Source organism: Rhinolophus sinicus, linkage group LG06 (genome assembly GCF_036562045.2).
Source record: "Rhinolophus sinicus isolate RSC01 linkage group LG06, ASM3656204v1, whole genome shotgun sequence".
Taxonomy (NCBI): Eukaryota; Metazoa; Chordata; class Mammalia; order Chiroptera; family Rhinolophidae; genus Rhinolophus; species Rhinolophus sinicus.
In genome coordinates this window covers 36,678,918-36,800,119 of record NC_133756.1, presented here as the reverse complement: position 1 = coordinate 36,800,119, position 121,202 = coordinate 36,678,918, and the positions used below count along the sequence as shown (strand labels likewise).

The 121,202-nt window shown below is 38.0% G+C and overlaps 1 protein-coding gene across 1 annotated transcript; it reads left to right on the top strand.

Annotated features, from left to right (window-relative positions):
* Positions 1 to 10,524: 10,524 nt before the first annotated feature.
* PTGER3 (prostaglandin E receptor 3) lies at positions 10,525 to 97,265 on the top strand. The gene is made up of 4 exons (XM_019727751.2): positions 10,525 to 11,991; positions 41,411 to 41,590; positions 91,156 to 91,247; positions 93,137 to 97,265. Exons 1-4 carry the CDS (start codon positions 11,098 to 11,100, stop codon positions 93,138 to 93,140), a joined length of 1,170 nt encoding a protein of 389 aa, XP_019583310.2. The 5' UTR covers positions 10,525 to 11,097; the 3' UTR covers positions 93,141 to 97,265.
* The last annotated feature ends 23,937 nt before the right edge of the window (positions 97,266 to 121,202 follow it).

The window sequence follows — 121,202 nt, the reverse complement described above, 5'->3', positions numbered from 1 at the left end:
CATCTTTTGGAGCAAAAATTAGTATAAGACCCAGTCTTACTTGACTATAATGTAAGACTGGGTCTTACATAATATACTATAAGACCGGGTCTTATATAACGTAAGACCCGGTCTTATATAATGTAAGACCGGGTTTTATATTAATTTTTGCTCCAAAAGACACATTAGAGCTGATTGTCCGGCTGGGTCTTATTTTCGGGGAAACGGTACTTAGCAAGAGAATAGCACGAGAAGGCTTGCTTAAGCAGATTAAAGTTACATTTGTATAATCAAAACTATAGTATTTAATAAGTCAAGGAAGCATTTTAATTTCTACAGCCACCACTAAAAGAATAATCGAAGATACAACAAACAATAGATGAGAAAAATGGGATAATGAAAATTTCATTATTACAAATGAGGTTTTTTTAAAGATAAATTTTAAAAAGGTGAAATACATCAGGCCAGTTAAACTATCAGTAATTAAATAAAAATGGATTACGCACTCCAATCAAAGATTAGTAGACAATTAAAATTTCTAAACTCCATTATGTCTTATAAGATACATATCCAGAATAAGACCACAGGTTGGAAAAAGGTATTATGCCAATATTACATAATGTGGCAATATTAATATAAAATGCAATAGACTAATCCAGTTAAGTACTAAAGAGATGTAGGAACAGTTTATAATGATAAAAGGGCCAATTTAACATTAAGGTAATCATAAATTTGTGAATACCTAGTAACTTCCAAAATGTAAATAGAACTGGAAGGACAAATAGACCCCTGTAGTTTAGAAATCATAGGGCTAAATACTCGAAAATACAAAATAGAGTTAAGCATATAGGATACCTGACCAACACAACTAATTTTACTTAACTGATGATTAAAACACTGCCCAACAACTGCACATGGAACACACACAGACTGGATTCGTACAATTCTCAAAGGATTCACATCACAATATATTCTATGACGCGATGCAATTAAACTAGGAATCAATGACAAAACTAGAAAGTAAAGGTTTGGAATTAAACATCTCCATAGGTCAGAAAGATGACAATGCAAATTTAAAATATTCTAAATATCTGGGGGATTCAACTAAAGCAATTCTAAGGGGAATGTGTACCTTCGAAATATATTAGGAAAAAAAACCCAATTATCTAAATTTCCATTTCAAGAATAGAAAACATTAAACATCAAGTAGAGAAATAAGGAGAATTTTTGCTTCAGGCCACCTGTACAGCATTTTTCAGTACATTGCACACGTGGCCATGGAGGATGCCTCAAAGGGAAAGCAAGCAAGGCGAACCCTGTTGGTTGCTGCCACCTTACTCCCTTGAGAGTTTCTGCAATGCACCTCAGGAGATGCCTGAGTGGAGACTTGCATTCTCCCTGAGGGGGAGGGGACACGGTAGTGTCGAAAGAAAAGTCCAAGCCTAAACAAAGTTTGAGTTTATTTGAGCCAAGGCCGAAGGCGGGATCCAGAAGCAAAATTTCAAAGGACTGAGAAAATGCTTTGAGGAATAGCAGTTTTGCAGATTATTTTATACTTAAAAATCAAAGGGATAGATACAAGGAAGGTTACATGAAATCTTTTGCTGGTAGATTAGGGAGGTGGGAGAAAAGCAAAGCAGGGAATTCTCTAGAATTGGATAAAAAGAAAAGTGGAGAGCTGCTTATACATTGGTGGGCACAGGGTAGTTAACAATTGCAACAAATAGAGATGGTATGTAAGCAACAAGAAAATGAGTTTTCTTAGAGCGTTGTCCTCTGTTGCCAGTGGGTCTGTTGTTGAGGGGTCTAGAAAAGAAAGTCACTGACTTTAAAAGTATGTTACCCTAGAGCAGGGGTGTCCAAACTTTTTTCAACGTTATTTTAACAAGGGCCATATGCGGTAAAATACACAAACAGCCGGGCCACTCACTCGAGGTGAAGTACGTATTGCCTCACCTGGTTTATTTAAGTAAACTATATTTTTGGAATTTGCTGCGGGCCAATTAAAAATGGATTGCGGGCTGCAGTTTGGACACCCCTGCCCTAGATACACAAGAAGAGGTCTGGCTTAAGGTGAAGGTTAGCCTTTTACTAAAGCTATAGGCCTGGGATGTGATTACCCACCATTACCTACCCATTTAAGAGTTAATGTGCAGACCATCCTGTGTGGTTACTTTTGGTCATTACACTTGTCAATGTATCCTAGCCCTCTGAGCTTGTCATGTCTATTAACATAGCCTGGGGATCTCCAATGGGTCCTCCCAAGTCTTCAGGTGAGTCCTGAGTAGTACACACCTTGAAGTAAACAACCACAAATCCAAGAGCTCTTAAGAATCCCAAGCATAGAAACAAAATTACAGCAAAACTGTTCATAATCAAACTGCTTATTGCCTGTGATGGGGAAAAGCAGCCAGAGAAAAAGATGTTCATACAGGGACAGTGGTAAGAATGACAGTCAACCTATTGTCAGAAGCAGTGCAAATGAGAAGATGGTGCAGTATCTTTAAAAGGACTGCAAGAAACAGCCTATTAGTTTACATTCTATATACTCTTTAAAGAATATTGGTGAAATACAAACTTTCAGCTCAAAATCTGAACCAACAGGTCTCTACCTAGTGTTTTCCCGAAAATAAGACCTAGCCAGACCTAATGCATATTTTAATATAAGATGGTAAAATTAATATAATACCGAGACATTAATTTTTGCTCCAAAAGATGCATTAAAGCTGATGGTGTGGCTAGGTCTTATTTTTGGGGAAACACTAATACAAAAAATATTAAAAGATGTTCTTTTGGCAGAAAAAAATCAATACCACATAAAAATCTGGATGTACTAACCATGTGGGTAAATGTAGTTTTTACCTACTATTTAAACATCTTTAAAGGTGATTGTTTAAAGCAAATACAGATTGTGAGACTTCATATATACAAGTAAAATATACAGTAACAGCACACAGGTTAAGGGGAGAAATAGAAGTGTACTATTGTAAGGTTATACACAAGATGTACATAACCTATCTTGAAGGCAGTCTGATAATCCCAAAGCAACCACTGAACTTAAACTAAGATCATAAAGAAGGAAGAAAATGGAATCATAAATAATCCAAGAAGGCAGGGAAAGGGAAAAAATGAAACAAATGGGCAAATAGAAAACAGAGTTGTAGGTTTAAACTATAAACCATAGCAATGATTACATTAAATGTAAATGATCAAAAGCTCCCAATTATAAAGTGTCACATTGGATAAATGAACCAAGACCTATATGCTGCTATAAGAAAGCCACTGTAAATATAAAGACAAAAGTATGGGAAAGGACATACCATGATAATGCTAATCAAAAAAATAGAATGGTTATATTAATTTCAGAAAAGTAGATTTGAGAGCAAAGAACACAGGGTAAAAGTCATTTCATACTGATAAGAGTCAATTATGAAAGCATAACAATCTTAAATGTTCACACGTGTTAAGCTTCAAAACATGAAGCAAAAATAGAACTGCATGGCAAAACCAGAAATCCACAATTACAGATTTCTATACATCTCAATATAATGTGAAAAATCAGTAAAGATATAAGAGGATACTACCAACAAACTTGACTTAATTGATGTAGAACACTACCGAGTAACAGAATACACATTCTTTTCAAGTACACATGGAAGTTTTATGGAAGACTAATCAGGGCACAAATACATACTGTGTGATTGCATTTATACGAAGTTCAAGAACAGATATTTAGCTATAATGATAGAAGTCAAAATAGTGATTATCTCATGGGGCAAGGTGCTGGTTATTGATTGGATTAAGTCACAAGAAACAGGTTACTAGGATTGTATACAAGTGTATCAATCTGGATGATTACAGTTGTGCTTATATATGTTTAAAAAAAATCACTCATCTATACAATTAAGATTGTTGCACTTCACTATGAATGTTAAACCTCAAAACAAAATAGTAGTATACCTAGAAATACAAATAATCCAGTGAAATAGAATAAGAAAATAGAGAAATAGAAAATACATTACTGTAAGTGAATTTTTAAAAACTTTATTGGGGGAATATTTTTAGATACACAGAAAAGTTGCAAAGATAATACAGAGTTCCCATACATCCCCATCCGGTTTTTCACATTGTTATTATCTTACATTACTAAAATATGTTTGTAAAAACTAGGAAACCATTATTTTAACATAGCTGAACTCCAGCTTTTATTTGATTTTCACCATTTTTTCCACTAATGTCTTCTTTCTGTTCCAGGATCCATGAACTATATTGCTTACAGTTATGCCTTCCCTTCTCTTATGGTCTGTGACTGTTTCTCGTTGTTTTTCATGGGTCTTGAGGAGTATTGGCAGGTATCCTGTAGAATGTCCCTCATTTTGGGTTTATTATTTTCTAAGACTGGGGTGATGGGGTTTGGAAAGATCACTACGGGAGCGAAGTGCCCTTCTCATCACACTGTATCAGGACGTGCATAGATAACATCCACTTGAATTACTGGTGATGTTAACCATCACCTGGTTAAGATAGTGTTGCCAGGTTTCTCCACTGTAAAGTTACCATTTTTCCCCTTTTATATTATATCCTTTGGAAGTCAGTCAGGAAGTCTAGCATACCCTCAAGGAAGGAGGAGGAGGGACTGCCCCACTTCCTGGAGGGGAGATTTATACTGTATCTATATCTATATCTATCTATATCTATGTATCTATATATGGTTTGTCTCTTCTTTCACATTTATTTACCCAGTCACGTATATCAGTATGAACTTGTGTATATTTAGTGTTTGGGTTATAACTCAATACTACATATTTTATTGCTCAAATTATTCCCATTTTGGCCATTGGGTATTCTTTTCATTTGGGCTCCTGTATCCCTTTGACATGTATGTCTTCTTTGTCTTTTGAGCACTTCTCTAATTCTGATGGTACAATATGCTCTGTGCTCATTTTGTATTTTCCCTGCCACAGCCATAAATCAGCCATTTCTGCAGGGAGCCCTGCTTTTGGAGAATGGTATTTAGAAACCAGGATCTGGGTGCTGGGCTATCTAGAAATTTAAATATGACAAAATGGGATTTCAGTTAAGAGACGAACTGTGGTTTAGTGAATAGGGCTAGCTATCCATTTGATGATCCATCAAAAAAGAAGTTAAACTTCCATCTCATTACCATTTGCTAAAAAGTAAAAATTTTAATCTATTTGGTTCTATTTACCCTATTCACTAATATTAAAGCAAAAATAATACAAAATGTAACAAGTATAAGAATTAAGGAGAGATCATCTTTATTAAGCAGGAATCCTCAAAACCACAAAGAAAAAGATGAGCATTTTTCGGAATACATTTTTTATATGTGGTAATAGACATGACACAAAAAGTTAAGCCAAATGATGGATGAGGTAGGAAAATAAGAAATAGGAAATATCTCTAACTACACAAAGAACTAGAAATTAATAACATAATGATATTCCAACAGAAAATGAACAAAGATCAATTAATGAAGAGGAAGTTAATAAACATGAAAATGGATTTTCAATAGTAGGGAAATCCACATTAAGAATAAAACATTTCACCCATCAGATTGTAAACATTTTAAACAGCAATAATATTCAGAGCTGGCAAACAGAAAAGCAAAAACTTGTGTATGTTGAGTGGAAATATTCTTGTATGAGCATAAAAAAAAAAATCTGAAAGAATACACCCCAACCTGTTAATACTGGTGAATTGGGGAATGATGATAAGGACACGTGAAGAGGATTTTACTGACATTTTAGAATATCTAAATGTTTTTTAAACTTTATTGTTTAGCTCAATATGTTACAATAAACATAATTTAAAATTATAAAATCAAGGTAATTAAAACCTATTGCAGTAGATTAATTAAAAGGTGGTAGTTATTTGAACCAGTGTGGTAGATGTGGAGATGGAGACAAGTGAATGTACATGAGACATATTTTGAAATTACAGTTAATACTACTAAATGATGGATTGGAAGACAGATGATGGAAAAGGAAGACTCAAGGATGGCCATTGAATTTCTGCCTTAGGTAAGTGGGTGGTAAGATTGGGAAGATGTAGGTAGAACCAGAAATGGGGAAGAAAATTTGAAGTTCGATTTGAACATATTCAGGTGTCTATGGACTATCCAAATGGGACAATAAATAGTCAATTTAATATATGAAGCTGGAGTTTAAAGGAGAAGTGTAGGCTGCAGATATAAATCTGGGGCTCATCAGTGTACAGCAGTCCACTGCTAAGGATTTATCATGTAAAAATAAACACCACAAATATACACACCAGTATATACAAGAATGTTATCGCACCATTTCTTCTTATAGCAAAACTTCTAAATAATACAAACAATTATAAAGAATTTGTTGGATTATTCTTGGTATTTAAGAAGAGTGAAGAATTTCTATACATACTAGCCAAAAGAGATAATCACATGTTATTAAATTTTAGAAACAAAAGACAAGTTGCAGGAATACTTCCAGTACTAACAGGAGGGTAAAGGAGGCACATTGATTTTTTCCTGTTTTATTCTAGAAGATCTATAGCTTTAAGATTAAATATAATTACATTTACTCTATGGTCTGTTTTGTGTGTGGTATGAGATTAAAGGTTTATGTTCACTTTTATTTATATACAGGTATCCAGTTTTTCCAGCACCGTTTGTTCAAAAGACCTCTCTATTGAATTACCTTAACCCCTTTGCTGAAAATTAATTGAATTTGCACATATAGATGAATGTGTGTATACATGTTTTTGTATCTAGATCCGTGTCTGTATATCTATATAGATACCTATTTACCTGTATCTATATATCTGTAGTATTCTGTTCTATTGAACTGTATGTCTTTATGTCATCACACTGCCCTTCAGGAAACAAATTATAAAATCTGGTTAAAATTTAAAAACAACAACTAAAATTCACTGAAAAGTATTCAAAAGTATACCAAAAACCAAAGAAGAGATTAATCTCAAAACACTGCAACTGAAAGGGATAAGAATTAAGAATGACTGGCATTTTGGAATGAGGGTGATGTCCAACCTTCTGACTATGTTCATGGGAATTCATGGTGGAAAAATCACAGCTTTATTGGGGGAAAAAAGTGCCAATGTTTAGCGTTCAAGGCTGGAAAGGCCACTGCAAATTTAAATAGGAAATCCAGGCAATGAGAACCACAAAAGGAATAAAATAGAATTTCTGCCCAAATCTATTTGACAGCTAAGCTATGCATGAGTGAGAATCCCCCCGGGGCCTGGTGAAACAGCAAGCAGAGAACAGTGAGTAATCTAGTCTTGAAACGTAAAACTACTCAGGACTATATCTATGACTTTGATGCTTTTCTTCTATGAGTGCATTCCCCACTGTGTGCACCCTGGGTGGCAGAAAGCTGAAGCTTTTTCAAGCTTAAAATGTCAGGGCACCACCCAAAGCTGTCAGAGAAGCTGGAAATTAGAGGAGAATCCCTATAATCAATGAAACCACGGAGACAGTGGCCCCCATCACTCACTGACCAACAAATTATGTAGCTATAGTGTAGATCAATCCACAGGGAACCAGGCTAAAAGAGCAGCCATGAAAAACCATGAGAACAGAATAGAGATAGCAGCAGCTGCATACCTCTGGGGAGGAAATGTTGGCAGTTTGAATCCAGGCAAATTACCTAGCAGAACCCTTCCAAATCGTGAATCCTCAGAATGTAAAGAAATAGGCAGAAAAGTTTGGAGAAAAGGCAGTCAATAAAAAGGGACTCGATGTACCCCGGTGTTTGATTTAGCAAAGACCTTAAAACATCTTTATTTTTCTAAAATGGTAATTATATTGATTGATGTTTGAGTGTTAAATTTACCTTGGGTTCCTGAGATAAGTCTCATTTGATCAGGAAAACTGTACATATTTTTCCCAGTTTTTCATGAAAACTACATAGTTTTTTAAAATTGTGTTTCATATAAGATCCTACCTCCATGGCAAATTACAGCCACTGAGATTAATATTCTTGCTTCAGTTATTTAGGATTTAAAAAATCCAGAGTTTTGCACTAAAATATAAAATACACACTAAAATATTAGGTATAGACTTGTGTGGTTGTTTTGTGTCCCTAACAACTAGTACAGCACCTTATGTAGAGTAGGTGCTCAATAAATATTTATTGAATAAATGACTTCAAAAAATGAAATTACCAGTTGACTCCATGAAGTAAGAATTGCAGATATTTCCCATTCATAATGAGGTAATCAAAGACCTGATTGTATGAAACTAGTTATTAATCTTGTTTTTGAATCCATCTCTATGTTAAGATTTCTTAATAGAAGTTCAGTAGAAGTAAATAGAATAAATTCATCAACACCAGCTCAACATCAATATGTTGTGAATTTTTAAATATAAGATACAGGAGGGGTACAATTAAATTAGTGGATTAAAATCATTTCTAGGGCAGAATTTTAGTTAAAATATATAATGGGAGAATATAGACTTCAATTTAAAAAAAACATTTGAATATGTGTTCTTTCAATTATCTTGACTCTAACTTTAATCCTCCATTGGTCTATTGGTTAGGCAGACATGCCAGTTTCTGTGCTCAAAGGGAAACAAAATGACCATAGTTATGTACTGATGAGAAGACAGAACCCTACGAAAGATAACAAAGGTTCCTTAAGCAAAGCATGTATTTGTTTTTTAGAAATTCTCTTGAGTATAGTGTATAGCATGTTATTAGACTTGTGGTCACTAGAGGGTGCTGGTGACCAAATTTCAGAAATGCATACTGTTTCTGCTAACAGTAAAAAGTGCCCACCAGAATCCAACTGCCAGAGTCCTATTGTGTGACTCCTAAGATTCCCAAATCACTCATTTGCAATGTGACTAGCTACAAAGCAGACAACTTAGAATCAGATAAAGCAAAACAATGAAGGGAAAAATTACACCCAAGATCTGATAAGCAGCACATTTAGTGCATTTGTGTAGCAGCAAGTAAAAGAGGCTAATGTTAATTTTTAGATACTTCATGTCCTGATGCTTGTTACTATTATAAAGTTCAATTGGTTATGGCATGCACTGCAATGGAGAAAGTAAAATTTTTAAGAATTCAAATATAAAAGAATAATTTTTGATGTAACGAGAGAGCTCAGCTTTGCTTTCTTAGCTATAGGAATCATGAAAAGGTCTTAAAATTGTAAATAAAATTTATAATTACACTATAATTTTATTGCTGAAAAATTAAATTCAATATGTACTTTCATCCAAATGCTTTGGAAAAGTGTATATCTCAGAATACCATCAAATGTTATTTTACTTTTCAAATGACATTCTAGAAAAACATTTGCCCAATTTTGGGATTGAGATTAATTCAAACCATTAGACAAAAGTTTGGGGAACATTTAAAACCACTTCACTATTCCTTCCTAGCTATTGTTTTTATTAGAAACATGACATTTAAAAATAAAAATTCAAAAGTGCAAACGATTTTTAAATGACAGCGAAACACAAAATGAAATCAGTAATGTGATCAATGCATGTTAAAATGAAGTTTAACATTTTTGCTTTTTCGCCTTTAAAATTTACATAACCCTATAATGATATTTTTTCAAACTCTCATACAAAACGAAAATATCACAGAAAGAAAGAATGCAGGAGAACACATTCTATTCTCATCTCCTACCACTCATTTACACCCAAAAAGGATACCAACTAAGCTACACAAGGCAAAGAAAATGACGTGTTATGGTGCAAAAGTAGATCTGAAGTCTGAGTAATGGTCTTCATAGTGCTGTATGATTCGGTATAATTTCTTAAATATAAGGGAAAAAAGTTTTAAAATAATTTTAAACATCTTTTCATTTCCTGGACAACGTGAAGAGACCAAAAAAACCATGTCCTCCCTAGATTTGGCGATAACTGGTCTTGCAGTTGATTTTCACCTGCTGAGAGTGGTGATGCTGTGTATCCATGTGAGGAGCATGGTGCTTCTAGTAATTAAACAGACCGGAGAATTGCTGAAAGGTCTTGAGCACGTCCTTTCATTTGACGGAGCCTCAGTGACCCCTCCATAAAAGGGGTGTAACAGTAATGGCAACGTTGGGGGACTTTGGGGGATCTCTGATAAAATGGGCAAATGCTTGTGAAACACAAAATATTGCTGTAATAAAAGATGTTACTAGGCAATCATGCCTATTTTCACTAATTGTGGAGGCCTTCATAACATCTACCAACAGTTTTTAGATGGGAGGTGGTAGTTGGGATATCTTCCTTCATCTTTGAATTCGACATCAGGTATTGTTTTGTTTCCCTGTACCTATTTCCTGAAGTCTGGAGGCGCTATTAGTTTTGTAGTTTCGGTGCGCCCCCAGAGAACAGAGCCCCTTGGCCCGCTGAAATCGTTCTAGAGTCCCGCAGTAGAAAGGGGAGAAAGTTCCCACTCAGCTATGCAAAGGGGTGGGATCTGCCCAGATTATTTAGGGACAGGTGAGTTACATTTGCAAGGGTTAGAAAGCTCTTCAGTGGGAGGACCCAGTCCCTGTATAAAAGTCGGTGGGTGGAGCAGGAGGGCGAGTGCTCGGTCCGCCTTGGCAACTTGGGGTCGGGGTAGCCCAGAGAGACACCTCAGCCCCCGCGGCCCACGGGCGCTCCCCTGGCTGAGAGAGGAGGAAGCGCGGAGCCGGGAAGGACGGCCTGTCTGAGCATCCCGTCCCGCCAGGAGCTGGGGCATTTCGGGAGGATCCCTCTGAAGTTTTTCCCAGCCCAGGCGGCCAGGACCGCGGTCACGCCGCAGCCAAGAGACGCGCCCAGTTGCGTCGCCCTCCTCCTCCCACCGCACTTACGCCCACACCCACGGGCGCCCCGCCCCCCTCGGCCTTATAGAAGGAGCCAGGCACCACCGCGCGCCTGGGAGCTGGAGGCTTCCCGGAGCCGACGGAGCGACTGCCTGTGGGGTCCGAAAGCCCAGGCTCCTCCGGGACCCATGTAGCAAAGTGAGGCGGCGGTTGCGCCCGCATCATGGAACGCAGCCCCACTCGAGCCCCCGCTCAGGTCACTACGGACCTCCACCGCCTCCTGACCCCCGTCTACCAGCTCCCGCTGCTGTTCGCCCGGCGCCGTCCTCTCCTCACCTCCAAGCCAACATGAAGGAGACCCGGGGCTACGGGAGCGCTCCTTTCTGCACCCGCCTCAACCACTCCTACGCGGGCATGTGGGCGCCGGAGCGCTCCTCCGAGGCGCGGGGCAACCTCACGCGTCCCCCGGAGGCCGGAGAGGATTGCCGCTCCGTGTCCGTAGTCTTCCCGATCACCATGCTGATCACCGGCTTCGTGGGGAACGCGCTGGCCATACTGCTGGTGTCGCGGAGCTACCGGCGCCGGGAGAGCAAGCGCAAGAAGTCGTTTCTGCTGTGCATCGGCTGGCTGGCACTCACGGACCTGGTGGGGCAGCTGCTCACCAGCCCTGTGGTCATCGTCGTGTACCTGTCCAAGCAGCGCTGGGAGCACCTCGACCCGTCGGGAAGGCTGTGCACTTTCTTTGGTCTGACCATGACTGTCTTTGGGCTCTCCTCGCTCTTCATCGCCAGCGCCATGGCCGTCGAGCGGGCGCTGGCCATCCGAGCGCCTCACTGGTACGCGAGCCACATGAAGACGCGCGCCACCCGCTCGGTGCTGTTCGGTGTATGGCTGGCCGTGCTCGCTTTCGCCCTGTTGCCGGTGCTGGGTGTGGGCCAGTACAGCATCCAGTGGCCCGGGACGTGGTGCTTCATTAGCACCGGGGAGGGAGGCAATGGGACGAGCTCTTCGCGCAACTGGGGCAACCTTTTCTTCGCCTCCACCTTTGCCTTCCTGGGACTCTCAGCGCTGACCATCACCTTCGCCTGCAACCTGGCCACCATTAAGGCCCTGGTATCCCGCTGCCGGGCTAAAGTCACGGCATCGCAGTCCAGCGCCCAGTGGGGCCGGATCACGACTGAGACCGCCATCCAACTTTTGGGGATCATGTGTGTGCTGTCGGTCTGCTGGTCCCCATTGCTGGTAGGTAGTTGCAGGGGATGCATAGGTTTGGGTGGGGTGCCTGCAGGCATTGCTCACTTCTCAAAGGGACAGCACCAGCAGGGGTATGTTTGCAACCACAGAACGTTGGGGAGGACTTTTGCCCGCGCTGTCTTGGTTGCAGCTTCAGAGTTGAGTTCCTTCCTTGCGGAGCGCCTTCCAAGCGCCAGGCATCGCGTTAGGTTCTGCTTATGCATGCATGGAGACCATAGGGCAGCTCACGTTCTAATCAGAGAGAGTAAGAGGATGCCCATGTATGAAGTGCATGTGCAGGGATACGGGTTTCTGCTCGGTGCAATTGGAAATAGAGTGCTGATGACAACTGTAGCCTGGTGCTGTGGGTTTTCTCCTTATTTCAAATACCTCTCGCACGTTGAGGCGATTTTCAGTCTGCAGAAGTACTCTCCCTGCTGCTGCAGACAGGCACAGCCCTCTTGCAGCTTCTGAGCCTCTTTGCGTTCTCTTTGGGTGCAGCCGGTGATAACCTTCCTGGCAGGCTCACTCTTGACTAGAGGCAGGAGAGTGAAGCTGCATCTTGTAGTTGCAGCCAGCCTCAACCTTTTGGAATGGTGCCTGGAGCTTCTAGGAAGTGCTTGAACCCATCCTCAGTGGGACCCCGAGGCCTGGTAACTCCCTCTGACCCTTGTGGCAACTATGTAGGACTGGGGCAAGGCCAATCCTGGGATGGAAGGTAGAGGTTTCTGCGTTTCCCAACTCCTCATAAGGGCTCAGTCTGGGAGCAAGTGATGTTTGCACAGGGTCCTTGTCTAATAGCCTTTCATCATTCTTTCAAAGTTTTTCCTATGGAACTTTTAGCTAGAGATTTCTGTGGATAAATGTTGTGTTCTAATTCCTAATGAATGGATGCTTACTGGCCCCCAAGCAGACTGGCTTAATAGGAGTTTTGTTGCAGAGAGTGCAATCTGGTCACTGCGGCACTTATAACCAACTATCTATTGGACCTGGGAATTTCTTAGACAGTTGTGAAAAACTTCTGAAACGCATACTATAATAAACTTTCGAAACCCATAGACACTGTTTTCAGAACTCACACTCATCCAGGTTTCCTTTTAAATTGTGGTAAAATATACATAGCGTAAAATTGACCATTTTAATCATTTTACACGTACAGTTCAGTGATGTTAAGTACATTGACATTGTTGTACACCATTTATAGTTTTAAATTCCTTGCATTTAAAAATAGAACCAAAGTTTCTTTTCCCCTCCCACCTTCCCTTTCATGTGACAAAACAGATATTCCACAATACCTCTGTTTGACTGGTGTAGTATATTTAGAGCACAAGTCTTGGCCCCAAATCAGTGATGACAATGTGTGGTGACGAGGAGTGTTAGGTTGGGACCTAACTGCCCGCAAGTCGCTGTGTGGTCACAGTTCTGTGTTCCAGGAACTAGGCTGATCTCATCATCATGGCTTATCAAAACTAGCACCAATTTTAGACATGTTTACCTTTATGGTTGAGGAATGGAGTGTGTAGGTGGCCAGAAAGGAGGGGAAAATAGTTCTAAATAATACACACTTTACTAAAGTGCAGTAATTAATATAACTTTAAAGGCAACAAAGTAGCTGATTTTTTTCATAACTGTCATTTGAGTTCCACATCTTTGAGTTTGCTCTATCACTCTTTATATCCTGGGGGAAAATGCAGTTAAATCAAATGCATAAAATGCTTATCCATTATCCATACAGTTAGCAGACTTATAGTTGTTGCTCTTTTTTAAGTAGAAGAGAAACTATGTACATAGTGTGTCTTTTATTTCAAAAGTTGGATTCTAATACCATGAGCATAGTGGCCTTAGAAGGAATTTAGATCAATTCTGAACATTGTAGCCTGGGATGGCCAAACTCACTCTCTTAAGAAAAACTGTATTTGGAAGTAGTCTTATTTAATTTCATTTGATATCTGCATTCAAATAATATCCATTTTGCAGCATTTTATCAGACATTTGATTAATTCAGTTCTCTTTATATGAAATTCATTTTCTTTATATGAAAATATTAAACTTAAACTAAATTTAACATGTGATTGATTGTATTGAAGAGGATACATTCAAGATTTCCAAAATAAGTATATTTTAAACTGAAGCAAATGGTTCTATCTTCTGTTTTGTGCACCATTAAAATGAAATCTCCACATATCTTCAGAAAGATATCCAGTAGAAAGTTGGCTCTATTTCGAAGGAAAGAAATTGGCAAAATGGCTTTCTTAGTAGATTAGGGAATTGTAAGCATGAAAACACTAGAACTTAGTGAATTAAATTTTCAGTATAGTAATGTTAAAGTGAGAGATTGTTTTATACACTTTTTTTTTCTAACTATGGGTAAAATATAGATTCCCTGTTAGCTTTTGCTGAGTTGGGCATAGGATACTCATCTAATTATCCAAACTCCCTACTTAAAAGGACCCTAATTATATCTTACCTTGGAGGACTATCATGACTAATAATATTCAGTTGTTACCGCTGGAAAAGTTAGCAGAGGAGAGGGACTATAATAAGAACACATCCCCACTGCTGCAAGGTCCCACTGCATAAATACTTAAATAGCGGTTTATCTATGGTGCAAACAAAAGATGTTTTACTTTGTCTTTTTCCCAGAAACTTTGCAAAGTACAATACAAGATGTGAAATTAAGTAAGACTACAGTGGAAAATTATGTCTCTGTGACCGATCTACGGTTCTTAGCCACCGTTTACGTGGGGCATCAAATTGCCATTCTGTTGGAATCAGCCAGTTGACTCAGCAATGCAATCTGTTTGACTTTTTTTTAAATTCTTATTCTTATTTTATTTTTTATGAACTACAGTCACCAAAATAGTTCAGTTATTTGACATGATAGCCAAGTTTTCAGAAGCAGGAATAACCTTAGGGTGTTGTTCAGAGAAGGATGAGTAAGTACATTTTGTGCTTTTGTAAACCGGGCACTCCCCAAACAGGTAGAATGTGGCTAATACTGTAACTATCTTAAAAACAGTAAATATAAAATGAACCATCAACATTGTGAAAAATGAGGTATAAGGTATGGAGGTTCTCATCTACAACTTTGGAACTGGAAAAAAACAGCCTTAGAAACTTTCACCTTGAACTTTGAACCAGCATATTCCCTGCTCGGTAGCCACAAATGCAGACATAGTTGCTTTGAATCGAAAAGATATTTCACAATGTAGATGTAATTTTTTTTTTTAAATTTAAGGCATTGCTGATATATTTTGACAATGGAAATTTGCCTTAAATATACTACATGGGATAAATATGTGATAGATTATTTTATAGAAATAATGATGTTTTATAGTATAAAAAAGCGTTGTTTAATTGCTAATTTTCTCTGCTTATAAATTTCTGCTGTATTCAGGATGTCCTTTCAAGGAAAATATTTAGGCATGGGAATTGGCATTGTAGGAAAAATCTTCTATAATTTATTTTGATAAGAATTGAGATTATTCGGAATTTGTACATTTTTTTCAAGTTTACTACATTCAGGCACTCTGTAGAAGGGATATTTAGTAAATATTAAAAATCGATCAAAGAATGATAATCTGTTCAGAGAAGTAGAATGACCACATTGATGAGTGAAACAATTAGAGAATAATACGAGATGCGATGTAATTACTGCCATTGGCTCTGGGAAGAAAGTCCATCTGAATTTGCTAGGCTTCTGGGAAGATGTGGGATGGCATCGCTTGACCTCACAGCTGACAGCGAGTGTGCCCAGGAGCCACAGAGTGTGCACATGACAACCACGGGAAGAATGCCTTGAAAAGGCTCAGGGGGCCAGATTGAGGTAGTAGGGTGAACATAAGATGAGGATTGTGTTCTTTTGCCAGCAGGCAGTAGAAACTCTATTTTGGTTTTTTCAACAGGGGAGAGAGTTTTAAAAAGATTGGCAGGGCTGTAGAGTGTGTGGATAGATTGCGGCTGGAAATGGGAAAGTGAGATCAGTTACGACTTGCTTTTGCAGGTTGTAGGGCCTTAGGGGAGAGACAGTGGGAAGAGGTGAGTCAGAGAAGGAACGGTAAGAGAGAACTAATGCTATTCAAAATGGTCTATTTAAGGAGTGATCTATTCAACAAACATTTCTTACACATCTACTATGTCCTATTCACTGTGGTAAATAACCTCATTAACTGCATTCTGAAAGGTTGCCACTATTTTCTCCATCCTTCAGATGAAGAACTCTGAACTCTTCAGATAAAGAATATTAGAATGAGAATAATTCAGGATATCTGCCTCTGAGTTTATTTTCAATGTTTGTTGTAGTTGTTGGGTATTTGTCTGCTTTGCTTAAATAGAGGCCATGAATTCTATTCCTAATAGTGGCACTGGGCAAGTTATGTATCTTCCTATCTATAATGTGCAGAGGTAGGACTAATAGATATCTAAAGTTTTTTTTCCATTGATGTTATTCTCAGGTTTTCTTATTTAGGGAAATCATGGTTCAATGAAAGAGACTGGTCAATTTTTTTTCTCTAAGAATGAGTGACTAGAGCTTTTGGACACGGTTTAAAAGATGGAGGGTTATCTAAATGATATATCCAGAAGCCAATATAACTTGAAGATTGAGATAAATCAGAGTTTAAAAATGCAGATTATTTTATTTTAAGTTTATCAGAGAAGGCGCCAAGAGTTAAACAGTTCTTAAGCCATCAGATTTGAAGAAATTCAGATGTTCTAGAGTGGTATCATAATTGTGACTCATTGGCCTTTCTCTTTTAAAAAAGCTGTAAAGGTCAGTAACTCAATTATGAAAGTTTCCACAGGTTCATTTTTCTGGGAACGACACTCAGGAATATGCACTACAAGCATTTGTAACAGATAATGATTCCTTTGGGGGTTCTGAGGGGTGGTAGTCATGTTTCACTTTTCAATTTTGGCCTTGCATTACAGGGAAGCAGTAGGGGGAAATGCTCCCCACGTCCCCCCCCCCCCACACACACACAAAACTCCTCACAGTTCTGTAGCATTTTTTAAAGGATATATATTTTTTAACATTTTATGTATTTATTTAAGTGTGCTTTTCCAGGGCCCATCAGCTCCAAGTTAAATGGTTGTTTCAATCTAGTTGTGGAGGGAGCAGCTCACAGTGGCCCATGTGGGGATCGAACCGGTAACCTTATTGTTAAGAGCACTGCACTCTAACCAACTGAGCTAATCGGCCACCCCTCTGTAGCATTTTTATAATCCACCAGAGTTCCACATTTATCTTATTTATGCCTTACAACTCTAAGGTCTTCAACTGTAATCTGTCAGATTCTGACACCACCATTTTCCTCAATTCCTTACATACAGGTAAGAAGTTTGTATTTCAACTCCTGCCATGCTTCTTGAGGATTATTAGATGGCCTCTCAAGTCCCCCTTTTCTCTAGAAAAAATTTCAGTTTTCATAGATTAAAGAGGGTAACCAAAGAAGGAGACTCATTTTTCTTGGGTTTCCTCGTATATCTGGTCTCCTAAGTGTATGTCAACATTTTATACTAAACCTAGTGATTCATTCTTATACAGAAATGCTCACTGGACAGCATGTGACTTTTTTAACAAGAGGGATACATATACACACACACAGGGAAGTAGCACTATGGAGTGGAAATTCTCCGTGACTCTGCTGTCTTTACTCAGAACACTTGTCTCTTCATTTTTCTACTTGCCACTTGACCCGTTAGTCCTTCAACAATAGCTTCCAACCAGTCATCCCTCTTGAGTTGGCTAAGGTCTCAAGTTACCAGTCACTTGGTTAGAGAAGCCCTCCTTCATCCTCTCTAGGCTTGGTTGGGTGCTTTGGCCCTTTAGTCCCACGGCACCTATCTGTCATAATCTGAGTCACACTTCATTGGATGTATTGGGTAATTGACCTCCTGAGGGTAGGTAAAGTATCTGTCTTGTGCATTGATTGTTTTTTTTTCCTTAGGAAGTATCATAACTGCCTGCTGTAATAAAGGTATGCCCGATACATGCTTGTTGACTGAATATCTAAACACCCAAATTAGAAGGCAGGGTATGGTCCCAGTTACATAAACAATTAATTGTGTGCCCTTAGATAATTCACTTTGATATCTTTGTGAACTATTTTCTTCTATAAAATAGTAAGAAAAACACCTACCCAGTTCATTTCACAGGATTGTAATGAAAACCAAGATAAATGTATGTGAGAATAATTGGGAATACCCCTTCCGTATTAGGAATACTACTATGATATTTTACTGGATGATAATGACTTGTATTCAGATAGACCTCCCCAGGAACCTGGAGAAACGAGACAAGTGATGTTTCACAGCTTGATTAGTTATAGTTCACTAGGGGGAATATGTTGCAGAGAATATAACTTTTTGGAAAAAAATAAAATAAGAAAAATGGTAAACCACATGTGCATAAACTTTGACAAGATATTGTAGTTCATCCCTCTTGCCCATTCCCGCCGCCATCGATCTCCTGCATTCTCTCAGCTCTGGAATCCTTTCCCCCTCACAGCTGCCAGTTAACTATCTAAATCCAAAACATGCTGGATGCCATCTCCCCTTTTTCTTAAACCTGGGAGTAACCTTGTGCTCTGAAGACCTCTCCTGCAGGTCTTAGAATGTGTCTGCTGTCTTTGTAGGGAGGCACTTTTTCCTGTCTTTCTTTGTGTGCTCAGACCTGTCCTTGTGCAAATGTGTGAGTTGAATTAGTTCTGCATCTAGTTATGTCCTAGGTCAGATGTTCCTGTAAACCTCTTTAAGGGTAGATCCTGTGCCACCTCTTCACAGGTGATCACAAATGTCGGGGCTGAACAGAACTCTCACCCCTGATTCACTGCCCAGAATTGAGTTTACACAAGCCTTAAATCAGACCAAACTGTGAGCATCATAGAGTTGTAAAATGCCTCAGAGTTTAACCAGGTCCTGACAAAGCATTCATATTATTTGCAGCCTACAAATAACACAGAGTATAATTTTCCCATCAAGTGGCCCACCCAGACATTCTCTCGGGCAGCATTCATAAGGAGGACATTTCAATGGCTGACAGTGGTGCTTATTCAAAATCTACATATTATTTTATGACAGGCATTTAAGGATCATAAATGTAAAAATGAAAAATGGTGGCAGAGATGGAAGAGGAGGCTTGATTTTTCATACCTTAATTCTGCTAAAAAGAAGGCAATTAGCTATTAATTTAGATGAGAGTCCTGTGATGTAAGGACAGGATAAATCTCATATCAAACAGCATTACTATTTTTATATTTATTTATTTATTTTAGGATTTTATTGGGGAAGGGGACCAGGACTTTATTGGGGAATAGTGTGTATTTCCAGGACTTTATTGGGGAACAGTGTGTTTTTTTTGTTCCCCCCCCAGGACCCATCAGCTCCAAGTCAAGTTGTTGTCCTTTCAGTCTTAGTTGTGGAGGGCGCAGCTCAGCTCCCAGTCCAGTCACCATTGTTAGTTGCAGGGGGCACAGCCCACCATCCCATGCGGGAATCGAACCAGCAACCTTGTGGTTGAGAGTATTCACTCCAACCATCTGAGCCACCCGGCTGTCCCAGAACTCAGAGGCAGCTCAGCTGCAGCTTGTTGCCTTCATTCTAATTAAGGAGGGAGCAGCTCACTGGCCCATGTGTGAATCGAATCAGCAGCCCTGTTGCCCAGAGCTCACATTCTAACCAACTGAGCCACCCGTTCGCCCCAAAACAGCATTACTATTTTTAAAAATCTTGGTAAGATAAAAACAAAAGGTCAAGTTAGAGCTAGAAGCCTATTTATTTTAATTAATTATTGATCCCAAAAGTGTAATTTTAAAAATATTCTTTTCACCAATCCTTTGATATTTCCTGGAAGTAGAGTTGATCTTTTTGTTCCTCTTTCTGAATATTGTCATTTTCTGTGGTTGAGAATATGCTGCTATTGGCGTGATTCATCAACAAATTTGCAAAACAATGTATGTTAATGTTGAAAACAAAGAGAGAGATTGTGAAAGATAAGATGAATTTGGGGGAATTCACCAGACAGTAAAGTGGAACTTTTTATTACAGTCTTGAGGTGTGAAATTTCCCTGAGAACGTCCTTGTTTGGGTCAGGTAGAAACACCACATCCTCATTACCCCAAATAGAGGAGGATCTGAACAGTCCTGAGGCACGAGTGACAGTGAGTGAGTAAGTGACCACTGACTTGTGAGCAATCTTCTCTGTTTTGTGAGAGGAACCAAATAAAGGGACTGAAGAAGCAGGTGAGGGCCACAGAGAGAATAAGGCGTGGGAAGGCAAAAGACCTGGGTTCTGGTCTTGGCTTTTCCACCACATGACAGAAGTTAACTTTCTGGTTTTCCCTTTCCTCTTCAGTAAGATAAAACAATTATCGGCTCTAACCTTCTCTTCAGTTCTGACTTCCTGGGGCTCTCAATAGATAAAATCGTCCTTGTCAAGCATACTATTTTAGATGCATGGGGGAAACATCCAGAAACTTCTTAGGAAGAAGCGTAGAAATATATCCAAATGGACAAAGTAGACCATGCGTTCTTTTATACAGTCATTCTATAAATATTTATAGAGTGCTTGCTGTATGCTTACCACTCTGTTGACCCTGGTGATGCAATGGTGACCAGGGCTGAATCATATGGTTGTGTGTGTTGAGCAGTTACATAGCTCTAGGAGGCCCTATTCGCACTCTATTCTGTGTGAATGTCACTCCTTTTTGAGCAGTGTGCAACTGTGCTATTCTTGGTAGGCCTGATGGTAAGCCAAGCAGACATGCTATCTTCTTTCATGAAACTCTCAATATGCAAAGGTAGACAGTACATAAACAATCATTCCAATAAGCAAATGTAACCCAGCTGCTGGGTCATTACTGTGGCTGCTCTCACTGCCACACGTTGCTGCTACTGCACAGTGGCCTTGTCTGGGCAGAGGGACAGTCAGTGCTGGTCCACTGCTGCTGGAGCATGTCCTTATACAGCCTGTGCTTCGATGCCATCGTTAGACAGAACATGAATTCACACCCATGACTCCAGCTATAAATCTCAGCAATAATTTCCCAGAGCACAGCCACTGAGCTAGAGAACGTGGCCCCAGAGGGCAGCTGGCCTTAGGCTGCGTGCTGTCGGGAGCCAGCCCTCTCTCTTGGGTCCTTAGGCTCTGGGTTGTACTCAGAACACCCCCTGACACATTTGCTTTTCCCTTCCAATGAATTTTCTTTTAAGACTTCTCATGGCTTTTTCCTCTAGTGAATATAGCCAAAGCCTCTCTGCTTTAAGTTTCCAGGCTTCAAATCTTGGAAGAAAAGATTAGGTTTCTTGGCCTCATTGTTTCAGAAGATGCTAGGTCCTCGAAGCATGATGGCTTACCTCTTCTCAAATAAACAGCAGTGTATACCATGAGTATTGTAAGGATTTTACTTTGTTGTATCACACACATTTCTACTATGTAAATCTACTTGCTGTACATTTGCCAAAGTAAAATAATTGTCACTTCTGTAACATCTGCTCCAGTGTGACTTGCTCTGCCCACATGAACAGTGAAGCAGGGAGCAGCTTCCAGGAGCTTCTACATCACTAAAACAATGGACGTGTTAGGAAGGCAAGAAAAAGTTGCTCTGGGAGACTGTCAAAGAAGACCCCCTCTTGACGTGTTAGTAAGGAGTGAGGTGGTTATGGAGGGCCTCACTGAGAAAATGCCATTTATGACGAGTCCTGAAAGATGATACTTTGAGGAAGAAATAGCAGCATGTGAATGGAAAGAGCTGGAAGCACTGGAGGAACTAAATGAAGGCAAGATGGATGGATTAGTGCGAATAAACGAGAGTGCCTGCAAGGTGAGGCTAGGGAGGAGGGCAGGGCCAAACCACGCAGAACTTCATCATTTTTGTGTGGGAGTTTAGATTTGCATCTGAAGTATGATGAAAAGCAAGTAAAAACTTTGAGTGAGGGAATGATTTGATCTGCTTCACGTATTAAAAAGATCACTCACATTGCCTTAGGAATTAAAAGAAGTGGGGCATTAGAGTCCTTGAGTACTGAGGTCGGATGGAGATGTAGAGACGTTAATAAGGAAAAACATTTTTTTCCACACGTGTTGCTTTAAAAAAAAAAAGCAGGGACATAACGTAGCTTAGAATTGGTGGAAGGAGGGAGTCTGTGCAGAAGCACAGAGGAAAAAATTGAGCCAGGTGCACTGGGAATAGTAAGCACATCGGTTTTTGTTGAAGCATGATGAGAATATCAGGAATATTAGAAGTCAAAGAGGGATTGAAGGAGGAGGGAGGGAGGAGTGCGTTGGTAGATTGCCTTGAAGATTGATCGGAATTTGTATTTCATCATGGGCAAGTTGTATAGTTTTTCTATACAGTGGTACCTCGGTTTTCAAATGGAATCCATTCCGGAAGACCATTCGAGTTCTGAAACGTTCAAAAATAGCCAACAGCTAGGCCTCAGATAGGATCTTGCACTCAGCGGAAGCTGCATGACATGTTCGACTTCCGAGGCGTGTTCGAAAACCAAAGCATTTACTTCCGGGTTTATGGTGATTTGTAAACCGAAATGTTCGTCAACAGAGACGTTCGAAAACTGAGGTACTACTGTACTCCTTTCCATATTTGTACAACAAGACAGTTCACATTATAAAATCTCTTGGTTCATGAAAGTTATTTAGTGGAACATCCCATGTAATGTTTGATCTCTTTCTAGAATATTCTTGGTGAAATTGTCTAAGCTTTGAACTTCTTTACTTATAGGAAATTTGTTGCTTTTTAAGGGGTACAAAGAATTTTATTAGAGACACACATTGAGCCAGGCTCTTTCTCACAAATAATTTTCTTCATTTCTTACAACAACCCTGCTGTGGTAGACATTATTAGCTCCAATTTACAGATAATAAAGAACTACAGCTGAAAGAGGTTGAAAATTTGTTCAAGGTAACAGAGCTAGTAAGTGGGATTCAAAGGCCAAGTTCTTTCCTCCAAGCAATGATGCCTCAGAGTAGCCCAATACATCTTGAGTTGTTCTTTCTATTAGAAAAATTTTGTTTCCCTTATACTGATTGAATTGGCATGGTACTAATTCTAGTCCTTGGTTTATACTAAATTTAGTTGGAGACATCTTTTGTTTTTAAAGTTGTATGGTACTATATTTCTATATCAGCTATCAAGGAAAATAACATGAAATAATCTTGACAATGTCAGGGGCAGGACATGGTGTATTAATGCATTTAACTGGCACTTTATTGAACAACGGCCTGGCCTTTGTCCTCAAGGAATGTCTTCTCTACCAAATGATTCCCTGGAGAAAATTGAGGTTGTGACTCAAAAAAGCAATGTTATTTTCCATTGTCAATTCTGACAAAGCTGAGGACCATTTACAATTCATTTATCCACTCCTGTATTCGGTGATTGTTTATTGAGTACCCACTCTGTGTTCAACACAGTTCTAGATACTGGAACTATAGGGGTGAAATAGACTAGTTTCCTGCTCTTGAGGAACATGAGCTCTAGTTGAAGGAGAAAATCAATCAACAAACAAATAAACTAGAATTGAGATTGTGATAAATATTCTTAAGAAAATAAAGTAGCATAATATGATAGAGGGAGCCTGGAAAACTTTATATACATTGGGTTGTCAGGGGACAATGCCTCTCAGAGGAAACATTCAAGCTGAAACTTGAATGAAAGGAAAGAACCAGGTATGAACAATCTGTAGGAAAAGCATTCCAAGCAAAGGGAACCGCAAGGCCCTCACCTGGTGTGTTCAAGGGACAGAAAGAAAGCCAGTATGGCTCAAGTGAAATGAGAAGGGAGGGAGTGGAGTGCTGTAAATTGAAGTGAAAAACTGTGTTAGGGCATGTAAGTCCATACTAAGGCATTTCCATATTATTTTAAGAGAACACTGGAAGATTTGAAGCAGGGGAATGACATTAATATGACATTAATGGATTTATGTTTTGAAAAGATCCTTCTGGAAGCTGTGTGAAGACTAGATTGCAGAAAGGCAAGAGTGGGAGTGGGGAGACCATGTAGAAGGTTATTGATGTCCAGGGTCTTGAGATGATGACAGCTGGGATGGCGGTGGAGACGTGAATATATTTACAGAAGTGTTTTGGAGACAGAGTTTACAAGACATTCTAGAAGTTCTCTAATGCCTGTCCTGTGACTCTGACAAGAAATAGGGAGCTCTTTTCTTTTCTGGGCTTCCAGTAGTGAGGTGGCTATCTGTCCACAAATGCTTTTCCACTTGGCTCCTTAAGAAAGATGTTACTGCTCCAAAGCTTGCACCGCTAGTAATGGCAGAGTCGGGATTAAGTTCTGTCTAATGGAAGCTATTTTGTTTTTTGTTGTTTTCTGAGACATGAATCAGAATAGTCGCACAGAGAAAGAAAAGCAAGCAAAGTGTGCTCACAAAATAGTAGGATGTCATAAGAATCATGACCCCCAGGACAAGATCTGGACCAAGCTAAAAAAAAAAGAGAGGGATATGGGATTGCTTGATTCACATAGATTGCTGAGGTTGCTAAGAGTGGAGGTGGCCCTATGGAAGACTGAAGCCAGGACTCTCTGTATCTCTCCCTTTGATTTCTTGCCATGTGTCAGAATCCCCAATTCAGGATTTGTTTCTAAGGAACCAACCTAAAACATAGCTTTGTAGCTTGTTGGCAAGGTCCTATGTTCTTTTTTCAAAGCCTTTGGTTAATAGGTTTATATTTACAGTCTGCATGTGGGGTTTTAATTTTGCTTTTACAGCAATACAATATTTCAGTGAATATGTCATCTGGAAGCTCTTTTTCAGCATAAGTCTGTCTTCCTTTTCTCCTTCATTCTTACCTTCATTCTTTCCTTCTTTCCTTCCTTGCTTCCTTCCTTCCTTCCTTCCTTCCTTCCTTCCTTCCATTATTGTTATTATTATTGTTATTTTTTATTTGTTTTCTTTTGTGAATACAAGAAACAAACATAACATAAAGTCTCAGAACCTTGCTTCATCTTCAAAGACTAATGTGAGTTTTGTTAAGCTACCACTAAAGATTTAGGCTCAGAGAATTGTCCAGATGTGAGTTAAGAGCATAATGTAAGGTTTACAATGGAACAGAGGTGTTTGCATAAGGCTCTGAAAGGTCACACTATGTTAGAACCATAGGAGGAGACCAGGAAAGAAAAAAGTTCTTTCTTGATTTTTTTTTTTTCTATCAAGGTGAGTTATAGTCTGGGTTGACATTAATCTGGCATCTTTCTCAGTAAATGTGCTAACAGCCAACTTGCTGGGTGGCAGATTTTTACGTTTATTTAGTGGTAGCAATTTCCTCCAAGAATAGACTAAGGATTTGCCTAGATTCAGCAGTAAATTTTTTCATATTAACTTTTGTTCTATGAAAGATGTTCGGGAACATTTTGAATTTTTTTTTTCTCTAGCATCTATTTCTCATTAAATTGTGCTGTAAATCAATTTTAGGAAACGTGGGAATGTCTTCTGACTTCCTCTCCAGCTCTAGTCTCCTCCCTAAACTTGGCTCTTGGTTGCAATCACCAGAATTGGACTCCAAGCACAAAGGGCATATGTGAAAAGGATACTGGGGGCTCACGGGCCATAGAAAGCTGGTAGGCCAAGTTTGGAAGTCAGGCAGGACTTCTCTCTTTCAAGATTCAAAATCCTGAGTGTAAGAGCCTTAGTTTGGGCCTTTTCACCCCCTGGCTGTAGCAAAGGGGTCACTAGTGGAAGGATCAAGCACCTGTAGAATCTTGTTTTTGAAATGAGAGGTGATAGGGGGAAGTGCTGGGATTTCTCTCCTCCTTGGTATGTGTAGAGAATGGTTTTCAAAATTGGGGTATTAATAATAAAAGGTAGGGGTTGATTGTTACTATATAATTAATTTTTAGAAATATTACGACAGTAATGTGTCTTACAAGCTGTGTGTGTGTGTGTGTGTGATCATGTCAGTTATGTGGGAGTTGGAGTGGCAGTGAGACTGGTGGAGAGGAAGCTGAAGAGACCCACAAAAGGACATATTTACCAAAGCCCTACTATGTGCAGTACTTGAGAATTACCATGTTAAGCCCTTTATATTATCTTATTTAATCTTCACAACAGTTGATCAGCGTGGTATTTTTTTGTCTCCATCTTTCAGTTGCACCTACTAAGATTCAAATGATTATACATTTTTCCCGAATTATAGCCCAAGAAATTGGTAGACACTAGACTTTTTTTTATGCTGCAATGCTCTGTTTCCTATTGGTTGTCTCTTTAATATTAGTTTATTAAAACATTTTCAAATTACTTCTTTGAAAATGTTGTACACAAAACAGCAGACTGATTGAGAATAGTCAATCATCACAGAAGCTGACCGGGTCAGACGATCACAGTGATTCAAGATTTCCTGCAAAATCTTCGTTGATTCATGAATTGATTGGCCTTCTTAGGAGCTTGAGTTTCTCCAGAACATATTATGAAAATCCCTGTAGAAGGTAACAAGAATTTTTGCTTGTCCTACAATAATGTGTCAAAGGATTCTGTTCCCTGTGCTACCTACAATGTAGTGTTTTCTGTAAAGGGGTGGCATCCGTTTCATCCAGTTCTGTCTGTCTGTTCAGGCCTGGAACACTCACATACAGTGGTAAAGTTTTACTAGGCAAACATTTTTGAGCTAATACAATTCACAAATAGTATTCTCTTTACGAAACTATTTATAAAACAAAACTGTTTATTGAGTTCCCTTTGCTTAGTGGAAAAGTGTTTGACTACAGTCAAAATTAGAAAATTTGTTTTGACAGTTTTAAAACTTTTAGCATGTTGCAATGCATTCTTGCAAACATGCTTTCATCTTTTTTCCTTATAATTATAGAGAAGAGAAAAAGCCGTAGGAAGCCTCAGTGTGTTACAATGACTCTCTCACATGGAATGTAGGCTACTGTCTAGCACCCTCTCATTCAGATTAAAAGGCTTCAGATTCCTAAATTTAATCCTTAAAATCTTGGATTTGTCAACACTTACCACTCATTTTCCATTCCTCGCCCAGCATCCTTACTTTCAGTCTTAAAGATCTATTTGCAGTTCCTAAAATGATTCACACAGTTTCACACTTAGAAGTATGAACTCTGTCTTTCCAAACTCTCCAGAAGCATCTGCTGTTTTAGGGAGCGGTGCTTCCCTGAACCTGGAGACTGATTTGAATGCCCCTCCTCTGCCTCATAACGCCTGTGCATACCTTTTGCACATAGTTATGTACAGTTATATTTGCAGTTGTCATATTAATTATGACAATGAGGATTATTGCCCACAGTAGACAAATGCTTACTTTACAACAGGCACTGAGCTAAGCATTTCATAATCTCATTTTGTTCTGTCAACAACACTCTGAGGGGATATACTGTTATCTCCTTTTTCAGATGAGGAAATTGGTTTTGAGATTTTAAGTAACTTTCCCAAGGTCACAAAGTTAACAAAAAGCAGAATTGACTTTTAAATCTGTATTTTTCTGATTTTATAGCCTATGAAACGAATCACGAAAATAAACAGGCCCCCTCTTGTTAATATCCATTCATTCGTCTGATTCACTGTAAACTGTACACTACTTAAGGGCAGAGACTTTGCTATTTTTATCTATAAAGCTTCCTGGGTCATAGTAGCCACTCAGTAAATGGTTGTGGGATGAATGAAGAAAAGTAGTTGTAATAAAGTGAAAAGGACCCTAGATTTGGAATCAGAAAAATCGAGGTATAAATTCTGTGGCTGAGTTTTACATATGTTAATGGTTTTGAATCTTCACATAAATCCTTCAAGGTAGATGATATTTATTTCTTTTTTAAAGCTTTATTTTATTGTATTGTATTTTGCTGTATAAGCCACTTTTGCTTTAAGGCCTGCTGTTGGTAAATGATTTTGAGAATATCAACCCCAAGTGTTTTTTATTCCAAAACCACCAATCCACCTTGTAACTAATGACTAGTTCGTACTATTTATACAGTCAAACTTGTGAGCATTTTTAAAAACATTGTATCTTTTGATTTGTTTGTTACTTTTATTGTTTCTACATTGCTGATAGTAATAAAAATTCTTAGAAAGATTAAAAAATGCCTTTCAGATAAACAAGAATGGGAGACACGGCATTATTTTTGTAGTGGAAAAGAGAAGTTAATTAGAAACAGTGGATGAAAGCACTAGAAAACAGATACTCTAATGCTTGGTCTCCAAAGAAGAAAATAACAAAAAGGGTATTTGGTAAAGTGCCCTGGGGATAGCAATTAAACAATGAGGAATTTTAGCAACAATGGGAAACAGTAAAAATAATAGAGAAAGGGGAAAATAATGCTTCAGAGACGCTCAGAAGTTTCCATCTATTTATATTCCCCACCGTGGTTATTAGAGGTGGTTTTGGAATAAAAACCATAACAGCAAATCCAGAGTTAGAACAACCTTCACAGTTGGTTAATCCAGCTCAGCATTGTCATCAAGGCTCAAGGCCTGTCCCATCTTTGGCTGTCTATGGCGTTGAGGTCATCCTACCTCTGGCTGGTTCCCCTCAGGTAGTAGAATGGTTGCTAGGTAGTACATGCTTCCTAGTTCACCTCTAGCAGGAGAGAGAAGCTGTGTTTTTCATTGGCTCTCTCCTAAAAATGAAGAAAGTTTTGCTAAGATATCCTTAGGGAACAACTTCTTGGATCTCATTGCCTAGTTTGGGGTCACATCATCATCCCTAATCTAGGCACATTCCGGTAGCTGGGGATAGGTCAGTCCTGAAGCACTTAGGCTCCAGTGAAAATAATTGTGTTGATGAGAAGGTGACATGGAAGAATGGTTGCTGGATAGGCCATCAATAGTGGGCACTACAGTGATTATACCGATGCAATTTAATTGAAAGGATATATGTGGAAGGGCGTATAGAAAGTATAAAGCACTAGACCTACACTGTCCAATATGGTAACTACTTAGCCACGTGCGGCTATTGGACACTCGGAAATGTGATTACTCCAAATTGAGATATAGTATAAGCATCAAATACACATCAGATGAACATTAAGTACAAAAATAATGTAAAATATCTCATTAATAATTTTATATTACTTGTTGAAATACCATTTCAGATATATTTGATAAATTAAAATATATTATTAAAATCAACTTGACATTTTCATGTTTCCTTTTGTTTAATAATGTGTTTACCATAAAGCTTAAAAGTATGTGTGTGGCTTACACTGGTGGTTTGAATTACATTTCTTTTGGATAGAGCTGCCTTAGACCAATGATTTTCCAATTGTTTTATCTGGGGAAACAATTTCAATAAATCTTTTTAGAGAAACAGATGAAAACAGAGTTGTTCTGATTCAATGGGGTAGGGAGCTGGATATTGTCACATCTCAATACATCTATCCACCACTTCCTGCAAAACCATTCTTGAAAATACTTACATCAAATATAGGTTTTAAAATGAAATCACCAAAATCATTGTCCCATAAATAGTAATAGAGACTTGATACTACTTTTTGTAATTACTTGATTGAAACCTTCCCTAAAATGCTAAGCAGTGCAGTAAAAACTGCCTTCATTGAACTCCCGTGTTAAGGACAGTGGGAGCTAAAGGATTCAGGTGTTGGGATCTGTTGACCTTCTCATAGGAGCCTATAATCCTTATAGGAGTAAGGCATTTGAATCATGGGACAGTGAGGTTTCTTCTTCATGTTTGCTTCTTTCTGGTTCCTATTAAACACTTTGCTGTTGGATCCAATGGTAAGACTTGAAGTCGACAGATGAGGCCAAAGAAGTTAAGTGGGGAAAACAAAGAAGACGACAGGTTATCCCGTTCCATTTTCCTGCATCACATATAATGTGAATTTAATCTTTTTCAGATTTCCCTCAAACCTGGTATAAATTGGTAGTGCTAATCACAGTTTAAGTGTTTTTGTAAAGTCTAATTTCCTGAAAAAGAAAAGCAGGTTCTTTTCAAATGAGCATTTTGAAAACCAAAGTTTATCATTTGTCACATAAGTGTCACCTGGCACTTGATTTTTGCCCGTTGTTTATGTAGTGCAGAAAGGAAAGAGTGACTGTGAAGATGTATCCGAGGCTGCTACATAAACCTCAATGGATGACGGGTTTAAAAAGGAACCTGTGCCCCTACTAATATAGCAAATTACCATTGTGTGGTATGTCACAGCCACATTTGAGTTAGAATTCGTACACCTAGGAGGCCACAGCTAGGAGACCTTATGGTTCCTTCCATTATACTTAACATCTGAAGAAGAATAACAAAAACAATAACAACTAATAGTTACATAGTACTTACTAGAAGTCAGGAACTGGTGATTATTTTACAGGTTACTTACAGGTTACGATACCTGTTACCACAGCAAACGAGTGGGTTGCAGGCATCAGTCCTCAGTACTGCTACACGCAAGAAGAGAGAGGGCCACCAGAAATGTTTGGTTGCAGGTTTCTCCTTCCACACAAGCAGTAAAAATGCAGGTGAAAGCCAAGGTAACACAGTCCTTTTTAGAAAGGTTGAGGCATTGGAAGTTGAACTTCCTGTCATAATCCAGAAATCAGAGAATGTTCTTATTGTCAAAGAAAAGATACCGTAAGCCCCTCATGTTGTGGACCTGGCGTTGTGCATTACTTAGCGCCTATTTACAGTCAACAGAACAAGAGTTCACTATAAATAAAGCTGATAACTTTTATGAGGGTGTGTTTTGTGTTGGGAAAAAGAAAATGAATTACTCTAACGTTAAGAAGTTCCTATGCTAATCCTGAGTAGAAGCCTAACATTGGCAGGGAATTTTGCAAGTAAATTAAATGGTTATTGATCTGTTATCTGTTAGACTCTGAGGAGTAGTTTAAATATTTATTATAATATAGGTATAAGATATAGTCTCATATTTGGGCAAGAATTCTATTATATAAGTAAGGAGCGCTAGAATCAAATATAATGTTTTTATAGCAATAAAAGGACTTTTGACTCAATATGTATTGTAAATTTAATAGTAATATCCTTATTAAAGACTGTGCTGATATGCATGGGTTCTTTTGCTGTTGTCTTGAGCTATACTTTTTCAAAAAGGTATTAAATAGATATGCAACAAGAGTTCTTCCTTTCTTATGGATTCAATATACTGTTCAAGATTCAATTTGCTTCTCCCATAACAATGGTAGTACTGTAAAAACTCCCACTGTTATGCTATATTCAATGTGATTCTACAGTCCAACTTACCAGCTTCAGGGTTACTACTATAGCTATGAACATTCTATTTAAAATTCTGAGTGATAAGATGTGTTTACAGTTCATTAGTAACTAACTTGAAGCTGTCATCCCGGCTAATTATAATAACGGGGAAAAAAATTAAAGACAGAAGTCTTAAATAGTGATAAATATAGAGTCTGTTACCCCCCAGTAGGTAAGACACATTGTATCCTTCCTATCATTCATTCGTTAATTCAAAAATACTTACTAATCTACAATGTAGCATATCCTGGGGGAGGGCCTTCCTGTGGTATATCTAGAAGGGTAGAAATGATCACTACTCTTGTAACAATTTTCATCTACTGGGAGAAACTGCAATTGAAAAAGAGCAACCATATAAAATATTTAGGGGTGATGAAGTAGAGAATTTTGGAAGTCCATATTAAGACTTATCTTCTAGGCTTTTGGCAAGGGAAGCACCAGATAATTGGATATTTCAGGTCTACACACAAAAAAAATCAGTTAAATCAATCACTAAAGAAGACGGGAATGCGAGTTATAAGACCTAGGGATCCACATTTGTAAAAGTCCAGAAGCAAAAAGAGCTGGCACTTTTAAAGAACTCAAAGTTCAAGGTGATTAGAATATAGATGTGAGGGTAAGGAATAGTGAGAATTTAGGCTAGAGAGCGCAACAAGTGCCAAGTGATGATAAGCCTTGAATGTTCACTGAAAGGAGTTAGACTTTGTATTCAGGACAATGAGAAGTTATTGAAGAACTTTCCAAGTCGAATAACAATTTTCTTTTCAGGAGCATCCTTTGTAAGCAGCAAAGAGGGGTCCAGAATAAAGGCTAACAAATCATGTAATAGACTATTGTGGTAGTTCAGACAAGGCATGATGGTGGTCTGGATTTAGGGTCAAATGAGAGTGAAGAAGAGAAAAGTGATAGAGTAACAAAATAGTAGGAAGTTAATTGGAAACTTCATGATTAAATGTGAGAGATATGCCTAATGAGGTGAAAAGGGGACAAAAACAGAGAGACAGAAACACAGAGAAACGAATCAAGGTGAATTAAGGATAAATCTTAGGACTGTTTTAGGGAAGATTAGTGGAGAAGCATCTTTGAGGAAGATGATAATGATTTATTTCAGTTTTGGACCTGATGAGTTTGATGTGAGACATCTAGGCAGAACTGTGCTATCGACAGCTAAATTGGTTAGTCTGGAGCTCAAAGAGGAGGCTATTAATTCCCAACAGTCTGCAAGAGCATTAATGATCTGGTTCTTTAGGTGCAAATGGATACCTTAATGAAGAAATTGTAGTGAAAAAGTGTGTTGCTAAAGGGGGAGAGGAATCAACAAGCAAAAAAAAAAATGTATAGTACTATGAAGGAAAGACTTTTAAGACAATGTACTTTACATTTTTCTCAATAGTCTTTTGAATTTTATTAGTTTTTCATGTTTCATTATGTCCTTTTTCATGTCCTTCTTTTATGTTTTGTCATTTTATCTTTTATAGTGACGTGGTCTTTCAGCAGTAAAAATGCGTGCAACAAAGATATTTATGGTAAAAATGCTTATGGAAAAAACACCTAGCACTATATGAAATAGCTGCTGTGATGAATGAGCAGGAGAGAGAGAGATCTTACTAGGGAAGGAGACAAGTTGGGGAACATGAATTCAAAGAGATCCCAATCCGCCCATATTCAGCCAGTGTCCATGCCAAGTACAAGATGTATCTCTTTGGATCCTGGTATGAGATGACGTCCTCCTACAGCATAGATCCACACGAGAGTGTCATTTTGACATGAGATGAAGTTAGATAATAGGTTAGAAGCACAATTGATACATTGTTAATTGGCTGTGATGCAGGAAGGGGTTCTTCTGCATGTCGTGGCTGCACTGTCCTCAAGGCACTGAGTCCAGTCCTTTACAGCTGACTGTCACATTCCCTGGAATAAGCCATCATTAATTTGCTAGTAAGGTAAATGTTTTGGTCAATTACAGAGTGTCAGACTATGAGCTGTTACATTATGCACACATCAACTACCTAAGAATTCAAGCTAATATGAGCACATGATGGTTCTAGGATGGATTGTGACTTAACATTTTTACCAATGAGTTATTTCATAGGTTACTGTTTCTATCTAAACTTCCTACTACTCGAAATTGTATGCTTCTTTTCTAAGTGTGAAAATAACATGTTTATTGTGGAAAACTTGGGAACCAAGGAAAACTAGAGAGAATGAAATAGAAATCACCCTAATTCCCACCCAGAGATAACCGCTTCCAGTATTTTACTATATATACACACAGTTGTTTTTAGTTAAGAGTATACTATGTAATAAATATTTGTTTTCCACTTTTCACATCCTGAACATTTCTTCGTGTTATTAAATATTTTTCAGAAACATGATTTTAAATGGCAGCATTGGAATGAATATATATATATATATATATATATATATATATATATTCATTATATGTTACACAAATCAACAATGTTCCATAATTTTAATAGTGCCTTATTGTTGACCATTTAAGTTTCCTATTTTCTTTTATACTGACATGAACATTCTTTCACACCTTAGTTCACACCTCAGATTCCTTAAACATTTAGCTGATCCTAATTGTTGCTAATAGTGCGGTTCTCTGAGTTGGACGATAGTATGATTGAGCATTTGGGGTTTAAATGAAACTATATTTTGACAGAAAAAAAATTCTATCTTAACTATAAACATTTTCAAAGATTACTGTTGTTTAAACCTTGACAAAGACACATTCTCTAGACTTTCTCTTGACATCTGCGGTATAAAAATTTGAAATACAGTAAAGACACCTCTTTGACGTGTGTATCTCAAAGCTAACCCATTTCTATAATCCAAGAAATGAATATTTTTATAGAATAGATTTTGTTTTACCCCTTTTAGCCAGGATTTGAAATACTTAGCTACTGACATTTTTTTTTTACCATTCTAACAGAAAGATAAATATTTATCTAGACATAACATATGCACCGAGCTGTACTGAGCCAAATCACACACAATTTATACTTCATACTCATTGAAAGGAGAGAGTAATTCTTACATACTAAACAATGTGATGGCAGGCTGCAGGCTTATGTTCAATTTTGAGTTTCCCGATGTAGTTACTGGATAATGGTTCTGCATTACCAAATATTTTTAAAGTGCGAATTTGAGGGTTTCTTTTTCTTTTTTTTTGAAACCACTTTATTGCGTAGAAATTTAAGGAAAGCAGACATATGGAGAAGACATTCATTTCCTTACAGTATTCCCCTAAGCAGCCACTATTCTGTCTCTGAACATCATAGCTTTCTGTCCTGGGAGCATATGCAATAGTGAGAGCTATAAATGTCTAACTATTTTACATTGTTTTGTATACCTGAAACTAATTTTAAAAAACAGTGCAATAACCTGGGGTTTGGGAAGAGGTATGCTGTGTAAACTGAAGGAGTTAATTATTCTTATCTCATTTTAATTTTTGCAACTGTACCACTAGATAGAGAAAATACGCATTCGGTAAACATTATTGACCATTTTTAGAGAAAGGAGAAATTAAGATCCAAAGTTAGGTAACTGGTCCCCAAACTAGAAGCAGAGCTGTGTGAGTTTATGGCAGGCCTTTAACTCTTGATCCATGTTGTTGCCTAAGTCTGCTACTTCAAAAAAAAAATAAAAAAAAAAAATCTCCCCTTAAAGCTTCATGAATCCAGTATCTTCAGTATCTTGTCCTCTTCACTGTCCACTTTCTAACTTTGTAATTTTCCTCTGTTCTCTGTTTACCAAAAGACACACGTGGCGTTTTCCTGAAGAGGAATTCTGTCTTTTGTTCCACACCTTTTCCCTTTCGGTTTCTTTCCTTTTTCAAATTGAATCCTTATATGTTAGAGGCCATCCAGTCCAACAGCTGTTTACTTAATAAAACACAGAGTAAATGATTTGCCTAAAGTCGTAAATGGTGACAGAGCCTGCAGTAGAATTTACTTCTTCCGATTCTGAATAGTGCAAATGTTGTTTTGAAAAAAAAGTTCTATAAAATTACATAATAGTAAAGATGAGATTACACAACTTCTAGTAATTTTTGAATATTTATGAGTTGTTTATTTCCAAAGTTTTCAGATTAGATCATGCAGGAGAAGCATCTGAAACAGTAGTCTAGAATGCTGAGATGATTTGGCAACTCTGAAAACAGAGTTGTAACCAGACTGGAAAGACTACAGTTATTTCTTAAATCTACTGTGAAACTTCTTCCCATGACAATCCTTCACATTATGTAATTAAATAGTTTAAAGGGCCCAGACTGGTTTCAGTGTGTTATAATATAGTATGTTTGTCAAACGATAGAGGGAACTTCTAGTAAAGCAGGTTATTCTCCTAGGCCTACCAACAGAGGATTATAGAAAACAAAACAGATAAAAATTGTCTGTGGTAGAAAGTTTTCTTACATACTTACATTAGATATAAACTGGAAATACATAAGATGAATCCTAGAAATAAAGTTCATTTCCAGTTTGTTTCTAAATAAACTGGATCCTAGAAATCCAGTTTATCTAGAAATAAACTGGAAATGCTAAAGTGGATTACATAATGGATCCTAGGGACAAGTAACCAATTTTTTTCCCTCTCCTACAAATTAATTTTTCTGGGTTCACTCATTTATCATCTTCAATAGATATTTATGGCCTGTAACCCAAGGCACATCTGAACCAAGAAGTGAAGTACTAAAGATTTTTAAATATGTAGTTATAAATCCTGCTGCAATAAAGTAAAATCCAAATGCAGAATACTGAAAATACTCCCCCTGGTCTATGCCTTGCCCATTTAGAAGATCATTGTCACTGGGGAAGGGACAAATCTTTTTTTTTTTCCCTTTAGGATGGAACAAGGTAATTGCACTTGACAATAGCCAGGGATAGAGAATTTAGAAGTCACTGATAATAGTTGTGTTCCTGGTTATGATGGGTACAAAAAGAGCTCTCCATTCCTGCTAATAACCAGGGAAGAGGTGAGAGGCCTGGGAGAGTCACGTGGACCCTGGGGAAGATGCTGGCAGAATACTATTGCTCTGTTAAGCCAGACTGGTCTCAATGCTGCTGTAACCAGCTAGCTCATTATCTGAGGCTGATTGGAAGGAGCAATCATGCAGAGTATACACGCGTGTGCTAAAAAAATAGCCTCTGTGCCGTCTAAGCTTCCTGTTTTGTTTGTCCCTTCTTCCTTGTACAAGGAATAGAATTGGACTTATAGGGATAATTAATTCTACCAAAAATCTACATATTCGTGCCAAAGTTTTTAAATACCGAAGTCTGTCTAAAAAATATTTGCAAAAATCATGATCACTATTTAGCTCCTTAAATACAGGGAAGTCGACAGATGGATGCTAACTTGCATTTATATTCAAAATTAGACAAGGAATTTGGAGTCTTACCTCCGTCCCTGCTGCCATTTGGAAATGGCAATATCACGCTCACTGCCTCCAATTCAAATTATCTTCATATTGCACATCTCATGATTTCTGGGAAAAGCTCGAGTGTCTCTCCCCCATGCCAGCTATTGCTTACAGGGCTTGATTTCGTAATATCATAATCACCGCACTGTCAGTAGTAAATTACAGGAAATCATAGTCCACTAACCAACGTAAGGCATCTGAAACCTATATTAGCCTAGTAAAAATAATTGAGTATTATTAGACTCATAAAAATGAATTTTAAAATAATCAAAGAGAACTGTGTAAAATGACTTAAATCCCATTTTAATAAGTAATTTTGTAAATTTTCCTGATTATAAAAAGTTGGAGAAATTCAGTATTTTATTTTATAAGAGAAAACGAAAGTGTAATTTAAGTGAGTTTTTAGATCATTTCAGAAAAGGCCCAGAACACTTTCTGGAAGATGGTAACTGGTCAAATATATTTAATTATTGAATGAGGTGGGGGGCTGAAAGAGCTAGATAAAACCTTTCCAATTGTTTATAAAAAGAAGAAAAAAAGAATTAGCCACATGTTTTTCTTAAAGACAACTGAATTGAAAATACAATTTTATACCTTTCAGTCAAACACACTGAAATCTAACTGATGTCACTAGAATAACAAGAATTCATTTTTACATGTTGCAAATTTAGAAATTGAAGTAATTTAGACAGGAGTTAGGATAAAGTTTACTAAGAAAACGAACAAAGTAAACAAGCTTGCCAGGATGTTTTATCTATGAGATAAAACATGAGCTTTATCTATGTGCTTAAATCATTTTCCAGCTCATTCTTCCTCATCCCTTCTCAGCATTTGTTGAGAGCTCACTCTGTGGGTGTATTAGTTTTCTACGGTAGCTCTCTATCAAATTACTACAAACTTGGTGGCTTAAAACAACACAGATTTCTCTTACAGTTTTGTTGGTAAGAAGCCTGACATGGGTCTCATTGGGCTAATATCACAATGTCCACAGGGCTGAATTGTTTTCTGGAAGCTCTGAAGGAGAATTGGAGACTGGCTTCCTTGCCTTTTCAGTTTCTAGAGGCCATCCACCTACATTCCCTAACTCATGCCTCCCTTCCTCCATCTTCAAAACCAGCAACACTATACCGTGTTTCCTGAAAAATAAGACCTACCCGAAAATAAGCCCCTGTTAAGATCTCAGCCAGACGGACGCATTTAGTATGTTAACACAAAGTTCCAGAAGAAGATGACATGACTGTATTTGAATAAAAGTAGATTGTTGTACATGAAAATAATAAGACATCCCCTGAAAATAAGCCCTAGTGGAGCACAAATTAATATAAGGCCCGGTCTTATTTTCGGGGAAACATGGTATCTCTCTGACCATTCTTCTGCAGTCACATCTCCCTCTGACTACAGCTAGAAAAGATTCTAAGACAGTATCAAGGACGCATGTGATGCAATGCATTGAACCCACCCAGATAATCCAGGACAATCTCTTGTCTCAAGGTCTTTAACTTTCCTCACATCTGCAAAGTCCCTTCTGCCTTGGGTGATAACATGTTCACAGGTTCTAGGGACTGGACCTGCATATAGTTTTTTTTTTTTTTTTAAGGGGGGAGCACCTGCATACCACAATTGGAAGCAGTGTTCAATTCACAGGACTGTGCGCCATCATCAAAAGATATTAATGTCGATATATTTATTTTAAATAATTTTGGTGTATAATAAGTGAGTATAATAAATTCATATTTGTTAATGGAGGGAATGATCAACTTCATTTAAAAGCTTTCCTAAATCATTTGAAATGTTTTTTATATACATAAAATTTTTTAAATAATTTAATGATTTTTTAATAGTAAATTATTGTTAATTTACTATTAATACTATTGTAAATTTACTATTAATTTACTAGTAATAATTCCATTGCCTTCCATAAGTCTATGTATGTATTGTACATAATTTAGTTATAACAGTATAACTTTATATATAGTACTATCTTATATTCTGTTCTTTTCACTTAATTCTTATATCTACCATATTTCCCCGAAAATAAGACCTAGCTGGACAATCAGCTCTAATGCAACTTTTGGAGCAAAAATTTATATGAGACCCAGTATTATATTATATTGTATTATATTATACTACATTACGTTACATTATATATTATATAAGACCCGGTCTTATATTATAGTCAAATAAGACCGGATATGATATTAATTTTTGCTCCAAAAGACGCATTAGAGCTGATTATCTGGCTAAGTCTTATTTTCGGGGAAACACAGTACTATTATGTGAGCAGGATATATTATTCTATTTTTATACACTTAATTCTTATATATATTATCATGTAAACTAAATATACTAACTATCCTAGTCCTTATACAAGGGAGAAGAACAAACAGAAAACACAGGGAAGCTTGGACAGTGCGGAGGCTCTGTTTTAGCAAGTGCACGTATCCTCTGCAAGATTGCTCTTTCTGATCAGCCTCATAATGAGCTGGTCAAGGGAGCGTTGAGACAAACAAAGAATAAAATATTTGTGTTTTATTAAGCTTTATTCCTGATGTTAGAGATTTTTGTGTGTACAGTTTCTTACTAGTGTAGATAATGCTTCACTGAACATTCAATTGTTTGTACAGCTCTTTTTTGCTGTTATTGAATAAATCCCTTAGAAAAAAAAATCCTTAGAAAGAAACTATGGACTCAGAATAAATGGCTACCTGCTCGTCTACCTATTCCCCTCTTCTTATTTATTTATAGAACCATAATTTTGTTTTGGTATTAGGTGGTAATTTGGTCAAGGACCTTGTGTTTAGACCCAGGGGATGAATTTGTCCTATAAGCCAGACCTGCACATTTCCGTCTCCTTGGCAAGTGATTGGTTTAAGAATTACCTGTGACTCAACTCTGTCCAATAAGACCAAGTCGACGTTTTTAATAGATGGTGAGGGTTTGATCAGAGCTGGGATTTAAGCTGCTGAATCTGTGATGTGTTGACATTTATAGGCACCATCTGGATGTCTGCTATTACTGTAATTCAGGTGAACTAGGATGAGATTGGAATATAGCAAAAGGCATTGCAGAGGACCAAGCAAAAGGAGGATTCAAAGATGACTGACATGATGGGCCAGGGTGACTGTGTGAGAATGAGTGTCATTGTTGGGATTGCAGGTTTGTGGCCAGGTGTTTGGATGCTCAGGGATGTTGACTTTAATTTGGGATATGTGACCAGAGGACAGAACATTCAAATGCTTATGGGCCTCAAAAGAGACAGTGGTTGCAGTAGAAATGTACTGTGAGCAACAAATACAAGCCCCATATATAATTTAAAATTTTCTAGTAGCGACATTTTTAGAAAAACTAAACCAAAACAAGTGATATTCATTTTAGTAACATGTTTTATTTAACACAACACATCAAAAATATATTTTCATGATAAAATCACAACCTATCCCAATATCTCAATTTGATCTGGCCACATTTCAAGTGCTTAGTAGCAGTGCACCCAGAAAGATGAATTTCAGAACCAGTTATAAAAGTCAGCACCATTCTTTGCTTGAGAAGGTGAACCCATGTTTGGATTGTTCCTGCCTTTATTTTATTTTTATTTTTTTGTTACTATGAACGACACCGTGATGAGCAGTCATGTACACAACTTCTGGTGCAGGAATTTGGGACAGTATGTTCTGAGGAGTAGGATAGCTGGGAGGGAGCAGATGAACTAGTGCCCAGTCATAAGGTGGCTGTGCCAGTTCACACTCTCGCTCGTGGTGTGTAGAAGAGGCCTCATCATTCCACATCCTTACTAACATTTGGAAAAGTCACATTTCATTTTTCATCAAACTAGTGGGTGTAAAATGGTTTCTTCATTTTTCGCAATTTGCATTCTTCTGATGATAAATGCACTTGAATATTTTTTCAGATGCATATCAACCTTCATTTACTCTCTTCTGTGGAAATCACAAATATTTATTCATTCAAACATAAATGTATATGTCTCAGACTCTTATATTCTTATATATATCATACAATGTATTTATTCACAAACATTAATTGAGCACTGTCTGCCAAATACTGGTCTAGGTACATACTGTGAATATACTTGTGGGTGAGAGAAATAGTCACAAATCCTGCCCTCATGGAGTTTACAGTCTAGTGTGTGTATGTGGCGAGGAGGGAGAGACAAAGAAGTAAAATACCACATGTCATATCGTGTTAGTGAATCTGGGTTTAAGTCTGGCTCAGATATTTTGCATCATTAAACCTTGGTTCCTGCAACTGTGAAAAGGAGACGATAATGATATCTATCTTATATCGTTTATTAAATGCATATCAAGAACTTGACACAGTGCCTGAAAAATTGTAAGGATTCAGAAAGTATTATTTTCTTGCTTGTACTTTTTCTCAGTAATTTTTTTTTCAGTTAAAACTATTGAAGATTGAGATTAAATATGTTTTGATTTTGCTGAAATGTTGACTTTCATTTTATCAACCTAATAGTGTTTTCTGCAAAAAGCCAGAAGACTTTGGCTAATTTTGAGATGTATTACTTTCAAACCTCTTAAATCCCAAGCAACAAGAGCCTGAGAACATGCACTTTCTAAAAAGCTGCATCATGTCAAATAGCCAAAAATGTGGGAACATCCGTAGGAATGTCTTATATAATTCAGAGCTGTGTTCATGAGCACAAACGTTGCTTGATTTCATCATTTCAGTATCACCACCAAGTTATTGTGAACTATGTGCAAAGTGCTGTGTAGAGGAGATGCATATGACCTTATTAATATTTGGAACAATTGTTTGTCCTTCTTTCTTAGATAATGATGTTGAAAATGATCTTCAATCAGACATCAGTTGAGCACTGTAAGACGCACCCAGAAAAGCAGAAAGAATGCAACTTGTTCTTAATAGCTGTCCGCCTGGCTTCACTGAACCAGATCTTGGATCCCTGGGTTTATCTGCTGCTAAGAAAGATCCTTCTTCGAAAGTTTTGCCAGGTAGCAAATGCTGTCTCCAGCTGCTCCAGTGATGGACAGAAAGGGCAGCCTATCTCATTATCCAATGAAATAATGCAGACAGGAGCATGAAAGAGAACACTTAATCAACTTGCATGTTCACAGCTTTTAGCAACAAATAGCCCTAAACCTTACTGTGAATTTAGGCATCTCTGGCATGCCACTGTTGATGCATTGAAGCAGAATTTTTGCTAGAAGGCTAAATGGTCTCAGCATAGGTAATCCCCAATGTGCCAAAAGTATTGAAACACAAACAAAGGAAAATATATTAATACCAGTCTAGTGTTTTAGGGTCTCTGCCATTTGTAGCTCAGTATGTGATTACTTATGAGATGAAAACATACTTTATAAATGGTCTTGGTCTGTGGTAGGGGTGGGATAGGGATAAATATTCTAGTATACTGAGTACATGGGGCATTTAATGCATAGATCATCAAAGACAAGGCAACGGTTTGTTTTTGTTCAGTCCTTAGTCTTCTGTGTTCTCTTTTACTCTTTCTCTCTGTGTCACTCTTTTTCACCTTACTTTTTTCAAATAGTTGAATTAGGATAAAAAAATATAATGTATACACAATATTCATTGGTACTGATGTTTAAATATTGTTCTATATGTAAATTAGCTGCTAACTTACAAAGTTTAAGTTTTGATTGGGTTGGTAATTAGGTTTATTTATTATCTGAATGAGAGCCAATTCCATTTATTTTAAATGTGACAGGACTTGTGACTATTTAAATTGCTAAGTATTCTTCCTTTTGAGTATATTTTTAATTCCTACAAGCATGGAAAAGATTCATGAAACTGATCTTGAGAGTCAGTGAAGTGATTTTTCAGAATGATATTTAAGGACTGATTTAAGCACTAAATATAGGTACTCTGGTTAATTATGTTCCCTGATTTTTCCACCTAAACGATTCTCCAGTCGTTTGGATATTTACATACTAACTTTGATTCTCAGACCAATAAAATTTTAAAGGTTCGATAAAGACTTTCCATAGTTTGGCCTATTTATTTGATAAGAAAATTAATAATATTGAACCCCTCACTGCACTTTCTTTGCCCTCTTCTCAAAGTAGCTCTATCTAAATATTTATTATTAAATGTTTTTCTTATATAGTTTGCACGTACACAAACCTTGGTAGCTAAACTTTATGTCTTTTAGACACTAATAGAGCGCTACATTAAGTTTGAGAATTGCACTTTAAAAAAATCTCCCCAAAGAACACAACCATCTCTTAAGTTAGACCTAAGTTAGACCTACACAAAATATTCTTTGATTTCTAGGGAGCATTCATTTTGCAAACTCCTTCACATTTTTCTCATGAAGATTTTAATTTTCAGTTTCCTGCTTTCCCAGTTTTAAACAAAAATGAGATTTATTTATATTTCTTTATAGTAACTACATTTTTCTTTGAGTTTAGTAGCCATTTGGGGAAGAATTAATTTTAACAGGTACAATAAATCTATTAGGTTAATTTGTACACCAGCCTAGGTCAATCAGGAGTAATGAGTTTAAATGACCGTGTCAAACTGAGTGAGAGGACAAGATCTGCTGGGAGTGCTTATGTAATTCATAATGGTTCTACTAGTCTAGGTTTTGGGGAAAAAAATGATAAATAACCTATACTAAAACACCATGATAAAATCTCTCTATGCCATAAAGTTAGATTATCCCACAGGTCACCTCACAGGGGATGAGGCAAAGCTATCTACTTCAGGAAAGAAAGGGCACTTAAATGACCTTGTAATAGAAAGGCTTTGCCACTTGAGTGGTCCTATGACCCTAGGTTATAATCAGATAAACACTCATACAGTGTGGATTCAAGTAGTGTGTGATTGGGTTATTTCTTGCAGCACCTAGTACAGCACTTGGAATATAGAAAGTGTTCAATATTGGTTTAGTGAATGAATGAATGAATGAATGAATAAACCAAATGCACATCGGTAAGGCACCCACCATATTGTTGAAGTGCTTTATGTCACTACAGTGCGTCAAGCTGATAAAGTGAACGATCTCTGCTTATTTAATTACAGAAATGTGAATTTATCTTCAAATGTGTAATGTCATATTGCTGTACAACAGAGTGCTTTATTTGTATTAATAATTTAAGAGACTGATAAATCCAAATGGTAATGGAGATTACTGTCAAAGAAATATCCAACCACAGAAATACATACAGACAGAAAGAGTCTGAAACTTATTCTTAACCACAAAATAAATTCCTGTCCCGGGATACCTGGTAGAAATGGATGGATGGCAAGTTTTGGACAAGTTTGAAGAGGAGGTAGAAAAGGAAGAAATTATGTAAATGGCATTTGATTTTTGTTATCTAGACAGCCATTTGTTAGTCCAGGTAAAACCAGGTAAGAAATACAAGTCCTGAATGATTTTAGCCTTTGGGTGATAGTTGAGATTTCAGAGACTTGTGCAGATGCCCTAGATGTGGTTAGGAAGTGGGCATCTAAAGTCACTGTAGAAGAGTATGTGTATTTCCAAGTTTAAGTTCATTGGCCTTCAAATTCTGTCTCATATTTTATATATATATATATATATATATATGTATATATATATATATATATATATACACACACACACGTATATACATATATATGTATATATACATATATACATATATGTATATATACATACATGTATATATATGTATATACAAATGTGTATGTATATGTATATATATACAAGAGTAAATGCATGCATAAATTATGACAATTCCTAAACTTCACAATATTGGTTTAAAAAAATAGAGACCCTAGGAAACCACATGGAAAGAACTGAATGAGTGCAATGTAGAAATATATGTAAAATAAGCTATCGCAGATTTGACAAACTTGTCCTGATTTTCTAAATAATGAAATTGTACAGCCGTGCTGTGTCATAGAAGAGAATGATGCTATCTGATAAGAATGGTTAACTTTTCAATTAAATTAGGTATGGTGCATATCTTTAAAATATTTTAAATTGAAGAAAAATATGTGTTATATCAAGATTTACCAAATTTGCCTATTGCTGTATACCAAGATATTTTAAGTAAATGTGTTTAATTACGCCAGATTTAAATGACTATAAATTAAAAAGTACGCATATATTTCTACTTAATTCTTTCTTATTTTATAAAAGATTTTTTGACCATGTTATAGAAAAAATTGCAAACTGAAAATTCTAAAATATTGTTTTTAAAAGGTCATCAATCTGCCACAGTATGCTAATATTAAATTTTCAAGTGAATTAGGCTTTTTATTTATTTAATATTTTTTATATTTTTGTTGGTTTGGACCCCAAATTAGTAACTGATTTTCAGTATTCCCCACAATAATAATTATTTAATAGTTCTTTTGTATTAGGATTAAGTTGGAGACAGAAAATAGAAAATTTCATGCTTTGCAATTTTAGGCACATACATTGCCTATTTATTTTCATACTTTAACCCCAAAAACATCTCTTGAAATATACAAGGTACTGGAAGATGAGTGACACAGAGAGACAGCAGAGTATTTATTACTACAAACATAATAAAAGCTTAATATGGAATAATGAAAATTTCTATGATTTACCTATATAAAAAGTTTAGACCATCAACCATGTCAAATCTTCACAGCTGCTTGTTTATTGCTGGTATTGTGCTCATATATGTCTCAAAATCTCTAAAACTGAGGTCTAAATAAATGTACAGAAATGTTCAATGAATGAGATTACATCATTTAAAAAATAAAGAATATTTAATATTGTGGCTCAGTCTATAGGACTGTTTTCTGAGTTACAATGAAATGCTAAGAGGTGACATATATCTGTGATACTTCACATAGCTTGTGATAGAGCCAATGTAAAAGTTTAAAAATCAGTCTAAAACTCACATGTACATTTGTTAAGGAGCTAATATCAGTTCAATATTCTAAGCCCACTAACAGGTGGTGATTACATGTGAAGCATGAAGCAGAGAAGTAGGGAACATTTTAAAATAAAATTTCATTATATTGGTATCATTTATATAGATACTAATTTCATACAAAAGTTCATATTCATCTGAATTACTCCAACTGAAATGGTTTTAATTTTATGATGAATTCATATCTATGGTTAGCAACTAAAATTTTGCACAGGTCTTCTCTGAATGTCGTTTTTGATTGAATTCACATGGACTAAAACTGAACAAATTTTAAAAAGGGTAGTGTAGGGTGACTGTTCTCAAAGTGACAAAGAGAAAACTGAGACTGCACATCTCTATGAAAGACTTTAATAAGTCTAGAATTATATTTTTTGTTTTAAAAAAGAGATCAACAATTAGTTTCAAGTCATATGGAAAGATATCTTCAAAACATGCTACTTAACATATCTGTTCTCACTCACCCCTATTCTCTTTTAAGGAATGAAAGAGCACACAATTTTTATTTTATAGATCCTCTATTTCATAATTCCTAAAATGAGGATTATATTTAAAGGCTTATAATTTATACAAGTTGAGTTGTAAATCATTACATTACCATACCATAAGCCAAGTACATTTTGATTCTTTAGAAATACAATTCAATCAGACATATACCATATTCATTTATATATCACACATTTTTTTTTATTGAGACTGAAAATTATTTTATTTTTAGGAGTATTACATCAGTTTCATATCATAAGCAGCCCAAATACCTCCTGGATTACACATTTCTTCTTTAGGAACATGACTTTACCCCCCAGGCCCCTTGCCTCCAACCTATTTATTCATTTTCTCATGGAGAAAAAGTAACAGAAATATTTACTATTGATGAAGCTGGGATTGTTTTTTAAGAGGAAAGAGAATGGCCTCATATTTCTAATATGCTAATACCCTAATACCCTAAACAGATCTGAGTCTGTTTTTTGATAAATCTCTTTGATGAAAGAAACAATTTTATTATGGGAATGAAGATAAGAAAAGATATCACCATCAGGAATAAATCAGCATTTTCAGGCTTTTTGAGCATTTTGAAGATGATTCCACCTGTGAAATTATTTTCAAATGTGCAACTCTTAATTTCTTTTGTCAGTTGCTTTAGAATTAGAATATTTTGGCCTTGTAATTAAAGTGAATCAGATAGCTAGCCAAAAGCTAGCTAATCACCAAACTTGAACAGTTACTCGAAAAGAATTTCTTTATATAGCTTTTAGTTCCTGCAATGTTAAGCAGAGAAAATGCATATGACTTACTGATACAATTTAATGTTTTTCCACCTTTTGAAAGGATGCTTATGTGGAGTAAGCATGGAGGTGGAATAGAGAACATAGGAAAATATGGGGGAAAACCTGTACATTTCCAACCCTGTTAGAAATCTTCATCCTTTTAGGCCATTCCACAGAAGCAAAGAGGGAGGGACCACATTTATCTTTATACACTTAAGCGTCCTAGGACAAAGTGAGGAGTAGCCAGTATTCTTTTTTGTAAGAGCAGGTGTTAAGCTCACTCAAGTCATCACTGACTGCTAAACACTCTTCTCCCTCTTCTTTCACCAAATGGTTTTGTACAAGTAGCATAAAGTTGAGCATCTCTTTAAACAAACAAATTAAAACTAAGCAATAATTATCTTGATCTGTTTACAACAAATGAAAATAAGGACTATTTATGTAGTGCGTCTAAGTAAGAACTGAAATCATTGGCACTTCAGTCAGTGATGTCAACTCAGTATAGAAAGCATATTTCTGCCCACCTCGCCTACTCAGCATCCCATCTCTACACACTTGGTTAAGTGGAAAAGTATACTTTTGTCACTTCTATGTAAAGTTTTTTGGGAAGTTACCTTAAGTATATTTAACTACATCATCCAGTATGTTTTAAAGGCTGGTCTTCAATATTGTGGAGACAAAGAATCAAAGAGACTCTGAAAAGCACATCAGAATTTTGATGGCACTCAGGTCATAGCTAGTCTGTGTATTTAATAAATGTATATTATTTATGTTGTGTGTGTCAATGGAAAATAAAGTTGAATGTTCTGAAATGTCCCTGTCTTTTCTTCCTGATGCCAACTAACATCAGGAACTTTATACTTGTAGTTATATTAAATATTTTGCTGAAATCCTGTTTGAAGAGCTTTGTCAAAATAAGAGCACGATGCAGTGCTATCTGGAACAATTAAATCATTTTGTTTTGTATCCCATAATCACATACAGTTCAAATTATTATTGATGTGCTATACATCTGAGAGGTGCTTTTTTTCCTGTTTTCAGCATGGTACTTAGCCATGTTATAATGCCAGAATTTTTGTTTTTAATACAAAAGCACATTTATAAATTATTCTAAACTTAGTTCTCCCTCTTTCTTGTGGATCCTAGTGTAATCTACAGGCAGTCCACATAAGAATTGCCCTTGCATATAGTCAGAGCCTTTAACAGTCTTGTACCGGGGTGTTGGTATGAACTGATTACTAGTAGAGACAAATGTTGTGTTTCCCCACTACCCCATTTCATATGCTCATTCAGGTCTCCCTACCTCTTCCTTCTTCAGTTAAAGGAGTTTGTAGAATGTAGATTGAGAAACCAAGCTCATTAAAAGTAGCATGTTGAGTTTGCCTTCCTTTCCCCTAATAATGGGCATTTAGGGAGAGCTCTGTCCTAAGCCTTCAACCAGATATTATCATCTCTACATTTTTTGCTCCATAGCAATTCAGGTAAACACAAATATGACTACCTTTCAGTTGGCCAGAAATGTCCACCACACTGCTTGTGAACCTCATGCCATGAAATGAGACATTGCCTAGTTTTATGTCCTTGGGGGGTATGGGGTCAGATATCTTTGGGGGCCATTGTGCTCCCCTAAAACAGTCTTGGGTAAATCCAGTTTGGAGGGTGGGTACTCAGAATCCAAGCCTGAATACTAGGCTTATTCTTTCCTTCAACATGTATTTGTTGTGTACCCATATGTGCCAAGCATTCTGGTACGTGTCAAGACATAAAGATTACAAGACAAGACAAAACAAAACAAAACACACCCAACTTTCAACAGATTTATAATCTAGTAGGGGAATAAGATATAATTTGATCAGAGCTGTGATTCGAGTAAGCATATGGTACTATGAGAGCATGTGGGGAGGTGATGCTAAAATAGGAAACGGTATCCTGTAGGAAGTGACATTTAATCTGCATTTTGAAGAAAGGGGTAGGTGTTAACCAGAAAGGGGAGGGCATTTCAGGATACTTTTTCACTTCACGTGCTGCCCAAAGCACTACAGTTTCCACTTCTAGTGGCCCTGTGGGAAGTATGGTTTTCAATAGAGCCTATCTCTGTAACCTTACAGCGTGGGCAAAAGTGGCATGGCCTTAGAGCAGGATTTCTTAACCTCAGCATTATTGACACATCGGGCCGGATAATTCTTTGTTGTTGGGGGCTGTCCTGCACATGGTAGGCTGTTAGCAGCACCTATGACTTCTATCCACTGCCAATAATACCTCTAGATGTGACCATCAAAAATGTCACCAGACATTGCCAAATGTACATTGGGGACATAATTACTCCCCCTGGAGAACCTCTGTCTTAGAGCAAGGGCTCTGGCCACCAAGAGGGTGCTCTATGTCAGGACAAGGCCATCTGTGGGATGTGGGTCCTGACAGGCACCCTCCTGGCGTTTCCCGAGGCAGCAGCCTGCACAAAAATGTGGCAGTGCCACTCCAACAATGCCTGGATCACCACAGGCCCTGATCCACTTCCATAATCACATAAACCTATTCATAGAGGAAGGGGTACAATTTCTTAGAAAGTATCATCTTTCTATTGTTTCATCCAATCCCTATTTTGTTCATGATAAGAGACCCTAGGGTTATATATCTCTCAAAGGTATATCGAAAGAGAGTAAATGCATTTCTCCCAGGACTTTTAAAAATCTGTTATAATTCCTCTTAATTAAGTTTGCATTTCTGGACAGGTGCCTTAGTAAGAGAAAAGTAGTTTACCAAACTCTGTCTTTGACGGGATTTTTGCACATTTGATACGTGTAACAGAGCTGTAGCAGCTTTGTTTAATCTGAAGGATTTTTATCAAAGTGTGGTCAAATTTGGCGTAAAGGTCTCTATTGGTTTGTGCCTTTCTCAGTTCATGCCAGTCTGTAGTATCTCCAGTATAGGGCTATTACATACCGTACACGCTGATGACAGAATTCAACTCATGCGCTCTATAACTGACACTTAAACTCTGCTTTGTATGGAATGGGAAGCAGAAAACTTAAACCCTAAATATGACCTAAAAATAAAATTAGAGCAAGCGTATTCATTAGTCTGTAAATTTCTGAGGCCAAGTAAGAAAGGACTATGGATAATCAGTGTTTATGCCTAAATCCTTATGCAATTAAACAAAAAGGCTTTGAATATAATATACAAGGTTATCTGGATATGATTCTGAAAAGGACATGGGAAGAAAATAATTCTGAAACCACTACCACCAGTTGAGGTCTTTTATACCAGGTAGAACACTGGTTCTCAATCATTTTGGGATCAGAGAGCCGTCTGATGAGCTGATGAAAGGTATGAATTGCCTCTTCCCAAAAAGCACAGAGAATTTTTACACAGTGTTAGAGATGGTATAGCCCTCCTGAAGTCTGACTTTGGAAGTCTTGGAAATTTATGGACACAGGGTAAGAAGTCTCACTTGTGAGAGAGTCATTGTGATTCCAGGAATTTCGCAAGTTTCCATGTTTGGTTAGAAAGCTAAAATCTAAAACTGGAGCTAAGTCAACATAATTGTTTCCTTGTGAATGCCAAAATTCCTTGACATTTCACTATATTCCCATAATAGTAAATCAACATAATCGGGTATAATTATTAAATAGACCTACAATCATTTTTAAAAATTGCTATCATGTGTGGAAAAGAAATAACACAATCCCAACCAGAAGAGGAGCAATATTCACCGAAAACAGGTCTAAAGTGAAAGGACTGTTTTATAAGAAAAATTTACAATTTGTCCAATGACACATCTGTCTTACAACAAAGACCATGTTTCAGTTTTTGACTTGTGCTAACCCAGCAAGAAAGATTTAAAATGAAGCTATTCAAAAGTCAATTTAAAAAATCACTCCACTTGGAAAAAATACAATTCACTATACACAAACCGACTAAACAGTTAGAATGTAACTTTCTGTTACATGGATATATGGAAACATATATTTACACTGTTGCATGCACTACACCTTTACATTGCTGTTTAGAATGAATGCAGCAAGGATGAGCTTATTGATTTTTCCTTCAGTGAGAATGCAAGGCATACACTTACAGACCTTACAAATGTAAAATTAATGATGCTTTAAGCCAACACTTAACAGCTCTTAGTAGAATGCTGTATTGATGTTTATAGTTTTTATTTCTCTAGAGGGAAAAGTCTGGAGCAATTAATGACATTTGTCTTTGCATTTCTCTTGCCTTATTGAGGAAGATGGAAATGAGATCTTTGAGTACTAAAGGTTTTGTCTATTGGAAACAACTCTTTGATACCAAAGCATCCAACATTCTGAATGTGTGTACATAAACTGGACAGCTATACAAGGTGTGCATGAAATTGCAGTTTGATTTTCATGAGTCAATGGTTTGGACTCTTCTTAGAAGATCTATGAAAAGCCATTTTTATGGATCAAAGACTTAAACATAAGACCTGAAACAATAAACTGCATAGAAGAAAACATAGGTACTAAACTTATGGACCTTGGGTTCAAGGAGCATTTTATGAATTTGACTGCAAAAGGAAGTAAAAGCTAAAATAAATGAATGGGACTATATCAAACTTAAAAGCTTCTGCACAACAAAAGAAACCATCGACAAAATAAAGAGGCAACCAACTGAATGGGAGATTTTTGCAAACAGTTTCTCCAATAAAGGGCTAATATCCAAAATATACAAGGAACTCATACAACTCAACAACAAAAAAACAAACAACCCAATTGAAAAATGGGCAGAGGACCTGAAGAGACATTTCTCCAAAGAGGACATACAAATGGCAAATAGACACATGATAAAATGCTCAACATCCCTAATCATCAGAGAAATGCAAATGAAAACCACAATGAGATTTCACCTCACCCCAGTTAGAATGGCTATCATCAACAAGACAAATACTAACAAGTGTTGGAGAGGCTGTGGAGAAAAAGGAACCCTCATACACTGTTGGTGGGAATGCAGACTGGTGCAGCCGCCATGGAAGGCAGTGTGGAGGTTCCTCAAAAAATTATGAATAGAATTTACGATATGACCCAGCAATCCCTCTCCTGGGTATCTACCCCAAAAATCTGAAAACAGGGGCCGGCCCGGTGGCTCAGGTGGTTAGAGCTCCATGCTCCTAACTCCGAGGGCTGTTGGTTCAATTCCCACATGGGCCAGTGGGCTCTCAACCACAAGGTTGCCGGTTCAAGTCCCGCAAGGGATGGTGGGCTGTGCCCCCTGCAACTAGAAAACAGCAACTGGACCTGGAGCTGAGCTGCGCCCTCCATAACTAAGACTGTAAAGGACAACAACTTGAAGCTGAATGGCACCCTCCACAACTAAGATTGAAAGGACAACAACTTGACTTGGAAAAAAGGCCTGGAAGTACACACTGTTCCCCAATAAAGTCCTGTTCCCCTTCCCCAATAAAATCTAAAAAAAAAAAAAAAAAAAAATCTGAAAACATTTATCCATAAAGACAAGTGTGCTCCAATGTTCATTGCAGCTTTATTTATGGTGGCTAAGACATGGAAACTATCAAAATGTCCTTCGATAGATCAATGGATAAAGAAGTTGTGGTATATATACACAATGGAATACTATTTGGCGGTAAGAAAAGATGAGATAGGACCATTTGTGAGAACTTAGCGAAATAAGTCAGACAGAAAAAGCAGAGAACCATATGATTTCACTGATATGTGGTATATAAACCAAAAACAACAAAAGAACAAGACAAACAAATGAGAAACAAAAACTCATAGACACAGACAATAGTTTAGTGGTTACCAGAGGGGAAGGGGGAACGGGGGTGGTAGATGAAGGTAAAGGGGATCAAATATATGGTGATGAAAGCAGAACTGACTGGGTGGTGAACACACAATGGGATTTATAGATGATGTAGTACAGAATTGTACACCTGAAATCTATGTAACTTTACCAACAATTGTCACCCAAATAAACTTTAATTAAAAAAAAAAAAGAAAAAGAAAAGCCATTTTTAGAGGAAAAGCAATTATGCTTTGTTATTTTTCAACATTTCTTAGCCATTAATTTTTCATTTCTTTTTCTTTTTCTTTTTTTGCCTAACACCTTTATTTTTAACAATTGCAGTGACAAAATTTTTACTTGAAAACATTTTTTTACTTGGACAAAATTTTTACTTGAAAAATTTTGGAGAAATAATATTGACTTATTGCCAAGCTCTGAAGGGGAACCACTGCTTTAAATGTTATACAGCCTTAATTAGACATGCATGGCTCTTATCCTTATCCCAGAGTTTCTCCCACCATGGTCACTTTGAATATTCCTGCTACTTTCCCTCAACAGAATTATCATTGACAGCTGAAATAATTAATTTTGTTAATATTTAACCATTATTAAGAGATTGTATGTTTAATTTAAAATATTTTAAAGTATTTTTAAAACCCAGTCATTTCACCCAAATGCTCTCTAAAGCATTGAGTCATAATGAAAGAGAAAAACTTCCAGAATTGGACAAGGAGTCACATCACGTATGTCCAATTATCTGATTTTCTATTCTTTGGTTATTTGCCCTTGACAAGTCAGTAAAACCTCACTGGACTTGAATTTTCTCATCAGCGCAGGATTATTGGGATTAAATTAAACAATGAAGACAAGGACACTTTTGAAAGCATTATACAAGTTACAAGTTAATGGTTAACCGAATTTTATTATCCTCATTTCATTAATGGAATAGCACTAAAAATTAATTTTGATTTTCTCTAACGACTATGGTACAGTCTTGCTAATAATTGAGTACTAGGCATTCATCAGAACATGCAAGTGATATTAGAAGATTGGTTCTGGTTCCACATAGGGAAAGATACATAGCTTCTTTTAGGTTTAGTTGCCTCATCTGTACAATCAAGGGTTGGTCTGTATGGTATCTTTCTAACCGGAAAAAAAGAAACAGAAAAACACGACTCCTTTTTCTCTGGAATGTCATGCAGCTCATCTTGTCAGCTAAACACAGACAAGTTTTTTCTTCTGAATCTTGACAAATAGCTCAGAGCAAGGCCCGTAAAATGTTTCTGTTCTTTTTTTCTTTAAAAACAATTTTTAGGTCCCCATTCCCCCTCTACTATGCGATTGTTCTCTTTTCTCAACCAAATTGCAAGATCCTTGAATCCAGGGGCTATGCCTTCCATTTGTTAAGTTTTTCTACCTCATTTGTCTTTGCTTCTCATCCAAACTACAAAATCCTATACTTTTTGTTGTTAGCTGATGGATCTTATTTACTTCTTTATTTTTGGCTCAGGAAATATCATAAAAAAGATTAGATTATGTAGATTTTCATATACTTCAGCTTATCAATGTGTGTGTGTGTCCGTTATATCTCAAATGTGTATTTCTTTTCTTAGTAAGTTTTATTTTTTAATCATAACATTATGTACATACCTTCAAAAAGTCAAATAGTGCTAAAAGCTTATCATGGAACCCACACTCTTCATTCTAACTCTACCCCCACTACTTTCAGCTTTGTAGTGGAGAGTATTAGCTATCTTGCAAGCAAATGGTTGCACAGAAAGGCTGCACTCCCACTTCCTGCCAGGCCTCTGGGTTTTCCTGAAAGCTAAGAGTTTAATCACAATTTGAGTTACTAAGTGTGCATCTTTTTTAGCCCTTTGGTTTTTGTTTCTTTATTGTATTTTCATTTACACTTCCTCTCCTGCTTGTAAGGTAACTCAAGAGCAGGTTTACTGAAAAGCTGAAAAGCAAAAGTACTCTTGCTTCCTAATTACGGAGAAACTCCTAGAAGAATCTGTAAGCTACTGGACAGAAGAGAGGAAGAGCAGGCCCTTTGTTAGCAGTGAAACCATTCTGTTTATCGATTCTTCCTGATTAATTTTGAAATTTGTTCTTCTTCCTGCAAAATACAATGCAATTTCGGAGTGGAGCATATTTTGTTTGTAAGAAAGAGAAAAATTCCTGTGTCCTGTTTTGGAGTCTGTCTTTTCTTGTTGCTAGCAAGAAACATCTGTTTGAGGGGTGGCCGGATGGCTCAGTTGGTTAGAGCACGAGCTCTTAACAACAAGGTTGCCGGTTTGATTCCCACATGGGCCAGTGAACTGCACCCTCCATCAGTAGATTGAAAACAATGGCTTGAGCTTGGAGCTGAGCCGCAAGTCGACGGCTGGTTGCCTCATTGGTTGGAGCACTAGTGCTCATAACACCAAGGTCGCCAGTTCAAGTCCCACATGGGCCCTCCACAACTAGATTGAAAACAACAACTTGACATCCTGGGAAAAACACACTGTTCCCCAATATTCCCCAATAATTTAAAAAAAAAAAATTCCTAATGTTTTCTATCATCATTATTATTTTTTAAAAAGTCTGTTTGCTGTATTGGACATTTTTTTTAATTCATTCACTAGTTTTCTCTTCACCTGGCTGCTCTGATTTGCTCAGAATTAGTCAGTCTGATTAGAACAGCACAGAACATTCTGCCCAAGGGAATAAAATCTCAGCATCTCCAATGCTTTAATTCTATTGTTATCACTAAATAACTTTAAAAGGCAACCTACTCAGTCATACCTGTATAACTTTTAAAAAAAATGATACACCTTGGAGTTTATCTTTGGTCTCATTTTGCACATTATCTTTTGGCATTTCAATATATTTGCAATAATAGCCAACAGTTCTCAGGTATCTCAGGGATCAGTTTACTCAGAATGGGTGCAACCTAATTATATATAAATATCTATCTATTTATTTATTTATTTATTTATTTATTTATTTATTTATTTATTTTTACTAATCTGGAGTTATTTAAACCAAATCATTGCTTAGGGAAAATGAGTCATTGCTTAGGGAAAATGTTTGAAAGATGAAGTCCCTCCTGCCTACCAACTTTGGTATAATTCGCATTAGACATGGAACCCGGAGATCTTTATAATGGTTTATTAATAATAACATAATTTTTAAAATAATGTAATTTATGGACATCATTGCATTAGAGTAAGTTTTAATAAAAGAATGGGTTCAGAAAAAAATTTTAAATAACAATGATTACATTGCTTGAAATTTCTTGATGGGAGACACCATTCTCCATTTCATCAGATGGAGGATAGCCCACTCAAACGTAGTAACTATCTTTCTCTATTGCTCAACACAACCATTTGAAAAGGAAAGAGGGACATCTTTGGAGAAAGGCAAGAGGAAACTAGGATGCCAACTAGATTAGTAGGCTCTTCTTTCGGATGAGAAGTGTCATGGTCATTTTACCTTCAGCAGGATGGAAATATGTGTTTTGGAGTCAGATACGGGATCAAACTTTAAGACAATAGCTGTGGAACTTGAAAGTAATTCCTTAAATTCTCTAAGATTTTTATATCCTTATATGAAGACTTGGAATTTTTGCACTTACTTTATAAGGTACTCTGAGGATTAATGATATAAATATACCAGAAGAGTGGTGGGTACAGTAAATACGCAAGAGGCATTGTTACTGATGTTGTGTTAGTAGTGGTATAGTAGCCACAACAGCACTATTAATTGCTTGAGGAATCCATAAACCGTATTGGCAACGTGGAAAAGACATCCCAACCTCTGTACTAATTCCTTAATATTATGTTGGGAGACCCAAACATATATCATTGTGTTTGAGAGGATGGGAACTAAAATTAGACTAAATTTGGTGGGACAGCTTAGTTCTGTTTATTTATTAGTAGGCTGATCTTAATCAAGCTGACAATCTTTCTAAACCTCATTTTCTTTAGCTATAAATGAAGATAATTATATCTAAAGTTAAATTTATTACAAACATTCAATGAAATAATGCATACAAATGCTCATCTAGTGCCTGGCACATAACAAATACTCAATAAATGGCTGTTATTATGTCATTATAAATTATCATTAATATTAAAGTCAAGCTTGGAAGACATAAGTTGGCTCAGTTTCCAACTGAGGTTGAATGTCTTCACAAGCATACAAATTTTATCCAAACTTCTCAAGACTTAGGGTAAAAAGTAAGGATGTAGAACAACTCATAAGAAGAACAACTAATAACAAACAGCAAAATAAAGACATTTAATTAAGTTATGTTTCTGGCTTAAGTGTATGTCTTTATGAGATTAAGAAATGATTCCAGTAGCACAAAAGAGGCATTTTGTTTTATTCATTGATTCATTCATTCATTTTCCAGTTTTATTGAGATTAATTGAAATAGAGCACTGTATTAAAGTTGTACAACTGAACGATTTGATATATGTATATATTGCAAAATGATCACCACAATAAGTCTAGTTAGCATCCATTACTTCACATAGTTATAATTTTTTTTTTCATGTGATGAGAACTTTTAAGATTTGCTTTCTTAGCAACTCTCAAATATAGTCGCGTGCCATACAACTATGTTTCGGGAAAAGATGGACCACATAAAAAACAGTGGTCCCATAAGATTGTAATGGAGCTGAAAAATTCCTGTTGCTTAGTGATGTGGTAGCCGTTTAACATTGTAGCATAATGTATTGCTGACATATTTATGGTGTGCTGGTATAAACAAGCCTACTGCATTGCCCTTTCTATAAAAATATAGCACATACAATTATGTATATAGTACGTAATACTTGGTAATGATAATAAATGGCTATGTTATTGGTTTATGTATTTACTATACTATACTTTTAATCAGTATTTTATAATTGAGTGTTCTCTTTCTACTTATTGCTATAAAACAGTATTGCTGTAAAGCAGCAGCCTCATATTTTGTGTCCCTTGATTGCATCATTTTCTCTTGTGCTTGATTTAATCTCATGCTGTTTTATAAATTTAGTGTAGCCTAGGTGTGCAGTGTTTATAAAGTCTGCAGCAGTGTACATCATGTCCTAGCTTTCACATTCACTCCCCACGCACTGCCTCACCCAGAGCAACTTATATTCCTGCAAGATCCTTTCAGATAGGTGTCCTATACATGTGTACCATGTTTTAGTCTTTATACTGTGTTTTACTGTACCTCTCATGTTTAGATACCCAAGGACTTACTGTTGTGTTACAACTGCCTACAATACAGTAAGAAACATGCTACGTACAGGTTTGTAGCCTAAGAGAAATAGGCTGTACCATATGGTCAGGGGGTGTCGTAGGCTGTACCACCTACCTTTGTGTAAGTGCACTCTGTGATGTTCACACAATGACTAAATTGCTTAACGATACGTTTTTCAAAATGTATCCCTGTCATTAAGTGGCTCATGACTGTATAAAGACAGTATTGCCAACTATAGTTACTGTGCTGTATGTTACATTTCCCAGAACTTACCTTATATCTGCAAGTTTGTACCTTTTGACCACCACCATCACCTATGTCCCTCACCCCCCACCTCTGGCAACCACCAGTTTGTTTTCTGTTTTATGAGTTTGCTTTCTTTAGATTCACATAAATGTGAGATCATACAGTATTTTCTCTGTCTTATTTCACTTAGCACAATGCTCTCAAGATCCATTCATGTTGTTGCAAATGGCAGGATTTTTTTTTATGGCTAAATAATATTTTATTATACATATCTCACGTTTTCTTTTTTTCTTTCTTTCTTTTTTTTTTTTTTTTTTTTTTTAAGTAGGGCTCAGCTCACAGTAGCCGATGTGGGACTCAAACCGCAACCTTGGTTATTAACACCAGGCTCTAACCAACTGAGCTAACCGGCCGCCCCTATCTCACATTTTCTTATCAACTCATCTGTCGGTGAACACTTAGGTTGTTTCTATTATAAAGAATGCTGTCATGAACATGGGGTGCTTTTAGCTCTTCAAGATAGTGATTTCATTTCTTTCAGATATATAACCAGATGTAGGATACTGGATCATATGGTAATTCTATTTTTAATTTTTTGAGGAACCCAGTAGAGGTATTTTGAAGTCCCTGTAACAACTTCCTCAAGTGGAACCCAGAAAAATAAATAATAACTTATGTACGCAGAGAGGTGAATCTCAGGATGGCAGTTCTTGTCTGAGAAACAACAAATAGGATCTGGTCAAATTCGTTAATAATGTTTTCTCACCACTTTCTAATATAAACTGGTATAACATATGCCCACCACCTCAAATTCCTCATGTGCAAAGGACTGTGGGGATGATGATTTTTTAGTTTATAGGATGGCTATAAATAGTAGAAGAGATAATGTATGCAAACTACTTGGTATACATGCCAAGTTTCTTCATCATCATCATCACCATCATCATCATTTCTTGTGCAAAATTCTCAAAGATTTACTAAGGTCCAAGCAGACCAATAATTTATTTCTGGGGAACCTAAGGTCATTTACTTTTCTCTAACTGTGAAGTCATTAATAAATAGAACAACCAGAGAATTTTTGCACTGTGATGCATTGGGGAAAAACAATAAAAAGGGGCATTAAATCAGTTTAAATTACAATAGAAGTGATATTTTTCTTTTCAGTATTTGGAATGATAACAATAACAATTTAGTCCTTAGTGGAACTGTTACATCTCTGGTGATTACTATATCTACAAGAAATAAATGAGAATCAGACTATTTGTGTTGGATTTTGATAGATTTTTGGTCATTGATTAAATGAGTGACTGCTTGATTTATTTAGTCATTCACACATCTTTAATGAGACCCTACCATGTGGGTCTAGGTCCTGGGGGACTGAAGTTGATCATTCATAGATTCCAGATTTAAGATTCTCTGATTCTTCAGGGGAAGTATCGATTTTCATTCATTACATTTATGACTTAAATATTTTCCCCAAAGGGTAAATAGTGCTACTTTTTGTTTTCATACTAATTAGAATATATATTCATGTATAAAATTCAAGCAATGCAGAAGAACACAAAGACCAAAGAAAAATTCCATATACTCCATCACTCAAAGTTAAGCATTGTAAATGTCTTAATATCCTTTTAAACACTTGTCTTTGCAAGTTTCTCCTCAAACCTGGCTGCATCTAAGAATCATGGGATTTCCCCAAAAGTTTGAAGGAGTGTGACATGAAATAGAGATTTACACTATTTGCCCTGATTTATAGGGAAAAAACTACAAAGAGAAAGATTTTGACCTAATCTAAAGAGAAGCCAAATCCACATAGTCTAAGGTGGAAAGGCCCACCTTAGGAAGTAATGAGTTTCGTATCACTACAAATCTTCAAGCAAATACTAGGAAATCACTAGGAAGTTTGCTTTAGAAGGAGGAATACAAACATTTTCTTCAAGGCTTCTTCCAACTCATGATTCTAGGATTTTATGTGTCAAACTAGTCATGAAATGGTAACAATATTTGAAATGGTGTGAAAGAAAGAAATTTGTCTGAATTTAGCTGTTGATCTTAGTGCTCTGCTTCAAACCCCTTCACGTGTGGTTTATATACCCCTTTCTGTGACATTAACTGAATTAACTGAGTTGTTATTGGATGTAATCTCAAAGATTGCCTTTCAAAGTGTCTATGTTCATCTTAACAGTTTACAACATTTTTTGAAAACTCTACTTAGAGAAAAAAAACAAAAACGTTACAAAAAAGAGCAACAACAATTATTTTCCAATTAAATCAGAATATCTTGTGGGCATTATTACCAGTGACTTTAGTAGCTGGAGTATCAGATTGTCTTCATTGAATAGGAAAGACTGCCAAGAATATAAATTTGGTCAAACTCAGCTTATGACCACTTTTACTATGTATAAAACATATATTTTAGAAGAATAAAATAACATGAATAATATTCATCAATTTTTGTACATTACCAACCCTATTTAGTTTATGTGTTTGTTTGTTTTTTTAATTTTTATGACCAGGAAAAAAGAAATATAATTTAAAATATAGAAACAAATGATTCAATAGATATTTAGGGAAGCTCTAACAATTTGAAGTAACTATGAGGAACCAATGCCATTACATAAATAGGAAGTGTGGGGTTTTTCATTTTGTTTTGTTTTTAATCAACAGAGGAATTATTCTGAAAGAAAGACATTATTTCATTTCAGAGGGTGGAACAGAATATTGGTCATGTTTTCCAGTTAAAGCAACCCTAAAGGAAACATACTACTTATTTATCCAACGTGATCTTTAACAGGGTTAGAAATAGTCACCTCTTTGAAATACAGAATCAGACAATGACATCCTTGTTGCAAGTGTTGAAATTACTACCATCATTAACTGCTTCCTGAAGACATCATTTCAGCGTGCCACTGCAACCTGAAAGGTTTATAACATCATTGATAAGAAGGCAGTGAGTTTCCTTATGTAAAGTTTGGAGTCTTAAAGACATAGATTTGAAGGTTGGTTCCTGACTTACGAGCTGTGTGACTGGGCAGTTTGCTAATCTCTTTCCGCCTCTGTTTACTCACCTACAAATTAAAGATAATTATATCTGTCTTATAGGGTGGTGAAAGGAAATAAAATAATATATGTACCAGGCACAGTAAGAACTCAATAATTTATAGCCCATATTAACATGAAAGAACACTATTTTCCTTTACAAAACTACATTTATGTTACCTTCAGGAATACTATTAGTTATAATTGTGATAATAAAACAATAAAATACTGATAATCAAACTTGAATTATTTTTATAATTTCTAAAGCCTTTTAACATCTATAGATTTATTTGATCAAACCTTTTAGATAGGTTAGGGAAGTATTGTTATTATTCTCGCATTATAGATTAAAAAATTAAGACTGAGATTAGGTGTGTAGAAACTTCCAATTATAAAATAAATAAGTCATAATGATGTAAGGTACAGCATGGTGACTTATTGTTAATAATACTGTATTATATATTTGAAAGTTGCTAAGAGAGTAGGACTTAAAAGTTCTTATCACAAGAAAACAATTTTTAACTGTGGTGATGGATATGTTAAAAACAAGTCAACTGAGAAATTTTTAAAGATCTCACAGGCTTTATTTAATGATTCATGAATCAGTGTGGGGACAGAGCCAGGAGTGCAGTTTCCAGGCTCTCGCCATCATGTGGAAAGGTGCTGGCTCAGGTAGTAAATGGCCATCAACTGTGATTGGATGGCCATCAGCTGTGGCTAGTTGGCCGTCAGCTGTAACCAGTGAGCCACTGGCCATGAATATAACTGCCGTGGCTACGCTAGCAGAAAATAGGGGCTAGCAAGAAGATGGTGGCTGGCAAGTGTGGATTGCAGTTAGGACGGCGGGTTGCGGACAGTGTGGCTCCTGTTTCCTGTGTTTCCAACCCAGCCACCAGCAAGACTATAGTGGTATGACTCCCCTATCTATGGCTCCGTGGGTGTTCCTTTTTGGCCTCATCATATCCTGCGTTCTTAGGTAGGGAGCGGGACCAGAGACCCCGCATGCCTCCCTGCCTGACAATCAGGCAGCATCCCCTTTAGCAGACAGAAAAGAGCTCCGAGGAGCTGGAGATGAAAGGACTTTATAGGCTGAAAGGGGGCAAGAAACAGAAATTATTATCAAAGGGTGAATGGTTTCAGACAAGGTCATCTTTTAGCAGGAGGCAAAGGATCTAGCTGGTGGATTAGCTCACTAGTGCTGACCAGATAATTCCAGATAGACTGGTTAAAGGTTACATTCCTGGGAGAGGCTGAAACTGCAATTAGGTTGACTATGATGTCTTGGTTTGTTGACTTGCAGCTTAACACAAGTGACTCCATTGGGGCCTGTTGTCTCTTTTTTTGAACAGATGTTAACTACGCTTATTATGTTGTACACCCGAAGCAATATTATGTGTCAATTATATCTTTAAAAAAAAAAACCCTAAGTGTAGTGTTTGGACTTTGGAGGTAAACTTGAGCTCAGCTGCCATCTCCACACTTGCATGAGAGTGAGTTTCTGACCACTTCTAAACCTCAGTTTTCTCCCTGGGAGAGTGGAGGTAATAGCAGTATCCTTAAAACTCTTGGATGTGTCCCCAGTGCCCACTGTACAAAGCCTGAATGTGTTCACTTATTCAAAGCTCTCAGTCCTAGCTGGTCCCAACCCACTTTTCCAGGTTTACCTGCCAACACTGATCCCAGCCTTTTGGGAATGCTTTCCCCAAACAGATTATGCACTTTCATGATTCTGTTCCTACTGTTTTCTTTGCTTGAATGTTCTTCTTAATTGAAAAAAATTCTACTCATTCATTAAGGTCCAGCTCAAATGACAGCTGCTTAAGAATTCTTTCCTGACGCCCGATTTAGAATTAACAACTCCCTCTCTAGTGTGTCCATAATACCTTATACATGCCTCCGTGATTACTTCTCACTGCTTGACTTGTGTTATAGTCAGCTGTGCATTCTTCTAGCTCCTCTACTGAACTGCTAGCTCCTTGAAAGAGAGACCACATCCTTTTAATCTTCATGTCCCAGACCCTCCCATTTCCTGTTCTCCAGACTCTCAACCTCCAAGCCAGTAAAGACTCTAAAGTGTAGACAAAGAGTAGACACAGACATATCTTTTAAATGGATTTTACTGACCACAGTACAAATAGGAATAAAAAATGTAAGGATATCCAAGAAGAGGTTTTAGCTGAAAAAAATTAAGGCTTATAGACCTTACCGCAGTGCATGTTTCAACAATTAGTTGTTAACTATAATAAGGGATGGAAGTTGGAGATGACAGTGTCCACATTTTGGGCATGCATATTATTCAGAATGCCTCTCATCCCTTTCCAGTAAAGGTCGCTTGGCACTAGCACCAGCAGAATATTAAACTGGACAGACTATAGTCACAGTGAATGCAACACTCCTTACTCTCATGTTAAGTTTATAAAGTAATGTGAAGGGAAATCCTTGTCTGTGTTGATTTACATGTTTGTGAAATGGCTTTAAGTAGGGAATGGCAGGCTAAGCAGTGATGGTCCAGGCTAGCAGAGAGAAGGGCAGCTGCAGTTAGCAGGGTGGTGTGAGGAACAGAGCAGCCTTTGGTATATGGTCTAAGTAGTCTGAGTTCTGGATCCCACACGCTTGCTCCTAAGCCCTTTGGGTCACATAGTCAAGGAGTCAGAGGCTGATAAAGAGTGAAAAACACTTCCTTTCCAAGAACTGAGAGCCTTTCAAGAGAAACAAATTCAGACCACCTCCTTTCACATGCAAGGAAACTGAGTTGAGAAATATCAGCACGGCTCCAAGGCTTTGGGGGGCTAACACTTGGATGCACTTTTCTGCTTCCTGTCAGGTGTTCATATCACTAGACCGCAGTTTCCCCATCAATTCTAGTTATTACTCTGCTCACTGAGTCTTTCATTCACTCACTCAGCCAGCTTGTATCAGCTTCTCCAGTCTGCCCATTCCTGTGCTGGGTCACACGGGTACAAGTTGCCCCTAAGGAGAAAAGCATGCTCAGACTGAAACACATCTCAGACTGAAAAACTCAAGAGCATACCTCAGCAGCCCCAGATGTCATTCCTGAGAAACTCTTCTGTAGGTCTTTCAGATGGACACTTCAGATCTTATTTCCACTAATCCTCCTAAACTGCCCCCCAGGTTTACTAACGCACTGCAGCACAAGGAGAGGGTAACGTGTTGATGTTTTAGCCTAACTGTACAAAATGTAGATTTCTGTGTAAGACCCGTTCACTTTTCAGTACATAGTGAATTTCTAAGAAAGTGAGTCTAGTGCTAGGAGTCCTCTAGCTCCGGGATCGTTAAGTCCCATTGGAGAGATGTGTCCACCAGAGTCCCATGCAGGCAGGCACTTTACAAAGCCACCCAAAGAAAGAAGGATCTTTCTTGGTCCGTCTAGGATCTTACCCTTTAACAGGGACACCATCTGTTACACCTCCTGCTTTATTTTGGGGGGGGGGGGAGGAATACATAACAAAGGTAGGACACTGATACTGAAAAGTCAATGAATTAAAGATGAGTGAGTTGCACTGTGCAGATCAGAAAGGACAGCATTCTTAAGAGACTATCTGGAGGCCAGAAAGTAGTAGGTACATTCAGCTCCAACCCACATCCAGTGTGAGAAGAGGGAGGAATTTAACACTGAGGGAACCCATACCTACTTTGAGATATAAAAATATGTATTCTGAAGCAAAACAATAATGACAAAAATTCCAAAAGTCAACCCTCTTTCTGTTTCTTAGTAGTTCTGTTGGTTCCATGATTAATGTTGCTTATGTTTCACCCAAAGTTGTTTCCTCTTTGGATTGCCATTCTTCTTTTTCTCCTCCTTCCCCTCCTCCTTCTCTTCCTCCTCCTCCTTCTTCCTCTTCTCATCTCCCTTTTCTCTCTTCTCTCCCTTCTCCCTCGTCTCTCTCTTCTCCCTCTTCTCCCTTTTCTCTCTCTTCTCCTGTTGTCTCTCTTCTCCCTCTCCTTCCTCTTTTTTATAATATTATTGACTCTATTCCCTATGCTATACCCTACATCCCCATGACTAGTTTGTAACTACCAATTTGTACTTCTTAATCCCTTCCCCTTTTTCACACACCTCCCCACCTCCAATCCCCCTCCCATCTGGCAACCATCAGTTTGTTCTCTGTATATATGTATCTGTTTCTGTTTTGTTTGTTCATTTTGTTCTTTAGATTCCATATATAAGTGAAATCCTATGGTACTTTTATTGAAGTAAGAGGAAAAATAAATAAGTAAGGTGAATGGAATTTATTCTCAAGTATCTAATAGAATTAATCTCAAAGAATTCTGCCCTGAGTCGTGTACTTATTTAAGTTGTGGATTTTGGACATTTTCTTATAGTAATCACTATAGCATTGATGACCATTCATCAAATGTTTCCAAGATATTGATCCCTATGCTAAGAGCTAAGTACTTAGAAACTGCATTTCTCATTCTTGCTTTTCTGAGGGAGATTCATAGCATAGGGTGAAGTTTTAAATTAGTATTTCCTTATTTGCTGGAGCCCCAAAGGAAATCAAGTGAAATCATGAAATGTTTCCTTGCTCGCTCCAGTGTTGTCTCTTTTCTGACTCTAACCTGGGCTGTTTCCACTTGAGAGCACTGCAGGCAGGAGAGCACATTTTGAGATTTTATTGCTGGGTGTGTCTACACATTGGTTATATAGAATCCTGGAGCTGAAGGAGACAGTAGAGATTGCTGACTCAAGAAGAACCCAATTATGTCAACAGAGCCCTATCTGTGTGTGTGTGTGTGTGTGTGTGTGTGTGTGTGTGTGTGTGTGTGTGTGTGTGTGTGTCTGTGTGTCTGTGGTGGAACTGGAGTAAGGCGTGATAGCTTGGGTCTTTAAAAGTATGTGGTCAGCTGTTATTAGCCTGGGCTAAAAGTCTCTCTTTTATCTGTCGTATACGGCTGGTTTCTAACTGGAATTTCATTTAAAGAATTGGTTCTGCCTCTGAAAGTAAAACAGTGTTGCACATACACTCTACTCTCAGCACTTCTGCCAACACATGTGTGGGTATTTTCCCACACCACCTAATTCTCCAACACCAGCAGGGTGTCCTACAATTCAATTATGACACTAAGTGTCACGTCCAGCTCGACATGAGCTGTGGGAAGCGAGAAGGGCGGCGCAGGGCTAAGAAAAGACTATAGTCAAGAATAGGGTGCAAGCGGGGCCAAGGGTCTCAAGCCTCAAGCATTGAGCCCTGAATCGGGCCAATATGTAGCTTTTATTGGTTAACTTCTAAGGAGGTAAAAGATTGTTAATGTCAAGATCTGTGTGTTAGTAGCCTGCTGGCTTTTTCTGAAACTTCCCATTGTGTTCCAGCCTGGACTTTGCCTTCACACACACGCACATCTCCAAGGAATCCATTGAAGGGGAGGAACCAATATAATTCCATCGGGTCTCAGTTTGCTGAGACTTCCACTCAAAGGAGCTTTTCCGATCTCTCCATCGGGCCTCAGTTTGCTGAAGCACTCCCTTGTGAAATCCTGGGAAGAGCACGGGGGAACAAACGGTTTGGCAGCTATAAGGCAACAACTAAGTATTTGTAGTTAGTGCCGACCCCACATGTTAAGGGCTCAGTCCACAAAACTGCACCCCCATTTCAGATGCCAAACATTAAGTCCAGGCATTCTGGACTTTTGACCAACCTGCTATAAGTTGGAGGTTCCCACAACCCCTCATCTCAGGTTTGACAATTTGCCAGAACGGCTGACAGAACTAGGGAAACAGTGTACTTACTAGATAACAAGTTTATTACAAAAGGATAAAACTCAAGAATGGACAGATGGATGACATGCATAGCACAAGGTGTGGGGGAAGAGCATGGAGCACCCATGTTCCCTATGGGCACACCACCCTCCCAGCATGTCTATACTCATATGTTCACCAGTGTGGAAGCTCTCTGAACCTCTTAGGTTAAGGTTTTTTTATGGCGGCTTCATTATGTAGGCACAGTTGATTAATTAATAAACTATTAGTGATGAACTCAACCTTTAGTCCCTCTCCCCCTGCCAGAGATCAGAGGACCCTACTGAAGATTTCAACCATTTAATCATATGTTTGGTTCTTCTGCTAACCATCCTCCAGCCGTAGGTACATCCCAAAAGTCACCTCATTAACATAAACTCAGGGGAGGTTGAAAGCAGTTTGTTATGAATAATGAAAGATGCTCGTTTCATCTTTATCCCTTGGAAGCTCTTTCAAAAACTGGGGACAAAAAACAAATATTATAACAAAAGACTCTCCTTTCTCCTTTATCACTCTGAACCGTTTTATGAGCTGAGGAGGAAGACAGGAATATATTATTTTCTGTTATATCACAGCTTCCAAAAAACAAAACAAAGCAACAGCAACAACAAAAAGGGCATGCACCACAAATTTAGTTTAACTGAGACCCAGAGAGTTTAAGTGACTTATTCAAGGTCACACAATTCCGTGGAGACAGTCAGCACTATCACTCGTGCCTTCTTCCCAGGCTTATTTCAATTTTTGTGGTGTGTTTGACAGCTATCTAGGTAGTGAGGAGCCGGGATTCTGGAACCAGACTACATGAGTTCAAACCCGTGTATCTGTTTACTGTTTGTGGGTAAATACTTACCCTCTCTGTGCCTCTATATCTTCATCTGTAAAGTCAAGATATTAGTCGTACCTTCCTCTGTGATTTTTATGAGCACCAAATGAGCACCTAATATGTATAAAGCACTTAGAAAAGTGCTTGACCTTTAGTAGAAACTATAGAAGTGTTTTTGTTATTCAAAGTTTTATTTTAAAAAAAAGCTCTCCTGGCCCTATGGTACCCAGCATAGGGCCTAAGATCCTAGAATTGTCATTCCTTTAAACAAGGACATGGAAGGCCCCTCGTAGAAAGTAAACGCGTTATCTAGGTAAAAATAACACAATAAAGCACTGTCACTCTCTAATATCTCAGAAACAATTACTTCCATTAGTTCTAACCACTTAGTTGTATTTTACAAGAATGAGACATAGAACAGTTAAGCTTTCATGATGAATTGGGGCTATGACTTTCTTCGGAAAGGCATGGTCGTTGAGATGGGGACAAGTCTGGAGAGAAGGTACTAGCAAAGGAAAATGAATGCCTGAAACAAACGTGGCCCCTTTCACAGTTCTCTGCTGGGCCCACATCAGAGCTCCATACAGTTCCCAGACGGGATTGGTGCCAGGGTCACCATGTGGTCACTCCCTGTATACGTTCTCTTCTCCTGTCTCACGCCACTTACACGCTCTATTCTCTCCCAGCTCAGATAACATATTCAAAGTAGCAGTGAAAAAGAAAAGAAATGAAGTCAGTTTATAAGGAAAGACTGAGAGTTTCGAGAGAGGAACATGAGAGGGGATGTGCCATCGGCCAGCCTTGCTGATGGTGACTGGCAGTTGGGTTGGATTTTCAAAAAGGGACAGTGAGATGAAAATGTAATGTTCATAGATCAGTTTTTCTTCCCCCATGTTTCGTTGTGTTGTCTGTCAGCTGAAGGGTGAGACCAGGACCAGCCCCCAAGCTCATGTCTTTGTACAGTGTCTCTTTTCTTAAAAACATTTTTATTAAAAATATAGTTAGCATATAATATTATATTAGTTTCAGGTTTACACAATAGTTATTCAACATTTATATACCTAAAGGATTGATCACCATAAGTCCAGCAACCATCTGGCATTGTACCACGCTATCACAATATTATTGACTATATTCCCTATGCTGTACATTACATCCCCATGACTTATTTGTTTTATACATGGAAATTTGGACTACTTATTGCCCTTCACCTCTCTCCTTTTTAATTTTTCAGTTACAGTTGACATTCAGTCTTATTTTATATTAATTTCAGGGGTATAGCCTGTGGTTAGACATTTATATAGTTTAAGAAGTGATCCCTCTGACTAGTCTAGTACCCACCTGGCACTATACATAGTTATTACCATATTATTGACTATATTCCCTATGCTTTACAACCCATGACTATTTTGTAACTACCAGTTTGTACTTCTTAATCCCTTCACCTTTTTCACCCTGTCCCCCAACCCCTCTCCCATCTATCACCCTGGTGAATCTAGTACCCATCTGACACCATACAATATTATTGACTATATTCCTGTGCTATACCCTACATCCCCATAACTACTTTGTAAAAACCAATTTGTATTTCTTAATCTTTTCCAGTTTTTCACACAATCCCTCAACTCTCCTCCTATTGGGCAATCATCAAAATGTTCTGTTTTGTTTCTGTTTGTTTCTGAATGTGTTTCTGTTTTGTTTGTTTATTTTGTCCTTTAGATTCCACCTATAAGTGAAATCACATTGCATCTGTCTTTCTCTGTCTGTCATATTGCACTCAGCACAATAGCCTCCAGGTCCATCCATGCTGCCACAGATGCCGAGAACCCATTCCCTTCCATGGCTTAGCAATATTCTATTGTATGTATGTACCACCTCCTCTTTATCCATTCTTGTATCAACAGACACCCAGAATGTCTCCACATCTTGGTCATTGTAAACCATGCTGCAATGAACATATAGATGCACATGGCCCCTTGAAGTAGTATTTTGGGTTTCTTCGGATAAATACCAGGAAGTGGAATTACTGGGTCCTTCATTGTCTCTTCTTACAGCCTTTGTTTTAAAGTCTATTTTATCTAGTATAAGTATTGCTACCCCAGCTTTCTTTGTTTTCCGTTTTTTGTTTTTTGTTTTTATTTATTTTTTAAATTTATTGGGTGACAATTGTTAGTAAAATTACATAGATTTCAGGTGTACAATTCTGTAATACATCATCTATAAATCCCATTGTGTGTTCACCACCCAGAGTCAGTTTTGCTTCCATCACCATATATTTGATCCCCCTTACCCTCATCTCCCACCCCCCACCCCCCTTACCCTCTGGTGCTTTCTTTGTTTTTATCGTTTACATTTTCAGGAAATGTTTTTTTCCATTCCTTTTCATATGTGTGTGTCTTTCAATCTAAAGTGAGTCTCTTGTAGGCAGCATATGTAAGGGTTTTGTTTTCTTACCCATTCAGCTACCGTATGTTTTTGATTGAAGCATTTAATTCACTAACATTGAAAGCAAATGTTAGTAGATATGTAGTTATTGCCATTTTATTATTAATGTTTTTGATATATTTTTCCCATCTTAAGGAAGTCCCACTAACATTCCTTATAATACTGGCTTGGTGATGATGAACTCCATTAGCTTTTTCTTGTCTGGGAAGCTCTTTATCTGTTCCTCAATTTTGAATGATATCCTCCTGTTATAGTTGAGCCTTGATTGCTATTGGCATGTTAGTGGGTAGGATTGGCCCTCGGGCTATTTGGCTGTGGGATTTGGCCACACCCACAGCTTATGAGCTGCTGTGTGGCTGGCTCACCCCACTGAGTGGGATTTGCCCTAGTGGGCTCTGGTGCCTATTGGAGATGGGCCTTTGTATGCTGCTTGTGGGGCTAATTGGGTGGTGCTCTGCTGTGGTCTGAAGTTAGCCTCCAAGAATGTTGGTTCTGGGGCCTCTTGGGAAGGGCTCTGGTGCAGGCCCAGATTAGCCATTGCCTGTGACTGGCTGGCGAGTACCTGGTAGGAGCTACATACAGAGTGATCAGTGGTTAGTAAAGCCTGTGCTTTACCTGGAGATGCGTGGGAGAGGCCACACTGCAAACCAAGGATGGCTGTTACCAGTACCAGGTCTGGGGTAGCTCTGCAAAAAGCCAGGACACTTTAAGGCCTGTTGCATCTGGCGGCTCCCATAAGGTTCAGCTACTGATAAAGCCTCCTGCCATATGCAAGTTGGGTAAGGCAGGGTCTCAGTGAGTCAGCAGGGTGGAGTAGTGGAGCTCACCAGGCCAATCAGATTCAGATTTGGCGGTGTGGCGGCAGGCTCAACACAGGAAACATGGCACCCCCTGCAGGCTGCATGTGAGGAGGGCCCCACATAGGGAAATGGGGACTGTCTTACTAGTCCTTGCCCTGAAGTTATACAACTTAGTCTCTCCTCATATGTCTCCAATGCCCTCAGAGTCACTGTCCCTGCACCGGAGCCCAGGGTGAGTGCCTGTATGGGCCCTTTAAGTGCATGTCTGTGTTTCCCCGCAGCCTTCCACCCCACCCAGACTTTTGGAATCCCCACTGTTTTTCATAGGCAGATGTTGTGGGGGCTCCTCTTCCTGGCACCAGTACTCTGGGTTGGGAAGGCTGTTGTGGGGTGCTGGGGTCCCTCACTCCTTCATGGAGAACCTCGGTGGCCAAGAATCTCTCTCAGCTGCCACAGGGTGGGTGGGACCAACCTGTTTCATGTCTCCGCCCCTCCTACCAGTCTCAACGTGGCTTCTTCTTTATATCCTTAGTTATAAAACTTCTGCTCAGCTAGACTTCAGATGGTTCTCCAGGTTGATTGTTCTATAATTTAGTTGTAATTTTAATCTGTTCACAGGATGAGGCAGGCACAGTATTTACTCTGCCATCTTGGATCTCCTCTAGAGTGTCTCCTTTTTTAAAGTCATATTGAAGAGGGCAAGTTCTAATGGTGTGTGTGTGCGTGAGAGAGAGAGAGAGAGAGAGAGAGAGAAATGGAGGTGTCTGGAGTTGAGGTGAGTGACTCTCACTACTAACCAAACAGCAGCCCCAGCTTGCCTAGATGCAAACTGGGAGGACGCCTGTGAAATGAATCACAATCCAGAAGGCAGTTCTGGACAATGAATTTCAAATAATTTGCTCCCTTTTCAGTAAGAAGTTCAATGTCACCTTTGCTATCTGTGAAACAGAATTATAACTTTTGTTTTGTTCTGCTCCAGGGAGACACTTCTCAGATAATCTAGTGTTTTTTTATTGCTATTAACCTCTCTGTCATTAATAAGGTTGTGGTATGGTACACTTCAGTTAATTAAAACTATGTTTTCATTGACTGGTATTTCTTGGCTAGTTCAGAATGTACTTCAATATTTTGTAGGTCCTGAGTCATTTTTATGACTTTTGTAATTGTTTGATGTTGTGAACATAATTTCTGCTATGTGAAATGTCTGAATGTTTAATTCCAGGTTAAAGGAAATTTGCTGCACATAGTTTGGATTTCAGTCAGTAGTGGCCTAGTCTAACCACAAAGTCTTCTATAATTAGTGAATTTATTTTTATTTCCAGTGTCTTTCCAAGTGCTTCTTGTTTGCTAGTTTCAAAACAGGCAGTTGTAATTTGGCCAAATACTCATGCCCAATAATATTATTTTAGTTTAAATACTTACATACATGTATGAACTCAGACATCATGAAAAAAAATTCTTCTATAGACTCATTAAAATGAGATGGTTAGAGAAAGGAGGTTAATGTAGGCAAAAAGAGTCACTTCTTAACTGTAATTGTCCCAGAAAGTTGAAATCAAAATGCCTCTCCAAATGAATACCAAAATGATTTTTTAATAACAATGATAACACTTTGACATATATTTACTCATTTGATGATTTCAATTTCCCTCTGAGGTAAATGGGGCCAATGTTATTAATGTCTCTATATCATAGATGAAGAAATTGAGATTTATAAAACTTAAGCAAGCTTGTCCAGGTTTAGAGTGAATTGGGATTCAAGCTCGGCTTTTATTATGTCAATTTCTGAGCTCATTCTAATGCCACAATCTGGGTTTGAAACCCAGTGTAGGGTGGTAACAGATTTCTGTTATGCAGTGGTATGATTCTGTACCACTTCTCCTCTTTGAAAATGCAGAAATATTACACAAATTTTGGGAAAATTACATGCAAATGATTTGAAGTCATCATTGAACATCTGGGCATGACCTACGGTAGGGCCCCCAAAACAGCTTCCTTACGTCAACTTCTGAAGCCTTGGGGAGAGCACATTTTAGGTAATTGATTTGTTTTAAGCTAGACATAATGAAAACACTACTACTTTCCTTTCATTTGTATGGTTTCTCTCAACATTACTTTAGATTTTCTCTTAACAACTGCCCAGAATTTACTATGGCTGATGGGATGGTTTTATCAGTGTGTTAGGTTTTAGTGGACTGCAATAAAATCCAAAATTAGAAATGCTAAATGAACACGAAGCATATTTCTCTCCTACTTATATAAATTCTGTATGTAGGCAGTAGTTAGTATACGCAGACCCAGGGAAAAGCCCTGAGACTGAAAATCTGCCTCTGCAAGTGGAGTGCAGGGAATGACGGAAGAAAGAGGCTGGCCATTCCAGTCTGGTAATTAATAGAGTTTATTAAGGGAAACTTACATATAAGGAATGTCTTGGGTTATTGCAGGATGAAATGGATCCTTGTGCCACTTGGCAGGTGCCAAAGAATCACATAGGGTAAAGGGGTGGGAATAGTCCTGGGTACTAGCACGTGAATGTCACCAGGTATAGAAATTATTATACATGCATGCCCAGGTCAGGACAGCAACCTCTTACAGGTCAGCACATAGCAGAAGGCAAGGAACGGGTGCTGATTTGTGTCAGAATGAACATCAGTTATGATCAGACAGCCTCTAAGGGGGGGTTGCAGAGTGCAACCTCCGTTCTGGCCCAGGTCCAGCTTGTGGGACAGACTCGTCGTGTCATGGAACAGTCTCTCCTCCACGCTCCACCCCTCATGACCTGCTCTTGCAATCTCCCGTGACCCCCTCTTCTGAGAGGTGCTCTGAGTGGTCAGTGAGGAGCTTCAGTAGCAAGGCAGTAGTTTACTTAGTTGCCAGTTGACCGCATTACACAGTCTGCAGCAATGGGTACAGACACATACAAGACAAGAGACAAATTAAACCAAGGAGTCTAAGTATTAGTAACAATTGTTTCCATCATGCCCGGCCAGGATCCAAACCAGTGGGTTTGTAGGTCACCTACGCTTGGGGCAAGATCATTTAAGACATTTGCTTGAGTTTTCATATGTGCTAACAAAGAAGAAATATTAGCAGATTCATCTGATATAAAAAACACAACGTTTACTTTGGACAATGGCACAGTCTTCTCACCCTCCACCCCCCAATAACTGGATGCCGCAGTAACAGCAGAAGTCTAAGGACAGAAAGACAAATATTTACTGGGGACTTGAATTGGGAGCTCTCTGTCTATAGAATTATACTTGTAGCCTGATCTACAGATGTTAATGCGGCCACAGTCTTTGGAACCTGGCCAGGCTGCGTAAACCATGTATGTTGGCCCGGGGTCAGTGGTGTGTAACGAGGTGAATAGGAGGAGGGAAATGCCAGACTAGGACCCCTACCATCTCCCCTCTTTCAATGGTGTATGTGTGGGTCCACATATAGCATGTCTCCATGAGTCCCGACTGCATTAGGATGACAGGGTCCCACTGGAGACTGAGCAGCGCCTCCCCACCCAGGGAAGTGAAGAAATTGACCCATCCCAACGGAATGTCCCATTGCAGATTTCAGTAAGTGGTCCCCATTCCAGGGACAATAGGACACGGTGCCCTCATTATCATAGCCTGTTGGTCCATGGCAAACATCAGGACTATTGCTGTGCCTTTTGTTTCCCACACCTTTGTCTTACTGGGTGCGTCAGCCTGAGTTCCCAGCCTAGCATATGGAGCAATAAGTCCCACGGTTGGTCATTTAAATGTGTTAACACTTGGGGAAGCACCTTTGTCCACCCTGCAAAAGTAGGTTTCTCAGTTAATAACTTTGTCTGTTGTTTAAGGCACCGTTTTTTTGTTTCACCAACCCAGCTGTCCGTGGGTTATATGGGAGATGGCACCTCCCAATAATTACATTGACCACGTCACTGTATTAGAAAGGCAGCCCTACTTCCTCAGCTGTGCACCATCCTACTTGGGCATTACAGTGCCCACTCTCTCAGTGTACCTAAACTGCAGTGTCTACTGACGGGTCAGTTGCTAAATCACGTACATTTTTGCCAAGGCATCTGCTTCCTGGTTTCCTGCAGGGTAGATACTTCATGGGCAGGCACCTGAAAGACAAGATCTGCCTCACGTTCTTGTAAGCGAGCCCAAATATCTTTCCCCATCTCTTGTCCCTTGTGGAGACAGAGTCCCAGAGAACAGTTCCAGACTCTCGGCCTCACGTGGAAAGGCGCTGGCTCAATTATTAGATAGCCATCAGCTGTAATCAGATGGCCATCCGCTGTGACTGGGTAGCCATCAGCTGTTACTGGTTAGCCATTAGCCACTAACATAACTTTCGTGGCTACGCTAGGGAGTTAGTTGGTTAGTTGGTTAGCTGGCGGATGGAGGATTGCGGATCGTGTGGATCCTGCTTCCTGTGTCTCCAACCCAGCTGCCAGCGAGAATATAGTGGTATGAACCTCCTATCCATGGCTCCGTTGGTGTTGCTTTTTGGCCTCACCATATCCTGCGTTCTTATGTGGGGAGCGGGACCAGAGACCCCACGTAACATCGCCATAAAGTTTTGTTCATAATCATCCATTTTCCATTGTGTCCAAACCATAATGTCTAGTCCCTTTAAAATACGCTATTTAGTGCACAGGATCAGGAGGCTAGGTTTCCATGTGACTACCAGCCAGACAGCTCTTAATTCAGCCCACTGATTACTGTGCTTTGTTCCTGTTTCCACCCAGATAGTGTCAGTGGATGGTTGGATGGCCACTGCCATCCGGTTAGACCAGTGGTGTCAAAACTGCGGCCCACAGGCCAACTGCGGTCCGCAATCCATTGTTAATTGGCCCGCAGCAAATTCCAAAATATATTTAGTTTACTTAAATAAACCAGGTGAAGCAATACGTACTTCACCTCGAGTGAGTGGCCTGGCTGTTTGTGTATTTTACCGCATATGGCCCTTGGTGAAAAACGCTGAAAAAAGTTTGGACACCCCAGAGTTAGACGGATTCCCCACTAGGGCCGTCAATATACCAAGCTCCAGGTGGAATGTGCCCTGTTCCTTCTTTGCAAGTTGCAGAGGAATTGGAGCAGAAGCATTTGGAGGGTCTATGTATTCGACAGGGCTAGTAATTGTTGCATCTCTGAAAAGAGAGCACTGTTTGATAGAGCACTCCTCTGCTGTAGGGAGGCATGCCATTGAGTCAGCGTAGGAGTCTGAGCCCTGGCACAGGCAGGTTGGTGGAGTATGTTGTCATCTGCCCCTCCACGGGAAGGGAACTTCTTACTGTCACTGGCTGCTCTTTGGTAAGAGGCTCCACCTGCAGGAGCGCTGCACACACTGCCAGTAATTGCTCTTCTATTGAGGTTTATATGATTTCTACCTCCTCCCACAATTGGGACGAAAATCTAAGCAGCATGCTCTCCTTTTGCTGTTTGTTTCCCTCATGCCCAACCCATGCCTCCCGGGGTTACTGAAATATCTAATTCGAATAGTAACCCCACCTGGGAGATTCCACAGGCTTTAATCAGTTTGAGCAGTACTTTTTGCTTTCTCCAAGGCAGCCTGTTGTTTGACTCCCTGGTCCACTGTATGTCCCCTTTTAACCAGGTGATATCATGGGCAAAGGCATTGTGCTAAACGGGTGTGTACGTTCACCAGTCCTCCCGATTCCCACAGAGGTCTGTACCCTTTTCATATCGCTTGGCATGGGGTCGGTTTGTACTTTGTCTAAAATGTCCTCAGGGACAACATGGGTCTTACTCGACTATACGACTCCCCAAAACGTGACTGCGGTGCCTGGACCTTTACTTTGCTGTGGATTCACTGTCCTCTCTGTTGTGTGTGATTCAGCAAGGCCTGCAGGGTTGTCTGCAGGAGAGGCACATCTTCACAGGTTAGCATTATGTCATCAGTATAAAGAGTTCCACAGAGGTTGGGAAGGGCAACTGTGACAGGTCCTCAGCCACCGTCCCATAGTGTGTGATGAGGCTATGGAAAGCCTTGAGAGAGCACTTGGAGGGCATATCCCAAGTGGGAAACACGTTTTCTAACAGTTTCTTTGCCACCATGAGGGCATCAGCTTTGCAGCGGGGAAAGGCTTCACCCCATCCCGAAAACATACACACAAAAATATAGTGATAACCTGTACTAAGTGGCAGTGGAATGAAGTCCAGCTTAAATGCATAAGGATGCATGAAGGAATGCAAACACTGAAAACTGGTGTTTGCTGGGGAGCAGAGAAGAATCCGGCGGCCATCGTGGGTTTCCCACAGCCCCAACTAGTCGTTTCATTCACAACCATTGTTTACTCATCTTAATTTCCCTGATTTCGGAGCAGACTGTTGCCATGTTACAAGGACATCAGAAGAGCAAAAGTCTGGCAATGAGGGGTCATTTTTGCAGAAGTAGAATGGACGTCATCTGTATGTGCCACACTCTGTAGATTTTATTGCTGCTGCCTTTTTATGAAAGTCAGCTAGGGCATTTCACATACGGGAGGTTAGCTGTTATTATTGAGAAGATTCAGTTTTCTTAAGTAATCCAAGACCTGATCAAGACAACATAAAACAGAAAATTATTCTGATAAAACATAGAATCTTTGCTTTCTAAGCGGAAATCTTGTTACATGATCACATCAGGAGCAGACCCATAGTCCAAGAAAACTTTGCCCTTTTAACAGAGAAAAATAAGACCAAGCCGTAATTTTGCAAGAGTTTACTTTTGATAATTATATCCACTTAATACATCCATTCTAATCTTAGCCAGCTGGACCACACATTAAAATTTTTCCCCAAAGATTTCTTTTTCTCAACACTTCCACAATTATTTCTAAAGATTTCACATAAAACCTTTTATTCTAATAAATCTATTTAATTTATTTGTTCTTAACAATTATGTTTAGGTTACCCACAAAACCTTCATGAGACTTTAGATAAAATTCAGCTATCATTGTAAGTTATTATTTTTGCTGATAAATTTTTAAGCCTAGGTAAAATATGGATATTATATTTAATTCTGATAACTCTAAAGACATGTCTATTTTAATTAATCCAACAAACTTAAACTAGCTTTAATAGGAAATATTTCCCCAGATCACATGATCCTGAAAAACATTTGGGTTGGTTTCTACATTTCTGAGAATTTTAGAATATCCAATCATTAATTTATATAAGTGCTTAATTCCTTTAAGCCAATTAAGCATAGCTCTTTTACAAGTTAGCAATACCATCTGGAGGTAGAAAATATCACACAAATACAGCTATATAGACACACATGAACATACAAACAGATGCAAACAGAGACCTCATGGCTTCCATAAAAGCAGCAGGATCTGTTCAAAGGAACTTTCCTCCTCACACCCCCACCTTTATCAGCCAGTCCTGATCCTAACAGAGTTGTAGACATTCTGATATCTTCTCCTAGTTTCAGTTCTTCTAATTTTCTAATTGTGGCTTCTGCCTCTAGCTGAACATCAGTGGCCAGCCAAACTGCTCATAAAAGCGGCCAGCCCACAGCGGTAGCCATAAACTCTTCTTCCTTGCCATAGTGCCTAAGGCATAGTTCCACAAACAACGCATTAAACTAGCCTGCATCTGCAGGACACCCCGTATGTCTAGCATAAGGACCACCCCTCCCCACGTGACACATGGAGTTTGATGACTAACATTGGATTTCCCCCATGGATATCTCTTCCCCAAACCCCTTTTTTTGTTTTGGTCTCTTGGCTGGTTTGCCAATTGTTAGTACACATGGACCCAGGGAGAAATGTTAGTACACAGTTAACCACAGTTAAAGAATGGTTCCTTATTTTATGTATTGCATGACTTTTTAAAGGTCTTTTCTGTGTATGGATTATTTTTTATCAGAGATTCTATCAAGTTTCTGCCTGAGGATCATGGTTATTACATTATTACTAAGAATAAGAATAATTTGCTATAACATTTTGCATTTAAAGTTAAGCAACTGGCATTTAAATTACTTTAATATAAGATTCACATTCCAAATAGTGACTCATAGGACTTTAGTCATTTTTTCTTTGCTCTCATCACTTATGGAAATGAGAATGCATTGAGAATTTAGGCTTATCATAACCATTAAATATGTACAATTTACACTATATAATGACTACTATTTAATTATATACAGTTTATAACATTTTTATTGGTGGTGAGTCAAGGTTTCCTTTTCATGCCTAGCACCCTGTCTTATACATAATAGATATGTAATCCATGAGCACTAAATTGAATTGACCTTCACTACTCTGTTGAATTTATTTGACTGATATTTAGACCCCTGATAGCTTCTGTTAATATTCAGTCATAAGTCTCATGACAGTGTTCCACTGGCTGTGATTTAATTTGATTGTATTGAATGGTTGTAGGTTATTGCTATGCATAGAAAGGACCCCAGGGGATCAAATTACTTCCTACACATGTAAATGTTTTGCCTCTGACAGTGACCACACCTGTAGCTTCAGGGACTAGGAAATCCTACAGAATACTGAAGTGCACAGAGGTCAATCAAATCAGCTCTAACCTGAAGACTAAGGATTATCACGAAATTCATTATTAAGTGCAATTACCATATTTATGACAGTCTTTAATCCTATTTAATCCTTCTCAAATATTGACTTGGTAATATACATAAGAGTGTATTTGATTATTTTCTTTGTATCTGAGCTACAAAGAAAATGTTCTGTGGTTTACCTTTTAAAAACGACATAAAATTGCAATGAAAGAGATGCTTTAGTGACTGCATCTGATTACAAGTTATACAACAAAACAAAACTTTTATTAGATTTAATTTAACTTTTATTAGATTTAAACTATGATTAGATTTAATTTGTCTTTAGATATATACTGCTAACTTTGGAATTAGGCTGACCTTCTTTTATTAGTCATCCTGGGCACTGTTTCAGTTTTCTTCTGGGTCACCTTCATAATGCATTCAACTGGAAAACAAATGGCTCATATTCACAGATTTATTAAGGGGTTACCATATTTATTTAGCACCATTGGCATCTGTTTGGCTCTACGTTTGCTAATGGATAGGGTGAAAATTATACAGTCTACAACTTAGGTATTTAAAAAAAAATCTTTAAAGATTTTTTCTATGCAGAACAAAACTTCCTCACAAATCCATGTTCTCTGCTGGCTGGGTTAGGGGCTCGAAGGTGGGACACTAGAGGAATATGTTCTTAGATTTACAGTTCAAGGTATTTTGTCCATCTGTTTTTCGCGGTTTGCATTAACTCAGTCTTTTTGAGGGAAATGTTCTTCATGGGTTTTCTCAGCTCCCCTTTCTCCTAGCCAAGATGGCCCCTTTGTGAGGGAGAAGGCTTATATTCTCCTCATGATAATGAGGGCAGATAAGGAGAGGCAGCTTGTCCACATGTAGGTCCTGGTCTTGCCTATTGGGTCCCCCACACCCTCCCTAGGGTAAACTTTGGGCTTCTCGTTTGCTGGGTGGCTGCTGCCATCCACGTTGATTCAGGGTTTGTAAAACCTGTGAGCTGTTTCTTTAGCGTGTTTTGACTCCTATGTGTCACTTTGCGGACTTGGCCCACTGTGTCCTCACTGACACTACAGACCCTCAAGGCTATGCCCCTTCCTTCCCTCTGGACACTGCCTTGATCTGTCCACCCATGGGAACTGTTTTCTGCCAGGGAGTCACACTGGCCCTAAACATAGCAGCTCTCTGTCAGTCTCTCTGGCCTTCAGCTTTTCTCGCTCTTCCATGAACCCCAGAGAGAACTTGGTGGGGGGGCCTTCTTCACCATGTGGAGGCTGCGGGTCACTCGGAATCATCATGGCCATCTCGGCCATTCCCTTTCTCTGGAAGTGTCCATGTATATGAGCCAGGACACCCTGTGATGCTGTATCCTCAATGATTTGCAGCCATCTTTCTATTTAGGGTTTCTATTCTTTCTTCACCCTCCCACTTGTGGGGTTTGATGCTGAGGTAGTTGTGGTAGAGAAGTAAGGACATGGTCCCCTGCTCCTTTTCCTATACTGTCCCCTCCTAGCACTATAAAGGCTTTTGTCTGCCAGGCCTCTCCCTGCTGTTTCCTCCTCCTTCTCAAGTGGGCTTTTGCTCTCCCATTTCCCTGGGGCTATAATGATGGAAACATTGCCCTGGGTATGGGGAGAGGCCTGGACACAATACTGTTAACACTCCAAGAAAATCATTAAGAAGTATTTAAAGACTTTAAAAATATTGTTATTGTTTCACCAAAATACCTTCCCTATTTTTCTGAACTGTATTACTTCATTCTTTCCCATCTTTGAAAACATACATTTTAAAAAATATTATTTTTTCCTTTAAAATGATAAATAGGATGTAAGTTCCTAGGCTACCCTTATTGTTTTATTAGTAGAGCAATTTTGAATAGTTAAAATAATTTTGTTATTTTACTCAATTTAAATAATGTTATTATTTAAATCAATTACCAACATAACAGATAGTTACCTCAGGTAAGGCATACAGCACAGTGTATCTAGTAACAACAAGTTTTCAGTACTCAAGCCAAGCATTATGGGCACTAATAGCTAGCTCAAGTTCCCCATAATAATAAATCCCAAAGCCCAGGATCTTTTAGGAACCAGGCTCAGGTTAAATTCTACTTCTGGGGATAGGGCTGTATCCTCCTGGTTGTGAGAGCCAGAAAACTCCAGATGTGGAAAAAAAACAACCAAATTTAGTAAGTCAGAGAATGGCAAGGATGGTATGGGAAAGGTTAGTCTCTAACATACTATCTTGATGATACAAATTAATTGTTTTTCCTCCTGCATGGTTTACGTATACAGAGCTAGGGAGCACAGAAAAGATAAGGCAGGATGTGAATTTGACCAGGTGTGCATGTTTATCACCAAGCTTAAAGAAAAAAAATTTCCCTTCTCCATATACAGCGCTTCGTGAATCAGCCAGCAAATACTAATGAGTGCCACTCTGTGCCAGACATCATGCTGGGCTCTTTAGAGAATATTTACAACACAGTCCCTGATTTTAAAGAGCTAGTGTCTTATTGAAAAGATCATTCATTCATTCATTCATTCAACAAACATTTATTGAGTTCATCCTTTGTGCCAGGCACTGTAATATTTGGGCATAGGCCAGAAATAAAACAGATATGAACCCTGCTTCCATGGAGCTTATACTCAGGTGATATTGACACGGACTGTATCCAAATATCCCCATTTCTAACTATATGCAGTTCTTTTCCTCGACTATCAAAGAATTCAAGCAAAAGTGGTATGGTACCCAAGTACTCATGGAGAAAGTGGGATTTGACTTAGCCCTTGAAAGAAAATTAGGCTGTACATATAGTAAAAGGAGTGGGAGCCTGTTCTGGATGAGGAGAACTCTGGGGACAGTGTATAGGGCGCATTGGAGGGCAGAGAGTTGATTGCTTGATGGGTAGTGTGGGTCACTAAATCTGGAATTGGATCCCCTAACTCATTATCTAAGGTGTCTGCAGGGCCATTGTTAAGTTATTTAGGTTCTTTGGGATGTAAGATGTAGTACCACTCAGGTTAGCTCTAGCAATGGGGGGTTGTTGTAATGGATTATTATGGCCTGCAGTATGTAGGCTGGAGTTAGAGGGCAGATCAGGAGGCAGAGAATCAACCATTGGAATAAATGTAATTCCCTGTTAGTCTTCCACCATCATTGGACCTAGCTATTTTCTACCTGTTGAATTGGGTTTATATTACCAATTGCCAATTCTTTATCTCTACTGTCAAATAATTTCTTAGCTTCAGAATTTTTGTTTGCTCAGTATCTGTTTCCTCATGGCTCTGGCCTGCTGCTAACTTTCTCATTTTCTTAACATTTCCAACTTTGGATTCTCATGAGAGGAAATCTTTGCCTGGTCAGTTCATTGTTCCTAGCTGGTTATACATAAATCAGTGGCTAGCCAATGCCTTAGGTTTGCATACCTTGTCCAGTTGGGTATACCTGGGATGTACAGAACCCTGTTCAAATATGGCAGCCTACGGATGCCCCTTCAGCAGGGGTTATGTCTAGAGAAATTTCCCTTACAAGGGTCTATCAGTGAGTCTGGCATAATGAATGATATGTCCAATGTGGCTGAAATAGTAATAGCTAATACTTTTTGAAAGCTTACTCTATGTCACTATGTCAGGTTCTAGTCTAACCACTTCCTATATATTAACCCTTTTAATCCTACCAACAACGTTATGGGGTAATTACTACCATTGTCCCCATTTAACCGAGGAGGAAATTGAGCGCCAGCAAGTTCCATTAACTTGCTCATGGTCACACAGATAATAGATAGTGGAACCAGGATTCTACCAGGTAATATGTTTTTGAGTCTACTGTCTTCTATGCCATGTGGCTAAATGTAGGATTTTATGAGGGATGGATTATAGAGTCTCTGCAGAAACTTGAGGCAGAGAAATCACTTAGGGGACTAAAGGAGGTGGCAGTGATACAGTGAGTGGGTATAAAAGAAGGCACAAAGAAAGATGCAGAATGGTTAGGGAAGAAAGGATTTCCCAGACATTAAAAAAAACCACCAAGAATCACTTGTTTGGTGGTAAGTTGGAATAGGGATTTTGAAATAAATACTTAAGTGAAACATATTATATGTGTTCATTCAGTGCAAGACAACTAGTTGGAAAAGAAATTAAAAGTTGCTTAGCAGTAGAAAAATGACTGATTGGCTATGTAGAAGTATAGTCTCTAAAGATTTTCTCAAATTCTATGGAAAAAAAGCTGTTATGTTCTTTCTCACGAGAAGCGTTTTACAGTCAGTACTCCCTGACTCTTAATCATTCAGGCCTCTGTCTTTGCTCATCGTCCTACCACCGCCCTACCAGTTCTTTCAAGCCCTGGACCTCAACCCACCCATCACTTTATTTTGCCTTTCTCTGAATCCTTAGGGTAGCTACAATCTGTACTATTGCGAGGAAACCAGTGTTAACTGTATTTAAGGTCTGTTCTCGTTAGACTATATTTTAATGTTTTTAGAAGAGGGAAAAGACAGAACTTAAGAAGACCTTGGTTCAAACAGAAGTATCGGTGGTCACATGCCTAGTTAGTGTTATCTTGTTGGACAGTGAGGCTGTAAAAACCCAAAAGATGAAGTTCTACTGAGGAGAAGGTTGTGAGACATTAGCGCCTTTATTGACATTCTAGCTGCTCAGAGAGCCATGAGGCCCATTAGAAGAGGCACTGGGCTACCTCTTTTGTTTCGCTGAGAGGAGAGCACAAAGGGCAGGCATGCCCTATCCATAGGAAGGGCTTGTTGACCGTGTGAAATAGCAAGACCTGGAATGGAAACGACTCCAAGACCAGCAAGTGAATAATGACAGTAGGTAATGTGACAAATGTACACATTTCCTTAGAATTGGCTGGATAAAGATAGCTTTCTATTTTTATCCCTTATATAGAATAATTAACTGAGTGATTTTTTTTTTTTTTTTTATCAGAAAGCAATATTTTTACAGTTAGATAATGAATTAGGAGGCAAAGGCCTAGTTTCTGATCCTGGTTCTAGGTCTAGACTTGAGCAAATCACTTAACTTCACTGAGTCTTAATGTTTCTCACCTATGAAATGAAAATAATATCTATGTACTTACAGACACTCTCAGTAAAAACGCACACAAATTATACATTTAAACGTCCAATAGTAATTAAGCTGCATTGTGGCAGGTCTGGCCCAGTCAACAGGAATAAAAACAGATAAACATCTCTGTCCCTGTGGGGCTCATTAACTAGTGCAATCGACCAGGTCACACTGATACATTTTTAGTTTTTCACTCTGCTCAGTTATCCACAATTTCTTTTTTTTTAATGAAACAAGTGTTTGCCGAATAACTGTTGTACTTTAGTGGTGTTTATAATTGGATGAAATCTACAGGTTGATTATTGGGCCCTATGATGGGTCGAACAGAAATAAGGAAGCTGAATTCCAGACAGGATTTTGCTGCAAGCTAGCTTTGTGACTATAAAAAAATAACTTTGCCTTATATATCCCTCTGTAAATGAGAATTGGATTGTGTGATCGCCAAGACTCCTTTTAGCTTTAACATATGCAGTTTTGTTTCCTCTCACAGGGATCAGCACCCTTTTGGTGACAGCTGGCCTGGTGCCTGAGAATTCGCCAGCTCTCAGGATATGCCTTGTGAATTCTACCAAATTAGGTGTTGGCAAAAGTCACCACGTCATACTCTAGAAGTGTGTAGCCTCTTCATGCTCCACATCATACCATGAGACTAGCCATGGTTACATCTCACCTAACCATATAAGTGATTATATGCCACTTTCTGCCACTCTCTTATTATTTCAATTGTTTCCCTAGAGTACACATTTCTTCAAGGCAGGAATCAAGACACGCATAATATATGTTATTTTCTGGATCAGGTAAAACTCATTGGGTATCAGAAAACTGGATTGGCATTTGAACAGTCCAAAATGATCCATATTTCCCCCCCCTGGAGTAGGTCAAATTCTGCCTGGACAGATTTATATTATTACTTTGACCAATTAACCCCTTCTATATATCATGAAAATATAAAATGTCAGCCCTCATCAGAATGATTTGTTCATCCAGATTAACAAAGTCTTGTTATACTTGTATAAAAAGAGAGTGACAATGTTGTAAATATTATATCTTAATATGCAGTCCAGGTGTATCTAGCCCAAGTAATATAATGCCAGAGAAATGACAGTAAATCCCCAAAGTTTCTAAGAGCCTAGTTTTACAGTCAAAGGGATGAAATCCAATTATAGGGGGTCGGAGACAGTGAAGCAGTGTAGAGTATAGTTAGCATGTATTCTGGAACCAGACTGCCTGCATTTGAAGCCACGCTCTGCTACTTACTGTGGGTGACCCTGGACAAGTTACTTTCTCTCTCTGAGCCTTTGTTTCCTCATTTGTCAAGAGGAGATGATGATAGTGCCAGCGTCAAAAAATAAAATAAACTAATATTTGTAAAATGATTAGAACAGTGCCTGACAAAGAGAAAGTACTTTAGAATTTGGGGTTATTATTTAGGAGGGGGTTGAAGGGAGAGGACATAGGAGAAACTGATACATCACAGAGAGAAGCTGATGGTGAAGGGAGGTAAGAAATTGGACCACACTTACAGAAAGGGGGAAATAAAATCAAGCAGTTAAGCACAGGTGTTTCTGTGTATTTTATTTCCCAAGATAAGGGAAGTGTAAAATATTTGAAGGTGGATGGAATGGAGCCAGTGAACAGAAAGACAGAAGAGGAATGGTATAGCTGTGGAGTCAGGATGATGTGTAACCAGGACACAAGTAACTAGAGATGCTGGGAGGTTAAGTAACTATCAAATTGTTTTCTCTGTATTCCTCAGGAATCCAGCTAGCCTTTGTAATATGCTACGAAGGTAGCACTGAAATTCTGAAGACAACAATGCAGACCACCATGCCCCTCAGCTGTTCAGGGTCAGGCAGTGGATGGGGAGGAATTAGTGAGCTGATGTGAGGTGAGCAGAAGGAACTCTAATGACATGCTAAAGAGTAGCTACAGCCCTGTGGGGTAGCTGGATCATTCTGGAAGAAACCTCACAGACAGCCTAACAGTGTTCACTAGACAGAGGCAGAGTGGCTCCAGGAACACAGGCATCAACCATCCTCAGGCAGCCCAGGGGCCACCAACAAGCCGTAGTAGTAGACCAAGCAACTGGGCTGCATTCAGGTTTTCTCTAGAGTAACCCCTCACATCAATCTTTCTACCACAACTGCCACAGGAAAATCATTCAATCCAAGAATCAAATTCAAATTGGAGATCACACACACACACACACACACACACACACACACACACACACACACACAGTCTTTTCTATCTTAACTGGAATCTTTAATATCCTGTAATAATATGACTTAGTAAATACCGCTGCATTAACTGAAATCTTTGGGCTCTCATATCCAGAGACCGGACCAGTTTTGCTAGCAGATTGGGTATCATAAATATTTGGCAATTTGGGAAAAACACTATGAGCTTAGCTGAAACAGAAGAAAGAGGATTGATTTTGAGCAGGAAGATCTTGGGCACCGTAAAGGACACCATCTTCATGGTGGTGAGAGCTAAGGTGTCTAAGAAAGGCCCGCTAGTACCTCTGCATCCTACACTCTCAGGAAAGACCCATATGGGTGAAAGTCCATGTATTAAAGGGGTAAAGCAGTAAATGGAATTAAGTGTGAAAGAGTTTGGCATCGCCTGACATAGGGTGGGTTCTTCACACATGTTTCTACTTTTTCTCCCTTCCACCTAAGGTAACACCCTTTTTAAATACTGCTTCTCAATTCAGATGAAACAGTTTTGTGCTTAGCTAAAGGGATTCCAGGCCTCAGTACCAGAAGTGGAGAAGATTATTTTCTGTAGGACACTCCCCAGAGTTCCTCAATCTATGCACATAGGCAGCTTCCTCCTCTACCAGATAAACTTCACTTGCCAAATATTTGCTTGGAAGTGTACCCCATACAGTTAGAGTCCCTTTCTGTAAGTGTGGTCCAATTTCTTACCACCCTTTACCATCAGTTTCTCTCTATGATGTACCATATACGTGTTCTGTGTACCCATCCCCAGCTTCTGCTTGTTTCGCTGCTAACTGCTCACACTGAGACCTCCAGAGGCTCACTCATGGGCAGAACCAGAATGAAGCCTAAGAGTTTCATTTACTTCTAAGGCAGCAAGGACTGATGGAAGCTGGTGTAGAAATCCCTGACCCCTTGTCTAGAGATGGGACAAATTTCGAAGTATAACTTATACTCCCAGATTTCTCAAAGAGTCAAACCGAGGCTGAATCACCTAAATTTTCACCCTTGTTTGGCTTCTTCTCCTAATCTATTCTACTTTCCCACTCCCTTACTGTTTTCTCCTGGGAGCACATTTTTTAAAAAATCACTGGCATGCAAAGCCTTGGCTCAGGATCTACTTCTAGGAATACTCAGTCTAAGATAGACTTCATTCATTCATTCACGTACTCATTCAAAAAAGTGCACTGAGTCTAGTGAAGAAGAGTGACATGGTTAAGTGAGACGTAACCATGGATATTCTCATGGTATGATGTGGAGCATAAAGAGACTACACACTTCTAGAGCCAAGGGAAACTTAAAATACAAGCATATCATCAGACCTGGTAAAGTACTTTACACCAGGTAAGTCCTTATGTGTGCTAGAAAGTTTGGTCAGTCTTTGGTCTCATAACACTGACCATTGAGGAGAGCCAACCATTTGCTTAGAATTCTATTTTAGTCACAAACATTTATTGGGCTCCTACTATGAATCAGAGCATGAAAAACTGACAGACCAATAAGTACAATCTGATAAGTACATATTGAATAATGCATACAATGCTATGAAATATCATAGAAGGGATGATACTTCCTCAGCAAATGAAAGGCTGGGTCGCCAAGGATAAGTCTAATTAATTCTGGACAGAAGTAGAGAGAGGCATTTTAGAAAGGAATAACAAACTCCATAGTAATTAGGCATGAAAGAGCATTGGCACGTCTCTCTCTCTCTCTCTCTCTCTCTCTCTTTTTTTTAAAACATTTTTTAAAGTTAGTTTTACATGCACAAAACAATGTAATAGTTAGATATTTATCATTTATATCCATCACACAGTGACAACCCCCTCCCCACATCCACTACCCCTCTGACATTGCATACAGCCATTACATTTCCACTGTCTCTATTCCTAATGCTGTACTCCACTTATTGTAACTATATATATAAATATATATATATAAACACATATATAAAATTGTAGTTGACATTCATTATTGTTCAGCTTCTTGAAGAATGAGTAGCTTAGAGGATCAAAGCAAAGCCCACATAAGGAGGAGCGGCAGGAGGTAAACCTGGAGGTGTAGGGAGGAGCAGCTCAGTGATGGGCCTTAGGTCCTTCAGAGCTTTATTCAATGGTAATGGGGCACCTTCAAAGATATTTAGAACTTGCCAAGATTTGCCTTAGAAACAATAGGAAGGATGTGTTCGAGAGAAGAAGGACTCAGATCAGAAACACAGGTTAGTTAGAAGGCTGATACTAGATTAAGTCATATATAATTTCCAATATTCAACCATTTTGACCCAACAAAAATGAGACTTTCATAGAGTTCAAACTGATACATTAGCCAAGAAGAATGAGGCACAAAGACTGGCAACAAGGGATGAAATAAAACAGACACATAGGAAAGAAAATTGACATGAAATGAATGATCCACTGGCTTCAGGCAGAGTAAGCTGCAGAAATGAGGTGTGACAGTGCAGCAGAGTTTTCTGATGTGAACGATGGAGTGAATCATGGAAAGTATCTGTAAGAGAGACAAGGCCCTCCAGAGAAGTAATAGGGAATCATTCCACATTTCAGAACCCCTGGTTCTTCACTTATCACCTTGCAGTCCTCATTTCTTTAGTTCTGTCTTTTTCTGCTACTTGATATTGTGGAGGCCCATGATATCCCTGCAGTTGTATCTGCTCCTAAAGTTGAGCCAGCAAATAATGCAACCCCCAGTGCACTCACTTAGTTAAAGCAAGTCTCTAAATAAGAGCCTAAGCAGCATAATATCAGGAAGAGAAAACTTGTGGTCTTGTAACTCAGGAACACAGCCAGATTGTTCTTTAACATACAAAGGGTCTTCTCAGACAGAGGATTCTGAAAGTCTCAGAGAATAAATAGGAAAACCTGTTTTTTGGGTTTTTTTCCTACTCTGACCTCAACTCTCTTCCAGAACTACAGTTTTTCAATAAAAAGTACCACTAAACTTTTTATGTTTGCTTTGAAATAGGTATTGGCCAATGTATAATTTTTGTTGCAAAGACATGCCATTTTATTTTCCTTCAAATAGCAGTGCCTTCTTAAAAAAGAAATGATCAATTTGCTTAACACTGTCAAGAATTGCAGCATTACATGTCTGTCTAGGCATCTTGTGTAATGTCATGCCACTTGGGATGGGCATGCTGTTTAAGATGATCTTAATTCAACTTCTGAGAAAAAAAGGATTCTAGGAATCCAATATAAAAGATAGACTAAGGAAACATTGCATTCCATTTTTTTCTTGTAACAATTTGTTAGAAGAATTTGTTACCAGAATTACTTCATTTTGCTATTTCTTGTAAGAGAATTACCGAGAAATGCATAAAAAGGAAATATTTTTCAGTATTAAAAAAAAATTTTTTTTTATTGCATCTCCTGAATTTAAGCTCTTATTTGGAGAATGCTGTTGAGGGGTTGGCTTCAGGGTCAATTACACAGCATTGGTCATTTATGCCAGAAATACTTATGGACCATGATCTGTGTGCCAGGCACTGTGAGAGCTGCTGGAGACACAGTGGTAAGAAGAACCAGGCACGGAACTTGAAACTTGTAGCTGAGCGATAATGACAAATATTAAACAGTCACACAAATAACTATTAATTCCAAACTACAACGAGTTCCTGAAAGGAAAATAGTGGATAGCACAGAGTGGGCGACCAGTCCTAGTCCACGGCATATTCTCTGAGGAAGTAATTTTCCAAGCTGAGATCTGAAGAATGAGTAAAAGTCAGCTCAGGTGATTAGAAATGGACCAGCACTCTCGGAAGAAGAAACTTCCAATGCAAAGCCCTAAGGAAGGAAGGAGGATGACACTGTTCATGAAGTTCACAGAAGGCTAGTGGGCCTGAACACACAAGAGCAAAAGGGCAAAAGAAGTAAAACAGAGTTGGAGTTGCCACCAGAGACTAGACCAAACAGGACCTTGATGGTCATGTTAAGAATTCCGGTCTTTATCTGAAGAGAAACAGGAAGTCACCAAAAGCTGGAGAGTGGTAGAATTAGATTTACCTACACCCATCATTTGAAGCCAGTGAGTTTCCATTCAGCATTTAACAAGTGTTGTGATAACTGCTTTAGGGATTTAGAAATCATATAAGACATGGTCTCTGCTCTCAATATCCGGTGGGAGGAAATAGAGTGTGAGTCAAAGCATGGAAGCAGGAATGAGATAGTCTTGGGAAGATAATAGCTAAAGCATCTTTACTTACTTCATCATAGCCAATGTGAGCTGATGCACAGAGTTTGGTTTTGCTTTTCTTTGAAAATGTTTAAGGAAGTGTCATCAACAAAAGAAGTTGTAAACACAATGGGATTTATAGATGATGTAATATAGAATTGTACACCTGAAATCTATGTAATTTTATTAACAATTGTCACTCCCAAAAATTTTAAAAATAAATTAAAAAAAAAAAGTTGTAATCAATAATTCTGTCCACTGAAACTTTCTATCTGTTCACAGATCAGGCACCACTCAAGCAACTATGCATCCAGCTCCACTTCCTTACCCCACCGGTGTTCCTCAACCTTGATGGGGAGTGACCATTTGGAAAGGTGAGATTTAGGAGCTGCCTGGGTTTACCGCATAGCCTTCCGGCATCTCTCTGTTCTCATCTGAGCTTGTGCTACAAAGGCAGAATATCTCTAAGAATTAAAATGGAAATTAAGCATGCATATCTGATTAAGGAGGACTAGATTTCTTAGAGGAGCTGTTGTTGTTTTTATAATTTCACTTAAATTTCCTCCAACTAAGAACTTTCTGAAACTGGCTCCAGTCTGATCTTGTGACTGATCAACTCTCGACGTGAAAGAGCCTGTTTTTCACTGATTTTTTTATAGTAAGCACGGTCTTCAGGAGTATTTTAAGGCAAAGCTACCCCTGTTTCAAGTAGACATCAGATCTGTGTGTTCACAATATGGTTAGCATACTCGTGCTTGCCCTTTTGATTAGATCTATTTTGTGTAAAACATGTATTTCAATGAAAGAACACTCTAGAAAGCAGAGCATAATATCAAATGTGATGCACAGTTGGCCATATTAAATTTTGAACATTAGTTTTCTCCCTCAAACACCTCATTTCAATATTTCTGTTATTGACTGTAGGGCTGATTGAATGAATAACCTCTGAGTATTATTGCTTGTATGATCTTTTTTTTAAAATAAGAGAATGTGAAAAGTTCCATGCTTTGCTTTTCAAATAAGTTCAACTCAATTTAATGGAAAGTCAGTGTGTTCATTTTATTCATTCCCTGGGTAAGGCCAGGTATAATAACTCCTCTACTCAGCAAAAGTTGTTATGAGGGATGTGGACATTCAAGTAGCTCAATTTCTTTGGCCATTTGTTCTCCCAGGGTTGAGGTAACTGAAAGATAATCACATCTGTTCTTCAGAGGAAAACCTAACTGCATTTTTCAATAGAGATATAGTATGCATCATTTTAGTATATTTCTTTCTCTTCTTTTCCCCTGTAATTTAACTTGATTTTGTTTTACATATTTATGATAACATTATATATGCATTATTGTATCTTGTTTTTATTTCATAAGTAAAATAAGCATTCCTCAGACTATTAACAAATTATTATTATTATTTTTAACAAATTATTTTAAAGTGATTTTAATATTTATATAATAGTCTATTAGTTTACTTAATCATAATCTGTGCTCAAATTTGGCACCATGATAAATTACTGAAAGACTGAAATGCAGAGGGCTTTTTAAAAAAAGTATTTGTGATTGTTTTACCATGTCTATTTTTTTATTTATTTGTTACCATAAGTTTAAGGAATAAATAATATGTAAATTTTTATTATTTATTTATTTTTTAAACAGACTTTTCATTTATTTCAACATCATCACTAGGATTATATGTAAAATTTTAATATTCTTCAAAGATACAGAGAGTCTGATTGCTTTCCAAAAGAATTACAGAGATTTAGAATTTTCACCAGCAATGTGTGAGAGTTTCTGCTTTGCTTCATTTTTACCAGCACTCTAAGTTATCTTATAAAACATACATACACAATCCTTTGTTGGTTTGATAGGAGAAAAAAAAGTGTTTCATAGCTATTTAAATCTGCATTCCTCCTTGTATTTTTATAGGGTATAGCTATATACTGATTGGGGCTTGTTTTAATGGCAACATTATTTGACCATTTGATGTGTCTACAATTGATATAGCTTCATGATTTGATTATTCTGAATGGCAAACTTGGAAACCAGAAAAATTACTCAGAAAAAAAGCATATATTTAGCATAATTAAATGACCCAGAGACTAAAGTGATTCAAAATCCAGTTATTTAAGTTGCTTTTAGTTAATGTCTAACACATTTATATTTCTTACTCCTCACACCATACCCCCCCAAAAAAAAAAAAAAAAGAAGAAGAAGAAGAAGAAGGAACCCTATTCATGCATATTACATCTTTTTCTCTATTCTAATAGATAATGAAAGAACGGAGATGGACTTTTTATTGCAATTCCTGCTTTCCTGAGTTTGTGCGTTTCTTCCCACCTGAGAAGAGTTTTATATTTTGATTTAGATTGTTTCTTCATTTTTATCTTTTCTTTTGATGTTTTTATTCCTCATCAGTAATACTCACTGAGACCAGGGTTATTATTATAACCCATGCCTCTAAATGCTAAATTGGCTTCTTGGACTGGATTTTAAGTACCCATTTAAGAAGTTGGGCAGAATTTCACAGAAGATGATTGGTGAAAAAGTGAGAAAAAAGGAAAAAAACCATCTTCCAGGAGTGTGTTGCCAACTTCAAATCATCACCTGAGTCTCAACCAATGTGGACATCTTTACATTTCTGTGGTTATTTTAATTTTACAATGAGTTTGAAAAATCAGTATAAGTTTTTGATAACGTAAAGTCACATATTGAAAGCAAGAATGCAATTAATAGGACATAAACTTGAGACAGAAAAGGATCTAATCGAAGGCAAGACTATATACCATGACAACAGACATTTAGGCAAAATGTGTGACTAATGTTTTGGAGATGTTGTGTCCTGGGCTAAGCTTGAAGTCAAGGTCCTTATGTCTATATTCTGGTTATGTGTCATTTAGTAACTCAGGAATCAGCTTCATTGTTGTTTCTCTGTCTTTGAAGACTGAAAGGAGTGATGCAGCTAGGGTTCTCTGGAGGAGTCATAGAAGACAATGATGTGGCTAGATGATTAGCCGTTGAGTTAAAGCAATAAAAAATCCAGGCACAGCCTTCTGATAATACCTCTATCAATTCAGGATTTCTTCAAATTTATTCTCCGGTGGCATACAAAAAGGCAAAATTAAGAAGTGACATAGTTATCAAATACTAAATTTTGTTACTATCTTATGAAAGAAAGAAATCTATTTTATCTTAACTGAAATAAGAAATCCTGTGGACTTTTAAAAAGTACTTCGAGTCATCTAATATCTTTCAGCTAATATGATCTTACTTGCTTATAAGTTCAATCAGCCTTTCTTTCTGTGGCCTTTACTTCCCTTCCTTTTTCTCTCCTTCCCCTTCTTCTCTTCACTCAACACATACTTATCGAGTGTCCCTTCTTTAGGAGCTGTACTAAGGAAAGGACATGCTGTCACCTACAAAGACATCTTGGGAAGAGATTGTAATATGGTATCAGTGGTTTTGCCGTAAGAGCCTATAATGTGACTCCATTATCATTTCTACCAACTAAATTAAGCCAAAATAGTTGATTCACTTCTGTTAAATAGTTGAACCAGTTGTGAATTAGCTGTAAACTATAATTCTTTTCATTCAAACCTGTATTTGAAAATACCTTATGGGAAAACGCAAAGCAGATGCTGTACACAATCCCTTAATTCAGGTTTAAATTCACCAAATTTTATTGAGCAAGTAGAATTTGCCAACCATCCTAGGAGTGTGCATGCCAGCACGTCTGTCTGTCCATCCATCTTTGTGGTTGTCTAGCTGTCATCGATTATTTCAGTTTTACAAAAGAGGGTAAAGTTTACAGAGAGCTTGTCCAATGTCACATGGCTAATATAACTAAGAAATCAGATCCAAGTTCAAGTATTTTGATTCCGGGTTGACTGTTCTCCCTATAGCAGAGTAGGATGTGAGATTTGCTACAATGCTATTCCATTTATAAAACAATGTGATGTAGTAATAAAAGCATGGGTTCTAGAATCAAACTTGGATTTAAATCTGGCTGTGCCACTCACTAGCTCTATGACCTTGACAAAGTTAATTAATCTCATATAGTCTCAATGAATTAACCTATAATACAATGCTAATAGTAGTTATACATGGAGTTATTGTGATAATGTATGTAAAGTGAGTGTAACATAATAGGTGCTCAGTAAGTATTAAGTATGATTATTTCTTTATCCAGACTTATCTCCAACTATATAATATGATCTCAGTTTCAACTATAGAGTGGCTTCCTGACTGTGTGAGTTTAAATGTCATGGACAGAATCAACTTCAGATCTCTGGATGCTATTCTTCTTGTTTATAATACTTCACGATTATTTTTTAACCGTGCAAAACCTGCCCATCTTCCACATGTTCAAATCTCTCCTTGTCTTTAGGCCTTGGACAATTTAAGTATCTGTGTTCTCTTCTCATCTCTATCCCTAACTCTGAAGTCATTATAGTGCTCATTTTGATGATTATTGTATTATTCCTTAAATATTTTCATTATTTTCTTTTTCCCTTGACAAAATTCTATTTCATGGTGGTCAGGACCCTTTTCTTATATTCTCCTCATAGGTCTCTTAGCACTAGTTCTGTATCTGACACCAAGGAAGATGCTGTTTATTAGGTAAATTCTCAATGAAGGAACAATTTATGTACAAGATTAACAGTTGCAAATTTCAATGAAAGTGATAGGAAGCCCTTTGTTTCTATGCTGTTGTTCAACTTGGGAAACTTCATGTTAAACTTTCCTGATTTAAAAATGTTATATCCAGGGAGAATAGTCACATGCAGTTTAATATAATAATTTTTATTGAAGTTCTACATGTGAAAGTAATAAAGTAATAAAATGATTGGAAAAGTTTGAAAAAGAATGACTAGTTGGTGATGATATTTCTCAGACAATTAGGAATGATCTTTGTCCAATGAGTTTGAAATCTGATATACAGACAGTATATTTCAGTATGAAATACTTTCAGTACTTCTGTTTTTAATCCACAGAAATGTATCCATTGCATACTAAATTCACCCAAAAATAATACGCTCTATGACATCAAATATTCTGGATTATGATTCAGTAATACACTGAATAAATACTGATTTTTAACAGGTGCCTTCATTTTATTTTCTTTAGTATTGTCAATAAACATAGATTCCCATAATTATATAATGAGGTTATATTGAGGATAGGACTAAACTCCAAAATAAAATAAATTTCTTAGCAACTCTGACAAAAAATGCTACATGCAGAGAAATGGTGCTTAATCTACATTTTATTGTAATTATAGTAATTGCTATAACACTCTATGGGATACATATGCAAAACAATTAGTGGTATTAATATGCTGCTTTATGAGTGGGCTGTATAGACCTGGTTCCTGATAACATATATTCTGTGTAATGTTAGACCTATGGCTTTTGCATTGGAAGAAATGAACTGCCTAACCTCCCTCCCTCCTATTGCAAAACCAGTGCTTTCATTCAGTACACTGCAACCCAATGTGAAACAAACCAACCAACCAAACAAACAAACAACCCAGCTATGCTGCTTCCAAGAGAGGATGGACCAGAGTGATTGGAAGAGGCATGCCAAGCCATGCCAAGATCTTAGAGCCAGGGAGAGGTAAGAAAACGGAATGTTAGGGTCAGAAGATTGAGCTTCCATCAGAAGCTATATTTATCCAAATTATCCCAAGGAGGGAGGAGAAAATTAGTCATTATCTTTTTATATGTAAATGTGTATATGTATCTTACAGTTATAAGTGAACTTTGGTCCATGAAATATATAAAAATTCAGGCAGAGTTGAACTGAGCCACTTTACTGTCTACAAGAATGACTTAAAAATTAAACAAATAATGAAATCCAGGTTATAAGGAAACTACATAAACTACTTAGAACAAAAATTTATCAACATCCTCAGTAGTTGGAAGTACATTCAAAAGGAACCTGTTGTCAAGATAATTGTAACTATTTAGGTACCTTAAGGATCTGTATAAAATATACTTGCTTGATATACTTTTAATTATTATGAAAAATGTTTACTTGCTGTCTTAAAAATATGTGTGCTCATTTTTCATTAATCCAGGCTTTTACTGAATTTTTATTAATTCAAAACATCTCTAGGCTCATCCCATGGATAAAAGTGTCTCTTTGTTTCATTTATGTTCTAAGGTTTTGTTTTGGTTTAATTATCTGAAATATTTTTTTATAAAAATAATTTGTACAATATGTATTTTTAAGAGCTTTTGTAGTATTTCCTTTTCTTTTCTTTTTTTTAAATATTCAACCATATTGTAAGCTCCTTGTGGGCAGGACCCATATTTTATCTATCTCTTGTACCTACAGAATCCAACACAGTGCTAAACACATAGAAATTGCTCAATAAAAATTTGATGGAGAGTCTAAGTGACCAGACTGCAATCTATGTGAGTGATACTGAAGACAACTAGCTATGCACACTGTGGGCAAGGGTGGTGTTTAGTTGACAGTTGATTCTTATTTTCTATTCCTCTTTAAGGTGGTGCCATTTTGGTCAGTCTTTAAACTTGAGCATACAAGGGAGTCTTCTTTAGACTTTTTGAATAAAACAACTACATATTTGTTAAATATGGGATGGTTGCAGTTAGAAAAAGGATAAATGAGATATATAAAAGCCTGCATATAAAATTACTTGCCTTTTAGTCAGCTATGTTGTTTAACTTAGAATAGGAGCTGAATTTCAACTCCACACCTACAGGTGGATGTAGCAGACAAAACTGAGAAAGAGCATCGCAACTTTGGGAGAGTGACCATGAAAACTGTTTTTTAATTGTGTTTACCCTCATTTTCCTTATTTTTAAAAGAGAGTAAGTAACACCTACCTTATAGAGTTGATGCAAAGTTTAGAGATGATATGAGTAAAACCATTATTCTTAAAACCACTATAAATTCCCCAAGGCAAAAGATGGTCCAAAGAAAATCATTTATAGGATGACTCGATTTTGAGTAAGTGGCTGGAATTTGGATCTGCAAGATAGGAATTATGTGTGTACCAAAGCATCACATGGGCATAATAAAGCCCCAAGCAATTTTACTGTAAGATCTTTGCAAATCTCCAACCATCCTTTATAGAGTTAATTTGAATTACCATCATCTAGTTGCTGAACCAATGGGATTTCCTCTGCAAGTGCCAGCAAGAATATTCCTGCCAAAAATGTGGAAGTGATTTTTAAATAAAACTTCCTAGAGCATAACTCACATGCAAATGCTTGTGAAGTTAAAGAGGAAACAGCCTGTGGCTAGAGCCCCCATTAATATTCAGAGCCAGATGGGGCTATGGGATAAGAAGGAGCTAAAAGAGATGTGGGAGAGTTGCCAGTAAAGACTACATCATCCGAGCCTGTTTCAGGTCTCTGGACTGAATCATGGTACCAGGGCCAGTGATACTAATTGTCTCCCAGGGAACCTGTTTATGAAAAGGAGTGGGTTTCTATGGTTGGCCTATAGGGCCAGCATATTAGGGTTACAGAACCCAGTGGTTGTGCTACTCGTAACTCATCACACAACTACTGTCTATTGCAAAACCCACCCATTTGGTACCATATGGGAAAATGACAGATGCTAAAACGAAATTCATGGAGATTTGGTGCAGCATTTCCCAAACGTGCCTGATCATACTAAACACCCAAAATTTGTTAAAATAGAAAAACCTAGTCTCTTCCCTGGAGGTTATGAGTTCGAAAGTCTGGCATGAGACTTGGTGTTTTATATTTTTAAAACTAAGTTCCTTCCAGGTGATTCTTTTCATCCAGCAGGCTTGACGACGTTGATGTAGTCTAGGGGTTCTCAAAGTATCATCCCCAAGCTAGCAGCATCAGCATAACTTGGGGGTAATTTCTAATAAATAGAAATACAAAGTCTTTGGTCCCACTAGAGACCTTCTGAATCAGAAACTCTGGGACTGGAGCCCAGCAAACTGTTGCAGAAGTCCTCCCGGTGATTCTCATGCACACTAAAGCTTGAGACCTACCCTTGTCAAATGCGGTCCAGAGAATGGGAATTTGGGAGTATAGCTGCAATTTAGGAAACTCATCTAGTCCAAATTCTCCTAGGACGAGGAAAGTCATAACTTCAACCTAGGGGTTAATTGCTGCTCTTCCCTTGACATCACTACCTCCTTTCCTATTTTCTAAGGAGTAGCTTGACTTTGTGGATACCTAACTGATTTTTGATGTTGTTGTTGATTTCCCAACGGATCAGGGCCACAGCCCCTCTCTCCTTCCTGAGAGCAAAGATACTTTGTTATTTATTTTCCTACTTGAAATCATCCTGTTGTTTCGCACCCACTTAAAGACATTGGTTGACTCCCCAGCTGGCTCTAACTGATTGAGGTTTACATTTCTATAAAAGGTTTTTTTCAATATTGGCAAGTACCAAGTGAACTGCTGTATATACATTTAAGGAAGGTGTAAGCAGGTGACAAACTGTTCTTATCAAGTCTCATCTTTCTTTATCCTTTCAAAGGCCAAGGCCAATGCTTAAAGATATTGTTCACTTTTTTAAGTAGCCCTTTTTGAAGGTTAACTCATGAGATCACTGCTAATATGCAAATATTCCCATTTAGTGAACAGGAACAGAGATAAAAAAGGAATCACTAATCAGCCAATGAAACTATTTGCTGGTGCAACAGTAGATAAGGGGTACTGGTTTGGTTTGCTAGGGCTGCCATAACAAAATACCACATAGTGAGTGGCTTAAACAATATAAATTTATTTTCTCACAGTTCTAGAGGCTGGAAGTCTAAGATCTAGCTGTTGGCAGGGTTGGTTCCTTCCAGTTGTTCTCATGAACTGTGAGGGAGAATGCCTAGCTTCTGGTGGTTTGCTAGCAATCTTCGTTGGCTTGTAGACACATTACATCATCCCATATAGTGTTCTCCCCATGTTTGTGTGTCTGCTGTCCAGATTTCCCCTTTTTATAAGAATACCAGCCATACTGGATTAGAGGCTCACTCTACGCAATGTGATTTCATCTTAATAAATTGCATTTGCAATGATTCTATTTTCAAATAAGATCACAGTATGAGGTACTGGGAGTTAGGACTTCAACATCTGAATTTGGTTGGGGTGGTGGAAAGCAATTCAACCTGTTAGAGAAGGGTTGGTTAATCAAGGTAAGAAGCCAAATCTCAACTCCAAAATCATACGACCTAACATGATGTTGCTTCTGGGATTTAACAGGTTTTGGGACTGAATAAAAATCTCAGTGATGCGTACCAGTCCTGGCTTGCCAGAGGGTAATGGTGATGGAAAGAGAACTGACTCTGGGTGATGAACACACAACGGGATTTATAGATGATGTAATACAGAATTGTACACCTGAAATCTATGTAATTTTACTAACAATTGTCACCCCAATAAATTTAATTTAAAAAAAAAAGAAAGACAATTCAAAAATAGTCATATTTCTGACACTGAAATATCTGGAAGTTTTTCCTGTAAATAAATAAACAGTGAAAATCTCATAAAGCAAGTAGTGGGAAAGATATTTATGTCATTAGTGTCAGATTTTATGTGATCAAATTAGACTGAAGTCAAATTGCTCTATTCATTTGAGTGGGAGGTGTTGGGAATTCCTGCACTTATATTATCAACTCAGGTTGACTTTGCTGCTTTGACTAGTCAGAGCTCTTCCCTGGTAGCTTCCAAATCAGAGCAATAAACTCATGTAGAGTTTGAATTTTAAGGGAAACTAGATGCTCCCCATTAAAAAGAGGATAATTAAGGATTTACAAAGTTATTTAAACAAGGGGGCATTCAAAAATGTATACAATGCTATTATTGAGCACAGATGGCAATGGTGGTCCAGCTATTGTCTTCTTGAGTCAGACTTGCTTATTTGGGACTTTTATTTACAAATCTGTGCCTGTGTGCAGACAGATCTTCAAAAGAGCATAACAAACAGTTGTACCTCTGCTTTATCTGTTAATAAAAGTCCCATCTTGGGTTGTGTGTCAACTGTCTCTCCGAGTCTCTTTGATGTTAAGTCCAACTGTTAACACCAATTCATATTCTTGCTTTGGCAGCTTCTAAAGGCTATTCCTGATCACCCAGAACATTATTCAGTGTTTGCTTCTGATGCATATATTGTTGATCTGATACTGACTTCTAGATTGTGGAAATAAAATTCTATTGACCATACTTTTTCATTTCATCACTGTATTTATGTACTCCCCTCCCCCATACTTTTTAAAAAGAAAAACAATGGTTGGAAAGACATGTACTTATGTTTCTAGGAAGTGATGCAACTGTTTTTGGAAAAATGGTGAAACTTTCAACATATTTCTAAAGTTATTTTTGCATCAATGCTTTTTGCTGTATTTTCATGGTCACAGTGGGAGATTTTGCCAGCACCGAGCTATTATTCATCTAGTACACAGCTAAACAAATCATTTTCTTGAAATGTCTTCCCAATAAACCTAATTTTAAACACCTATAATTACTTAGGGTATCTCTCTCTATACAAATGATTGTGGGAAATACAGGGACTGCATTGATATGATCTATTTGATAACACTCACCAGGTACTTAATAATTTTACATTCAAGACTGAGAATATATAAGAAACTAGCCTTTCCTCATGATGGAGATAGCTGTCCAAATCTATAGAGGTTCTCCTCTCAGGTGAGGATGGAAATAGCTACTTGAGATGTCATAAACGACAAAGTTAAGCTAAGACCAATCCTAGAATGAGTATTGGGAAATTCCTTTGTCTCTTTGGTTTACATTAAATATCTGGTTTAGCTGTCTGAGAAATAAATGTATAATTATATATAGTGATGAGATTAGTGGCCCTAAAATGTATTTCTGAATGAATAAATGATAAAATCAAACAGGGCTAAACATCTTTCAAGCAGGAGGTTCTGCTTTGGGAATAAATGACCAATTTCTAGTGATGTTATCAGAAATGTTATAAAAGGTTTTTATATCACTTATATCTCCACTGGGGGAAAAGGTCAAGGGCAGAATAACTCTAAATCCTTCCAGTTTCTGCAAATAGAATAATATCAGATCATTCACAGAAGGAAAAGTATCTCCACCTGAATTTAGAATTATTTTCTTAGTAGGGACTTTTCTTCTCTTTCTTCCTTTCTTCCTTCCCTCCCTTCCTTGCCTCCCTCACTCCTTTCTTTTTTCTCCCTCTTTCTTTCTTTCTTTCTTTCTTTCTTTCTTTCTTTCTTTCTTTCTTTCTCTTTTTTTCTTTCTTTTTTATCCTTTTTTCTTCCTTTCTCAGGTATATGAAGTATACCTCATATATTTTTTTCTCTCTTTTTTTCTTTCTTCATATCCTTTTTTTCTTTCTTCATATACTTCATATACTTTCTTCATACACTTTTTTTCTTTCTTCATATACTTTCTTCATATACTTTTCTTCATATACTTCTTATATGAAGTATATACTTCGTATATGAAAGTATATACTTCATATACTTTCTTCAGATACTTATTAAGGGAGTGAAATTCTCTTGATTGTATATTACTTGGGAGTAGGAATCAGAAAACTATGTGAATCTATAGGATACAAAGGAAAATGAGAAATAACATTTTCAAAACTTTACAATATGTAATATGTTTACCATATCTAAACATATGTATTGATATGTTGGAGCTTTAATCCTTTAACTTAATTCCATTAAAATGCAACTATTTTAATGAGTGATACATACTTTCCTGGGAATGATTTGTGACAGAGGAGTGGGAAGAAGGCAGAGAAAGCATCAGGGCACACTAAGGGAGAGACAGCCATGCTCGTGACTAGGAAGAAGCTTCAGGGAGAGGAAAAAGAGGAAGTGAGAGGGGATAACTGACAAATTTTCCCCATTTCTGCAATTCAGTTCTGCCCCATGGATATATCCTTCTAGACTTTTCATCTATCATTATCTATCACAAATATAGTTATTTTCATTGAATATCCTATATAGTTTGGCATCCTGCTAGGCACTTGACATTAAATTGTTACAGCAAACCCTGCTATTGTCTCTCTTTAACAGCTGAGAAAAACAAGGCTCAGAGAGCAAGTAAGGTGCAAAGAATGATTAAAGCCAGGTCCATTTGAATTCAAACCTCTGTATTTTCTGCCAACATACTGTCTATTGCAGTTCTCTGCTTTGGACATTTGTATTTTCCTTCACATCAAGAATGTGAAGGAACCTGTACGAGCCAAGATGAGTTATACAGTAGGGGGCGGGGTGAATTGTATAGGCGCTCCTAAATGCTTCTAGAACAAGTAGCATGCCATGCCAGTGGCTGAGAGTGAGGAAGTATGATCCTGCCATGAGCTGAGAAAAGGAGAAATGGAAGCACTGGGGAACAGCACTAATACATACCCCAGAATCTCAACAGTAAAGGCAGAACTAAAACGAAGAAAAGAATTGCAGAAGTTCTGAATTTAAAAAGAGAAAGTTTTTTTCCAGCTCAGGTTTTGACTCTAAGCCTGCTTATGCTAAGCCCCTTCCACGTGTTGATTTACTTGCTGAGGTGGGAGATTATCAGCAACCAGGGCCATTTACTCAAATAACCCAATTTAGACTTACGGTAAGAACAGCATTTGGTTCCAATTGCTACAGGTTGCTGCTTTAGTCAGTGGAAACTTTTCCATATGCTGGTGATAATGTAGCACTTCTCTGGAAGAAATGCAAGAGTATTTTGACATTTTGTACAGAAGAAATCTACCTGGAGTGCTTGTAGAATGTGTTACCCCTTTCAGATGAAATGAAGTTATGGAATTATGAACTGAAAATCTATAAGCTGCTCTGGTTAATAAAGCATATTCTAATTCAAAAGCATTAGACTGGCAAAGCTTTCACTTTTAGGACTCTTTAAAGCTTGCATTGACTTTGAATTAATAATGCCAGGGAGTGTGATGAAGTGGAAAGGATTTAAGGAAGGCGGGGTTCATAACCCCACTCTGAAGTTACTATATGAGTTTTAGTTAATGTCCTAGTTTTTTAGGCTATTTCTCATGTGTTATGTGGGGGAGATTAACAAGTAAATTTGGCAAGTATGACCAGGAAAAATATCTTTATTCCCAAATACGCTAAGTGATACAGTTCACTTCTCTTCAGCTCTACTACTCCTAATTCAGGTGAATCCTGTCTGTCAGCTACATCACCACCAACAGCCTAATGATTTTTCTACTTCCATTCTAGCCCCCAGCCCATTCATTACTCAGTAGACACCGCAGTCCTTCTCATCCCAGAGTCACGGCACATGCCATCCTGCTCTTTTTTTCTATTTCCTACATGGGCAGCTCTAGTTCTTGCTTTGATTTGCTTTCTTTGGTTAAATACTTTCTCAAAACCGTCTTTTTTGATCTTCCTATATGCAGTAGTTTCCTCTGACATAGCTGAGTTTGCTGCCTCAGCTCATTTGTTTTTTTCATGGTGCCTATCCTAATGTGTAATTTATTTTTGTTTGTTTACTTCTTTGTGTGTTGTCTATACCAGAATATGAGTTTCACAAGGGCAGAGACTGGCTTGGTCTTGTCCAAGCTGTGTCTGACATGTTGAAGATACTAAAGAAATATTTATGTGATGAGTGAAGGGGTTGCTGTGAAAAATAAGTGAAATATTTAGGTACATCTTGTACTTAGGTGGTGTTCAGTAAACATTTTTCTTTACCTTTTCTTTACCAATGCTGCCCAATCAATCGCCACCTCTTTTAAGCCATACATTTCCCTGCTGAAGGTACGCTGGTACATCTCCCTATCACATAATGTCTTAGAAATCTAAACAAAAAGTCAAAATATAGTAAAGTACAGGAAACAGAAGAGGTTGCTCTTGACTTTGAAACATTGTCTTTTAACATCTCCATTTTTGTGAATTATGCACTGACACCATAATATGACCTTTTCTATACCAAATTTAGAGATTTGCAATCAGCCAACTAACAGTTGTTTCTTACTCTCTCGAAATTTGTCTTGAGCAGTGGTGTTGCAAAATTATTTGAATATTTTATTGCCATTTTCTTATTTAATAATGAGTGGAAATTAAAATATAAAAAATGCACAAACTACTGATTAAAAATCAGGGTAAGAAAAAATATAATTAGGACAAAAGTGAAAATAATTAAGCATGCAACAGAGAGTTAACATTTAGTTTTACTGGACACATTGAAATTAAATTGATTAGTAGTATCTTCACTTACAAAGGAAAAGAATGTATTTAAAGAATAGCATGAAATGCTGGAATTTATCTTCAGGTATTATGTCTAAAAGAAGAGGCATAAATTAGAAATTTGTATCAGTTTTAGCTTTGTGTGGGACAGAATCTCACTCTAAATTATATCTCTTGCTAGCTTGTGCTGGAATCTTCCTCTGGACTTTAACACATTCACTCTTTAGATTTGGTGTACCCTGCAGCCACGTAACTTGGCCATAATCATAATATTATTCTGGGTTTGCAAAATGAATTTTGGAGTTCTGCCCATTTTTTTCCCCTAACATCTAAGCCTCAACAAGCCTATCTCTATTTTTCCTTCACTATCTACTGTTCTAAAGGCAATTACCATCCTCACATGTGAGCCTAATCTCACACTATCAGTAGCCACATGTGATTAGTCGTGAATGGACGGTACAGAAAGTTGTGTTGAACAGCGCAGCTCTTGAGAACCCTGATCTTCACTGTCTGTGCCACCAGTCTCTTTCTCAACAGGTGACCACCTGACCAAAATAGGAGCAGCTCAGATTGGAATGCATCAGTGACCGCACAACTCTCTAACAAGCTAAGTCTCAGTACAAATGTCCTTGACGTTTTTCTCTTTTCAGTTAATGATGCATATCATGGCTTTCCAAACTCTTTCACAAGGCTTACAAAATCCATCATGACCTTTACCATTTGTCTGACTCCATCACTCCTCTTTCCCTTGATCTACTTTACATTTCTTGGTTACGATTTTAAACTTGCTATTCTTTCTGTCTGGAATAGTTTTCCCTTCGCAGGCAGTGTCTCAAGTATTCTCTGGGGTTCTGGACACATTAAGAGGAGATGCTCAAGTCCTTTGGACAACTTAGAGATGTGGGGCGAGCTGAATGCTGCTTGACTATTCATATCATTTAACATCAGAAAGTAATTTAGGACATAGGGACAATGTAGATCTGTATTTTGCACACAGAAAATTATGACATACCAAACCTCTTAAGGGAAGAGATTTTAACCCTAGGGACTTAGACTGTTCCAAGTGTTTTGTAAGAAATAAACCTTTTATATCTTTATCTGTAGGCATGTGCATATGCACGTGTGTGTGTGTGTGTGTGTGTGTGTGTGTGAAAGACAGAGAGTTGAGAGAGAGAGACTCCCTCCCCATCACTAACAACTTTCTCTCAATGGCTTTACTCCACACATGAAGAGACAATGAAGGAGCTCTGTGGATAAAGTACATTTAAAACTACTATATGATATTTAACTCTAAGAAAGTATTTTAATAGTAGGAGAGCTTTCGAAAGGCATGCTCTAATCATCCTTTCCTTTTGTTTATGAGATATCTATCTAGAGGAAATTTCATATTGAGAACAATCTACAGCAAGAGTAGGATTGTCAGGGGCAGCCCAACTCCATCCAGGTAGGCTCTGGTCCTTTAATTTACAACTGGACCCTATCTGGTTAGGAGCATTTAAAGGTGAGGCTGAATTGTAGCAAAGAATGCCAGAGAGTTGGAGTAACCCCACTGCAGAAACTTCCTAGTATTGAAATATATTAGTATTAATATATTTCAATGAATATCACACATGACTTGGCATTTCACCCACATTGCTTCTTCACTGTCTTTCCCTGGTCTCCCTGTCTCCATGTTTGGGGTGTAGAGACTGAGGACAAAATTTCTGCAGGAAATGCCTTTACTTTTTAAAAAAATACAAGAAGCACTTCTGATATTTTTACTCAAGACTTGAGATTTGAACCTGATGCACATGTTTCAAATAGATAAGAAACTGGAGAGAAAACTTGGCTTTTGTAATATACCTGAAAATACAGTTAGTATAACAAATATCTCACAAATCCCATTCAAAAGATCCTAATTTGAGCAGGAAAGAATTTTCACCTTAATTTTTAGGCACTTGAACCAAGAAATCATAATCTTAATTATGCCAAGAATGTAGACCAACTTGAGAAATTATTCACAATTCAGATAAAATACCACCGATCATTGTTCCTTCTCAGTTCACTGAAGGCCTGCTTTAGTCAAACATACTTATCTGTTTCTGTATAACTAAGAAATTTCTTGTACTAGGAATGAAGTACATAAAAGAATAATCGGACACACTTGCTAAACAAATTGCATATGGAGTTCTGCCAGTCTCTAGTCTCAGTGATTAGATTATGTCTTTCTACTTTCTTTAAATATCACAAAGATGACAGTAAATTAGTAAGTAGCTATTTTCAGATTAATAGCAACATGTAAAGCTCAAAGGTTTGTGTTCAGTTTTGCAGGGAGTGTTGGTTTTGTACGGCAGCAGTTACTCTATCCCCCCACAAGAAGTCAAGAGTAGCTCTAGGCTCTTTCTCAGGCATTACAGGAAAACACTGCTTTGCCATTACACTTACTGTGTCCACAGCCCTGATGAAATCCATGATTGTGTTCTCTGGCATTTATGTTGTATTATGATTACTTGAACATTTTTTTTTTTTTTTTTTTTTTGACAATTTGTTTCTTAGGATTCCCAAGACCAAACAATCTGGCTTCCTATCAAAACAAAACAAACCATAGCATGTGTAAGTATAAACTTTTAGAGCATGTATACATAGATAAATAAACGTGTATACTGCAACTGTTTCTAAATGGTATCATGCTGCTTATTTGAGTTGCAAGTACTCAACAGTGATGTAAGCAGCACATGACCTCAGCAGCTTTGATGAGTCCCGGCAATGCTACCTGAAGCTGAGCAATCCCCGTCTATAGCCGCGTGAGAACCTGAGTCTGTGTCTTGTCTGATGCAAAAGTTAACTTGAGTTATTTTTCTGGACATGTGAAGCTCACCTTTACTTTTAGAAGGTGAGAGAAAGGAAATTTGTTGAGTATCTACCTTAAACACAGTGTCAGATATATCCATATGTGATATCATGCTTAATTCTAACAATGACCCTGAGAATAAAAATTCCTTTCCCCATATTTTACTGATGAGCAAACTAAGTCACAAAGCAGATAACTGACTTTCCCAAGAACACACTACTAAGGGTAAGCTTCAAACTCAGTTCTGGGACCTTTGAGTTTATTCCTTTTCTAATGAACTATGCTACTTCAGGTTACTGTAAAACTTTTTGTGTAGTTATACTTGTCATGATATAAACCTGCTCAAGGACGTGCAGGGGCAAATCAACAAACGAAAGTAAAGTGCAGCAAGACCTGGTACGTAAGCCCTGTGACCATGCACACCTGATTCCTGGAGCAAAAACAGTCAGGACCCCAGCCAAATGAGCTGAAGGTCAGGTCTGGGCCACAGTCCCATTGGAAACAGGAATGTCAAACAGGAAAACTAAAGCAGAAGTCCACGTATGCAAACTACACCAGTTGGGTGGACTGTTGGGGAAAGCGCCATGACACCCAGGGCTTACAACAGACTAATTCCAGACCCCAGAATCACTATGAGTATATGCCTATTATTATAGGAGGTTATGTGTAGATTATCTCAGTGTAGCCTCACCACAGTCATGAGGAAAAGGGATCATTTTCCATAGCTTAGCATGGCCAGTTAAGTGGTGGTAAAGGCCATGGACTCTGGAACCTAACTGCTTGGAGCAGACTGCTGGCTCTTATTAGCTCTGTTATCCTCTAGCTGGGGGAAATTTACTTACTCTCTCTGTGACTAATTTCTTCATTTGTACAAACTGGGAGTGATAGCAATCTGTTTGGGTTGTTAAGAGTATAAAGAGGCTCAAATAGAGCCTGGATCCAGGTAATTCCTAGGCAAGTGTTTGGTAAATAAAGGAAGAGACTGAGTAATTCACATAAATTCATTAAGGTAATACATGGACTCAAGTCCAGAAGGCATGAGCCAGAGCCCATGCTCGTAGCCCCAGTTATAAAGAGTATATATGGATTGGTACTACCAGACAGCAGCATCTGATTCTACAAATGAGGGATCTCAGCACCTTCACCTGTGACGGAACTAGGGAAAGCAGATACCAACATACTCCTGAGATTCCTTTTTATTTCTCTCTCATCCCATGTTGGCTACTATCTCAATGGAAATTATGACATATCTGAATATCATTTCACAATCTCCTTTACCTAAGACTCTTTCCAGTGTCAGCTTTACCCTTGAAATCTTTACTGAATTCATTACTATCTAAATTTGATTAAAGGGGGTGGCGGGTTAGCTCAGTTGGTTTGAGCATGGTGCTGGTTGTACCAAGGTTGCCAGTTCGATCCCTACATGGGCCACTGTGTGCTGCGCCCTTCCTAAAATAAATAAATAAATAAATTCAATAATATTTAGCACTCTACCTTCCGAGGAATCAACAATTATGGACTCTGGACAGAGTTTTTAGGTCAGAATATAAAGAATCCTATTGAGTTTGTCTACGCCAGTAATCCCTTCTCCATCATAAGAAACATGCCTTACTCTTATATCATGAAGTGAGATTTTCCAAGGGCCATTACATGTTTTCTTCCTGCACTTCCGTAAATCAGATATTTAAAAAGATACATATAGCATTTTCTATGAAGAAGGAGTTGGTGCTTTGTGAGTTTTTTTCCTTTTAATTTAACATGAGGCAAATAACAGTAATACATAGCTAGATCTGCTCAGTTTCACCAACATATGATTTTCAAAGGGCCATTACATATTTTCTTCCTGCACTTCTATACATGTAAACTTTTTTGTAAAAAACAAACAAACAAACATATTTTTACTAATGTCAAATCAAGTCAAATTACGTTGTCCTATGACTCGGAGTCCTTGGAAAGCATCCCAATTGAGTCTATTAGAATAACTTTCTCTAGATTTTATATGCATAGACACACACCGGGAGGGCAGAGACACAGTGTGAATTTGAGAGCAGGCATTTTGTGATAAAGGCCACACACATCTCACAGTTCTAACTAAGAGCAAAATCTTCCACGTGCTACTTTTCACAAAACTGCAAACCTGTAAGGACAACAGTAAGGGAAGGACCTGCAGCAGAATGTTGCGGCATTTTCTTGAATCAGCTTTTTGTCTCTCTGTTACCAATTTCTCCAAGTTAGAAGGGGTCGTATTTAATTTGTTTTTCAGCTCAGGAAATAAAAGAATTACATTGTAGAGAGATGCAATAGGTAATAGCAAGGAAATTAAGCAAAGACTTTGAAGTCAGGCAGCCTGGGTTTGAATATAATCTCCGTCACTAGCTAACTATGTGACTTTTGTCCAGTTATGTAAACTCTCTGAGCTCTGGGTTCTTCATATTTAAAGGTATCTAAAATGATTAATGAAAAGATTAAATTTGATAAAATAAAGCACCAAGTACATAATTAGTACTTAAAAAATACAAGTACCTATTAATATGACTGTGCTATCTTCACAGTTGTGGAGATTTTGATTTTAATTGACATGCTATACACAGTGTTAGTGCTCTTATATACATTTTCTGTAATTTGTATAATGATCACAGCCAGAAACCATGGTTAGATAGATGTTTCTCATTACATCGTGGTAAATGGATTGGAGAAGAGAGACTGGAGACATGGAGATCCATCAAGAGGCTATTTACACTGATTCAGATGGGGAGTTCTCATTAAGATGGTGGTAGTGATGGGAAAAGAAAAGCTACTTAGGATTTGGCATTTGGAGGGCAAATGTAACTGAAAGGCTCTGGTGGCAAGAAATACCAAGGACTTAAATACTAATCCTTTTCATCTAATCTCTGACTAAAATCCACTGATCACAGAGCACTGATTTGGCAGAATATTCTACCAAAGAGGTAAGGGCTATAAAAAGACATATCCCAAAATGACATGGTAGGTAGCGTTTGTCTTCTTCATTCAGAAGACATTCTTTGAGCATCTACTGTATTTTATACAGAGCTAGGCATTTATTGTTATGTGTACATAATTAAACTTCACCAACTCAAAGATGAACAGAGAAATGATATCCGTGCCTATCTAAACTTTTTGGTTATGAATAACAAAAAAAAGTCCACTTCAAACCGGCTTTAAAAAAGGACATTTATGGATGAAATAATTGACGAGTCTAGGGCTTTAGAAACAGATGGATTTGGGGCTCAAATTATATATGAAGAATGTATGGATTTTTTTTCTGTCTTTTGCTGTGCTTTCTGTATTGGTTTCATTCTCAGGGAGGTGTTCTTTTCATGGTAGCAAGATGGCCAGCAGCAGCGTCTGGCTGTCATCCTTACTAGTTAAGCAATCTCAGTGGGGGGGAAAATTCTCCTACTTCTCACAACCTCTCAATAGTTCTAGCAAATATTATGATGGAGATATTAGCCCAGTTTGGCTCATATTTCCCAACTGGAACTAATTACTGTGGCCTGGGGTGGGCCCTAATGAGTCTTGTGGATCAGAATATACGAAAGTGGCTCCAAAAAGGATGCTTGAAGTATTATTTCTAGAATTAAGGGAGAATGAATTGGGTGATCAAAAATTATAGACAACAACTCTATTGTCCAAATGATTCAAGCAAGGACCCCTTTGCTGAAAATAACAGAAATCCCTTCCTAAGCCAAACTAGAATTTGTTACAAGAATCTCACAGAACCCAAGAGGAGGGTGTGCAATGGGATCTCAGAAATGGGGAAATGAAAACTGCCATTACGGCATTACATCTGCCTCTCTGTTTCTCTTTCTTCCACCTCTCTCTCTCTCTCTCTCTCTCTCTCTTTCTCTCCCCACCTCCCCAACCCCCCGCCATTAGTCTTTGTTATTCTCTGCACATCTTCTGTATTTTGGCTATATTTTGCTTTTCAGTCCAATGTCTTGTTTCTCAAAGCAAGTAACTGTCCCACAATTCCGGAGTTTATATTTCCTCAGTTTCAACAACTCAAAAGAGACTGAGATTCGCTCGCTTATCTTACTCTCAATTCAAAATTTACAAACGAAATCTTATTAATAAAACTTGGATCTAGTGACCACTCTAGTCCAATCAAGGCTGGCAATACAAACCCACCTCTGGGTAAGGACCCCAGCTCCTCCATCTTTAGGGTAAGCTCACATTTCTGCAAATAGCTTTTGTAGAGCAGAGTGGTGAGTGGAGTGCTGGGGGCACTTTCTGGGGTCCGCTTTCATGAAGATTCTACCCAGAGTGGCTTTGGGTGCTTTTATCCTGGAGCTCGTGAAGGTGATGAAAGAGGGTTCTCCTGCAGTGAACTTTCTGGGCAGGAGAACTAGGGTGGTGCCAGCTGAAATCCAGGCAGTCTTGGGCCAATGTTGGAGCCACTCTGGCTGTCCGAGTCCCTGGCACCGGTTCTCACAAATATTACTTACACAGAGGAGCCCCTGGATCAGTTTTAGTCTATTCATCAGAACTGTAAATACTCCATGAATAGTTTTTCTCTTTTTAGATTATTTAATACTTGTGTTTCTTTTTAAAGTTTTGTAAAAATATAAAATATAAAGAAATGATTGAAAGTTGTTGACAGGTTTCTAAAAAATTATAATTATCATTCCAAATGTTTTTCATTTGTTTGTTTGTTTTGCACTGTAAACTAGTGCCAAGGAACTGCAGCAAATAAATTCCAAATCCTGCCAAAACCAAAAATAAATAATAATAATAGTAAATTAAAAAGGTTAAACCCACGCTTACACAAGGGGGTAGTTCTTGGAAAAAGGAGGCTACTGTAATGCGGATAAAATATCAAAAGCAGTCCACTATAACAACCCAACCACCTTTACTGAAAGATTTTGTTCTCGCTATAAAGCCCATTTTCATATTCTGGACCTTAATACATATACAAAGGTGCAGAAACTTCATCTTTAAGTGATAGCCACATAACAATTTAAAAAAATGTCAAGTCAGAGCCTCCAATAATGAAATCCAGTATCCAAATCAGTTCTGCATGTTTGGCACCCAGATATGTCAGGAGGCTAGACGACAAGGGAAATCTGAAACAACTACTTACGTACTTACTGGTAAGAAGAAATCAATTCATTCTAATATTTATTTATTCATTTCTTACAAATTGCCAGCTATGTATCAGGAGTTAATGAAGCAGATGAATAAGACAGAGTCACTTTCCTTGAAGATTTACAGACTAGTTAAGGAGACAGATAAGTAAACCAATGATTGAAAAATAACTATGATAAGCACTTATAGGGGAAATGCTCAGATTGATACTGAATTTCAGAGGAGCAAACATCCTGCCTCAAGGAATGTAGTAGTTTGCTAGGGCTGCCATAACAAAATGCCACAGACTGGGTGGATTAAACAACAGAAATTTATTTTCTCACAGTTCTGGAGGCTGGAAGTCCAAGATCCAGGAGTTGGCAGGTGTGGTTTCCTCTATGGCCTCTGTCCTTTGCTTGCAGATGCCCACCTTCTTACTGTGTCCTCACATGGTCTTTTCACTGTGTGAATGCACCCCTGGTATTTCTCTGCGTACCCAAATTTCCTCTTCATATAAGGACAGTCAGATTGGATTAAGGTCTACCCTAAAGATCTCATTTAACCTTAATTAATTCTTCAAAGTCCCTGTCACATTCTGATGTACTGGGGGTTAGGGCTTCAAAATATGAATTTAGGCAGAAGAGGGCACACAGTTCAGCCCATAACAAGAAGAAAGAGAAATTTTCCAGAGGAGTGATGCCTGACATTGTCTTAAATGATAAGGTAGGAGAGGGTATAACCCTATAGATAGAACAACAGGAATAAAAGCATAAAAGCAAGAGTGAGCATGACTTATCTATGGGATTTTTAATAGTTTCATATTGGTTGGAAATCGCAAAGGACGAAGTTGGAGAGATAATTAGGGATTGAATTATAAAAGATTTTGTATTGGCATGGGCTAAACTGTGTTAACAAATATGCCTCAAAATGTAATAGCTCAAACACAACAAAAGTTTATTTTTCTGTCAAGTAACAGTTTACGGTAGCTGTTGCAGATCCCCTAGGAGCTCTCTTCCATAGAGTGATTCAGGGACCATTGCTTTCATCTTAAGTCTCTCATCTGTGCAGTCAAGGCTGGGTTGCTATATCCAGAACTTTCTCCTTGAAGTCAGAACCAGCAAGTGTATGGTTTCTTATCCATTCAGCCCTCCTATGTCTTTTGATTGGAGAATTTAATTCTTTTACATTGAAAAAAAATTGTTGATAGATATGTAGCTATTGCCATTTTATTATTCATAATTTTGATCTCCCCTCCCCCCAACACCCCATCTCACCATCTTAAAGAAGTTTCTCTAACATTCCTTGTAATAGTGGTTTCGTGGTGATGAACCCCTTTAGCTTTTTCTTGTCTGGGAAGCTCTTTATCTGTCCTTCAATTTTAAGTGATATCAGTGCTGGGTAGAATACCCTTGGTTGTAGGTCCTTGTTTTTCATCATGTTGACTATTTTGTGCCAATTACTTCTGGTCTGCAAAGTTTCTATTCAGAAATCAACTCAAAGTCTTATGGGAACTCCCTTGTAGGTAACTAACTGCTTTTCTCTTGCTGCTGTTAGGCTTCTCTCTTTGTCTTTAAGCTTTGCCATTTTAATTATGATGTGTTTTGGTGTGGGCCTGTTTGGGTTCATCTTGTTTGGGTCTCTTTGTGCTTCCAGGACTTGTATGTCTATTTCCTTTGCCAAGTTAGAAGAGGTTGTAGTCATTATTTCTTCAAATAGTTTCTCAATCCCTTGCTTTCTCTCTTCTCTTTCTGGTATCCCTATGATGTGAACGTTGTCACACTTGATGCTGTCCCAGAGGTCTCTGAAATTATTCTCAATTTTTTAGATTCTTTTGTTGTTGTTGCTGCTGTTCTGATTGAGTGTTTTCTGCTACCTTTTTTCCCAAATTGCTTATTTGATTCTCTGCTTCATCTAGTCTGCTGTTGATTCCTTCTAGTGCATTCTTCATTTCAGTTATTGTATTCTTCACGTCTGACTTTCTTTTTTTTAATGGTTTCTGATTCCTATTTTATGCTTGCTATATCTCTGTTGAAGTTCTCACTAAGTTCCTTGAGCATCCTTATGTGATAGTGTGCTTACCTCCATTTCATTTATTTCTTTTTCTGGAGTTTTTTCTTGTTCTTTTATTTGGGACATATTTCTTTGTTTCCTCATTCTGCTGCCTCTCTGTGTTTGTTTCTATGTATTAGGTACATCTGCTATGTCTCCCAGTCTCAGCTGTGTGGCCTTATGTAGTAGGTGCCCTGTGGGGCCCTTGCACATTCTCCCTGGTCACCTGCTCTGGACACTCCAGGAGTGTCCCTTGTATTGGTTGTTTGTGCTCTACTGTTATAGTTGACCCTTGATTGCTATTGGCATGTCAGTGAGTAAGTTTAACCCTCAGGCTGATTGGTTGTGGGGTTTGGCCACGTCTACAGCTTACAGGCTGCTGTGCAGGGGGCTTACCCCACTGAGTGGGATTTTCCCTAGCAGGCTCTGGTGCCTGTTGAGACCGCCTTTTTGTGTGCTGCTTGTGGGGCTAATTGGGCAGTGTTCTGCTGTGGTCTAAGGTCAACTTCCGGTATGTTTATTCTGAAGCCTCTTAAAAGGGGCTCTGGTGCAGGCCCAAGTCAGCCATTGCCTGTGACGGGCCAGGGACTACCTGGTAGGAGCTAAAGTGATCTGCAGTTATTCGCTGCCTGTGCTAAAGTTGGAGGCACGTGGGAGAGGCCACGCTGTAAACCAAGGATGGCTGCCACCACTACCTGGCTCTGCAAAAAGCCAGGACACCCTGAGGCCTGCTGCCAACTCCTTTAAGGTTCAGCCACTGATAAATCCTCTTGTAGTAAGAGAATTGGGTGAGGCAGGATCTCAGCAACTCACTAGACTGGGAAAGGTTGTGGTCACCAGTTTAATGTAGATCCTGGTTTGGTGTCAGTGCTGAGCCTGGAGATACTCAGCAAAAGTATCAGAGCACACTGAGGCCAGTTGTTGGTTGGCTCGCCTGGGGCTGCAAATTTGGATAGGTTTCCAAGAAAGAATGCAAGGGAGGGGCTGGCTGCTCAGGAGAAATTGCCTCAGGTGTTAGTGGAGTAGAGTGGGGCGGGGTCCCAGCACAGTCAGCAGGGGGAGCAGCAGAGCTCACCCAGCCAATGGATTCAGATTTCGTCATGGTGGGGGCGGGCTCAACACAGGAAAGATGGCGCCCACCTGCCTGATGCAAAAGAGGAAGGCCTCACACAGGAAAAATGCTGACTGTCCTCTAGTCTCCCCTGTAAAGCCACACACCTCAGTCTGCCCTCCATATGCCTCAGATGTCTCCTGAATCACTGTCCCTCCGCTGGAGTCCAAGGTGAGTGCCTGGGAGTGAGAGAGTCTATTCATGGACCTTTTAAGAGGACATCTTCCGTCCCACCTAGATGGTCAGAATCCCCACTGTTTCTCATAGCCAGGTGTTGTTGGGGCTACTCTTCCTGGCACCAGTACTTTGGGCTGAGGAGTTTGGTTTGGGTCTGGGGTCCCTTGCTCCTCTTGGGGAAACCTCCATGGCCGAGATATCCCTCCTGATTCTCAATCACCTCACAGAGGGAGGTGTGGGAACAGCCTATTGTGTGTCTCCCCTCCTTTTAACCAGTCTCGACATGACTTCTTATATCCTTAGTTATAAAACTTCTTTTCAGCCAAGCTTTGGATAGTTCTCCAGGTTAATTGTTCTATCATTTAGTTGCAATTTTAATGTGTTCGTGGAAGGAAGCAGGCATGGTGTTTATATATTCTGCCATTTTGGATGCTACCTCAAGGAATTTGGGTCTTTATACTAAGGATGAGAGCATGACTTTGAGGGTGTTTAAGCAGGAAAGATATGATTATATTTTAATTTTAAAATGTAATGCTGGTACCACCATAAAGAAAGGATTTGTGAGGCAATATTAGAAGCAAGGATATAACATTAAGGAGGCTGTTTTGGTAATTTTGGCAAGTGGTTCTGAACTAAGGCGGTGCTGGTAGGAGTGGAGAAGCTGGAACAGATTCCAGTAATATTTCAGAGATAGACTCATCATGACTCCTAACTGACTTTTTGTGAGGAGAGAGGAAGAGGAAAATTCTAGCTTGGGTAAATGAATAGAGTTTGGTAAGATTAAATGAGGAGGAACACATTGGGGGAAAGACTCATTTTGAAACATAGTGAGCTTGGGATTTCTGTGGGATATCCAAATGGCAGCATCTAATGATTTGTTGTACACTTGAATTACACTTTTAGGAGAGACTATGAGTCTTAAAAGTAGATTTTATAGTTATTACAATAATGGTAAGAGGTAGTTGAAATCACATGTGGATGAGCCCATCCATAGTAATCATACATTATGTAATGACATAGGAATGTTGATTTCCAATTTTTATTTTAAGCCCCAAAAAGGTTTTAAGTGAAAAGGAAGAGTTTAAATAATGCCAAATAATGAAAGCAGTGGGTTAGCTATTTCATAAGATACTTACAAGGCAGTCTCAGGTACATCTACATTTTCAGGATTCTCTTCACCTAACTATCCATTTTGATGTTCCCCAGAGATTTTACTGAACCCCGAGGCATAGTTTACTCTTTATGGATTATGTGGTTTAAATTCATATCCACATGCTAATGACTCCCAAGTTTTTCTCCTGTTCAAATCTCCCACCTGTATGTCCAATGGCCAGCTAGACATCCCATTCAACTTAACGCCACTCTTAACCTACTTCCCAAAGCCTGCTCCATCTCCAGGGTTCTCGTGCCCTGTCGACCAATCCCAGAATCAACCTGAATGAGTTCCAGTCTTTCCTGTCATTATATCCACATATGTGTCAATTCTGCCTCTTTAATATTCTCGAATATGTCTATTTGTTTCTTTCCCCCTTGCAGCTAAATTAGTTCAAGCTGTCCTTGTCTAATGGCTTACTCTTATGCTTTCTTGTTGCCTCCAGCTTTACGCACTAATGTGCAGTGGGTGAAGCCCATTGTACAGCCAAAGTGACCTCTTCTCCATGTTGCAGAGAGATAAACTTAAAGCATAAATATAACCATGGCACATTGTTGATTAGAAGTTTTAAGAGTTTCTCATTTGTTCCAGAATAAATTCCAAATTTGTTAGTGTCTCACATATGGTTCTTAATAATTGTGACCCTTTATACCTCTATTTTATTCTTTGTTTAGTTCCTTAAATGTTCCAGGCTCCTCTACAACATCTTGGATTTTGATGAGGGTTGTCCCTATATCGAACTCTAACTATCACCCCACACCTTTACCCCCTTGCTTCATCTCATACTTTCTTTCAGGACTTAGCTTTGATTTTAATTCCCTGGTGAAATGAATCTTTTCCTGACCAGCTAATGAATTAAAGCAGGATTTTACATTCTTCCTGTGTATTTCTTCAGCACCTGTTCTTACTCCAACATTCTACTCATCACATCAAATTTCAATAACCAATTGATTTATCTCTCTTTCTTCATGGGTTGCAAGCTCTTTGAAGTCTTCCTTGAGGGCAGGGACTATTCTTTTTTCAAGAGACTATTCTGTCTCCCTAGTGTCTAGCACAGCCCCTGAAATAATGTAGGCACTTAGTTAATATTGGTTGATTGAATGAATGGATACTAATTAGCTCCTCCTTCCATAGAGGTGACAGGTGTTTAAATTTGATTATTGGCCACAAACATCTTCTTATCTCAGAAAGGATTACTTTATCAGTTTGTACTGATACCTAAAATTTTGCCATTACAAAGGTATTTATTTTGGTAAAAATAGATAAATACATAAATATATACATTTTTTTAATGAGGAAACACATACATGCACCTGGAAGGAGGTAAGGAAAATGGTTTGATTCTTAAAACCATTTGTTTAACATTGATATGAATAAATATCTGGTTTCCTTAAAAACCCAATTTCTTCTAACCCCATTTTTTTCCCAATCCAAGTTATTCCCTTTAAGTGAATTAGGACTCAATTGACTTTAGATTTCAGAGACATTACATTAGACTTCAGTGAAAGGAGACACAAGCCTCAATGTATTCGATTTTATTGCTGTGTAGCAAATTACTCCAAATTTAGGAGCTTCAAGCAACACCCCTTTGGTATCTCACATTTCTGTAGGTTGAAAGTCTAGGACGATATGGCTAGATTCTTTGCTCAGGGTCTCACAGGCTGAAATCAAGATACCAATTGACTCTATTCTCATCTTGTGTTCAAGGTCCTTTCCTAAGTTCATTTGTTATTGGCAACATTCAGTTCCTTGTTATTGTAGGACTGAGGTCCTGTTTCTTTGCTGGCAACAATGTGCAGAAGGCCAGGGAAATAGTCTTCATAGAAGTTAGTGCCAGAAGTTCTCCCTTCTTGAAAAATAAGTTTGCATTTCATTATCAAATATAGAGAGCTATGTAATCATTCATGTTTCTGCTTTGCCTTGGCTGCCAAAATCTTAGAATTAGTAGATATACATCTCCTCCCTAGTTCCTGGGAGATTTTCCTCCTCTTTTCTCTACCTGGTAGTTAATAACTTTTATTCTTTAGTTTGCCTATCTGTCTATATGGCATACAAGTTTTCATGTAAACCCTTTAAAAGTCTTTATGGAAGTAAGTGAGCATGTTTTGTAAATACAGAGACTATAGCATGTTAGAGTATGTCACAAAACTGCAAGATGAGGAGTTTAGTATCTCCACTGCAAACGACAAGCAGATATATGTGAAAATAGATAGAGCTAGAAAAAGATAGTGAAAACACTCAGAGAAGCCATGAATGGGATAGGGTTGGACGAAAAGAAACCTATTTTCAGAGAAGAAGGAAACACTGCTTAATTTAGTAACCAAATGGAGCTGTTGAACTTGGGAGACTCTGTTCACTTTAATATTACTCTAGGCTCATAGCTCTTCACTTCTTTCGGTGGGTGGAACAGGTATGCATAGACGTCTTGGAGAATATTAATGAAATTTATGGAGCCTCTTTAAAAAAATCAAACACAAACATACACACCAAATAATTTCAAAGGATTCTCAAATTTCCTAATGTTAATACATGGATTCTTGGTAAGGAACCCTAATAAAGAACCAAGTCCTTCTATATGAATATATACTGATTTATAAAAATAAAGTTTAACAACTGGTAAAATAAATTTTAAAAATACATACTTAAAATACAGTATTCAGAGAGAATATTCTTTGAAAATTTTATTTCTATGCCTTCTCTATCTGTCTTGCGGGGCAGCCTGCGGGGTCTCAGCTCCCGCTCCCCACATAAGAACGCAGGATGTGGTGAGGCCACGGAACCATAGATAAGGGAGTCATACCACTATAGTCTCGCTGGGGACTGGGTTGGAGACACAGGAAGCAAACATCCGCCAGCACCCCAACAAGGGGTCTTCCTGCACCAGTCTCACTTGAAAGCTGCAATCCGCTCTTGCTAGCTCAACCACCATCTTCTTGCTAGCTCCCATTTTTTGTTAGCATAGCCACCGCAGTTGTATTAGTGGCCAATGGCTCACTGGTTACGGCTGACGGCCAACTAGCCACAGCTGATGGCCATCCAATCACAGTTGATGGCCATTTACTACCTGAGCCAGCGCCTTTCCATGTGAGGCTGAGAGCCTGGAAACTGCACTCCTGGCTCTGTCCCCACAATACCTTAGTTATTTTAAGTCTTATGTTAGTTGATACCACAGATGCAAGGATCAGGAGGAACTACCACATTTCCCCTTGAATTAGCTTTTTTTTTTTTTTTTTTACATTGCTATATTAGGTTGCATAGCTATTAGCATCTTACTAGCTCTCTTACTATCTTGTAGTTGAGACAAACTTCATACATATTAAGCTACTGTGTGCACACTTTACTAATGAAGAGAATGGTTATCGGTTAAAGTTCAGTCAGGATAATGGCTAAGGTAGGCACTGACATCAAAATAACATCAAACGTGAGCAGAGGGGCACAGGAAACAAAAAGCAATGATTAGGAAACCAAAGGCTTTTTGGTGAGAGTTTCTGAACAAAATGGTGGATGGGCATCAAAGGCAAACTACCTTCAAATCTGGGACTTAGGTTGGCTCTAGTTCCTCATACTTAACCTTGATTTCTTGATGCTGAATGGAAAAGGCTTTGAAGATAAGAGAAAAGAGATGGTTAGTGACATCTTAGGGTCAGTGGAAAACTTTAATTTTCCCTAGCTCTAAACCAGCTCCTAGGAAATAACTGCCCCACACACTTCCCCCATCCTTCTTGTACTAAGTAGCAAATAATTCTGGGCAGGTTGTTAAATCTCATTTTTTGAAATGAAAAAAA

Coding starts and splice junctions, on each gene's coding strand:
- PTGER3 (XM_019727751.2), top strand. CDS start 11,098: ATGAAGGAGACCCGGGGCTACGGGAGCGCTCCTTTCTGCACCCGCCTC. Junction 11,992..41,410: donor TCTGCTGGTCCCCATTGCTG/GTAGGTAGTTGC, acceptor CTTCTTTCTTAG/ATAATGATGTTGAAAATGAT. Junction 41,591..91,155: donor TTCTTCGAAAGTTTTGCCAG/GTAGCAAATGCT, acceptor ATCTGTTCACAG/ATCAGGCACCACTCAAGCAA.